Consider the following 144,179-nt stretch of genomic DNA (forward strand, 5'->3'; position numbering starts at 1 on the left):
CCCAGCCGGGATGTCCAGGACATCTGGAGGAGGGCTTGCGCCTCTCCCAGACCACAAGGGGGGGCGACCGCCCTGGTGGCTTTGGGGACCACGGGTACAGAGCTTTGAAGCTCAGCCCTGTAGGGGCCCGTGGTCACCACCAGGGGCCACCCGAATGCCTTGGGAGCCTTGGACCTCAGCACTTCCTGCCACACCCGGAAGTGCTGGGGGGAAGAGCAGCAGGGACACTCGGAGTGCTTCCGGGGATGGAGCCGGCATTTCCGCCACACTGGAAGATTGCCGGGAAGCACCTGGAGCACATCCGGGTGTGTATAAAATGGGCCACCTCCCTTCATACGGGGGCTGGAATCGGGAGAGGAGGCAAGGAGGCGGCCTGAAGAGAGAGAAAGCAGTGTGACATTGGCCTGAACTTTTGGGGACTTGTAGGGGTTTGTGTGCACTTGTAAATATTAGTAATGTATAATAAACGTGTTTTGGGTGACTTGAACGTGTCCGCCTGTCTGTGTCCGGGCTGGCTTCCACAAGAGATAAGAAAAGTGAATAAGCATACCACAGACAGCCACAATGGCACATAAAGAGTTTAGTAGTGGGTGGCTGTAATGTTAACCCATGTGCTTCCTAATTCACACTTTAGCCATTAAAGGGCTACACTATCTGCAGTCAGTTTTCTTCTGAAATTCTGTTTCTTAGTAATAATTTGCAACTAAAGCCCAATTTTAGTATTTTTTTTGAAGCATTTAGGTTCAACCAGCTGCACATCCAGAGTACAAAGCAAAGTCCGTCTAAGTCATTCTTATTCAGTAGTTTCTCCTCTATTAATTTTTGCCAGTTAGCTGTGATATTAATGGAGATCATGGTTGCTAATGTAACTGCCAAAGTTTAAGTCCCCTTAAGCGGGTTAAAAATACTGCCCTAATTGCAACATGCAAAAATAAACACAGGCAAACAGTGCAACTAATGCCGTCTTTTAATGGGTATTCAGAGATGCGTGTTAGGTCATCTCCAGATGACTATTGGCCAGCCTCCCTGCCCATCAGTGCTTTAAGGGTTAGGCTACATTATCAAAGCAGCTTAAAAGAGAAGCTTCCTCTGGCCCAACCTGATCTGTTTGGCTCCATGGCAAAATACAGGACAGCAGAGGCTTTTTTAATGACTTTTCTTGTTTTGATCACATTTTCCATATCACAGAACCAAGTGCCTCCTGTAGTGGACACAAGGTAAGTGATTTCATTCTTTTCAAGTTAACTTTATATCGCTGTGCAAATTATTACATTTGAAACGCAAGGTTTCGTTTTATAGGACACCAGTGTAAATGCAATGCTCTGTATCATTTTATACTCACAATACAAAGCGAAAACTAATCTGATTTCAGCTTGTGATTAGTGGAGGTTTTATAATATATCTGAACAAACTGAAATTGAAATCTTTTTTTCCTGTGAATTCAGGCAGTAGTCTGTCCAGTGGAGTATGCTAGACAGTATGGCCCTCAAGTGGCTCAGTATTAGACAATGCAAGTTCCTTCCTTTCCATCCTCTCCTCTGACTCTGAGGGGTAATGTAAGTGAGCCTCTTTATCTGACACTGCTTTAAGGTGTGCACATTATAAAAAAAAAATGTTGTAACTGTAAATTGCCTTTGGACACTCTACAATAAAAATGAAACATTTGCAGGTTTAGTCACCACCACCTTCAATTGTAAAAAAGGTGCATTAAAGTCAGTTTTTGTATAACTTGCAAATGGATTTCAGTATAGAAATGAGTTATATAAAACCATACATCTGCCAGTTTAATCCCCACTCTGGGATTGTTGTGTAAAGCTGAGTGAGTTACTCGACCTACTGTACCTGTGTAGTTCTCGAAATTTAGTGTCCCTCACCCATACTACAGTATATATTGCCATGAGAGTCCTGTACATTAAAAGGATGCAGTAAAAATTACTGGTTGTGGGTTCACTCACCAAGTCTTTCTGAAACCCTGTGTGAACTCATAACCTGCTCAGTTCAGGCCTATTTTCTACTACATTGAAAATCAATCTGCAGCCACATCCACAGGGATGCCCAATAGGCCTACAATCCTCACGTTACCCCCACGGGTATGCATGTTGGCAATCCAACAAAGGGAAGTTGCCACCTGGTGCATAGGGGGAGTCAAGAGCCCTAATAGGTTATTCCCCTGGTCCTACCATTACATGAGTCTTCTAGGCGTGTAAAGATCCATCATCCTATTTGAGAGCAGGACCACCAGGTTCTACAGAGAGAGGTGTGGCCATCTGTCCTATTCTGGCTGCTATTTCAATATATATATATATATATATATTGAAATAGCAGCCAGAATAGGACAGATATATATATATATGGGTGGTGCAGTGGTAGTGCTGCTGCCTCACAGTGAGGAAAACCGGCTTTGCTTCCTCCCTGCATGAAGTTTGCATGTTCTCCCCGTGTCTGCATGGGTTTCCTCCCACAGTCCAAAGACATGCAGGTTAGGTGCATTGGCAATCCTAAATTGTCCCTAGTGTGTGTGTGTGTCCTGCGGTGGGCTGGCGCCTTGCCCGGGGTTTGTTTCCTGCCTTGCGCCCTGTGTTGGCTGGGATTGGCTCCAGCAGACCACCGTGACCCTGTAGTTAAGATATAGCAGGTTGGATAATGGTCAACCCGCTATATCCTAACTACATACCCAACCCGCTATATCCTAACTACAGGGTCACGGGGGTCCATTATCCAACCCGTTATATCCAAACTACAGGGTCACGGAGGTCCATTATCCAACCCGCTGTATTCTAACTACAGGGTTAATCCCAGCCAACACAGGGCGCAAGGCAGGAAACAAACACACACACCCACACACCATGCACAATTTAGGATCACCAATGCTCCTAACCTGCATGTCTTTGGACTGTGGGAGGAAACCCACGCAGACACGGGGAGAACATGCAAACTCCACGCAGGGAAGAAGCAAACCCAGGTCTTCTAACTGTGAGACAGCAGCGCTACCCACTGCACCACCGTGCCACCCCCTATATATATATAATTTATTTTATTTAAGCCAAATGGGCGTATAACAACAACAACAGCAGTTATTTGTATAACACATTTTCATACAAATGATGTAACTCAAAGTGCTTTACAAGATAAAGAAAGAAAAAAGAAAAATATAAAAATAAGATTAGGCAATACAAAGGAACAAAGAATAAAGTAAGGTCCGATGGCCAAAAACAGAAAAAACAAAAAAAATTCAAGTGGGCTAGAGGAAAAAAACAAATCTGCAGGGGTACTTAGGCCACGAGACCACCCAGTCACCACTGGGCATATATATATATATATATATCCATCCATCCATTTTCTAACCCGCTGAATCCGAATACAGGGTCACAGGGGTCTGCTGGAGCCAATCCCAGCCAACACAGGGCACAAGGCAGGAACCAATCCTGGGCAGGGTGCCAACCCACTGCAGGACACACACAAACACACCCACACACCAAGCACACATTAGGGCCAATGTAGAATTACCAATCCACCTAACCTGCATGTCTTTGGATTGTGGGAGGAAACCAGAGCGCCCGGAGGAAACCCACGCAGACACGGGGAGAACATGCAAACTCCACGCAGGGAGGACCCGGGAAGCGAACCCAGGTCTCCTAACTGCAAGGCAGCAGCGCTACCACCGCGCCACCGTGCCGCCTATATATATATATAAAATAAAAAACACATCACTGTATAATAGATACATAACCAAAATATTCATTTTCCAAATAACCAAATGGTTAGACATTAAATGAGCAACAATCATAAGGGAAAAATGCATATATACAATGTAAAATTCTAAAGAGATGAATTTAAGACAGCTTTGGAAATTTATGTGCACCTCACTTTCCCCCTCGCTCTCTTAGCTTACAAAACACTTGTAACTTAAGTAAAATTTACTTGCCTTGCCTTTATTTGAATGAATTAAAAGAAGCAAAAAATAAAAACAAATGAGCAATCACTTAGTAATTGAGAAGTAACTGTCTTACATTTTCAAACAAACTGCTTGATTGGAAATTCGATTGGCACAAGTCGGAGTAAAGTAAGTAATGTGTACAGTATAAATGTGAAAGGTAATACGGTTTGGGAACTGTGTGAATGCTGGCTGTTTTCCCCAAAGGTCACAGAGTTAGTTGAATAATTAAGTTCTCAGTGCGGTCTCAGCCCACACTATTTTTCGGGTAAAGCTTTGGTGGGGCTTCCAAGAACCTGAAGAAGTGAATTCACCCACCAATTTCTGACCATGAGCTTTTCTTTCTCTCTCCCTCTCCCCCCATGACAAGTCCACTGTTCAGTGACAAAAAAAAATGCAGAAAATTTCAACATAAAAAAGAATTGTAAGTGCTTGGAGTAGAGATTTCAACATAAGATTTCATTAATTTGAAGCATATTGCTGATATGGCCATCTCTCTCTTCTCCATGAAGTCCAGATGGAGATAAGGGGTACTATGTAGGCCAGTTGGAGCATGTGATGTGTTTAATCTTGCATTAAGAGATTTCATGTTGTGATACAATATGGTTAAAAGCAGGATGGCATTGCCCTTAGAGACGCTGACTTATCTAGCTCTCTGACACCTAACAGTAATAAAAATAAAAGGGAAAGAACATGACCACAGTTATCCACCTTCCAGTCTTCTAGGTGACCTCTTAGAAATATTTCATTAAAGTACTCTAAAAGGTGTCCCACTAGACCATATCCAGCTATTACATAAGGGCGGGTTGCCATCATGTCAGTGAGTCCCAGACAGCTAGGCTGATTAGACAACACAAGCGGATAATTCCTCTGGAGCGCAGCGCATTTCAACATCTTTCGTCTTCTAATCCAGCTCTTCCTATTTCCTTGTGTAACCTCCTATTAGCCAGCTTTATATTTGACAGCTGACTTTATACTTGGTGGGATGAACATTGCTGTTGTGACAGATTAGGGTTTTCTTGCACCCTTGTACCCTCAGACACCACGCCAGACACCAGATAAAAGTCCAATAATAAGATTTATTATAATAATAAAGTGCAAGTGCACAAAGCACGCTCCTCTCCACTATTCTCCAATAAATCAAAACAATCACAATATACAATCCTCCTCTCCCAGACGCTTAGCCACCCTGCCTCCGAACTCAGCTCCCCGTCTGGGAGCTCCCATAATTCTTTTATATTCCCTGACCCGGAAGTGTTCTAATCCCAAGTCCATGTGATCTCTTGTCACTTCCGGGTCAGATAAAAAGTCCTTTTCTTCACCCCGGAAGCACGCCATTCCCCATGTCCACGTGACTCGGACGTCCTTCCGGGGCTTAGGGAAAATAAACACTGTTCCTCCCTGCAGCATCTCCTAGCGGCCCCCACGGTATCCAGCAGGGCTGTGAATAAAGAATCCAATGTCCATAATGCCCTGCTGGTCTTCGGGGCACCTCCATACTGCAGGGAGGGCTCCACCTGGCGGCGTGAGGGTATTGGCCGGGATGAAAAGCCGGCCATACATCACACTGTGTATAACTGTTTAGTTATGATGGATGGGCATACTCACTACACCGTTACCCATACCAACTCATTTTGCGCTTTCTTGTTTTAAAAGAACCTCAGTGATGATTTTATCATTACATTCTCAGGAACCATGTTACAAATGTATACAGTGGCTTCATAAAGGATTCAGACCGCTTCACATTTTGCTTCCATTATTGTATTGTAGAATTCATTTTAAATGGATAAATTTGCCATTTATGCCCATTAATCTACACTCAATAACTCCCAACGAAAAAGAGAAAACATGGTCTCAGAAAGGTTTTCAAATGTTTTAAAAATCAAAAACTCAAATCTCTCATTCATATAAGTATTCAGACCCTTTAGTAGCAACTCCAGGTTCAAATCTCCTTTGCACAACTAAATTTGGGCAGTCTGTCCAATTGTTCCTGGCAGATCTTCTTAAGCTCTGTTAGACTGGTTGGGAAGTGTCTGTAAACTGCCATCTTCAGGACTCCCCATACATGTTCAGCTAGGCCACTCAAGGTCAATCAGCGACTTGTCCCAAAGCCACTCTGGTGTTGTTTTGGTTCTATGCTTCAGGTCTTTGTCTGTCTGAGGAGAGAGTGTCGACCTCGTCATTGAGAGGTTTACTTACCTCTGCAGTGACATTCATGACTCTGGTGACTCTTCCTATGAAGTCAGTAGACGGTTTGGGAGAGCATGGGGTGGGGTTTGGTCACAAAGTTGCTGGAAAGGGGTGTGTGGCATACTCGATATCTATGCAAAATGACGAAAGTCCAAGTCTTTAGAGTCCTGGTGCTTCCTGTCTTGCTATATGGTTGTGAGACATGGACGCTATCCAGTGACCTGAGACGAAGACTGGACTCCTTCATGTGTGTCTCTTCGGAGAATCCTTGGGTCCCGCTGGTCTGACACATTACCTGCATTGTAAGGGAGTATCAGTTACGGCACTAGCAGCCATGTGGCGCGATTCCTCAACAGTGATCCGGCTCTCAGGATCCTCATTGTTGAGAACCCAAGTGGCTGGACCAGGCCAAGGGGACACCTACGTAACTCCTGGCTGCTGCGTCAGATGGATCATGTGACTGGACCACATGTCCGCCTGGAGGGTTACTAACCAGGATCTGGAGCTGTTTCATCATGTGGTGGGTGCGGCAATGTGCTGTACCAATGCACGCTCCTCAACCTGACCTGACCTGATTATTATTAACCCACTGCAAGGTGCCTATCGGACAATGATTGGAGTGGTAGATGTAATCATTTGCTCCACAAGACTTACTCCAACCTAGAACAAGCTGGTAGCACAACGAGGACTGTGTTTTTTGATTTTTCCAGTGCTTTCAATACCATCCAGCCATCCCTGTTAAGAGTTAACCTCAGAGATATGCAGGGGGGTGAGCCTATGGTGTCCTGGATAAATGGACAGTCAGGGAAGAAAGGGTAATTTACAAGATTAAGATACATTAGGGTTGTTTTGTTACATGTTTTTGTTCACAATATGATACCAACATTATTTGTCTTAAACAAGTTCACACAATGAATCAAGTACCAACAATCCTGGGGTTTAAAGTCTGAACCTCCAGCCACAAGAGGGCATAAATTGCCTTTCCGTAGACGAGCTGATCAGTTTGGCTGAGGTGTAAGCAGGATAAATGTATACTTGTAATGAAGATGGAAGGTTATCCAATGAAAGAGAAATATATCTATCTTTTTCTGTTTTTTGAAGACTTATTTTCACTATGTCAGCCTTTAGTTTTATTATGTCGTAACTTTTTTTTTTTTTTTTTTAAGTTCACATGTAGAAGAAATCATTATTGAGAATGGTAAGTTTAAATGGAAATGTAATAAAAAATTAAACTATTTTAGCAAAATGAGATTTTCAGAGGATTGATTTGCTTTATTTACACAGGCAAAACAAGAAATTGGTCTCACAGTGCCTCAGTACTAGAAAGCGTTTTCATCCGTACAGCTGCTCTTCACAAGAGCAAGCCACAGGTAATCCACATAGCTGACTGATATTCTTTTCTGTCTTTCATTGACAACTTTAAAGTGACATTTAATGGACTGAACAGGCATGAAATAAGTGCTTCCTGCCTATTTAACATACACAATTTGCTTGTTTCTATAGCCTCAAGTTTCTCATGGCCCACTGCGGTCAAGGAGAGGAGCACTGCCAAGTCGAACTAGAGCTTCTTACACACCATTAAATGTAACTGTCAATGGAAAGTCATGCATCCTGTTCTGGGCTAAGAAGCTGGAGATTAAACTGAAGGATCACACGCAGCTTGACCTGACGGGCAGGATCTTTGGACCAAATGCAAAAGTGAATCTGAAGAGCTCAACCTGCAGTGAACACAAGGCAATGTGAGTCCACTTAAATCCCTGTTTATTCAAATGTAGCTACAGTCATATGAAAAAGTGTGGGAACCCCTCTTAATTCTTTGGATTTTTGTTTCTCATTGGCTGAGCTTTCAAAGTAGCAACTTCCTTTTAATATCTGACATGCCTTATGGACACAGTAGGATTTCAGCAGTGACATTAAGTTTATTGGATTAACAGAAAATATGCAATATGCATCATAACAATAGACAGGCACCCCAACAGAGATATGACATCAATACTTAGCTGAGCCTCCTTTTGCTCCTTTGAGCCTCTAGACGTCTCTTATAGCCTGTGATGAGTGTCTGGATTCTGATGTTGGTATTTCTGACCATTCTTCATACAAAATCTCTCCAGTTCAGTTCAATTTGATGATGGACAGCCTGCTTCAAATCATCCCATAGATTTTCGATGATATTCAAGTCAGGGGACTGTGACGGCCATTCCAGAACATTGTACTTCTCCCTCTGCATGAATGCCTTTGTAGATTTCCAACTGTGTTTTGGCTCATTGTCTTGTTGGAATATCCAACCCCTGCGTAACTTCAACTCTGTGACTGATACTTGAACATTATCCTGAAGAATTTGTTGATATTGGGTTGAATTCATCCGACCCTCGACTTTAACAAGGACCCCAGTCCCTGAACTGGCCACACAGCCCCACAGCATGATGGGACCTCCACCACATTTGACAGCAGGTAGCAGGTGTTTTTCTTGGAATGCAGTGTTCCTCGTCTGCCATGCAAAGTGCTTTTTGTTTTGACCAGATAACTCCATTTCTGTCTCATCAGTCCAAAGCACTTTGTTCCAAAATGAATCTGGCTTGTCTAAATGAGCATTGGCATACAACAAGCGACTCTGTTTGTGACGTGAGTGCAGAAAGGGCTTCTTTCTCATCACCCTGCCATACAGATGTGCTGAATTGTAGAGCGATGTACAGATACACCATCTGCAGCGAGATGTTCTTGCAGGTCTTTGGAGGTGATCTGTGGGTTTTCTGTAGCCATTCTCACAATCCTGCTCATTGTTAAATTCTGCTACGTACTTCTAAAATTTTTATTTTTATACTGTATTGAGGATTTATTCTGTTCTGTGTATTGTATTGTATTGAGCTCCTTCTTTTTGACACCCACTGCACGCCCAACCTACCTGGAAAGGGGTCTCTCTTTGAACTGCCTTTCTTAAAGTTTCTTCCATTTTTTCCCTACAAGGGATTTTTTGAGAGTTTTTCTTAGAGAGTCAAGGCTGGGGGGCTGTCAAGAGGCAGGGTCTGTTAAAGCCCATTGCGGCACTTCTTGTGTGATTTTGGGCTCTACAAAAAGAAATTGTATTGTATTGTATTGTATATGCCGCGTTTGTATTTTTCTTGGCCTGGCAGACCTGAGTTGGTTTAACAGCAACTGTGCCTGTGGCCTTCCACTTCCTGATTCCATTCCTTACACTTGAAACTGACAGTTTAAACCTCTGAGATGGCTTTTTGTAGCCTTCCCCTAAACCAGGAGACTCAACAATCTTTGTTTTCAGATCTTTGGAGAGTTGCTTTGAGGATCCCATGCTGTCTGTCACTCTTCAGAGGAGAGTCAAAGGGAAGGAAGCACAACTTGTAATTGACCACCTTAAATACCTTTTAGCACTCATGATTGGACACTCCTGTCTATGAAGTTCAAGGCTTAACGAACTCATCCAACCAAGTAATCAGCATTGAGCAGTGACAGGCATTCAGATCAGCACAATGACAAGGGGACCCACATTTTTGCACAGCAAGTTTTTCACATTTGATTTCATTTCATACAACTGAACATACATTCAGTAAACACCGCAGTGCTCAGATGTTCCTAGGAAATGAAAGACATACCACTGTTATCTTTTTTGTTGAATGTAGAATAAATTATTTTGCAGGCTGAGAGGGGTTCCCAAACTTTTTCATACGACTGTATTTGATATTTTGTTAACAATGAAGGAAAATGAACAGTTTTGCCCGCCCAGGAACACCAGACTACGCTAAGAAAATGGGGCATGGAGGTGAGAAAAAGAATTTATTGACTGATTTATGTTAATCAATCATTTATTTATCATTTTTCCCTTTGGCAATGCTAGTAATTAATGAAATAATTTGGTAACACTCACACTTTATTTTCCTTACCTCACTCTGTAGGAGGCTTTACTGGTCGTTAGATTTAGATCAAGGTAACTGAAGCATACTTGTTTTTAAAAAAACAGGTTAATACAGAAATAAAACAACTGCATGTATATTGACACAGAAGACAGGACACAAGACAGGCAAACATTATCGTCACTGTCAATCCTTTAGCGGGCATCTGGACAATGGTGCCCGCGGAGCCAACATGCTACTGTAGGTCCAGATGGGTTTTGGACATCCCGCACGATTTGGTTCCAGTAGGTTCGATCTTGTGCTATTGCCTTGGACTCTGTTAGGTTGAGTAGATGTTGTTTGAGGTCGTCCTCAGCTTGAAGTGCCCAAGTCTTCTTAGGTGTATTTCATTGTACTTTCCAGGTAGTTGGGCAGTTTCACCATAGCACACAACAAGGGAGTCGTTTTTCATCCATTCTGTACATATGGCCAAACCAGCAAAGTGTTCTTTTCAGAACAACTGGGTTGTCGGAGGCATCTGATCCATATCGTATCGTTTCACAGGTGGTCTTCGAACGAGATTCGGAGAATTTTCCGCAGGCATCGCATCAAAAATGTTTCTAGCCTGTTGAGGCCTGTCTGCAGAATAGACACATCTTAGTCTTGTTGTTTTATTGTTTTTTTTTTTTGTTTGTCCAGTTTAGCAACCCAAAGGAGGCAGTGGCTTGGCTGATTTGGCCGGACTCCTCGGAGGTTGTGGTTGTTTTCTTCTCTTGTATGACTGACCCGAGATATTTGAACTCCACTACTTGCTTAAGCTGAATGCCAGACTGCAGCTGGACACCCGCTGGACGTCATCACTCTCATTTCTTCCACGTTGATTTTTCAGTGCATATGGTTGCTCCTCATTTACTGTTTGCAGACACTCTGTAGCTTCGGCGTCACTGTCTTCAAAGATGGCACTGTCGGCAGAGAACATAAGGTCTGTGACATCACGGACAGACAAATATATAACATAGAAGAGGCTGACTGTTTACTGGTTATTTAGAGTTCTAACTGTTCTTGACACAGATACACAGCTTTATGGATGAGGTCTTAATGCTGTGTGGAGTTGTTCGCTGTTGCTCCAAGTTCAACTGGAGAGCGCTTCTTTCACTGGTTTGTACTTTTAAGTTTTTGTTACATGGTCCTTTGTCCATGGTGTGGTGTGATGCTGCTTTCGTCAACTCCCAGTTAGGCTTTTTGCTCTGCCCGCTGCATTTTCATATAGGAAAAGCATTACTCTTTCTGGCTGAAGAGTGTAGCGGCTGATACTCTTAAATTCTTAAAGTAATGCTTCTTTTCAGCCTTCTCAGACTGGGCTCAGTGACTGGCTCAGAGCTTGGCTTGGCAAGAATGAATCTTAGGGCTATTTCAGGTCATCCAGCTCCAAGGCGCTATGGAGTGCAGCTTCCAGATCAAATGAAGTTTGTGAGCTTTTTTTCTTCGCAGAGAGTGGGTGACTAGTGGGTGGCTTGTCACCACCCCAAAGGGATGGCCTGTCACCTTTCAGTTCACAAAAATGGAGCAGATTGTCAGCTCTCATCTTTCAGGTCCTCTAAGAGAGGGCGGCTCCTCCGCTTTCAGCTTCTCCCAAAGAGAAAGAAGAGAGGAACGTGGGTAGTTTTGAAGGAAGGTGTAACCTCTGGTGATTGGATCAAGGTCCCCTCTGGTCAGTGATCCAGTCCCAAGTTATAGAAGTGTTATTTTGTTCATCACGTCTAAGCAGAGGGTGGCACGGTAGCGCTGCTGCCTTGCAGTTAGGAGACCTGTGTTCGCTTCCCAGGTCCTCCCTGCGTGGAGTTTGCATGTTCTCCCCGTGTCTGCGTGGGTTTCCTCCCACAGCCCAAAGACATGCAGGTTAGGTGTATTGGCGATCCTACATTGTGCTTGGTGTGTGTGTGTGTGTGCCCTGCGGTGGGTTGGCACCCTGCCTTGTGCCCTGGGATTGGCTCCAGCAGACCCCCCATGACCCTGTAGTTAGGATATAGCGGGTTGGAAAATGACTGACTGACTGACTGACATCTAAGCAGAGTTCAGTCTGCAGTCATGAACCTAAAATGAAGGTCAATTTAGGTGCCTTTTTGTCTGAAGGAATCTCTGCAGAGGTGTCAGCTCAACCCTAATGTACGTCTTTGTTATCAGATGAAGTGCAGAGCTGACCAAAGTATTGTTATGAGCTGCACTTCAGCTATTCATTCAGGAATGGAGGCGGCTGGGGACTGCAACAGAATTTCTGTTTAAATCCTTTTTAAATGTATTGGTTTCACAGGCCTTGTGTGCCCTTAAATGCCTAGTAGAATGGGGCAATGTCTACTTTGTCCTACAGCGTCAACTAAATTAACGTATTTTGGTGCCTTTCCTTTGTTCGTTTTTAGTGGTGGTTTTTCAGCAAAGTTTATTCCTTCACTATTAAAACGGAGTGAGTCAGAGCCATCTGCGTTATATTAGATTAAATATGCTTAGCTATAAAAATTATATGATAGCTGCCATGATTGGCTTCAGCTTCAGCTCTCTGTGTCCTGGTTCATAAAATATTCTACCAGTCAAAAGTTTGGACTCACCCATTAATGTTAATGTCTTTGATGGAAATGAATACCTCTTTTTATTAAGACACCATTAAATTGATTTTAAAATATATTCAAGTCTAGTCGCTCGCCAAACCCCCTGGCCGTTGATCGCAGGGTCTTTAGGTCTGCTAGTTTGTTAAGGAGATCATTCCTGGTGGATATCTTCTTTTTTAGTTTAAAAATATGTTCTTTAAAACACTAGGGGGCTTCGCTCGCCAACCACCCTGGGCTCACATATGTGGATTTCACTTTCACCAAACAACAAATCTTTTAATTCTCATGGATACGCCTCTTCATTGGGAAGAAACACTACTTGATGGCAACACGAATTTGACGATCTACAAGACTCGGACTTTAAAGAGTTTAAATCCGAACAATATATTTGATCTCTTTTCGCTGTTCCGTTATTTCACAGAGTAATAATTTCCGCTTGTTTGCGCTAATGCGATCTTTCCTATCCTTTTTATGAGACTTTTGAATTTTCGTACTTCCATTATCTCTAACCTGCTCTGCATGTGTATCATGCCAACGTTTTTGAATTCTTTATGACGTTCTACTTTGTCATCTACTCTTTGTCTTTTATTTCCGGCCCCAGGCTGTGGTTAAATCTCTTAGCATAAAGTCTCATCTCGAGGGACGTGAAAGTGTCTCTCTCTGAAAAAGTCACGTTTCATCCCAGGCTAAAAAGTTTTGTCTCGTCCCAGGATTCTTTTATTATAATTAGAGACATTATTAACACTCGTAATGAATATTACTTCTTGAGGTTAGGAGCAGGCGCTGATGCAGTGCATTGCCACATTCACCACACGACAAACCAACTCAGGATCCCAGATTAGGACCCGAGTGCAGCCATTCAACGGGTGACACCTCAGTACCACACCAGTTCAGATGGAGTGGAACAGTGGGAGGTTTTTTTATGGTTGCTGGAGTGCCAATTCTGCCACCAACCTCCAAGTGTTTCCCTGCAGGTTGGAGGGCCTTCATGCAGAGATGGATGCAGATTAATGTCATACCCAGGATGGAGCAAATGCAAGTTAAGGGCCTTGCTCAAGGGCCCAACAGAGCAGATTCCCTTTTAGCATTTTACGGGATTCAAACCGGCAACCTTCTGATTGCCAGTGCAGATCCCTACCTCAGAGCCACCACTCCTTACTTCTTGAAATGACCCATTTTTATTTTATTACTAGCGACTGGGAGGCCGATCGAATCGGGCTACAAATTCTACGTTTGTGAAATCCATTCTTTCTCTGCAAAGAATTATTTGTTTTTTTAGTCCTTGAAATGATTTTGTTATCATGGCACTGATTTGTGCTCACAATAGACCTTTTCGGCCGATGTAATGAAGAGCTTCCTGTTTAAACGGGACTGCGAGACGTGAACTCAGCTCTTCGGCGCACCTCATTTGATTTTTTCTGACAAACAAATTTTCAAAACAAACCGTATTTTAAGACTCTAAACAGAGTCGGAGTAATGATTATGTTGGTGTGGTCGTTTTAGATCTGAGATCGGCTAAAATTTAAACAATGACCGTTGTTAATACCCAGCCATCATTACTCAGTTTGCCAATAGATATCAGAAGGACGGATGCCAAAACCGAACTGCCGAAAGATAGATTTCGACGTACAAAGCAAATGGCGATACGTTCTAAATTACTTACAGTTCCGGAGCTGTCGAAAGAGTTTAAGTCAGTCGACGATGTTAGTCCTGGAAAGTACGCCCCACCAAAGCAACGTTCCAAAAACCAACCGAACTTACTGTTATCTGCTCGAACCAACACCGACTTACTATACTTGGCCGTCCGGCGGCGTCACTGAAGCATTCGAACATTCTTAGCCAATCATGCAATACTGCGTCCGCGTTTGCCACGTAATGTTCTAACTAAAGAGGCAGAGTCCCATTGCAATGTTCTAGCTTGTATTGAGTCGAGGTATTGACGCGAACACCATACATACGGTGTATTGACGTGAACACCATAGATACGAGGTATTGACGTGAACACCATAGATACGAGTTATTGACGCGAACACCATGCATATCAGGTATTGACACAAAAACACCATAGATACGGGGTATTGACATGAACACCATACATACGGTGTATTGACGTGAACACCATGCATATCAGGTATTGACGCACACACCATAGATACGAGGTATTGACGTGAACACTATACATATCAGGTATTGACGCACACACCATATATACGACGTATTGACGCACACACCATACATGCGAGGTATTGACGTGAACACCATACATACAGAAAGTATCAAATTATATATAGGGATTTGCTCAAGACTGCAAAGCCCATTTTTTAGCAGCCATTCCTTCGGTCTCTTAATGTTCACCGCTTACCTCCATTTAGGTATGTTTAACCAAATATGCAAACTTTTCTGACCTACTTCATGACTGCTTATTAAAACTGTTAACTTGTGTTTTTTTAGGCTAGTTCTTAAACTTGGAGATGTGGAGGATCTGAAAGACTTTGTCATCAGGTAAGGTTGATTTAATTGAGAAATGGGGGAGCCATGATTAGTGAGTATTACCAGCTTACCTCAAAACATCTGCCTTCTCTACCTGTCAGTATACTCATTAAGTCCTATGAAACATGACATTCACAAACCAGCGTCAGTGCTCAAGATCACAGGGGCCTGAACTCACCCCAGCATTAGGAGGAAGGCAGCCCAATAATTCATCGCAAGGTCACCTCACACACACACACACACACACACTCATTCTCACTCTGGGACAAGTTGTCATCACCACACAGTTTGATATACAAGGCTGCCAAAACTACTCACTGTGCCACCAAATGTATACTGTAGGGTGCAATATAAAATAACCTGTGCAATACATGTAGTAAATCCAACTATCTGCAGTCATTAATAAAAATAAGTGAAATAAATGACTGTGATACAATCTTACTGTGATCCCCCCGGCAAATAATGTTCTTGGCTAAAAAGCTCATGGCTGCTGATTCGGTCTCCGGTATTGATAAGGTTAGTGTTGCTAAATGAGTTATTACCTGTAAGGGCCCCAAATTGTTGTTCACTATGGGACGACATTATATGCAGTATAGGTTTTGTGTTACTTGCAAAAAGTCAAAATAGCATTTTTTAAAAATGTGGAAAATTACTGTGACTCAGGCTTTTTCATTTTACCCCACTTCCCTGTGGTTAAGATATTAAACTCTAAAGACCATTAATTAATTAATATCTGTACATTTAGAGGGGTTGTTTGGTTCTTCATCCTCTATACGGAGAAGCAGTGCTAACCCGGGAACTCTCAACGCGACCTCGCAGTTATTAATGGGGCCACCTCTGTCTTGGAAGTTTTGCTTCTGTTTTTAAACATTTTTAGATTTTCAATTTTTATGTAAAATAGAGTAACAAGTGCAGTGTTTAAAGACAAATTACAAGCATGTGCTGAAATCGTTCAGTTATACTTATTCATCTTAATCTGTTAAGGCAAATATTAAAAAAATGGGAAAAAAAAGTAAGGGTCCCACAAAAAATATTGCAGAGAAAAAAAAGTAAAAACTCAAATGAGTTTAAAGCAGCAGCAAAAATAAAAATGAGCCCTGTAGTTATACTCTCTATGCTGTATACTGTATGTCACTTGATATAGTAAATATACAAGTAATGCTTCCTTGTAATGGCCTTTGGGATCTTTCTAATAATTCCTGGGGCTGTTGGAAGAAGAGTAAAACTATCTGAAGTGGCTACCCGCAGAGTGACCTCATCATTTGCCAGACTTGGTCAGCCCATAACATGATGACCATCTAGTTTACTCGCCAATCACTCAATGAGAACTTAGTCTGGAATTTTTTTTTACAGTTCATTAAAAACATTCTGTTCATTTTTTTTTTTTTTTGTTCTCTTTTGTTATTTTGTGTTGATACATTTGTCTATTCAAACAAGCCACACACAGCGGTTCTCAAACTGTGGAGCGCTGAAGCTGTACAAGGAGGGGCGTCGAATAAATGAACAAGACATCAAAATTAATTTTTTACACTTTTATTTCAAATTGAAATTTGCAAGCATATAATCACAACGAATGCATTATAACTAAAATTCAAATAAAACATTTCTAAGGCATAGATCTAATGACTAATATGTGCCTGCGTTAAAGTACACAGCCTGTCCAGGTTTGGTTTGATATTCGAGATACGAGACACTCGGAGCTCCTTTTCTATTTGAAGTTTGTTTCTATGACGAGCGGCGCCGCTGCTGCTGCTTTTATAGTCGCGTATTTTCAATCCAGAAAGTTCGAGACGTATCGGTAGCTGTCGCGAACATCCGGGTAACAGTAGATCAGGTGATAATGCGGCGTGGCGGTGTTCTAACGAGACATCCTACCCATCGAAATGATCTACTTACTGATACTACACGTGCGCAGAACAAAATTACGCGACTTTCAACAAAAAGGCTGTATCTCTTTCGGGCATTAAATGATGCATATAGAATAAATTGAGAAATGTTAACATTTCCATAAATTTGATAGACGACTTCTAAATACAACATGTTAAATGATGACATGGTATAACATTATAAGTTTAATGTTAATGGCTGTAACATATACGGTGTATATACCATTCATGCCAAGTAATCTGTTGCTTTTGTTGACATAGTGTGTAATAAATAAACTGTTAATTTAATGTGCTAAATAGAATTTGTTTATTTATTTATTTTATCTGTCGAAATAAACTACAGTAGGATATTTCGACAAAGTAGGACAAATCGTCAGAACAACAGCACCTCATTGGCAGCGTTGCCAATGTTGCCAAATTCCATCCATCCATTTTCCAACCCGCTGAATCCGAATAGGGTCACGGAGGTATGCTGGAGCCAATCCCAGCCAACAGAGGAACCAATCCTGGGCACAAACACACCCACACACCAATCACACACCAGGGCCAATTCAGAATCGCCAATCCACCTAACCTGCATGTCTTTGGATTGTGGGAGGAAACCGGAGCGCCCGGAGGAAACCCACGCAGACACGGGGAGAACATGGAAACTCCACGTAGGGAGGACCCGGGAAGTGAACCCGAGTCCCCTAACTGCAAGGCAGCAGCACTACCCACTGTGCCACTGTGCCACCCTATTGCCAAATTGAGTTCAATAATTTACTGTGTATTGGGTTATTTTCATGACAGCGGTATAATATTTGTCGGACGAAAATACGTTCGTCTCGCACAGATTGACTTCATCGGTGTCCTCGTTTACGAGATTTTTAAAAATTAAAACATATTTAATCGTTTCTTTACATAAAAAAAAATTAAATAAGAATAAATAATTTATTCTTTGTTTTTGGGATTAGAATTACTACCAAAAACCACACAAGGCATTTTAACAGTTATTAAAGCACTTTAAAAAAATAAATTGCAAATATTTCATCGAAGTTAGCCGAACACATGCAAATCTTATGGAAGTAAAAATGATAGGATACCGCGACACCGCACGAGCATCACACCTTTGTTAGATGTATTATGGGTTATTCTCATCTATCTTATATTATGCAGGGGGCGCAGAATTATTCCAGGTAGAAAAGGAGGTTTGAAATACGCAAGTTTGAGAACCGCTGGTTTAAAATGTCAGCAGATATACCACATGTGCTTCATTCAGAACAGGCCGTCTCCCTGAAGCTAAGCATGTTTGGGCCCGGCCACTACCTGGATGGGAGACCATCTAGGACAGGGGTCACCAACTCTGGTCTTGGAGGACCACCGTGGCTGCAGGTTATCATTCTGACCTTTTCGTAATGAGTGCCCTGTTTGTGCTGCTAATTAACTTCTTGTGAATTCATTTTAATGGACTTCTCTTTTAAGATTGGTTCCCCTGAATGTTCTCATCTTTCCTCTGAATTTCTTCGTTTCTTTCCTTAAATGCCACAAAAAAAGAAATGACACGTGAAGTGAGGGAGCCAACAGAAGGCCAAATAAGTCAGGGCCTCAAACTCCAACCAATTTCACTCCAACCCGCTGCTTAATGAGGTGTCAGTTCTTGTCGTTAATTAAACTCGTTCTTTAATTCCGTGGCTTGCTGCTGCTCTCGTGGTGCATTAGCAGACATTTCTGAAGCTTTTGATTTTCTCTTTTCTAAAAGCGTTGGTCAAATGTTTTGTGGACCTGAGCCGATCGACATTCCTGAGACGTTCATCTTTCTTTATTTTCAGATTCTTTATGATGGACACCAGTTGTTTTGGCTCATTTTTGTATCTCGTTATTGTTTGGCTGCTAATTACGCAAAAAAGAAACAATTAAGGGGTCTGAGTCTTCAAGATCAAGTCAATTAAAATGAGTTCAAAAGAAGTTAATTAGCAGCAAAAACAGGTCACTCCTTAAGAAAAGGGTGAGAATGAAAACCTGCAGCCATGGTGGTCCTTTAGGACCGGAGTGGGCGACCCCAGATCTAGGAAGAGCCTGGGTTGCTGCTGGCAGAGGTGTTGGAGAGGCCAGCAGGGGGCGCTTACCCTGCAGTCCCAATGTGGATCCCAATGCAGTGCTGTTAAAATGGTTCTGTCCTTCAGATGAGACATAAAACCCGAGGTCCTGACTCCCTGTGGACATAAAAGATCCCCGGGCATCCTTTGTAAAGAGCAGTCTGTCCAGGCTAAATTGCCCGACTTGGCCTAGTTATTCTGGCCCCCTAATCATCCTCTGTCTCTCACCACTTCACCACCTAACAGCTCATACATTATATGGTGACCCGTGTTGGCACCAAAATGGCTACCAGGTGGATGCTGCACGTTAGTGGTGATTGAACTGGCACCCCACTCACTAAAGTGCTTTGAGTAGTGAGAAATGTGCAATAAAAATGAAAAGAATTATTATTACTAAGTGAGCAGATTTGTTCCTTTACTTTTTGAAATACGCTTTTATTTTTTATCTATGTGTTGCTTTTGTTTTATGTTCTTATTCCATGATATTCTGGGCTTTACTGTACTTACAGTGGGTATAGAAGAGAATCCCCCCCTTCGAAATAGTCCACAACTCAACACACACTAATATTTTTTCCAGCTTTACTTACTCAATGCAATCTCTAACATCCAAGTGAAACATCACAGCTGCAGTTCAGAAAAATTATAAAAAACAAGAAATCCTGAGATGAATAAAGGATGAGCCCCCCCTAAACTCACTCGGGTGTCAGTGCCCACCATTCCCAGTGCAATTCCTGGCTTCCTGCCCCCTGTGCTCAGTTGTACTGAGTGTGATTAGTGAAGCTGTTCCTGGTCCATTCATTCCCTTGCTTGGCAGAGCAACTGGCAGCAAACAACTGACTACGGGTGGCAGGCCACTTTCAGAAGATCTCAGGGACAGAGTTGTGGACAGACGTGAGGCAGGTGATGGAGACAAAAACATCTCAAAGGCTTCATCAATCCCAAGGAGCTCAGTAAAGTCCATCATAAAGAAGTGTTTGGTACGACTAGGACCGCCCAAACTGGATGGAAGAGCAAAGAGGAAACTGGGAAGAGAGGGTACCGAGAGGCCAATGGCCACTTTGAAGGAGTTACAGGATTTGATGGCACAGAGGGGTCATCAATGGTGTGCATGTGACAACAATTTCACAAGCACTCCTCAATTGTGGCTTGTTTGGGAGAATCGCACTTCTCAAGAAAGGCCACATTAAGGCTAGTTGGAGCTTTCCCAGGATGCACCTTGAAGATTCGGATGCCAAGTGGAAAAAGGTCTTCTGGTCAGACGAGATAAAAATCAAACTATTAGGCCTCAACACCAACGGTCCACCAATGCAGCTCACTGTCCACAACACTCCATACCTACAGTACAGCATGGAGGGAGCAGCATCCTGTTGTGGGGGACCTGGGGCTCTCGTTAAGGTAGAAGGAAAAATGGATGGGGCAAAATACTTGAGGAAAACCCGCTACCCTCTGGCAGAAAGCTGAAGATGGGCAGAATGTTCACCTTTCAACAGGACAATGAGCCGAAGCACACAGCAAAACGGACCACACGGAGGCTGAAGGAGAAAAAAGGGAATGTCCTGGGGCCTCATGCATAACGATGTGCGTAGAACTCGCACTATAACATGATGCAATCACAAAAGCCGAAATGTGCTTATGCACAGAAAATTCCAGATGCAGGAATCTGTGCGTACTCCAACTTCCTGGTTCTTCCGCTCCATAAATCCGATCAGCGCGAAAACTAACCCACGTGCACGCGCCTTCTGTCCCGCCCCGTCTCCTCCCAGAATTACGCCTCTTTGAATATGCAAATCAATATAAATCGCCCTTAAGCTCAGCCTTCTGTGAAAAGACAATGGGAAAAAAAAGAGGGAAAATATAAGCATTTCAGCGAATACCAAGCGGAGGCAAAGAAAAACGTACTATTTGTTGGTTTAAACAGTGGAATAAACAACAAAAGGAAGTTGATCGAGTGACATAGTGTGATGGAGAAACGAGCTCAAGTTCACAAAGTCGCACAGTGCCCGACATAAAAAAGAAGTTGTCAAATATCAAAGTCGCCGTGAAAAAGCGAGACGTAGCCCACCGTCCGAGTGTCATGTGGGAGCTTATTAGGGTACAGTGAGAAAAAAAGGCACAGAGTAGGGAAAAGCACGAAATGTTAACTTCAATCTCGAAATATCCACTTTAATCACGTAGTTTATCTTGTCATTAAAGTAGAACATTATAAACTTCATCTTAAAATCATTTAATTTGCTAGTTTCTCAAATCCCATCGTAACTAAAGTAGCACGTTAAATGCTTTGTTTTGTATTTGATCTTCAATGTGCTCTATGCGTGTGAATCACTGCGCGCTTCCCTTCTTTCTCTTCCTCCGACGGGACACAGAATCCATGACATTCGTGATATTACAGCTCTCTGAGTAATTCAAATACTGAGATGTATACGTGATATCATTTTCATGATGGCAGGAGTTAAAGCACGTTATTAAACATGAGAACACGATGGCGCAGTGATTGTTCATGTCTCGCACAAGATGCTGCTGCGCCGTGCGCGACCTTCAATGAAATACTTTACTGTAGCAGTCCTGTCTCTTTCAAACGTACTAACCTGCAATTCCTGTCCTTACTTTTCTTTCCCCAAATACCCAATCGCCACACAATCAGCTCTGTAATAGACGTTAAGCCATCTGTAAGCTTACAACGACGATTCTTCAAATCTTTTAAGGAACATTGAAATATCTTCATAGTACGTGTTTAATTATTCTATCCATCTATCCTTCCAGTGTCGTGCCAGCCTCAGTAAATATACAGCGCAAGGCAGGAACAAAACGTGAACTTGCTAGGGCTGCGGCACCGTGTCTTCACGTGTTTAATTATTAACAATATAGATTACTGTATTTAAATGAAGTTAAAGTTTTATCTGTATAATATAATAAACATATTTCATCTTACAGATGATATCGTCATCATATGTAAATACGCGCTTTATAAAGTGGCTCAGGTTGTGAGATATTATAACTGTAGTGCAAGTTTACAGTGGGGTGATTGTACTTATAAGTACAGACAGTTCTACAAGGAGCAATTGATTGAGTGCATTTAAAGTTCTTGGGATGAAACTGATTCTGAACCGCGAGGTCCGTACAGGAAAGGCTTTGAAACGTTTTGCAGTGGCTGAGACAGCGTGTCCTTAATGCCGTATACCGATAATTCTCTTTCCGATCAGCTGCTGCTGTGATTCACACTCAGATACAGTGATATAAATACTCCGAGTCGTGCAGTGAGAGAAATATGGAAAAAGATGATCAGCTGTGGCAACTCCTAACGGGAGGAGCTGAAAAAAGAAGAAGAAGAAGAAGAAGAAGAAGAAGTAGAAGAAGTGAGAGTAACAACGCTAAAGCAGTTATGGTATTTGGAATACTATGGCTGTTCCCTCTACCATTATATTGTTACGAGTTAATTACAATCAGATGCGTTACACTAATAAACAATATGCGGTTAGTTTCTGTGTATTTATAAAGCCGCGTCATGAAAATAATGAGTAATCACACAGGAACAGTAGCACTGCTTTGACGCTGGGTGCCGCCAGTCTGCAAAACCGAGCGCAGAACTTGCGTACGACAAGGCATGAGGTACCGTGGAAAAGTGCGTGGCTTTACGCCAAGTGTAGGTTTTATACATCGCGATTTGAACATGGAAAAGTTCTTACGCAACATTTCTGTGCGTAGGCACCGTTTATACATGAGGTCCTTGGTGTTGCCAGTCAGAGCCCAGACCTAAAAATTACACTGAAAATCTGTGGAAAGATCTGAAGATAGCAGACCACCAACACTCATCATCAAGTGTGACCGAACTTGAACAGTTAAACTGTAAAGAAGAGTCGGGGGTAAATATTAAGTGGGCTCAATCTAGGTGGGCAAAGCTGATAGAGAAGAATCAACAGACTCAAGGCTGGCATTAAAGCAAAAGGGGGGGGGCAACAAAATGACATTGACATTTGGCTGATCCTTTATTAGTCTTAGTAGGTCTTGTTTTTTTCCCATACCATAAAACTTTCCCAACCCGCTGAATCCTAACACAGGGGTCTACTGGGGCCAATCCCAGCCAATACTGGAACAAACTCTGGGCAGTGCGCCAGCCCACCGCAGGGCACACACGCACCAAGCACAATTTAGAATCGCCAATGCACCTCACCTGCATGTCTTTGGACTGTGGGAGGAAACCCACGCAGACACGGGGAGGACATGCAAACTCCACACAGGGAGGACCCGGGAAGCGAACCCAGGTCTCCTTACTGCGAGGCAGCAGCTGGGAAGAAATATTAGTTTGTGTGTTTTCATTTAAGGCTGTAAAGTTAAAAAAAAAAAAAAAAAAAAGGGGGAATATTTCGAAGGGGGGAATTCTTTTCTATACCCACTGTAAATGTAAAAATGACTAGCACTCTGGACTTGTACTGTAAATGGAAGTGTGCTAAATAAAACGACATGGAAGTGCACAGACTGACTTACCACAAGACCTTTGTCCATTCCTGTCTGCTACTGGGCAGTCGCTGCCCACTGAACACTCATTGCGGTCTTTGCTTCACTTGGCAGGCTGCTAATGTCAAACACCTATTACGAATCAGCTGGGCAGAACTGGTTCAGCTTGGACAGCGTTCACATTCTGTATAACAAGACTTCAGAAGTGAGGTTTAATGCCACTGAAATTTATGCACCGGCAACTTCTTCTTACCATTGCCAGCATGTCAGCAGCCTCCAAAAGTATGACACATTGTTGGTTCCAAGTACCCAGGCGGACGGGGCTACCCTTCAACATGTCACCTTCACAGATTTCCAGGTAGGATTTTTTTTTATTTCTTTGTCCATCCTGTTCTAGCCGCTTGAGGAAATTACCCATTTGTGTGTCGCCGTAAAACAGAGGAGAACGTTTGTGTGATCAAAAGAAATCTGGAGATACAGACGTCAGTTTAAAGACGGGCACATTTCGAGTAAAAGGGTCAGAAATCAAGATTGCATTCTAATCACTTCACTCTTCTTATTTGACAGATTCAAGCGTTCAGCATTCAAGATGGGCAGTTTGCATCAGCAACTGACTGCGCCTCCTTCTTCACGCCGGCCATACTGATGGGCCTTATCATGTCTCTCATTCTGCTGCTTGTCTTGGCTTATGCCCTCCACATGGTTGTCCACTTGAAATCGATAGAGCGATACGATGAGCATAAAACTGTCTATTTCCCAAAAACGCAGTCTTCAGACTCTGGCGAGAAAAGCAGCTTATGAATAATAAGACATGAGAAGTGACAGTCTTATAAATCTAATATAATGACTCCCAGATTCTGCTGGTTACACTGCAAATGGGAAAGTAGAGTTCAGTGCCAGGAGATGATGATGTTGGTTTTCATTGAGAAATCGAAATTACCTGTCTGCCATTCAGTCTTGGGCAGCGCTGTGGTGCACTGAGGAGTTGGCATTGCTAACTGGCAGCGCAGTGGACGTGTCATCTGTGGAGTTTGGGTGCCCTCTCTGTGCTTGCATTGTTTCCATTTCAAAGGCAGCCCGAGCTTACGAGGTTGATTGCTGACCCACAAGCCTTAGGGATGCGCCCTAAACAGACCAGCGCCCCACGCAGGACCAAACTCTGCCTTGTGTTTGACGCTCCAGGGAAAAAAAGGCAGATCCAGAAACTGTGTATTCTGGTGGGCATATACACTGGCAAAGCTATCACCTCCATTTATCTTAAAATAATTAAGGTAATGATTCACACTTCATATTTTCAATCTGAACCAATACAATTCTTTTTATCTTATTGAACCCACAATTTTTAAGATGAGGCAAATCAAGTGAGTGATTGGGCGCAATTCACTTTTTTTATACTGAAGTAACTTTATTTTTTAAGTTGAAGCAAATCATTTAGGGTCATTGGATGTAATTCACTTGTTTCATACCTGAAGTAAATTTATTTTTTAAGTTGTTACAATTTAAAATGGTTTATTGGTCGTGACCTGTTTTTATGCTATTAGAAATATTATGAACAACACATTCCAATGCTGTACTTTTTACATTTATTTAAAAATCTAATGCAAGTACACAAGCAACTTGCAGTGTAAATCTTAAATATACAACAAGAAATTATTAAACGTTTCTACAGCTTTCTTGAAAGTGTGTTTTATTACGAGTTCTTATACTTAAAACGAACAGTTGAGAAACAGGGTCACTTACCGGAAATCCTCCGTTATAAAAGTCTGCTGCTGAAAATGATCGGACCTGTATATCCACGTCCACTCCACTCGGGAAAGTGTTCTTCTTTTTTAGGCAGTTGGAAAGCCAGCACGACCAGAAGAAAATACAAAGGACCCCTCAAACACGGCACACGAACAACCTAAAACATTTTAAAGGATTTTTTCCAGTGTGTTTTTAACCTTCACAATTCACTTGTTTTTATTGGACTATTTATTTAATGATAGATAGATAGATAGATAGATAGATAGATAGATAGATAGATAGATAGATAGATAGATAGATAGATAGATACTTTATTAATCCCAAGGGGAAATTCCCATACTCCAGCAGCATACTGATAAAGAACAATATTAAATTAAAGAGTGATAACAATGCAGAATCCGAGCTGGCCAGTATAGTGATGGGTCGTTCTTGAACGATTCGTTCATTTTGAACGAATCTTTAATGTGACTCGGGAAGAACGAGTCGTCTCGTGGGAGTGATTCGTTCAGTCGCGCATGCGCATTTGCGCACCTTCCTAGAGTTTCTGTATTGGAATTGATTCACCTGTTTCGAGTCTTCGGGTTTTTCAAGTCGTTCGTTCATCACATGACAGCCCCATAAGCTTAACCAACTCAGTCTGAGCCGGAAACAGAATTGATTAGTTCATCTCTCGAGTCTTCGGGTTCGAGTCGTTCGTTCATCACGTGACAGCCCCATAAGCTTAACCTATGCAGTCTGAGCCGGAAAGAGAATTGAACGAAATGACTCGAAAATGATTCGTTCATTTTGCTGAACGAGACTCAAAGATCCGAGTCAGTAAAATGATCCGAACTTCCCATCACTACAGTAAAGATAACAGGAGAAGGTTTAGTGCACCCGCGCCACCCCCTGGCCTGACATGGAATTAACTTTGCTTGGTCCGTACAACGTCCTCCTAGTCGCACGTGTGTGACAGCACTTAGCACTTTTTGCACAGTCCCCTTGCTTCATGGTTGATGTCGTCACTGCCTCGCTCATCGGTGACATTGCCGACGGTGTCGGGTTCGAGGGCTCCCAGAAGTAAGATGGCAGCATGGAGCAGAACCCACATCGTCACACCAGGGATGGTTTCTGCAATCGGGGGCACCACTACAGATTTTGGGACCCGTTCAAAACACATCGTACTGGGCCGCCACCCAGGCAAAACCAACCCTGTACCCTGTGTAATAAAGCTTTTGCTAACTTTACCTTATGCAGACCAGTACTGCTCTAATCAAGTCACTTATTTACTGCTGCAGTCAAATTATCCAAAAATAAGGTCTGAACATTCAATTTTAAAACAGGAAAACATTCTGTTGTAGGTTAACGATACTAGGTGTTACTTGTTCGTGCAGGTTTTTTTTATAGGTTATCATTGTGGTAATGATGGCAACATCAACAATAAAAGCCAGCAGGGAACAAAAACAGCAATTATTGTTATAAAAGATTTGTCAGTTTAAAAGAGAAGCATTTGCACAGCCATCTTGTCTTCAACCCACGAGTAAGAATGTGTTGGGATAGCGAGCTATCAAATCAGCCACGAGAAGGAGCTTAAATCCTTACAAGCCTCGCACGCTGGCATTTCACTATAATTATTATTCATATTTTTACTTGCTGTACCATCTGCAAACCACAAAGAGCTTATCATGTTGCATGGATGCTGCAGCCTTCAATGATTGAAAACCCCTTTCTCTGTGTGTAGTAAGTGATGTGATCGAAAAGAAATAGATGTGCATGTGCGTTACTGCCAGTAAAGCACGTTTGAAGCCCAGATGACATCGTCCAGGTTTGCTTAAGGAAGCACTATTCCCAAAAATTATATACTGTACTGCATATTTATTTATATGTTGCTTACCTTATGGGTGGCATGGTGGCACAGTGGTAGCCTCACAGTTAGGAGATCCGTCTGGGTTCGCTTCCCGGGTCCTCCCTGCGTGGAGTCTGCATGTCCTCCCTGTGTCTGCGTGTCCTCCCACAGTCCAAAGATATGCAGGTTAGGTGCATTGGCCATCCTAAATTGTCCCTGGTGTGTGTGTGTGTGTGTGCCCTGCGGTGAGCTGGCGCCCTGCCCGGGGTTTGTTTCCTGCTTTGCGCCCTGTGTTGGCTGGGATTGGCTCCAGCTCCAGCTGCTGGAGTATGTGAATTTCCCCTTGGGATTGATGAAGTATTTATCTATCTATCATTAAATAACTAATCCCGTGACCCTGCAGTTCGGATATTGCGGGTTGGACGATGACTGCCTGCCTGACTGCTTACCCCAGCTGTGACATAATAGAACCCAGTGGTGACCTGTGCCACACAAATGTAACTGATGTGAAAAACATCCAAGGAAAAAAGAAATAAAATGTTATGTGATGTTACCCGTGTTGCATTATCCACGTGTCCGTATGCTCAAAATATGCAAAGCATAGCATTTTTGTTAAAATATTAACAGTTACTCCTAAGAAAAAAAGCAGTGTACATCATAAACAGGAAAGCACAGCATTAGTATCTAAATCATAAGTAAATTGTTCTATTAAATGTATTTTCAATGACTGACCAATAAAAACTAATAACATTGCAACAATCTGAAGGGCGTCTGTCAGTCACGTGCCCTTAGAATTGTCCTGAAAACAATGGGTGACCCTGCCAGTGCTGCACCTGCTGCTGCCAGAATAGATGCCAACACACTGGACAGAAGACTAAGCAGAATGGAACAGATGTGTTGTCGTTTTTTCTTAAGGATTAATCACCTGATGATATCCCACATTAGGGAGTGCAAATGTATGTGTGGGAGTGAGCGAGTGCGTCATCTGTTGGATTAGTGTGCTGCTTGGGGTTTGTTTCTGCCTTGCAGGTGAGGTTAAAGCTTCCTTGCACATTTGAAATTGAGTAAATGTGTTAGGAAAATGGATAAAAGTTAATATGTATGAACTAATTCAAATAAATTTGCTTTCTTGTTATTTCATTGCTGTTTGCATATTGTGGCACTGAGCACCACCTGTCTAAAAAAACTACAGCTCCTTCAGAGTTGGTGCCAATGTAGACGGGGGGCTTTAGGTACATCTCTTGTGTTTCAGTCTCTTGACTCTTTTGATGTATGCCCACCAGCTGTGTAAACCCCCCATCTTTTGTTTTATGCATTTATTTATTTATAAAGTAATTTAAAAAAACAACATCAAGGCTGGCCAAAGTGCTGTACAATAAAAACTCAACATATCAGACAAACAATAACCAAAGGGTAAATAAAACAGAAAGACATAAACACATAAGAGCTGAAGAAGTATACAGATAGCCAACATAGATAGATAGATAGATGAATGAAAGGCACTATATGATAGATAGATAGATAGATAGATAGATAGATAGATAGATAGATAGATAGATAGATAGATAGATAGATAGATAGATAGATAGATAGATGAATGAAAGGCACTATATGATAGATAGATAGATAGATAGATAGATAGATAGATAGATAGATAGATAGATAGATAGATAGATAGATACTTTATTAATCCCAAGGGGAAATTCCCATACTCCAGCAGCAGCATACTGATAAAGAACAATATTAAATATCAGAGTGATAACAATGCAGGTATAACAGACAATAACTTTGTATAATGTTAATGTTTAAAGGAGTGGAATTGAAGAGTCTCATAGTGTGGGGTCTCCTCAGTCTGTCAGTGGAGCAGGACGGTGACAGCAGTCTGTCGCTGAAGCTGCTCCTCTGTCTGGAGATGATCCTGTTCAGTGGATTCTCCATGATGGACACTCGCCTGCTCAGTGCCCGTCGTTCTGCCACGGATGTCAGACTGTTCAGCTCCGTGCCTACAATAGAGCCTGCCTTCCTCACCAGTTTGTCCAGGCGTGAGGTGTCCCTCTTTTTTATGCTGCCTCCCCAGCACACCACCACGTAGAAGACGGCGCTCAACACAACCACCTGATAAAACATCTGCAGCATCTTGTTGCAGGTGTTGAAGGACGCCAGTCTTCTAATGAAGTCTAGTCGGTTCTGTCCTCTCTTACACAGATCATCAGTATTGGCAGTCCAGTCCAGTTTGTCATCCAGCTGCACTCCCAGGTATTTAAAGGTCTGCACCCTCTGCACAGTCACCTCTGATGATCACGGGGTCCATGAGGGGCCTGGTCCTCCTAAAATCCACCACCAGCTCCTTGGTTTTGCTGGTGTTCAGGTGTAAGTGGTTTGAGTCGCACCATTTAACAAAGTCCTTGATTAGGTTCCTGTACTCCTCCTCCTGCCCACTCCTGATGCAGCCCACCATAGCAGTGTCGTCAGCGAACTTTTGCACGTGGCAGGACTCCAAGTTGTATTAGAAGTCCGATGTATGTTGGCTGAACAGGACCAGAGAAAGTCCAGTCCCCTGCGGCGCTCCTGTGCTGCTGACCACAATGTCAGACCTGCAGTTCCCGAGATGCACATACTGAGGTCTGTCTGTAAGATTGTCCACGATCCATGGCACCAGGTGTGAGTCTACTCCCATCTCTGTCAGCTTGTCCTTAAGGAGCAGAGGTTGGATGGTCATACTGGGTTCAGAGAGTAAAAGTGTGTGTTTTAAATTAGATTTAAAGGCAACTAGCGAAGGAGCCCGCCTAACGTGCAACGGCAAATCGTTCCAGAGTTTTGGGGCTGCAACTGAAAAAGCTCGATCACCTTGGAGTTTGCATTGTGCCTTGGGAACCCGTAAAAACATCCGATCTGCTGACCTGACAGAACGAGACGGCACATTAGGGTGCAGCAGTTCCAACAAATAAGATGGGACACAACCATTAAAGGATTTAAAAACAAATACAAGGATCTTAAAACGGATAAAAACGGTAAAACAGGGAAGGGAAGCCAAAATCGGGGTAACGTGCTCATGCGTTCTCGTGCCAGTTAAAAATCAAGCAGCAGCATTTTACACCAGCTGTAGGCGAGCAATGGAGGCCTGGCTAATTCCAATAAGAAGCGCATTGCAGTAAACCAGACGAGATGTTATAAAAGCATGTATCACTGTTTCAAGGTTGCGCTTAGCCATTACATAGCATAGCGTTCTCAAACCTGCTTAATCAGATTGAGGGTCAGGACCAAACTGGAGCCTATTTTGACAGGTGTGGCCACAAGGCAGGATGAACCAGACCACCACAGGAACTCCCTGAATGGTAATACCAAAGCAATCCAGTCTCAATATGCAAATCCCAATTATGATCAAAAAACAGAGCACTGAGTTCATCCATCCAGCAAATCAATAATTTAAAAAGATTAAGGAACTCACTGATGCCAGCAAATTCAATGAACCGCAATGGACTGTTTTTTTCCCTCAGCCTTTGTTGGGCTGAGAGCAACCTCTTGATGGTAAAAGGCAGGTGACCCTACGTCTTGGGGAATCAATCACAAGACACACAGAACACAGCAGAATATACATGGACATCTGGAAGCTAAATGACCAACCAAATTAACATCAATAGAGGAATTTAAAAATGACCAAGAGGGACATGGGTGGCACGGTGGCGCAGTGGGTAGCGCTGCTCCCTTGCAGTTAGGAGACCCGTCTGGATTCGTTTCCCAGGTCTTCCCTGCGTGGAGTTTGCATGTTCTCCTCGTGTCTGCGTGGGTTTCCTCCCACAATCCAAAGACTTGCAGGTTAGGTGCATTGGCGATTCTAAATTGTCCCTAGTGTGTGCTTGGTGTGTGGGTGCGTGTGTGCCCTGCGGTGGGCTAGTGCCCTTGCCCAGGGTTTGTTTCCTGCCCCGTGCTCTGTGTTGGCTGGGATTGACTCCAGCAGACCCCCGTGACCCTGTAGTTAGGATATAGCGGGTTGGATGCTGGATGGAATTAAGGACATAAAAGAGAAATGTGAACCTAGCCAGGAGAGAAACCCTGTAGCCCAACCAGTATCTGCTTTGGATAACATCAAGGAAAAAGAATGGGTTGTCGCAGGAAGATGTGTTGGCGAGGCCATCTTGGGTGCCAAACCTCTGGTTTCTGTGTGGCCCAGTGCAATGATGGGGACACTGTGCTGATAAGATATAAAACTAAGGTCCCAGGATTCCATGTAGTCATAAAAGATCCCTGGGAATCTTTTAAAAAGCGTATGCTGTACTTCATTGTCCTGGTTAAATTGTGCCACATGGCCTGATTATTCTGCCCCCATTAATCCATCCTGTGGCCCTTACTGGCTAACTCTATCTCTTTTAACCCTTCATCATCTAATGGCTTATGTGTGGTGACCGAAGCTTAGAGAAAGTAGTATATCAAGTCACATGATTATTTGGAGGTATTGTTACATCATTTAAAGATATCTTTAATTCATTTAAAGAAGCCATACGACACGCGCGTTCCCAATTTCAAGACGCCGGGAGCGCGCAAACACCACACTGCGGCGCGAGATTTGGTGCTAGAAAGCTGCACACGTGACTGACGCGCTGCTCATTGGCTTTAGCGCTTTCATTGTTAATTTGGAAAAATATGGCAACGCTGTAATGACGTTTTACTTGTGTGTTAATGTAAGACGCATCGAATTGATCCGTTGGAGATTTTTATAATTGAAAAGAAGAAAGCAGCTATTATCCGATTTTTCATTTTACAGAATCTATGGCTTTCAATCGTCACATACTGCTGTCAAATGTAATTGATAGGAGCATTTTCGTCAATTCCGTTTACAAGAAATATATTTATTTACAGAAAGAATATTCCTTCGCTGTTTTCAAAATGAAAGTGTGTGCAGATAACTATGCGTTATTTCTTCAAACAATATGAAACCGTAACTTTAATGCGTTTGTATCTAGCGAATGTGCTCTTCCCAATAGCACGCCGCCTTCCCGGCCTTGGCACGTCGATGTTTCCCGGTTTGCCTTTAACAGCCCGCCGTCTCCTCTCGGATGCGCTGAAGTTGTCGGCGCGAACGGTGTCGCAACGTAACGGTCAGATGGAGCGGGCCGTCGTGCGGTGCGTGCCCTCCGAGCCCAAGCTGACCATTTCCTTCACTCTTGATGGCAGTCAGCGACAAATGCAGCGGGACCAGACGGAACAGCTGGGTAGAGTGCTGGCCCGCATTGCCACCAATGCGACCAAAGGGAAGAGCAAAGCAAAGAAAAGCAAGAAAAATCGGTGCGAGCAGACTGCGGCCACCGAAACTGTGGTCGGGTTGTACTACAAGGACGAGGCGGTGGCCGAAGACGCCTTCAACTCCGAAGCCTGGCTGGACGGATCGGTGCTGCATGTTGGGGAGCGCCGTTACCGCGTTGAGAGAAACCCGCCGACGTTCATCACCGTCGAGCTCCCGGCGTCTCTCCTGGCGGGCTTCCCCGTCTGTCCCAAGGTGGAGCTCGAGTTCGGCCAGCTGGAGCACTGCGCCTTCCAGTGGTTTAAGGAGGTGCGTCCCAACGCCGGGGTGGAGGGCCCGGAGGACTGCTGGGTGGAAGCGGGGAACGAGCGGGTCTTCATCCCGCGCAACTTGGACATTGGCCTGCATATAAAACTAAAATGCACGCCGGGGAGTGGCGACAGGTACGGCGTGTCCCGCGAGCTGCTGTCTGCTGGCCCTGTGCAGGCGGGACCCGGCGTCTGCACCTTTGACCAGCGGCACGTATACACGAGCAGGCTCACGGGCGGCGGGACCGTAAGGACGGTGTCCTACAACATCCTGGCGGACATCTACGCGCAGACCGAACTCTCCAAGAATGTGTTGTACCCGTACTGCGCCCCGTACGCCCTGGACATCGACTACAGGTAGGGGTGGGCGATACCGATACAATTATCTAATGTGTCAGATTTGTGAAACTGAATCATTTTCTTAAAAAGCATAGGAATTTGTTTTCAAATGATGATAGTGTTTATTATGGTTAATATCAATGGGCCAGTCTGTATTTAAATGAACTAATATCACAACGCAGTATAAAGGTCACCATAACAAATGTAATACAAAATATAGGGATTTGTTCCTGCCTTGCGCCCTGTGTTGGCCGGGATTGGCTCCAGCAGACCCCCGTGACCCTGTGTTAGGATATAGCGGGTTGGATGATGGATGGATATTGTAGCGATCCCGGTAAATAAGAACAGGAGCAGTCGTAGCTGTCAGGGCCTCTTCGATTTTATTTTGGTTGACTCGGTCCTGTACAAAAATGGAGCCCTCTCGTTGACTCCGGGAATCCTCCGGAACACAACAAAACATCCCCTCCGAGGTGTGTCCTCCCCATACAATTCGCAACCGCCACTTTCAGTCCTCCCGTTTGTGGAAGAAAATTGTGTATACAGACACCCCTCACTGGAAGGCCCCGATTTAGGCAATAAAACACAGGCAGGAGAAAACGTCAATCGGTATTCTTTATCTAAATCTCCGAAGAGGCAAAAAGCATCATATCAGTGTTTTTGCAAAGAAAAAAGTGCCCTCTGCGGAATATTTATACAATCCATTGATTAGGTCACTATTCTTTAAAAGGAATTCATTACAAATTCAGAAAACTTTCAACATGATTGGTTACACCTAGTTGCTAACGGGACATGGCAGATGTTGGCATACCTTAGATGACCACAATAATGCATTGCCTCCTGAGATTAGAAACATTAATTCATTCTCTCTGTTTAAGTCTTCAGTTAAAACTCATCTTTTTAAACTTGCCTTCTCTATGTAAACACTGTACTGTATTGTGTGTTGTGTAAAGTGTACGGTGTCCTTGAGTGTTTGAAAGGCGCCTATAAATAAAATGTAGTATTATTATTATTATTATTATTACAATTTGATTGATAGTTGTGCTTGCTTAGGATGTACATGACATTTTAAATGTATTATTTTTATTCTTATTTTAGGAGATGTTTGAATTTCACCATGCACACAGGGTTTTTAATGGTCAAAAAGAAAAGAACAATGGCATATATAATATATATGTGTGTATGTGTATATATATATATATATATATATATACATACTAGCCATGTGCGCCCAACTACGCTGCGTGTGTTAAAGTTGTCTGTGAAGGGCTCCCTGTTTAAACGCGGCTGCCAGTCGTGAACTGGGCCCTTCGTCGCACAGCATTATGATTTTTTATAAGGGAAACAAAATTACAAAAGAAAACCCTTGGACATTGATTCGATAGGAACGGCCTACTCGGAATCACTGTCCGAATCGTAATTATGTGGTGGTGTAGGAGCATTTCTGCTTCTGTCCGTTCACAGTCCGTCTCATTTTCACGACGCTGTCGTTTCCTCTCACGGTGTCTTCTCAACCTTTCTCTAATCTCGCAGGTTGCTTTGTGGCAATCCAAAGAGTAAGGCAATATACACGGAGCAATGGTTATAAAAGGGGGACACATAGGTATCCAGGCTCTTTAAAGCATAAATAGGGATCACTTCACTGACATGTGAGCAAGCCACGGTACAACTTACTTAACGTAGCAATAATAATTTCGAGAACGTGCTGTTACGTTGTCATTCATTTTACCGACTGTCTCTCTTTCATTCATATGTTACGTAGGCACGTACCTGTTATCTTCGGCAATCTCATTCTCTAACCAGGCCTCAGGAGCTGACCAGCGTAACACTGTCCACCACCCCTTTCGTTATTCCGGCACATTGACATCCGTGAGTAACGACGTACTAAACTGGAAGGTGGTCTACGCATGAGTGGAATTCGCGGACAAACAAAGATCAAGATCTAAATGAAGATCTCTTTAGTTAATTTAAAGCACAACAATTTGTTTAGTTTGAATGTCTGTGTTTTGAGGTGTGACTGGCGTACTGCAGTCTTCAGTAGTATAAGCCTGGAGGAGATTATTAATGCAATGCCTATGCTTTAGCTGTCTCTCTACTGCCATCTAGTGCTGCTTCTTCTAATTCATTCTCAGACAAACAAAGATCAAGATCCAAATGAAGATTATATATAGAGATGCCATAAATATAACATTTTTCTCTAAAGGGATCGTATAAGATTACAACATAGGGGCGCTGCTGCCTTGCAGTTAGGAGACCCAGGTTTGCTTCCCGGGTCCTCCCTGTGTGGAGTTTGCATGTTCTCCCTGTGTCTGCGTGGGTTTCCTCCCTCAGTCCAAAGACATGCAGGTTAGGTGCATTGGCGATCCTATGTGTGCCCTGCAGGGGGCTGACACCCTGCCCAGGGTTTGTTTCCTGCCTTGCACCCTGTGTTGGTCCAGCAGACCCCCGTGACCCTGTAGTTGGGATATTGCGGGTTGCATAATGGATGGCTGGATGGACATTTATCATAGTGAATAATGAAATAACAGCATCAGCTTTTAAGCATAAGCTCAGAAGGATATGAGACTCAGACACATGCCAGGTGCACACACAGAGCAGAGTTCAAATTTAACTTAAACTTTCCCTCAGACAAGGTTAGAAAGCACTGCCTGCGCATTGCAGTATTAATAGAATGAACATGACTTGTCATTTTCTAACCTGCTCATTCCATACTAGGGCAATGGGAGGGTGCCGGAGCCTATCCCAGCTGCCATAAGGTACAAGGCAGGAGCAAACTCACCCATTAGATAGATACTTTATTAATCCCCAAAGGGAAATTCACATACTGATAAAAACAATATTAATTAAACAGTGATAAAAATGCAGTGCAAGTTATAAAATGTAAGGTGGAGAGTGCAAGGCAGGTGTCACAGTCAGTGCCATTGTATAATGTTAACGTTTACCCCCCCGGGTGGAATTGAAGAGTCGCATAGTGTGGGGAGGAACGATTGCCTCAGTGTGTCAGTGGAGCAGGACGGTGACAGCAGTCTGTCGCTGAAGCTGCTCCTCTGTCTGGAGATGATCCTGTTCAGTGGATGCAGTGGATTCTCCATGACTGACAGGAGTCTGCTCAGCGCCCATCGCTCTGCCATGGATGTCAAACTGTCCAGCTCCGTGCCTACAATAGAGCCTGCCTTCCTCACCAGTTTGTCCCTCTTCTTTATGCTGCCTCCCCAGCACACCACCACGTAGAAGATAGCGCTCACCACAACCGTCTGATAGAACATCTGTAGCATCTTATTGCAGATGTTGAAGGACACCAGCCTTCTAAGGAAGTATAGTCGGCTCTGTCCTCTCTTACATAGAGCATCAGTATTGGCAGTCCAGTCCAGTTTATCATCCATCTTCAGGTATTTCTAGGTCTGCACCCTCTGCACAGTCACCTCTGATGACCTCCTAAAATCCACCACCAGCTCCTTGGTGTGCAGGTGTAGGTGGTTTGAGTCGCACCATTTAACAAAGTCCTTCATTAGGTTCCTATTCTCCTCCTCCTGCCCACGATAGCAGTGTCGTCAGCGAACTTTTGCACGTGGCAGAACTCGGTGAGTTGTATTGGAAGTCCGATGTATGTTGGCTGAACAGGACCGGAGAAAGTCCAGTCTCCGGCGGCACTCCTGACCACAATGTCAGACACGCACTATGGCCAAGTTAGCTTTGCCAGTTCACCTCACCAGTGTATCTTTGGACTCTGGGAGGAAACTTACACAGCCACAGGGACAACATGCAAACTCCACGCAGGAAGAGTCCGGGTAGCAAAGCATGAACATACAAATTGTAATAATGATAAGATTAACTTTTACGTTTTCATGAAGATTTGGTTATTTGTTTAATACATGTAAAACGGGCAATCACTTCACAAATGTATTCAACTGATCCCCTTAGAACACTAACATTTACAACAAAATAATATTCGTACATTTGCATTTTCTATTATATTCTGCCCTTCTGTTTTTTTGAGAAAGATTGTCATATTAGTTTTACATTTAGTTAAGTTTTAAATTTGTATTCAGAAAAAATAATACTGACATTTATACACTTAATCCTGTTTGGCCTTGGGGGGACAAGAGCCCATCACAGAGGGAACACACACACACACACACAGACCAGGGGCCAATTTAACATCATCAGTCCACCTAACCTGCGTATCTTTGAACTGTGGAAGGAAACAGGAGCACAATACAATTTTAACAATACAAAATGAAGCAGAAAGATGATCTATTTTATTACACTAGGTGCTGTTACTAATGCAGTTAATTTACTTTTAAATCCACTAAACTGGCAAAATAAGTAATATTTTTATTAACATTTACTCAGGCACTTATTTTTCGGAAAGAAAAACTACTTTCAGTGAAAGTTTTCATCTTCAAATTAGTCATAGCTATTGAGTATTTTCCATAGTGTTAAGGCAATTTAACATTCATATTTATGTTTATGCAGCAGAGTTACCTGAATAACGTCTCGTGACTCTTTGAAAGCTCTCATGCGGCCTCCCTTATTTGGCGCTGATTGCAGCTTCAGATTTGCATCGCCTTGAAGTTTTACAAACGTGTTTTTGATGAAAAGCATGTGTGCTTTTTAACTGTTTAAATGGGCTGCCAGTTTTGCTACGGTGTTGCTGATTCTTCTCATAAATATTGCATCGGGCGGCTGTATTGTTTTCCGCCTGTAAAAAGTAGCAGCATACAAACTAAGCTCTCGGTCTGCCATTGGCGTAGAGTCTGCGCTTGTGCAAGGGGCGGGGTTTGTGGTGCTGTTGCGTCACAGCGCGTCTGCTCATTTCAGTACATGAGCGCGGAAAGTGTGTTACTGCATTCTGCGCCTTTGGCATGAACCTGGCTACCATATCTTACAGAAAAAAGTAGTAATCAATATTTTTGAATGAGTACAGTTTGAGTATACGATCTTCCCATCCCTAACTATAGGCAGAGCCTCATCAAGAAGGAGCTCTCGGGCTACAACGCTGACATCATCTGCCTGCAGGAGGTCGACAAGAGCGTCTTCGCCGACAGCCTCGTCCCGGCGCTGGATGCCTATGGCATGGAGGGGCTCTTCAAGGTTAAAGACAAGCAGCACGAAGGGCTCGCCACCTTCTATAGACGCTCCAGGTTCAAACTACTGGCTCAGCATGACGTGAAGCTCAGTGACGCTCTGGTGTCCGATCCGCTTCACCGGGACCTTTTGAGCAAGATCACCGACGGCAGCCCGGCCGCAAAGGAGAAAGCCTTGCAGCGCTCCACCAGCTTGCAGGTGAGTCCTTGTGGGGCCGTCATTCAATCTTTACTTTATATAGCGCCTTTGAACACTTTGTCCTGCTCCTATTGTAACAGTGTATGCACCACCCTAACATTTACAGCATGCAGGTGCATCTCAATAAATTAGAATATCATCAAAAAGTTAATTTATTTCAGTAATTCAATTCAAAAAGTGAAACTCGTATTATTTAGTTTCATTACACACAGAGCAATATATTTCAAGTGTTTATTTCTTTTCATTTTGCTGATTGTCTTATAGCTAATGAAAACCCAAAATTCAGTATCTCAGAAAATTATAATATTGTGAAGAAGTTAAATATTGTAGACTCCTGGTGTCCCACTTCACTTACCTGCAAAGGTGTCCTGAGCCTTGAAGTGGTCTCTCAGTCTGGTTCAGTAGGCCACACAATCATTGACCATTGTCCAGAAGACAGTCATTGACACCCTCCCTCCACAAGGAGGCGAAGCCACCAAAGGTCACTGCTAAAGAAGCTGGCTGTTCACAGAGTGCCGTATCCAAGCATATTAATGGAAAGATGAGTGGAAGGAAAAAAATGTGACAGCAGAAAAAGGTGCATAAGCAATGGGGCTAACCACAGCCTCGAGAGGAGTGTGAAGCACAGCCCATTCAAGAATTTGGGGGAGATTCCCAAGGAGTGGACTGCAGATGGAGTCAGTGCTTCATGAGCCACCACACACAGATGTGTCCGGGACGTGGGCTACAAGTGTCACAGCATTCCTGGTGTCAAGACGCTCCTGAACCAGAGACAACGTCAGAAACGTCTTACCTGAGCGAAGGAGAACATGGACTGGACTGTTAAAAGCTCAGTGGTCCAAAGTCCTCTCTTCAAATGAATGTTAATTTTGCATTTCATTTAGAAATCAAGAGGCTGGTGGAAGAGTGGAAAGGCACAGATTCCAAGTTGCGTGAAGGCCAGTGTGAAGTTTCCACAGTCAGTGATGATTTGGGGAGCCATGTCATCTGCTGGTGTTGGTCCACTGTGTTTTATAAAGTCCGCGCCGCCAGCCGTCTACCATTACATTCTAGAGCACTTCATGCTCCCCTCTGCGGACAAGCTTTATGGAGATGCTGATTTCATTTTCCAGCAGGACTTGGCACCTGCCCACACTGCCAAAAGTACCAATAGCTGGTTTAATGACCATGGTGTGTATCACTGGGTTTGATTGGCCAGCAAACTCGCCTGACCTAAAACCCCATAGAGAATCTATCAAGAGGAAGATGAGAGACTCCAGACGAGCTGAAGGCCGCGATCAGAGCATCCTGGGCTTCAATAACACCTCAGCAGTGCCACAGTCATTCATGCAAAAGGAGCCCTGGCTGATTATTGAGTGCTTACGTACTTGGACAGACTTTTCAGTAGGCCAACATTTCTGTATTTAAAAAAAAAAAAATTAATGGTCTTCTGTAATTTTCTGAGATACTGAATTTTGAGTTTTCATTGCCTGTAGGCCATAATCAGCAAAATGAAAAGAAATAAAGACTTGAAATATATCACTCTGTATGTAACGAATCTATAGAATGTAGGGGTTTCACTTTTTGAATTGAATTACTGAAAGAAATGAACTTTTTTTATGATATTCTAATATACTGAGATGCACCTGTACTTGAATTTATATGCAAAGTCTGCAGGACTGCTATTCACTCATCTGCCTTGTCTGTTGCCTGCTCGTTAGAAAGACTGAGATCCAGAGACGTGGCACAGTCCACATTCATACTCAGAAGTTAGATATGGAGAGCTCTTCTGAAACCAAAAATAGGACAGACAACCTTTAAGAAGTAGCTGGACAGAATATGGCGACAGCTTAGGCATTAGCTAAACAAACAGTCTTAGTGGACTGAGTGGTCTCTTCTCGATTGTCAAATTTCCTTTGTTCCTCTGCTGACTGCACGTCTTGTCTCTCCAGGTCACTGTCCTGCACGATGTGAATGATCCTTCCAGACTAATCTGTGTTGCAAACACGCACCTGTACTGGCACCCTAAAGGTCAGTGTCCCTGTCTGATTTACAAGGTATTAGTAGGGTTGGCACAGCAGTCAGCATGGTGCCTCATGGATCCATTGTCCTGGGTGTGAATAGCACACCTGCTCTACAGGGTCGTTGGCGCAGAGCAGGGCTATCGATGACAAATTCAGCTGGGCCAAGACGTTTAGCCAGGCCAGACGTTTGCAGTGGATGGTGAGCAGCAAATAATGACAATTTTTAAACCAACTCAAATGAAAGTATTGGAAAAACAAGTAATGTCTATTCATTGTTCATTGTTATTGCTCATTATCGTTTCCCTTTTAAATGTTATCACATCTGTCACAGGCGTATTGAAAAGTGGATAAAGAAAAATCAAAGCTATAACTGAACAGAATCTGAGGTAGTAGCTGTTGAAGCAGACTGGCGCAGGCAACACGGGGACACACAGCCCCAATGAAGGCACTCGGAGTCTCGGGACAGGCAGCAGAATCGGGCTTTATTGTATGGCGCACACACAGAACTCCATTCAGATGACTTGAGCCCCGAGCCGTAGGCGTCTCTTAGGGCTCGTTTATACTTCACGCTCAGAATGCGGACGCGCACGCATCATGGCTGCCACGCATTCCCAGCATTCGTTTGATGCGTCCTCTGAGCAGGTCCTCAGAAATGAATGCGTGCGCAAGTTACAGTACCAGCAAAACGTGGGGAGGCACAGTGTGATAAAAGTTGGAACGTGACGTCCGAGTCTCTGTTTACTATCTACATGTGACAGAAAGTCGCTATGCAGATCCTACAGGATTGATGAGCGCACTTCGATGTTTGATGAATAGTTCAATGTGGTGAAGCAAAATGCCGACATACAGATGCATTCATGGTGCTCTTATATAGAGTCGCATATTCCCGATCGTAATGACACGATACATTTTATAAATCTCACATGCCGTCTTTTTTTTTTTCTGGGGATTCCTCCTGACCTGACAGCAGCAGCAGGCAGTGATCACCACACAGAACACATTAAATGTCTGATATTCCAACTCTCTGCACATTTAGAATCCTTAGATTTACACTTGATATCACTTTCATGATGAAATGCATTAAAGTATGTATATTACATTTTACAGATAAATTGTTAATTTCATTTAAATAGTGAATACTGTTAATAATTACACACATGGAGTGACACGGTGGTAGAGCGTTAGCACTGCTGTCTTGCAGGGAGTCACGTTGCTGGTATTCCCTGCCTGGAGTTTACATGTTTTCCTGGTAGGTTTCCACAGTGAGTTCCGGTTTCCATCCAAGGATATGCAGATTTGGTGACACTAAAATGACATCAGTGTGTGTGTGCGCGTGTGCGTGCTTGTATTCACCTTGCGATGAGCTGAGGCCCCATAAAGGGATTGTTTCTGCCTCGTGCCCAATGCTTGCTGGAATGGACACATCCCCAGATTGATGGATTTAATCATTAAACACCCTCTTCAGAAATATCGCAGTAAGGTGTCCTCAGAATTTAATGGCTGTTCCAGACAATTCACAACACAGCGAAGCCGAACCTGTTCTCACCGCGATGATCTCTCACACTGCCACCTGGTGGATTCCTCCAGATTTACATAAAGTACGCGCGCAAGTATTAAACAGTAAAACGCTTGCGTAGCAGGAGCATGTGTCGCGTGAAGTGTAAACCTAGACGGATAGATAGATAGATATGAAAGGCACTCTATAATAGATAGATACTTTATTAATTCCAAGGGGAAATTCATATACTCCAGCAGCAGCATACTGATAAGAACAATATTAAGAGTGATAACAATGCAGTGCAAGGCAGGTAAAACAGAGCTGCAGATGAGGATCTGAGCGAGCGAGAGGAGTGTCAGTCTGTAGGAGATCAGTGAGGTTGTGGAGAGCTTTAAATGTTAAGGGCAGCATTTTGTATTGTTTTCAGACAGATAGATACTTTATTAATCCCAAGGTGATATTCCCATACTCCAGCAGCAGCATACTGATAAAGAAACAATATTAAATTAAAGAGTGCTAACAATGCAGGTATAACAGACAATAATTTTGTATAATGTTAACGTTTACCCCCCGAGTCGCATAGTCTGGGGTCTCCTCAGTCTGTCAGTGGAGTCTGTCGCTGAAGCTGCTCCTCTGTCTGGAGATGATCCTGTTCAGTGGATGCAGTGGATTCTCCATGATTGACAGGAGTCTGCTCAGCGCCCGTCGCTCTGCCACGGATGTCAAACTCTCCAGCTCTGTGCCTACAATAGAGCCTTAAACCTGGCCTTGGATTTATTACAATTCTTATCCTACAAGTCATTATTCCCGTTCATCTGACTCCTGTCATTTCACTGCTCTGCTCTTGCCACTAATTAATTCCACCAGTATTTCTTAACTGAGGAGGAGTCCATCATTTCTGTCTGACAAGGCCTATCCTTACTCCCCACTTGCTCGGCGCCTGCTGCCTTTTACAGCCAAAGAGTTCACATTCCCTCTCTAAGCGAGTGGCCCATCTTTCTCCAGCTCTCCTGCATGTCTAACCTTGGCTTAATGGACTATTAGTGGTGGTTTCTTGCTCATAAAGAGTAATAAAAAAACACATAGGCATAAGACTTTTTAAATTCTGACTCTTATATCTGAAGGCTTAGTAAAATACAGAGTCTGTTTTTTTTTTTTCTTGTTCTTAAAATTACTGGCTCTTATTGCGCCCTTTTTTTTTTTTTTTAAGGTGGAAATATTCGTCTGGTCCAGGCGGCCATATCCCTTCGCCACATCCAGCAGGTAGCCATGGAGCTGTATGAGCACATCCCTGTGATTTTTGCCGGAGACTTCAACAGCACCCCATCTTCTGGACTCTACGAGTTTGTCACCAAAGGTGAGATCGCAGAAAGCCATGAAGACTGGTTATCGAATGGGCCCGAGGAGCAGTGCAGCATGTCTCTGAGCCACGCACTCAAGCTGAGCAGCGCATGTGGTGAGCCGGCGTACACCAACTACGTGGCCGGTTACCGTGGCTGCCTTGACTATATCTTTGTCGATAGCTCGGCTCTGAGTATCGAGCAGGTGATCCCACTGCCCAGCCATGAGGAAGTAACTGCACATCAGGCCCTGCCGAGTGTGTCGCACCCCTCCGACCACATAGCGCTTATTTGTGACCTGCAGTGGAAGTGACGTTTGAGCTATTCTGTAACACAGAGCCGTACAGTTGCCAAGGTTGGCAGTAAAAGAGCTCTTGTGCAGTTTAACAGTTTTGTGGCTGACACTACGGTAGAGCGATGGCCTTGTGTCAGGATTACCCAGAAAGCAAATGAAGTCTTGAGATAACAAGAACTGGGATGACGCCCAAGCCTGAAGGCTCCTTTAGACTGACTAGGCCTCTTAACTTTACTAAAAGTCGGCCCATTTTGACTGAGCAGGAGTGCTGCTTTGTCCTCACTGTTCTTATTTATAAAGATATTCAGTCTCCATTTTGGTTATTCTTTTATGAGAAACCTTAACAACTTGTGTTTTGCCATGGAATCCCATCCCAGGTCCTGCATTTTACACTGTGGCTCCTGCACAACCACGGGGAGCATTAGAGCTTTTATGGTGGGGTGCCCCAGGAATTCCTGTCAGTTCACTCCGTCTCCTGCATAGCACCCCCCGTACTCTGTTCATAGTGCAGGTACTGCCAACTGTGCCTAGTGTTTTGTCGCAGCTCCCTACTCTTCTGTGCTTGGGTGCCTTGGTACTGCCCATTAGCTGCCATGCTTCTTAGTGATGGCAGTCAGTCGGTTTCTCTCTCAGCCTTCACCTTTCTGTGCAGCACTGCCACTCCACCTTGGTCGCTCTTAAGTTTTCATTCCTAAACAAACATACGGGTTTCTGCAGGAGAAGAGCCGGAGGGGATCATGACGACTTACTTTTTCCACAGGTGGAATGGCACATCTGTTCATTTTTGGCTAAATAAATTATTATTATATTTTTTTTTAAAAGGATGCTGTTCAAGTAAAGATCAAACCTTGGTATCGTCACGAGTTAAAATTTCATGGGGCATGCATACTTCACATTGCCATGCGTGGTCTTTGATCTACACCAGGGGTCTCCTACTCCAGTCCTGGAGGGCCGCAGTGGCTGCAGGTTTTCATTCTAACCCCTTTCTTAGTTAGTGATCTGTTTTTGATGCTAATTAACTCCTTTACTCTTTCATTTTAATTGATGGGCAACTTAAGACTCAGGCCCCTTAATGATTTCTTTTTTCCTTAATTAGTAACCAAACAATATCAAAACACAAAATGTACTAACACATAAACAACAGTGACCAAAGCAACGTGATCGCGAATGCAAGCGGCTGAAATGAGTTTCCTCTGCAGGGTGTCTGGGCTTTCCCTTAAAGATAAGGTGAGGACCTCGGAGTAGAGCCGCTGCTCCTCCGCATCGCATCGAGAGGAGTCAGATGAGGTGGCTCGGGCATCTGATCAGGATGCCTCCTGGACGCCTCCCTGGTGAGTTGTTCTGGGCACGTCTAACTGGGAGGAGGCCCTGGGGAAGACCCAGGACATGCTGGAGAGATTCCCCTGGAAGAGCTAGAAGTGGCCGAGGAGAGGGAAATCTGGGTACCTCTGCTCAGCTGCTGCCCCCGTGACCCGATCTTGGATAAGCGGAAGAGGATGGATGGATGGATGGACATAAACAACAACCTGCATCCATCACACAATAACTGAAAGGTGAAGGCCTCTGTAATGATGATCTGCTCGGGTCCACAAGACATTTTGACAGCCAGCGCTCTTAAAAAAGAAAATGTCTGCCATGGCAGAATGAGCGCCATGGAATTAAATAATGGGATTAATCAGTAATGAGAATTGGCTTCAGATTAAGAAACTGAATGAAGTTCGTTGGAACCCTCAACTTAGTCGGTCATCTGTTGGTTCACATCAAATTTATGTTTTGGTGCCACTTAAGGGAAAAAAAAGATTAATTCATCGGTCAGAGTCTTAAAAAAAGTCAACCAAAATAAAAGGGAAATAGTTAATTAGTAGCAAAAACTGGTCACGCATTAAGAAAAAAGTTAGAATGAAAACCTACAGCCACAGTAGCTCTCCAGGACTGGAGTTGGAGACCCCTGATCTGCACTGACCTGTGGTGATTTTAAAGCAGTACTCCACCCAAAAATGATTTTGTTACAAGTTACTCACCTGCTGCAGTTTGTAGTAATGCCTGAGAAAATGTTTTAAAAAGAAATAAGAAACTTTGACAAATGAGAGTAGACCATGAAGTCCATCAAGTTCATTTGTTTAGCTAAGTTGTCGTAACATCTCAACCAGATTCTGCTTCAACTCGGTGGTTTGTTTAGACTCCCATGACTCTTTGCGTAAAGATGATTTTCCTGGCGTAGTGGGCGGGCAGCGAACCATCGTCCTGCACACTAGCGATAGCTGTGGCCCCGGTGACGATGGACCAAGGGACACTACACTGTGCGAGCAGCGAAATCGCCCCCCCCTCCAGCCACTGCTTGCAGCGTCTCCAGGCCGAAGATGATGGAGCGGCAGTTACTGAGGCACATGCGTCGCAGCTGCGTCCTCGTTCGTTGGTCGGATGTCCGTAACCTTTGGACTACCTGTATATGTTTTGATTAACTTTTTCTGTGGTTCACAGTTGGTCATCCTCAGTGCTTGTCCTACCAGAAGCTTTGTTCTGGGTGAAAACATGAGATTAAAATTTTTTTTCTAAGCCATCAGTACATGAGGTAACATTGAAAAATATATCCCATTTTTGGGGTGAGCTATTCCTTTAAATATGTTCCCTAAACTGGAATTAACAAAAAGGAACAAAATAAAACAGTGAAAGCAGTGTGGCATAGTGATTAAGGCTTAGGATCTCATACCCCGAGGTGGTGGGATCACAGTGTGCCCACCAGCAAGTCACTTCACCTGCCTTTACACTCCCACCGAAACAAAGAAATGTAATCAGTCGTATCCCACATGTTGTAAGTTGCCTTGCGTAAAGACATCGGCCAAATACGTTCAAGTATACAAAGAGAATCGAGAACTAAGCAGGAAGGCCCAGGTTGGTTCAGGCCTGCAATCAGCCACATTCCTATAAACTGCGGACGCTCACATTTGCTTCAATCCTGACAGTTCACCGCAGTAACACTTTAAGGTTCAGCTGGTGGAACACCACGTGACTTGTAAAATGCTCCCTTCTGGCAGCGGACGTGCATACACGTTAACAAAAAGGAGTCCAAATATATAAAATATCTTTTATTCAGTGTAATTAGAAGGGGTGTTAATGTTCCAGCTTGGCAGCAGACATTGCCCGTCATTTTTCAAATTCAGTAATCTATGCAACAAAAACGAGAACTCGGCAGCTTAGCAGAGCCAACATGAAACTTACAATATAAAACAAATGAAATGGAGCCGATGACAAAGGAAGCCTGCTGACAACTGAAGCGAACAAAAAAAAACACAACAAAACGTGGGCTTTTTATAAAGCACCACTTGGCCCACCTAATTCATTAAAATGCACCTGCTTGCCAAGTTTTACAAATGTGCTGCAGTATAAGATTTACGATGCATGTTAAGCCAACAGGAATGATGCCCGAGATTGCAAGGAGTGACACCAATTGAAAATATGTGAAAAGAATTATTAAAAAAAAAATAATAAATGAAGAGGCCCAGGCCTTGATTTTGAGACTTGTGAATTTACTGCCTTGAAACACAAAACTCATTGAGAGTTTCAGAAAGTTTCACGCTCTGCCCCCTCATCCCTAAAGGATATCCTTCAAGGCAAGCAAAAACTCTTTTTATAATCCTGACTTTACTACAATGGCAGCTTGGCGAGTGTGTATACAGTAGTGGCGAGTGGATGAGCGTTCCCTCAGGGTCAAACATCGAACTTTGGTCAGAGGAGAAAACTGGTTAGGGTAGCTGTGAATGAAATGTCAAGGCTTATCCGATGGACTGCACCACTCGGGGTTAACATGCCATGGATGAAAAGACTCCGTGGATTAAGATTCCAAAAGAAAGATTGACATCTAGGGAGAAATTCAATGGGGAAAAAAAAAGGCTTTTTTTTGTTTTTAAAATGCAGGTAAATAGTGGCTATTGCAAAAAAAGTAATGCACAGCTTGTGTTCACTCTGGTAGCAGAACGCTGAAAAACAAAATGTTTCAGGTGCCACCCTTTTGAACTTTTCCGAATGCCATAACCGAGACATTTCAAACGTGATCTCTTGTAACAAGCTTAAACCAGTCCAGTTAAGCGTCCCTGCTTAAATACGAGGTAATCCTAAAGTTGAATTCACTTAGTGTTTAGACAGTTCATTTGACAGCCAATCCAGCCCTTCATACAGGCCTGTTCCCTGGGTGGCGCAGGTTGCTTGAACGTACCACTGCAAAGAGACAAACACAAGAATTACTTAATGCGTCACTCTCTGCAAGAATTAAACATTAAGTGCAAACAAAATATCAAAATTCAATTCAACAATTATTTTATTTGACAATCTCTTCTAATATTGAAATATGTACTCATTGACTGCAATGGACTGGCACCCTGACCAGGGTCTGTTCCTGCCTGGCACCCTATGTTAGCTGGGATAGCCGTCAGCTCCCCCCGTGACCCTGCACAAGATTAAGCAGGTTAGAAAATGACATGATGGGACCCATTAAGAAAATTATTAGGGACGCCTGCACTCCTGTTTATCCATACAATTATCTAATCAGCCAATCACGTGGCAGCAGTGCAATGCATACAAGCCTGTAGGTACAGGGCAGGAGCTTCAGTTAATGTTGACATCACACACCAGAAGAAGACTAAGAAAATGTGATGGTGATTTCCACTGTGACAGACGAGCTGGTTTGAGTATTTCTGTAACTGCTGATCTCCTGGGATTTCCATGCACAACAATCACTAGCATTTACTCAGAATGGCGTGAAAAACAAAAAAGACGACATCTAGCGGGTGTCAATTCTACAGACAGAAACAACTTGTTGATTAGAGAGGTCAGAGGAGAATGGCCAGACTGGTTCAACTTGACAGTAAGGCTCCTGCAACTCAGATTACCACTTGGTAAGCAGAAAAGCATCAGAATATGCAACATGTTGGATTGGATTACAACAACGGAAGACCACCTTGGGTTCTAGTCCTACGGCTGAGAAAGCTTGGGCTGCAGTGGGCACAGAATCCCCAAGCTGCACAAGTAAAGAACTAGAAACTTGTCTGATGAATTTCAATTTCTGCTGTGGCACACAAGATGGTAGGGTTAAGAATTTGGTGCCAACAGTATGAATCCATGTCCCCAACCTGCCTTGTGCCAACAATCCAAGCTGGTGATGGTGGTTGTTTTTAATGATGTAGGGCAGGGAGCTCAGTCTCTAGTCCTGGAGGGCCGCAGTGACTGCAGGTTTACATTCTAACCCTTTGCTTAATTAGTGACCTGTTGTTGCTGCTAATTAACTTCTTTTGAATTCATTTTATTTGAATAGCTCTTGAAGAATCTGAACCAATAATTGCTTCTTTTTCCTTAATTAGCAGCCAAACAATAATGAGATACAAAATAAGCCAAAACATGACCAGCAAACTGTGACCATCATACAATATCTGAAAATAAGGGGTGGAGGTCTCAGGAATGTTGATTTGCTCAGGTCCTCAAAACATTTTAACGGAGCTCTTAGAAACGTAAAGAAAAAAAATCAACAATTTTGAAAATGGCTGCTATTGGACGATGAGAGCAGCGACAAGCCATGGAATTAAAGAACGGGTTTAATGAACGACAAGAATCGGCGGCTGATTAAGCAACTGGTTGGAGTTTGAGACCTTGACCTAGTTGGTCTTCTGTTGGCTCCCTCACTTCACATTTCATTTCATTTCTGTTTATAAGGAAAGATATGAAGCAATTCAGAGGAACGATGAATAAATTCCAGGGAACAAATCTTTGCGTAACAGTGAGTTTTATCAACATTTACAGCTTTCTTTCACCCTCTGTCCTTGATATCCATCCTCAACCTCTTGTGTCGACAAAAGTCGACATCCGCCATAAAAGAGTTAAGGAAACAGAAATGATTAAGGGGTCTGAGTCTTCAAGAGCAAGTCAATTAAAATTAATTCAAACGAAGTTAATGAGCAGCAAAAACAGGTCACTCATTAAGAAATGGGTGAGAATGAAAACCTGTAGCCATTGTGGCCCTCCAGGACTGGAGTTGGGGACCCCTGCTATAAGCGGATATCTTTCCCCCCAACAAATAAAATGAATTCCTTTATAATGCCAGTTAGTGTAGGTTTACGTGTTTTCCCAATCTGTAGTGTATAAAAATAGTAAGTTTACTCCATGCGAGTTTGAGATCCGTGGTGTAGGGGGTGTTTTCTTGGCGCACTCTGGGCTTGTTAATACCAATCAATCATCACTTGAATGCCATGGCCTACCCAAGCATCACTGCATCCCTTCATGGCCAGTTTATCCATACTCTAATGGCAACTTCTAGCATGATAATGCACCATGTCACAAATCCTAGTGTTGTCCCACACTGGTCTCATGAACAGGACGAGGAGTTCAGTGGCCTTCCAAGTCACCAGATCTGAATCTAGTAGAACACCTTTGGGTGTGGAAGAGCAGGAGACTTGCAGCATGAATGTGCAGCTGACAAATCTGCAGAAGTTACGTGATGCTGAATTGTATCAACATGGACCAGAATCTTAAAGGAACTTTTCTAACATCTTGTAAAGTCGATGCCACGAAGAATGGAGGCTGCTTTGAGAGCAAAAGCAGGTCCTACCCAGTATTAGTGTAGTGCCCCTAAGAATCTGCCCAGAGAGTGTACATTCTAACATGTTAAATAAAACCTGAAGGTGGTCAACACACCACTAATTAAAATCAAGGCTACAGGTTATATTTCACCCAAAAAGGGAGGCTAGGTGGGAACACACTCTCTCAGGACATCTAAGATTCTGCCTTGGATACATCTACTGACTTAAGATTTACAGTTCTTTTTAAATTATACAACTATAACAAAGAATGGACACGTGCAACACCAATGGCTCGGTACAGGATACTTACAGTTCTGCTGCGCAAAGTCTGAAGGCCTAACTTGTCTGTCATTTCACTAATAGCCATAGCGTTTGGTAAGTCTTGTTTGTTTGCAAACACCAATAATACGGCATCTCTCAGCTCGTCTTCTTGAAGCTGCAAAATAAAAAATGCAACTGTGTAACAGCAGGGACGTCTGTGAAAGGACCTGTGTGCCATCTGAAATGTTCACTGCACAAACATGTCATCTATTACTACTTGTCAAAAGGGCACACAAGAGAAACAAATAATGCTTCCAGATTTACTTTATTAAAATAAAACTAGGGGTTACCATTTTTTGCAGTTCCTCGGCAGCCTCTTGTGTTCTTTCTCGGTCATTGCTGTCCACAACAAAAATAAGTCCCTGCAATACAAAATTGAAACTTTAGGCATCATTCTGTTCAAAACAGTTATAAACATCTGCACATACACATACATTACAGACGCCCAAATACATACTGTGAGTCTGTACATAAATGTGCCCATTTCATTTAAGAAGCCACATAAGTCCGATACAGGACTATCAGGGATCAGATCAAATCCCAGCAGCATGAAATAAGGTAGGAAGCTACTGTGGGAATTTAAAGGCCACAGTCGGCCTAACGCTGTGCGACTCTGGCAGGACGTTACCCCAATTTGCATTCGCGGACTGATTTTCTAAGTCAGCCCGAATTTCAGCCTTCACCTTCATATGTGGTCTCCAGCAACTCTCTTAGACCCCAATGTAAAAAAAAAAAAAACATATATTGTGTATATATATATATATATATATATATATATATATATATATAAGCTATTGCATGATCGCAAGTGACCTTCATTAAAGGGGTCATCTAAGTATACAATAATTACATCACACAACAGAACATTCACTTCAACAAATTGTAAGTGGTTAGATTTTCCAATATAAAACCATCATAAACAATGCCCACTTACTACAGAATGGCACAGAGGGAATCTCACTTAAATTTCTGATCCTTTAAGAGCCGTCACCTCCAAATGTGACATTCTCAAATCCACTAAATTCAGTCCAGGGTCCCAAAGGTGGCTATGGACGGGAAGAATATGGCTCAAAAGCAGGAAACAATTTTTAACAGGGCACAAGACCACCTCTGGGCCCCCATGCAAGAAATTTAATTTAGAATTATCAATTAATTTACTGGGCAGCACTGCTGCCTCGCAGTAAGAAGACTTAGGTTCGCTTCCCGGGTCCTCCCTGCGTGGAGTTTGCATGTTCTCCCCGTGTCTGCATGGGTTTCCTCCTACAGTCTAAAGACATGCAGGTTAGGTGCATTGGCGATCCTAAATTGTCCCTAGTTTGTGCTTGGTGTGTGTGTGCCCTGCGATGGGTTGGCACTCTGCCCTGGCTTTGTTCCTGCCTTGTGTCCTGTGTTAGCTGGGATTGGCTCCAGCAGACTCCCATGACCCTGTGTGTTAGGATATAGCGGGTTGGATAATGGATGGATGGAATTCATTTACCAATTAAAACCAGAATATACAAAGCATCCCTACCGAAAGAGGTTGGATTTGAGCATGGTGTAATGGATGGCCTGCAGCTCAACCCGGCCGGGATGTCCAGAGGATGAAAAGATGGGGGAAGGCAGCTAGTTTTGAACACTGCCTCCCCCAAGACTCTAGATGGCAGCTCCCCTTGAGTGTAGCGGTGCCCTGGATTCCCACAGGGCATCCTGGGACTTGGAGTTTGCTATCTCAACCCTGTTGGGTGACGTGGGTGCTGCCAGGGAGTGCTATGGAAGGAGCGGGGGAGTCTTGCTTCCCTTATAGCCCGGAAGTACTGTTGAGTCATGAGGACAGAAATCCAGAAGTACTTCCGGGCTGACCCGGAACTGCTGGCAAATCGTGTTGGAGGAAGAACAGAAGCACTTCCGGGTCGAGAACTACATAAAGGACTGCTAAAGACCCAGCAAAGGGGGCCAGGGTTAGGTGGAGGAGGACGAAGCTTGCTGGGAGGTATGGAGGAGAAGAATAAGAAAAAGAATTGCAATTATTGTGTTTATTGCCTGTAATATTGTGGCTGTGGTGCTTTGGGCACTATTTATAGAAGAAAAGGATTAAAAATGCTTCTTATTGCTTTTACTTTGTGTCCTGAGCATCTGTTTGTTGGGGTTAAAGGGGCAACAGCGACCCCCTAGCGTCTTACAATGAGATTAGGACTCTGGTAAAACATTCGATCATCAGTTCCTAGTACACCTTAAATACATACTGTACTTTATCATCACAATTTACCTGTGTATTCTGAAAGTAGTGCCTCCACAAAGGCCGAATTTTGTCCTGACCGCCCACATCCCACACTGTGAAACAAATGTTTTTGTATTCCACGGTCTCCACATTAAAGCCTGTGTAGAAATGAAAGGAGAAAATGATGATTAATTGAATATTACACCTTAATGGAATTAGCAACAGCAGAGATATGTGCCAGGAGAAAAAACGGACAGCAAAAAACATAACTGAGAAAAGTAGAGAGCTGACACCCTCCAGGTACAGCAGTACGTTATTCAGAAATTGAACAATACATTTTTACGTTTACAAATGAGTTAAAATGTACATCTTATGCCAAAATGTAAAAGGTTTAGGTGATGCAAAAATGTCCATTCAACGGCCATTTACCAAAATGAACGTTTTTAGTTTCTGTTATAGTTTACACTTTCAAGTCCAATCTTCCAATGGAGACTTGACAGTTCACCCCGTCAGGAATTTAGATATTTTAAGGTTTGCTGCTGGGCTTCAGAGCTGCAGAGACGAGAGGATGGGACTCTGCACAAAGCTGTGTAGCTTCCAACAAATTCTTTACAACAGGTAATAAATGGCTGGCTGGTCACAGTCACTGATAAGCTGGCCGGTTATAAATCACGTTTGTGGATAAACTACAGCAGTCTGAAAAATTAATTCCAGCTGATTAGTACAAGTATGATCTCAATTACGTGACCCGGCTGCCCATTCTCTCCATGAAGGCCATTTGATTATGGTGTGGGATATTATCGTTTTATATAGACGTGTAAAACAAATACCTGCATCATTCATTCATTCATTTATTTATTTATTAATTAATGGACATTTATGTAGAGCCTTTTAAAAGTCTCTTTATGAAGAATCCTACTTCACATGAGCATTTTAGATTGTTTAAACACACTGTTTTAAGGTTTGTGCTATACACCGACCAGAGCTAACATTAAAACTGCCTGCCTGATATTATGTAAGGGTCCCCCTTGCCCCACCAAAACGGCTGTGACCCATCGATGCACGGACTACACAAGACCTCTGAAGGTGTCCTGTGATATCTGCACTAAGGCGTTAGCAGCAGATCCTTCAAGTCCTGTAAGTTGCTAGGTGGGGCCTCCATGGATCAGACTTGTTTTATCAGCACGTCCCACACGTGCTCAGTCAGATTGAGATGTGAGGAATATGGAAGTCACGTCAACAACCTGAACTCTTCTGTCGTGTTCCTCAAACCATTCTTGAACAATTTTTGCAGGGTGTGTTATTCTGCTGGAAGAGTTAACTGCCATCAGGGGAAACTGTGGCCATGAAGGGGTGTACATGGTCTGCAACTATCTTTAGGTGTGTGGTTTGTGTCAAAGTAACATTGACATAAATGTCAGGACCCAAGCTTTCCCAACAGAATATTTCCCATAGAATTAAACTGCCTCCGCCGGCTTGCCTTCTTTCCATAGTGCATCCTGCTGCCCTCCTTCCCCAGGTGAACAATGCACATGCACTCGGTCATTCACATGATCCAAAAGAAAATGTGATTCATCAGACCAGGCTTCTTTCTTCCATTGCTTCGTGGTCCTGTTCTGATGCCGACATGCCAATTTTAGGTGCTTTTCATAGGTGACAGGGGTCAGCATGGGCACTCTGAGCAGTCTGCAGCAATGCAGCAAGCAACAAGGCACTGTGCGTTATGACGCTTTTCTGTCATGGCCAGCATTAAGCTTTTCAGCAATATGTGCTACAGTAGCTCTTCTGTGGGGGCGGATCAGACAAGTTAGCTTTCACTCCCGTTGGGCTCCCATGACCCCATCACTGGTCCACTGGTTCTCCTTCCTTGGACCACTTTGGGTAGGTACTAACCACTATCAGGAGTATATCAGGAACACCTAACAAAATCGGACATTTTAGAGATACTTTGACCCAGCCGTCCAGACATCCCAGTTTAGCTCTTGTCTAAGTTGTTCAGATCCTTATGCTTGCCCATTTTTCCTGCTTCCAATACATCACTCTCAAAAACTGACCGTTCACTTGCTGCATAATATATACTACCCCATGACAGTTGCCACTGAAACAAGATATACCAATGTTATTCACGTCATCTGGCAGGGGTTTTAATGGTGTGGCTGATCGTGCATGTTGTACATGGTTTGTGCTAGGGGTGACTTTCACACCAGTATTTACTGATTGATTTGAATTTGGTCCACAGGCAGCACAGTGACAAATCAAATACAAGTTACTCCTGTAAAATCTGACTCTTAAAGTGGTAGGGAGGACTGGAGTGCCTTCTTTGACATTTTGTTTTGAAAAGGGTATGAAGGGCAGAACATGCACCCTAATTGCAGTAATTGGAATTAGAAGTGAATGCTAATCTAACAATTAACCCCAATCTCAGATTTATTCTCTTTATCTGCGCCCAGTGACAGGCCAGGCTACATTCAAGGCTAGTTTCTGCCATGGACCTGATTGATGTTGCGAAAGAGTCTGGCTTCTGGAAATCCTTTCATTTCCTGCTTATCGAGGGTGGGATTGCGAGGCAGCTGGAAGTCTATCCCAGCAGCCATCGGGCGCTATACGGGGAGCTCACCTGCACTGGCCGTCAGTTCATCACAGGGTGACCTTAGACACACACAAACACACCTGCCAATTTAGCAAAACCAATTCAGCTGACTGGAGCGCCCGGAGAAAACCCACGTGGACTTTTACAGAACATGGAAAATCCACCCAGGACATGAACCGGTTTCCTTATTGAGAGGACATAGCATGAAAATTGTGCCACTATGCCACCCTGCTTCTGAAAATCCTTCTACAGTGGAGTAAGCAAACTTAAAAAAAAAAAAAAAAAGAAGTTTTTATATATTACACAAATACACATCGTATCTATTTTATTCAGCTTTATTCAAATCAAAAACTGTCTGAAAGTAGGTGATCCTAAATGACATTTGTAATACACAAGCAAATCTCTCTAATCAGATTTCAAGCATTTAGAAAACAATAGATTAGGCAAAAATATTGGTCAATTCCCAGTATTTAGCCAATCATGTTAGACCAAACAATTAACAAGTTGAAATAAACGTGAACTGGTGATTAGTTGTTCTGGCAACATACCTTCATGCTGTCTTTAAGTAAATTCATAATTTCCAGAAGAGAGGCGGCGCACATTTAAAAAAAAAAAAAGAAAAGAAATAAAAATGATATGCGGTAATGCTGATGACTGGTGGAGTGGGAAATGCTGGTGTGCTAAAATAAAATAAAATTGCGCAAATCACTTCTTGCGTGTTTCCTCACTTATTCAAGTATCTGTGCCTCTCTTGCATGGAGCGTGACTAAACAAAATGGTAAAGTTTGCAAAATCAGTGGCTTTGCAAGTCTTCATGTATTTCTTGGGCCCCATTATGGTTATGCAAGTACAACTGATGAGGTACAAAGAAATTTCTAGAATTTTGTCCATTCACTATTTAGCAGCAATTGTCAGAAGGCAAAACAACCCATGGAAAGAATGGCAAAAAACAAATTGCCAGCATTTATCGTGTTGACTGTACTGCTGTCCTTGAGGCCCATTCAGTTCACAGAAAACACAATCAGTAAAGAGCTTTACAAAGAATACAACATAAACTGCCATGAGATCACTTAAACGTGGTACACCACGGGGATATGTAAATACTGGAAAGTGTGCTAGGAGTATTTAAAGAAATTTCCTAGGAGCGTTTAAATACATATAGGAGTTGATATTTTTTTCATAAAAAAAGAAAAAGCTTACTTTCAAGCCTGAATTAACTGTAGACGCCATTACAGTCACACTGAAAAACCTAGAACGAGCTAGAACCTCAAAGCTAAAGGAGCACAGGCACAGGTGTGGCAGAAAAGCAATGAGACTGGCAACACTGCAAGCGATCTGGCAACGCTGCGCTGTTGTCCTTGATAGAGCCCGTGTATCAGTACCCTCCCATAGCTCAGTGCGAGTTTCAACTCCTTCCGTTAACTACGTGATTTTTGTGACTGCTATTAGCGAAGTTGTGTTTTTGGTTTTGCGTCACGCAAAATGGAACAGCGGAATTTGGAGCAACGTTGTGCCATTAAACGGCAAGTGTGACGTCTGAAAAGTTAAAACAGGCCTATGGGGAACATTCTTTATCCCGAGCTCAAGTTTTTCGCTGGCACAAATCATTTTTGGAAGGCAGAAAACACGTTGAAGATGAACACCGTTCAGGGAGGACTTCAACTTCGAAAACCAATGAAAACATCGAAAGTGTGAACACTCTTGTGAGATCAGACCGTCGTTTAACATTAAGAATGTTGAGTGAACAATTCAATTTGAACAGATTTACCGTTCATCAAATTTTGACTGAACATTTGCACATGCGAAAGGTCTGTGCCAAAATGGTGCCGAAAAACTGCCCTCTCCATAACAGAATTTTTGACCTCAAAACGCATTCCTGTGGTTCCCCAGCCCCCTTATTCACCTGACCTCAGTCTGTGTGACTTTTTCCTAAACTGAAAAATGTCCTCAAAGGACGTCATTTCGGGACTTTAGAAAACATCCAAAAGAGTGTAACGGACATGCTGAAGACCATACCGGTTGAAGACTTCCAGCGCTGCTACCAACAGTGGGAACAACGTCTCCATCGGTGTGTAGCTGCCCAAGGGAACTACTTTGAAGAGGAGAACATTGATGTTTGAAAAAAATAAAAACTTTGGTAAATAAAAAATCAGTCTCATTACTTTTCTGCCACACCTCGTATTACAGTCAGTCAGTCATTCTCCAACCTGCTATATACTAACAGGGTCGCGGGGGTCTGCTGGAGCCAAACCCAGCCAATACAGGGTGCAAGGCAGGAAACAAACCCCGGGCAAGACGCCAGCCCACCACAGAGCACACACACACACACACTAGGGACAATTTAGAATCGGCAATACACCGAATCTACATGTCTTTGGACTGTGGGAGGAAACCCATGCAGACACGGGGAGAACATGCAAACTCCACGCAGGGAGGACCCGGGAAGCGAACCCTGGTCTCCTAACTGCGAGGCAGCAGCGCTACCCACTGCGCCACCCTGAACATATCACACTTCAACAAATTCTTATTAGCTTTTCCAAATAAATGTTTGATGATGCATACTGTTGTTCAAGAAGTTTAAATGTGTGAAATGTGAAATAACAGTACAATTTAAATAACGTGAAAAGTACATTTAGGTCTCCCCCCTTTATGTTTTCACTGTGTTCTCTTGAAACCAAAGGTTTGGGAAAATGATTTATTTTCAGAAAATGTTAAATGAGAAATGAGAATAAAAAAAGCTCTCATTAAAAAGTTCAAGTTCTCATTATCAAAAGGTTACCCAACTCAACTCTAGCAAAGATACAAAAGGAGTTTATTTTTTTCCCCCCAAAAGAAAGAGCCCCTGTATTTAAATGCAAAATAAGTTTACGGATTGTTTATAAAATGTCAGGATTGCTTTAAAGAGGAAACGGATTTTAAATCAAAATAAAAAAATCCTTACTTTGTGGGGAAATAAAAACCAGAAAACATAACTAGAAACTGTTGACAGGTGTGACAATGGTGTAAGTGGGTTCCTGCTTTTTGTGTGATGCTGCAGGGATTGGATGTCATTGCCAAGAGTACTGGGAGACAATTTTAAAACATACAGCAGGGCACCAGCTGACTCGCCTTTTTATGTATCTCATCAATATCACAGTCTGGTGTCTAACTCCGGTTGTGTTTGTGTGACGTTTGCTCTTGTGTTTGTAAAGCAATTTAAAGTATGTTTGAAAAGAAAAAAAAGGGCACACCGTTCCGCTGTGTTAACAGTAAACAACATACTTTCAACAAACTGGGGTTAATTCATCATCAATGAATACTTGGCATATTTTCAACTACAAACAACAAAATGAAGCAGTTTAAAAAAACTCTATTACGTAAAGCTAATTAAAACACAGCCTTAATGGAGAAAAGAGGGAAATCACCAGCACGTGGTCCACTTTAGCCTAAACACTCTATGCTGTGGATTAAAAAATTCTGCTTTTAAAAAGAAGATGAATGTCTGCATTGACAACAGTAACTAATGCGCTAGTGCTAGCGAAAGATCCTGTACTAAATTTGGCTTCAGGTAAACCAGCGGTCTTTAAATTTCACATCTTGCTTACTGTGGCACCAGTCAGTGATAATGTGTCACAATGGTCAGATATGTAAGCAAGAATTACACTCACTGTATTCTTGTACTGATGCTACTACTACTGTAAGATCGAACCTTAACCAGTTAATGTCAAAATTCACACAAATATTTGCTTAAGGGCGGCACGGTGGCGCAGTGGGTAGCGCTGCTGCCTCGCAGTTAGGAGACCCGGGTTCGCTTACCGGGTCCTCCCTGCGTGGAGTTTGCATGTTCTCCCGTGTCTGCGTGGGTTTCCTCCGGGCGCTCCAGTTTCCTCCCACAATCCAAAGACATGCAGGTTAGGTGGATTGGCGATTCTAAATTGGCCCTAGTGTGTGTTTGGTGTGGGGGTGTGTTTGTGTGTGTCCTGCGGTGGGTTGGCACCCTGCCCAGGACTGGTTCCTGCCTTGTGCCCTGTGTTGGCTGGGATTGGCTCCAGCAGACCCCCGTGACCCTGTATTCGGATTCAGCGGGTTAGAAAATGGATGGATGGATATTTGCTTAATTTGAACAGAATGTAAGTTTCACATAGCTACATAAGCAGCAAAAGATTGTTTTATGTCCTAAAGCTAACCTCTAATAACAACAACAACAACATTTATTTCTATAGCACATTTTGATACAAAAAATGTAGCTCAAAGTGCTTTACATAATGAAGAATAGAAAAGTAAAAGACACAGTAAGAAAATAAAATAAGTCAACATTAATTAACATCGAATAAGAGTAAGGTTCAATGGCCAGGGTGGACAGAAAAAAAAAAACTCCAGACGGCTGGAGAAAAAAAATAAAATCTGTAGGGATTCCAGACCATTAGACCACCCTGTCCCATTTGGGCATTCTACCTAATATAAATGAAACAGTCCTCTTTGGATTTAGGGTTCTCACGGAAGATAGAACCTTCTTGCTGTTCAGCTAGATTTGAAATGTAATAAAATGAATTTCAGTCAGTCTACTACTGAGGTAAAAAAAAAAAAAATGAACTGTTAGGAGTTGCTTGCAAAAAGGAAGATGCAATGGCATACAGGGGACCCGATTTCCTGAAATATGACCATATGCTGTATAGGGATGATACGAGAGGACTTAAAGAAACATAAGATATTTTACCTATAAAAGGAAATATTCAAGAGTTTTTTTTTTGGTGTAATATCAGTTTTTGTCTTTATTTTTATGTGAACTGATTCTGCTTTAATTTTACTAAAACCTTTTCAGAGACTTGGAACATGGAATTATTTGCATACTTGTCACATTTATTGCTTGAACCTTTCTGTGAGGCTGCACAATTTTGGAAACCATGGACAAACATAGCTATAGCTACTATTGCTACAAAACAAAATGCCAAACGTAGGTGGACTTAACTGTAATCTAGCAGCTATGAAATGAGACGATTTTGGAAGAAATGTACACCAAGCGTGCAGTTACAAAAATCGGTGTGTAATTTCACATAAATTAAAGCCTTCCCACTGGCACAAGAGTTTACTTTGAAATGTACGCGTCACTCCATCCCAAGTTCCACCCATTAAATAGCTCAATCAGAAAAATATCTTGTGAATTATTAAATATTAAAACTGCTGAAACTGGATTTTGCCAAGATGAGGCTCTCTTCAACATCAGTCCATTTGCAGCCTTAAATCGAAGAAGAGTTGATAACATATTTCATTAATCCCCAACAAGAAATTGTCTATTCGCATGACCATTGGGGATCCAAGCGCAGGGGTTGCCATTGTATAGCACCACTGGAGCAATTTTCAAGTTAAAGGACTTGCTCAAGGGCCAAACAGAGTAGGATCCCTTCTGTCAGTAATGGGGTATGAACCGGCAACCTTTAATGTGCCCAAAGAAGAGTACAGTTTGTGAGATCATCTGCTAAAACTAAGAGTTCTTAAACTAGTACCTTCCCCACTACAAAATAAAATAAGAATGAATGTCATACCAATTGTAGGAATTGTTGTAACAATTTCCCCAAGCTTCAGCTTGTAGAGGATGGTTGTCTTTCCCGCAGCATCCAAGCCCACTAAAAAAAAAAAAAAAAGAAAACACAATGTGATATCAACTAATAAAAAAGAAAAAAAAAGTGAGCATAGTCATAAACATGACAGATGGCTACACATGAACAATTTGTTTTAGGAGAACATTTAGACAACGTATTGTATAACAAACATAACATCTTAACTATTTCCTCTGTAAACTATCCAGATTGGCTATCCAAGGCGATAACTTTCTTATTTACGTCAAACATACCTACTAAGATTTTTTTTTTTTGTGCTCATACATAAACCTAATGTTCCAAACATGTTCATTGCTTTTGCAAATATCAAACATAGCAAGAGGTACTGCAATTTTCCTTCAAGGACTTATAATATGTAAAAGGATGAAAAAGGAAGACAATGGCGTCATCTAAAGCATGACAAATAATGCAAGCCAATGAACTTTAACTCAAGTCAATTAGAGCTTTATTATCATCCTAACAATATACTTACAGTACACAGTGGGACGAAATATCGTCCTCCAGGGTCAAAAGGTGCAATACACAAGAGATCGAATGATAGAAGAAAAAATAAGAAAAAAAAAAATCAAAAAAATGAAGAATATATATACAGTGTTATGTAATCCAGAGAGTGAATGGAGTAAAGAGTCCAGTGTGGAGGAGGGCAGCATTGTGTTCAGGAGCCGGACTGCTTGGGGAAAGAAACTATTGCACAATCTCGCAGACCTGCTCCTGATGCTGCAGAGTCGCCTTCCAGATGGAAGAGGACCAAGTAATACACAACAGTAGATCCTGACTCGAACCTGCACAGCCAGCTTACAAATTCAACCTCATATCACATCCATAGAGCTGCCAAAAACAATCAATGCGTTTAAACTAATGATGTGTGTGTGTTTGATTGTATGTTCACCCAGTGATGGCCTTATGACCTATGCTTGCTTTGATAAGCTCTAACTTCCTCACAACCCTGGTCTGGATAAGCAAGTTTGAAAAGGGATGGACTGAAGGTATTTAGGATTGTCATTAAATGTTCAGTCAAAGGAATGAATGAATCTGGTGGGAACAAACAAGAGAATGGATGTTGCCCTTCAGGTTTTTTTTTTTTTCCCTTTCTTCAAATGTGTACTAAAAGTGTTAATCTACTTCTACTCGGCAAATGAGAAAGACTATGGATAAGAAAGTGATTAAAACAGGATCAAGGATACAAAGAAAACGTACATTTGTTTGTGAATGGACATGGAGGCACTAGAAGACCTCGTACGAGGTGGTTCCAGGAAGGTGTGGGTGATGATGCTGGCACTGGAAATGTCAAGTGGGAACGATTTTTACTTACCAATGCACTTAGATCACATTTAAAAGGCCATGAAAACACAGTCCCTTACTACTGAAATGATCCTCTTTATACATTCAGTCATAGGCACGGAGGAACGTGGTGGAAGAGGACAAGTCGATTGATGTTTCCTTAAGGGTTTTAATATATTTACTAAACCTTTCGTTTTCTTCCGCTTTGTAAATGAGAAAGACTATAAACATGAACTTAATCGAAGCAGGATTAAAGACTAATAGAGAAGGCACGGTATATCTGTTTGGTGATGTACGTGGAGCCACTAGATGACCAAGTGTTAAGGTGACTCCCGAGAAAGGTGAGGGTGATGATGCTGGCAGTGGAAGGGTCAACTGGCAGCGAATTTGTTACTCGACGATGCGCGTTTAACTCACATTTAAAACGTCCTGGAATCAAAAGTACTGAGCGAAGATGCCAACAAAAAGGGCGCCACAGGGTCAGTAACCAAGTCTTTCACTACTGAAGTGACCGAGATTGAATGTGACAGAACAGGAGAAGCAATACATGGCTCAACCGTTTTAATTAGAATACGGTACATAAGAAAAAGGCTAAGTTAATGAAAACAGTTTAGAAAACATAACACACGAGGATCGAAATTAAATTCCTAATTCTTAGACTCGCTTTACGCAACCGACCCGGTTCAGTCGCCGCCAACTCTGTTAACTTACGGAGGCCGTCAAACCCCACCTAGACGTTTTGCCGACACGAAGCGCTGCTAGAGGATACCTACTGCTATAGAAAGCAAACTTCACTCACCCATCAGGATTCTCATCTGTTTCTTGCCGAACAGACGGCTAAAAACGCTGGAGATGGTCAATCCCATTTTCAAAAAGCGGTGTCGAGAGAACCTCCACTAGCTCTCTTAGCCAGCTGCTGTGTCGCGTGTCAATGGACCTCCGTCTCACTCTGCCACGTCACGCCCCACGCCAACTGCAGCTCCAACGCGGCCGAAATGACGCAACAAACGCCCCGCCCACAGGAAGAGGTGTGAGCGCGGGCAAAATCCTGCATGGGGAGGAAACAGAAATGCGCCTGCGCACCAGAGTTGGACACCTAAGGCAGAAGCTGGGAGCGGGATGCTGTAACAGCTGTTAGCTTCGAAGGACACGTTGAACGATGGGTCGTGCACGAAAGGATGGCTAAGGGGTCCCCAGCCCCAGAGTTGACCCAATGACCGTTCCTTCCGTTAAGACCTAATCAGTCGATACCCAGCAGTTGGTCCTCCTTGCTTTTCCCGGTAAGAAACGGAGGAAAAAATAACAGCAACTGGAAATAAAGTATGGTCTATGATAATAATGCTAATTATTTTTTAAAAAATGTAAAATATGTACACTTTATGACCAAAAATATATGGATATCCCTCCAAATTACTGATTTTAGGTAGTTCATTGTTAACAAATGCATAAAATAAATCAGATGGCCATGCAATCTCTGTTGACAAGCATGATTTTAAAGGTGGCACTGTCACGGTATTTCACCTTTGCCACAAGTCAGGATGTGAAATTTCTGCTCTGGTTAACCTATTATTGTAAATAGGAAGCGTCGAGAATCAACAGCAGCTCAGTCAACAAAGTGGAAGATCATGCAAACTCATAAACCGGGACCACCAAGTACTGAAGTCCATAAAAATGACCTATCCTCTGCCGCAGCACACACACAATAGTTTCCAGCTGCCTCAGGAAGCAACATCAGCACTGTAGGTTGTGAGCTTCTATGGCTGAGCAGCTGCACACAAGTCTTAGATCAGTATGTGCATGACAAGCATTGGCTGGAGTGGTGTAAAGCAGGCCGCCATTGGGCTCTGGATTAGTGGAAACGTGTTCTTGGGAGGGCTGAATCACATCTGGCAGTGTGATGGATAAATCTGGGTTTGGTAGATGCTAGGAGAACACTACCATCTGGACTGCATGGTGCCCACTGTAAATTTCAGTTAAAAAAAATTAACCAATTTGCCACATCTCTGGCATGTTCAATAAATAATCAAGCCAAACAAGTTAAAATTCCAAAGGAGAATTATGGTCCTTATCAGGACTATAGGATTCTGCAACAACACAGCCCACCACACAGATCCAAACTGCGACTGCCCACAGCTTCCAGGGAGCATTGCTCTTCGACGTATGCCAGTGTTTCATGTTTCTCCGGTGACACAACCTGCTGGCCGCATCCCAATCCACCATGCAGATCTGAATTGCCCTTCTAATGACTGCTGCAGCTTCCAGGGAAACTGCCCTTCATCACGTCACCACAACTGGCTTCTCCCAGCTGGTGCCTGCTGAATACCCTCACCGCTTGACTTTCAATCATGTCATTACACCGTCACACATTTTCAAGTGCTGAGCTTGTACTGGCACAAGCTAAAAGGAGTCACACTAACAATAATTAAACTAACAGTATATTAACAGAAAGAAAAAATAATCTGAACTCGCATCATGTCTCTGGTGACTCTTCCTATGATGTCAGTAGACAGATTGGGAGAGCATGGGGGGGATCATGAAGTCGCTGGAAAGGGATGGGTGGCGCTCTCAATTATCTATGCAAAAGGACGAAGGTCCCAAGTCTTTAGAGTCCTGGTGCTTCCAGTCTTGCTATATGGTTGCGAGACGTGGACACTATCCAGTGAGATCGGAGACGAAGACTGGACTCCTTTGGTACTGTGTCTCTTCAAGAATCCTTGGGTACCGCTGGTTTGACTTTGTGTTGCTCATGGAGTCCCAAATCAGTCACATTACCCGCATTGTGAGGGAGCGTCAGTTACACCACTACGGCCATGGGGCACCATTCCCCCAAGGGTGATCCAGCTCAGAGGTTCTGAATTGTTTTGGGCCCCAGCAGTTGGACCAGGCCAAGGGGACACCCACATAACACCTGGCTGTAACATTTCTGGAGAGTGGGAGTAAACCGCGTGTCTGCCCAGAGGGTTGCTAACCAGGATCTTCAGCTGTTTTGCCATGTTGTGGGTGCAGCAACATGTTGTACCAGACCAGAACTTACATTACCACAATTTCTCCTTTTTGTTTTGCCATTAATTACTGTATATAAAAAAATATGCAAATCATTATTTCAAAAGCATATTTTAGATAACAAACCTTTCAAAAATTACACATTTTTCTTTCTTCTGGTGACAAGTTTATTGTTTGTTACAAAAATACAGATTTGTATACAAGTTACAGCAGAAAACCAAGCCTGATGAGACAACTCTTACAAAAAAGGATTTATTATGATTTCAGTACAAAAGAAAGAGAATGTGACTCAGCACCACTGCTACATGAACGTTTTCAATGACTTTGTGTAATTTTGTTACTTTAGTAAAAAATATATATTACATGGAGATTTTAAATATTAAAATATATACTTCAGTTTATAAAGTATGTTTCAGTTTAATAAGAAAATGATGCTGTAAGAGAATAAGATTTTATATAAAATATAAACACTTTAAAATACACAAAAAATATTTAAAATATTACAAAAGCAGAATTTGTTGTACTGCCCTACTAATTTCTCTCTGGAATAACTTTATACTTTCTGGTCAGCAAAGCCATAATGAAATTTAGGGATAGTTCCCAACGTGCAAGTCGGTCTTTGCCACATTTCATTCTCCATGTATTTGGAGTTGGGTTGAGGAACACAAACTCCGGCTTCCATGATTATTTTTTTTTTTCCAGATTTAAGAGAAAGTCAAGACAACATTATAATATTGAAATCTTTGGAAATGACTGATGTAACGGGTAACCTCCCTCATCTTTCTCAACAGACCTCCAAATCCGTTATTATTTTAACAAATTAGGCATCTTTTCTAAATGTAATGATTCACTAGTGTATGTAATGAGAAATCTCATTTGAAGGAACTACAGGTACAGTACAATACTCACTTCAACCAAAAACGTGCATAAAACATGTAACTCCCGTCAGTTTACATTTTATCCTGAAAACGCTGACCAAAGTACAAACAAGGGAAATAAGAGAACACACAGCAAGTGAGGAAGAAAAAAAATAAAAATCAAAACGGCGATCGCATTCCATCTTATAAAATTAAAGGAATGCTAAACCATAGGCAGACGGTCACAGAACCAAAAAAAAATTAATTTATGAAGTTATAATCTGTTTGACAAAACAAGCCAAGAATATGTGCTACGAAAAGAAAAGAGGTGTAGTTAATTTTAGGACAATGGCTGGTCTTCATATTCTGCAAATAAATAAAATGATACAAAAAGAGTCAAAATGACTTAAAACAAAAAGCTTTGTTTAAAAAATGACACTCTGTTTCTTTAACTGTTCCTATTATATAATATAATATATATAGATTATATATTATATTATATATTCAAAATACAAGTGTTTTTTTGTATTTGTCTGAAAATCAAATTCAGTTTGCCTGATAAGTAATGAAAATAGGGGCAGGCAAGCAAGGCATGGGGAGTTAAGTAGCAGCAACATTCACTATATCAGAAAAAACGTTTAGTATTCTGTAGAATGTGTCAAAGTTTACAGGGATACACAAGTATATAAAACTAATAATCTTGTATTATTAGAGATCACGCAATAATGCAGCTATGCACAACAATTTCTGAACATATCAATTTCTTTTAAACATTTTAAGTGCAATCCATTGGATGTTCATGATAATCTTACTTGCTTTTTTACTAGATTTCATTATAATTTCTGTATTTTAAGTTTGATAGTCAAGATGTACGACATTTGGGGGAGCAAATCCAGCACACCGACAATCAGAATTTCAGTTGATTGAATAAGAGGTTACCAGGGTGTTGATGGGGCAGTGGCCGTGTTCAGATATTAAATTAATCAACCAAACAAAACTGAAACTCATCCTGAAGTTTACTGTAGCTACCAGAGTTGAGTGTACAGATCTTTAAATATCTATGGCTCTAATTAAAAAGTAGTCCCTTGATATATTTTTTTTTTTATTAATTAAAGCTTGGGGAAAAAAAAATGTACTAAAGTTAGTGCAGCCATACTAAAATACCAGAAAAAAAAATACAAACTATTCATATCAAATACTGTTTGGAAAAATGTGTTTTGCGCTTCATTCAAGAAATCCCAGTTTCTTTAAAATAATGTAAAACTATGGTAGTGTAAAATGCCAGCTCACAACACACCTTAATGAAGAGATTGTAAGTATACTGTAGTAAAAATAGTCATTTTTCTCACAACTTCAAGTTGAAATCGATACCAACCTTAAAACTTTGTATCTATTTGTGAGTAGAAATAAAGACAAAAAAACATAATTGTGCTTTTGGATATAACATTAAGTGCGCTGGAAACATTAGGAAACAAGAAAAAAAAAACGAAAAAAAAACCATTGATTACTAAGAAACATTAAATAAATGAAAGAGAAAACAGTCAGACTTCTGAGTGGAAATGAATAATGAGGCCTGAAAGCGAGTTATAATGGAGCTGGACTTCTAAGCAGCAGCATCTGCGGTATTGTGCATTATGTGCCGATTATATTCAAGTGAGTTTCCATTTCCTATGCAACGTGCTGTTCTTTAATGCGTTACTCCTCCCAGTCGAGTACGTTAAATATGTCAACAGATGTAGTTTTGCATAACTCAAAAGAACTGCCTTCATCTATGTTCTGTTAAACTGCCTCACTGAATATTAATTTAGAATATGAACTATATATGCACTTGCCAGTTAATCGCAGGCACAGTATGTACTTTTAATAAGTGCAATGGCAATTATTTGCATGTTCAAATCAGCTAATCAAGTGCACTTATTTTAAAACCACAGTCACAAAGTTTATCACTACCCATTACTCCTCATGCCTGTCATTTGCGCTCTTGCCTAATGCTTTATTTAACCAGTTCAGTCACTTCCCATTCCTTTTTGCTCCTCAGTTAGTAGAAATGGCATGGCATCCCGTTCTTCCCTGTAGCAGCTATGATGTAGCCTCCTGGGGGGTACCAGGTTTCAGTAGGATACCTTGCAAGTCCTCTGGCAAGGTTCCAATAACAGTCTCTATGTGTGTGCGTAGCCTAGAGAGGGTATCGGCCTTCACAGGGAGCCTCTCTCTCTCTGCTTGCATCTGCAAAGAGAAAAGCCATTTAAAATGACCAACAAATAACCGGCAAACAGCAGAATTTACTGTAGCTTGACAGAAGAGATCAAAAGCATTACTGAAAGATATTTATAAACAAAGCATGGTGGAACTTATCGATATAAAAAAAACTGCATGTCATTTGGATGTCTGTTTGTTGGTTCAATTATCATGCAAAAAAGAGCTGAATTGAAAAAATGGTGGAAGTTATAATCTGTATAAATAAAATTGCATGTTGTTCGGATTGGCTGTTTGTTGGTTCAATTATCACGCAAAAAGAGCTGAAGTGATTTTCACAAAATTCTGCACGTGTCTTTCCAATGACCCAATTTAAATAATATGGGCTATATATGTCATATTGGGAAGAGAGGGTTATAATAAGGCAACTCAAAAATCAGCACCAATGCAGGGGCAACAATTCCCATCAGGCAGCAGGAGTGTGCTTCAGCTAATGGAGAATATCATTATTAGCACACACAAATAAGTACATACAGCATTTTCTTCTCAACTAATACGGATAACTGTTTTATTGTCTCTCTGGATTACAGCTTTTATCAGAGTACATCTTTTCGTCTCATTATGGGTTGTGTTTTTCCCCTTTTGTTTATACCAGCAGTGACAGATACTTCGGCTAGTAATTTTACATAGCAAATCACTGTGTGAACTATAATCCCTTTAACAGAAGATGAAGCATAACTTTTGACTGTCTGTCTCACATGTGCAAATGCCTTCTAAATTCCTACCAACAAAACTGTTCCAATTATGTCTCAAGTGATCAAAGATGAATGATGCACAAAACAATCGGGACAGCTCTCCCCTAGACTTTCTCGGGATGGATATCTGAGGAGTACACCGCAAGACAATGATTTTTATATTATGCACATTAAAGAACCATCAACAACAAATCAAATGAATAATATATTGAACAATTATTATAAAAGTAAAGTTGAATAAATCGGACTCTGCAGCTGCATGAATAAGCAATTTGCCATGATAATTTTATTTTGGTAAACAATTCAAGTAAATTACCACATTCAGTAAGCATCAAAAGTTGTAAGAGACTTTAGTAATGTAAATGGTAAATGGCCTGTATTTGATATAGCGCCTAACTAGAGTCCAAGAACCCCCCTAGGCGCTTTACAACACAACAGTCATTCACCCATACATTCATACGCTGGTGATGATAAGCTACTTTGTAGCCACAGCTGCCCTGGGGCACACTGACAGAAGTGAGGCTGCCGAACACTGGCACCACCAATCCTTCCGACCACCACCAGCAGGCAAGGTAGGTTAAGTGTCTTGCCCAAGGACACAACAGCTGCATTCTCATGCCGGGAGCCAGGATCGAACCTGCGACCCTCCGATCGCTGGACAACCCGCTCTACCGACTGAGCTACTGCTGTAATGTGTGTAATATAATACTTGTACACAAAATTAAATTTACGTAAAGCAAAAACATTCTCAAATATGTATGTATGACCATTTGAACGTCAAACAGAAATTGCAGTTACCTCGAAAACCAGGCCTTGTTTTGAAAAAATGCTTAGAATGTGGTGCTTTACCATAATATGATGTCAAATTTTCAGATTTGTAATATTTTGAGGGAAACGTTTCAGATAAAAATTACCACTTCCAGTTAGCTGAAATAACTCAAAAGTTGATAGAAATCTATGTTTTGTGCCGAATACTTGTATGCAAAATTGGGTTGTCCTAAGTGAAAGCGTACTCGTTATGTTTACATACATATACAGTACACACACACACAGACATAATTCCAAAAATAGTATGTTCGGACTCAGGGATGTCTAAAAAGTCGAGATTATCAAAATCTTGAAATCTAATTTTTGGACGATTCCAATACTTTCCCTATACTTTGTATATGAGAATGTTTAAAAAAAAAAATCAAGCAAATTCAGCGCCTCAAATTTAAGATGGAAAAAATTCTTAAGTCAATTTAATTAGCCAAGAAGACAAAATATTTCATCAATGGAAGAAACCGAAAAGTCACATACCAGTTTGTCTTTCAACTTCAGTACAAGGTCCACAGTTTCCACTTCAGTGTGATTTTGAATCCGTAGTTGCAAATCCTGCAAAATTACACTGTTTATAAAATTTAAGCTTGGAACAGAACTGTTATACATAACATGTGGCATTGGAAAAACTCCAACTTTAACTGATAATATTGGTATGAGTATTATTCTAACACAACGTTTATTATCAACAGAATGCATCTCCCGTTTTTCTAAATTGTACTGCACCCTGTCAAAGTTAAATTGCTTACAATTTAAATGTTTACATTTCAGTTCAAAGGTAATTACTAACTAGCATAGAAATAAACTTTGTTATATTCATAAATTTGAACTGGTGTACAATGTATCCAAGTTCGGAATGCAAAATTTACCTCATCACAAAGGGCTTCTAAGTGCAAGGCTTCCAATTTCTGAGTCATTTCCTTTCTTCGTCTTCGAAACCAGCCATCAAAATTTGGAGACTTAAGAAAGTACCTTTCAGAGAAAATAAATTACAACTGATCAAGGATTTTCCTTTAAGTAAACTGTATTTCTCATCATTTTTCAGGACTTTACTAAATACATTTGCAATTATCCTATTAAACATTAAAATGCAGTGAAAAAGCTAAAATCTTTAGGAAACAAAGTTTTATGCACAACTCACTTTATTAAATCAACATAAAACAACACTGTTACATTAATTACATGGAGGTTTTTAGTAACGTATTTAAATAAAATACTCCTCTCTGAAGGGAAATGTTGGCTTAAGAGGAATAATTCCAGTAAGCTATCAAAAACAAATTCAGAACATTATAATCTAATTCAGCCCTACATACCTGTAAAGTCCAATCCAGTCACCTTTTAGTCGAGAGGTTAACTGTGGACCTGTCTTTTCAAGGGTTTTCATGAATTCCTCTTGACTGAATGGTTTTAATTGAGGAGGATTCTTTATATATTAAACAAAAAAAAAAAAAAAAAGAAAAATAGGAAAGTGAATTTTAACTGAAAGACTACTGGATGTCACTTCAATACTTGTATCATTTGCAGTCATTTCAATTAAGCCAACCTCCCAGGTTATCATCCAATGTTGATCTACTGTAGGTCTATTAAAATCAGATAAAAGGAATAAATACATGGAGCCATGTTATCACAAACAGGAAATTCTAACACAAAATCATGGGACCATGTCTGGGAAAGATCAGAGGTCATGCATACGACATGAATCAAAAAACTCATTGATCGTAACAGTAAAATATTTAGTACATTCAGCTGTCCATTTGAAAAAAAAAGACAATAATATAGTGCCCCAGTATATAAAAATGGAGACTGTCAGGAACTCTGTGTCCCAGCCACTAATAGTACCCAGTGGAATATACTGTAGCGAAGAAAAACAAAAAATGGTTCAAAAAATGACTGTGTTTGACAATTGACACACGGTTTTGTTTTTTTATGTTTCCAAATGTATCCAACATACAATAATGGCCAGTTGTACTTTTAAGGCTTGTAGATGATTGGCCTGCTATGTTCTTCCCTGGATGCTCCATATTATGGGTCCAGCTTGTTGAATGATTGCGGTTCATGGTTTATAATTACTTTGGCATTGCCTTCTTTATAAGTTAACTGCATTTTCAGTAGTTCTCACTTAATACCGTGATTGATTTTATGTCCTGTCCTTCACAATTGTTTTTCACTGCCTCCTCAGTCTGACTTTTTATGTTCTAGACCCGGGGAATCACTTTATTTAGCATAAAAATCAATTCAATTGACCACAGGTGAACTCCAAACAAGGTGCAGAAACGTCTCAGTGATGATCGATAGAATGGTATGCACCTGATCCAGATTTCAAGTCCTACAGGCAAGGGTTTGATTACATTTGTTACTTATTTTTAGTATGTTTGCAAACAATTGTAAAAAAAAGTTTCACTTTGTCATTCTGGGGTATTGAGTGTTATTTGATGAGGGTAAAATTAATTTAAATGATTTCAACACAAGGCTGCAAAACAGCAAAAATGTGAAAAATGGCAAGGAGTCTGAACACTTCCTGAATCCTCTGTAAATAACAGGGGGTCTATACAGTGCTTACTGGGCTGTGGATGGGAAAGATGGGAGAGTAGTACATTGGGACTGAAAAGTGACTCTGGGTAGGATCCTAATCAACTCATCCAGTTTCTGAAACCCCTGCCTGCCTAGCATCGTCTATTCTGTTTTTCTTCTTATATCAATAAGTTGTTTTCCTTTGTTTACTAAGGCGATCAGGTCAAATCCCACTATTCGAATATAAATTTGAGTGTATATGAAAAAGTACAGACAGGCACATTACCTTAAACACAACCCTTCACAATGCATTTTGGGATAGATTTTTCTAGCCCACTGCTCTGTTCTTAGATCTATAGATGTGCTAAGAATAGATTTTTAAATATTTCTCCACCTTAAAAAGTGTATTTCTGTGCTGGATTTCATTCTGGTTCACTCAATCGAAGATCTTTGACTCACTGCTTTATGCTGGAACTGTTAAATATCCTTCACAGCAAGCAAAAGCTGGATTTCTTTCTTAGTAAAGATAAAGGAAAATAAGTACCATCTTTTTCATTTCTTTGCATTATAACATATTCAAAGTAACAATTTAAAAAGTTTTTAAATGTCAACAACTCTCATTTTAGTTATCCGAGTTGACATGCAAGTTTACAGGCTGTCTGCACCTTAGGTGACTGCTGGCTTGACAAGCAATTCCTAAACCAAAGTAGAATTAAACAAAACTCCTCTAAATGTCTTTGTTGTAAATGTAAAGAAGGAAAACGTAGAAAAAAACAGAAGCTGGGTTTTGTTTAGTCCCATAAGGTATTCTATGACTGTCTTTTCCTGCTTGCAGCAACTCAAGTGGTGTCCCATCCTGCTAAGTACCAAGTCAGCTCTCACACTTCCCACCTCCTTCATTCACAGATTGGCTGTGAAGAGGAAAAAGTGATTAATTTCTGCTTTTAACATGTTTGAGCAATGGCAAGTCATTTTATCTGGGTTTCTATGTGCATTACATGTACAAAGAGGCAGTGGGAACTGTGCCTCATTCGTCATGCTCTTTGAAAATGGCACTTAGTGGGTGCAGAGGATCCTGTTTTTATAAATGGCTCAAGTGTCACAATTGTCTGAATTGTACAGTTTTCACTTGCTGCTTTTAAGCAACTGTGCAGGAATCACAAGCTCTTCATGCTTTTCAGACATGCCATGAAAAAAAAAAAAAAAAAAAAAAAATGTAATCACGCATACAAACAGTTTATGTAGCATCCAGAATACTTAAGCTACATTTGAATATGTACATATTTTTAATATGAGTATTCTAATCTTAATGTGTGGTTAATCTAAAAGCCTTCAAGTTTATTTTTCATCATCACCGCACAGATGTAGTAACCATCCAAGTGTCATACTTGCTAACTGTAAAAGCCCGTGTTCAAGAAAAAGCAAATAGAACTGGTTCACAGCTTTCTCACTTCAAATGACATGGTGTGAAAATTCTCCCACAGAGGAGCTATTAGATCAACATCACTGACAAAGATGGAGATGAAACGAGCTGCTTTCATTATCGGATTAAAGAGGTCTTAAGCTTGGACTTGAATCTGTTTATGTGTACATTCTATATAGCACTTCAAATTTTCCCAGTCGGCCTTTTATCCCAAGTTTACAAGGTACTAGCTTGTACTGATGGTGAATGCAGTGATAAACTCACTGTTAATTTCCAGTTTTATTATTGGGTAGTAAATACTCAGACTCTGGAAAGATTCCAGCCAGCATGGTCTGCCGTTCTTCAAACACTGTAGGGTACACTAAGAATCTGCCACCAGTGCAAATGATCTCTTAATTTAGAAATGTTTGTGAACATCACTCTATTATTAAACCAGCATCCCATCTCACCAAATATTCAGTACTGAATAGATGACACATGAGCAGCATCAATACAATCAACTGAAAAATGTACACTAGGCACAACCTTTTCACTTTTGTTTATTAAAAATATATCTGAGTTGGATCCAACATCAAAGATGCGTCTCTCAAGCACCAATGTCACTTCCAATGGTGGGGTCTCCTCATGTTTTGACCTGGACTCTTATCTTCAAATGTGCCAGAGGTGTTTGGTTAGCAGGCAAGCATCCTCATACTTACAGCATTCTACACTGTAATACCAGATACAACATCATTGCACTGTGAGCAAATTAACTTTACAAATTTCGTTACAGTACCTGCTCATGATCTGTTCTTGATAAAACAGAAATAAAATGCACACCTATAATTTAACAACATGGGTGTTGTGTAGTGTTTACTAAAAAAATAAATAAAACAGTGGGGAATTATTTGTTTTTCATGTCTGACAGTCATTTTTTAACATCATCCCAAAGAAACACACCTAACACTAAATACTGATGTTACTCCGTAGCACCGACCTCATAAGGCAACTCTGTCTCCCTTTTCTTTCTGCATCTTTTTTTTGATGTAATGAAATACCCATTTACAAGCACAGCATGGAGTACATATTTATAATATAATACAGGTTAAACAAAACATTCAATGGCCAAGCAAATATTATATAATAAAAGAGAAAGTAAAATGAACTGTAGACTCAGGTTGTAATACTGAATGATTTCATGGACTTAAAATGTGGCTTAATCTCCACTGTCTATAATCTTCTTACCTTCCAAGGGGAGATACTTTTCTGAAGAGGCATCAAACTGGCTACATACCTTTCCTGAAACAAATCATAAATGATATATAAGCTTAAGAAAGAGCTCTAATACTCTAGTACAAATTCTAGCAATTACAAGAACAGTCAGCTTTCTAGTGAACCATTAATGGCATACAATTTGTACAACTGTTGTTTACAGCACCATAATCTATTTCCATATTAACAGCAGTTTACAAGAATGACATAAAGATGAACACCTTTGTTTAAATTTAAAGTATAAAGAAAATGATCTGGAATAAATTACCTTAAGAGATCCAGCCAAGAGTTAAGTGTACTCACCAGAGGAATTATAAAGCTTTGAGTGAGCTCTAAGAAGTACCGTCGAAGGATGGCATTCTGTGCTGCAGAGGGCCGCTTCTGTTGTAAACCCTTAAAAAATGAATTGGAATTTAAATGTACACTTTGGTCTGACATTTCTAATGTAAAAACCCTTTTCACAGTGTCCCTCCATCCTAGATTGCAACGGTCTGAAATCTTGTACATGGTCTACGACGTGAATTTGAAGTAATTTGTGTGAACATCCTGTTAATTTTCATAAAACAAGATGGTGTGCTGATGTACAGTCTGGTCCTGTCATCTCTCAAAACGTTTCACTACGGTTCCAAATATCCTATTGCTCTGCGAAAGTACAGCAAGGATGTTTCGTTTTTTTTCTTATTCAACTCTCACACTTTAGACTAAGAGGAGCACCACATTAAAGTGAACTAACAAGTAGAACATGAACATTGTCACTGTCTTCACTGTAGTCAGTACAACAAACATGAAACATCGAACACACATCTTTGTGAACATCTCCTCAGATTGCACAGCCCAAAACACACGCTTTTCTTCTTTCCTTGCAGCTGCCACTGTTCTTCATTGATTTTCACTGTACTGGTTGTTAACTCTCACTGACATAAGCCCACTTCTACGACTTTCTATTAACTCTTTGAGGGCTGAATATTTTTTACAAAAAACAGTTTCTGAAAAGCAATGGTTTTACACAGAAATCTATGTAAAATGTCTGTTGCTGCATGCTGTGGCTGCCAGTTTGTCAAGAATGTGCGGCAGGCTTGCTGCCAGGCTGTCTTCACGTGGCTGGGAAAGCAGCAGCGGTCACGGTCGCAGTGCATTACAATCTGGTTTCTATCTCTTATCATTGTTAAGTGGCAGTCCTCCCTGGTGAACATTGTCAGTACAACGATTAGCTGGGGACCAATCAGCTGAAGCTGGAACCTCATATTGGTTTTCGATCATCTGTATCAAAATCGAAGTCCGACAAGTCATAGTCCAGTTCAGAGATAATAGGCAAAATGTCGTCAATGGAGTATTTTGCTTTACGCATTCGCTTTGATCTCTCGCCAGACGTCAGTCCCATTTTTGCTGTTGTTTGCGCCTTGCTACTCATGTCAGTGCAGGAAATCGCGATCAAATCAATGAATCTAACATTCCTTCAGTCAACGAGAGTCCAACTAAGACATAACACTTGGTTGTCACCGTTTACAGTTGATTACCATCGTCAACTCCTCCTTTTGACAAAAGTCGACATCAGCCCTGAAAGAGTTAAGATAAGGATGTCCCAGACCAGTTTGACTTTACCGTAACTAGTTGCAGTTATTTGTTGGGACTGTTAAGAGCACAATGTCCAGATTTACAGGGTGCCACATCATACAACTGATAGTAACAGGTGCATGATGCAACTGTTTGAATGCGCGATTATGTAAATGAAGGCTATGACTGAAGAGAAAATCTAGTGTGACGCTAGCTTTGGCACAAAATGTAATATCATAATAGTGAACATCACAATACAAACTTTAGAGGAAAAAATGTCTTCATAAAAGCAGATGCTAAATCCTAATCCTGGCTAAAGAAATTCAAAAGTTCTTTGAGCTAGCCATATAGTCTTAACACACACCAAAACCTAAATATTAAAGAACATTACCAGATTAAGGCAAGAATAATTTTCCTAAAACAAAATACAAAAGCAAATCCTACCTTCTGTAATTGTTTAATAATCTCTTCATCTTTATTTAGGAATGGCTTATAGGCAGAATATACACCTAGAAATATACAACAAAAAGCAGAACACAGTTATAGACATTCAAATTTCAAATGAATTCCTATCACTACAAATACCCCTCCCTATTGAGGATGTGGACAATCTATGGGCCATGGGATTCTGGTAAATATATTCTGGTCCTCATCAGGTATTAACAAGATGTGCTACAGTTGGCTGGCGTAAGTGCAATAAGCTGTCATACATAGTCATCCAAAAACAGTTAAGTAAACCCCAAGCACTTTCACAATACAAAGAGGGACAGCCCGCAGCACTTAAGTGTGTACGTTTTAGCTGCTTGCTTGCCTTACGTTTGCGTTTTTAAAGAATGTGCGTTTACACATGACATTTTATCTTCTGGATGGCAGTGACGCCTTTGGGTGGGACTCCAGGTCTTTGCACTCATCGGGACAGTTTTCTAGCAGCAGATAGAGCAAAATGGTTTATTCCTGTACTACAACCTCTGTGTCTTGCGAGACAAGGAGTAAGGTTCAGGCACTGCCAGCAGCATCCCAGCCATACCTTCAGGTAATGTGTGTGTCCTCCAGACGCTTCATCACCAAGAGCAGGGTAGTTAACAGCTTTCCAAGCGATCTCAAAATTCATTTTTAGCACAGAGCTATTAATTCATTTTCTTACATTTTTCAAATTTTAGAATGATCGGAGTCAAATGCAAAAATCAAATTTTGTTTTTTTTTTTCCCTAGTTTTAAGGATTGAGTTCAGAAAGAAATGAGGATTTGGACACCTATGCCGCTCAGGCTGCCATCCTTCATTGTGAATTTGAATCTCACTTTCAGGACTTTGGGCACCACAAGACAGATTTTGCAATTTCTTCATCTTCTTTTACTGTTAAAGTGGACAATGTGCCATATTTCTTGCAGCTGAAAGTAATTGAACTCCAATTGCAAACTTAAAAAATAAATTTACCAAAGTTTTTTTTTTTTGCTTGATCTCTACAGATTGTACACAACTCAAGATTGGTTTCCAAGGCTTTGTAAGCATGCTGTGTACATGGCATCATTATCTGGTATCACATAAAGTTGCAAGCAGGTCTTAGTCACAAATGAAAACTACTAGAAGAAAGTTTAGCAGCTAACTAACAGATACAAATGCATAAAATGAATTAATTGTTGCAACAAGCAGAATTTCAGTTGATGATAACAGTTTGTGCAGAAGCAAGCAGTTTCATGTTCATCAACGACAACAACATTTCTTTATATAGCACATTTTCATACAAATTTTCATGACTACAACAGTATAAGAGCAAAATCACTGCGTTTTAAAATTGCTCCCTTATGGGTGTTCAAGCATTGCTTTTATTTAAAATCGTTTATAATGAAAACATTTCTTGGACCAACAACTTTTAAAGTTAACATGTCATTAACATGTGCTAATTTACCTGGGCTGATAGTCACACCTAGACTTTATAAATAGACCGCGGTATGAATAATGATAGGAAAACTATCACCTAATAAAATCTACTTTGATAAAAGGACACTGAATTTAGTGGAATACATTAAAATATTATTAAAAAAACCTCAAGCTTAAAGCATCACAATATCAGTTTCTTATGTATTAAGACATGTAAATATTTTAATTTTTTGATTTCTTTTGAAATTTCCATTGCTGATTTCTCCAAATATAAACATCACCAGTTCCACTTAAACACTTTTTAACAGCTGCACCATGTCAGAACTATGCTAATATCACCTTCACCGTCGATCTATCCTGCAATGTTCTGTGTTAGCACACATGTCTGACTTACTCCAACACAATTATTTAGCTGTGGATTTAAATTTACACCTGCAAGTGCATTTTGTATGTCTGTATGCATTTTCTAGTGTATCTCACACCATTGAATTAAAACATTAAAACCCTGTGATTATCAGAGGCGACTGTGTGCAGAGGGTACAGGCCTATACATACCTGGGAGTGCAGCTGGATGATAAATTGGACTGGACTACCAGTACTGATGATCTGTGTAAGAGAGGTCAGAGCCGACTATACTTCCTTAGAAGGCTGGCGTCCTTTAACATCTGCAATAAGATGCCACAAATGTTCTACCAGACAGTTGTGGCGAGCGCCCTCTTCTACGCAGTGGTGTACTGGGGAGGCAGCATAAAGAAGTGGGACACCTCATGCCTGGACAAACTGGTGAGGAAGGCAGGCTCCATTGTAGGCACGGAGCTGGACAGTTTGACATCTGGGGCAGAGCGACGGGCGCTGAGCAGGCAACTGTCAATCATGGAGAATCCACTGCATCCACTGAACAGGATCATCTCCAGACAGAGGAGCAGCTTCAGCGACAGACTGCTGTCACCATCCTGCTACACTGACAGACTGAGGAGACCCCACACTATGCGACTCTTCAATTCCACCCAGCTGGGTAAACGTTAACATTATACAAAGTTATTGTCTGTTATACCTTCATTGTTATCACTCTTTAATTTAATATTGTTCTTTATCAGTGTGCTGCTGCTGGAGTATGTGAATTTCCCCTTGGGATTAATAAAGTATCTATCTATCTATCATGAATGTTGTCAAAACAAAACAATGCAATTCCAAATACACAGATATGACTTATTCATTTGTCATATGTCCCTGTGTCACTTTATTCACAGGCCCAGTTACAGGTGTGATGCCACATTGAAAAGACAGATTGCAATTCAGATTGTGGATCATGATATGATTTTTTGGAAAGATCGCCCACCCCTAATTTGACTAATCAAGTTTTCAAATTTACGTAAGATTCATTAACCCTTTGGCGAACTACTTGGAAAGGGGTGGCGAGCTACCGGTAGCTTGCAAGCAACGTGTTGGAGACCCCTGCTCTAGTGTGTACATATATCAGTAGTATTCTGTATATTCCCCTCTTCCCATATCATGAAGAGTGTATTATCCACTCCATGAGAAGACAGATTGAAAGACTGAATTACTGCTAGTGTATATGCAACCATTACTTAAATACTAGGAATAACTGCTTTTAGATAGGCATGCTTTGCAAAACAAGTCCAAAAATTAGCAAATTCTACAAATAAGCCATTTAAATGAACATATACATTAAAATTCATCATCACGGCATTCTGAATTTCACATTTAATGTCAACAGATATTAGCTAGTATGAAACCCACATTATAAATTGCACTTGGCAGAAAAGAAGCAAGCTTACCAGGCTTAGAATCTAAAGTCTTCAGATTCTTCAGCTTCTTCACTTTTACTTGTTTAGGAATATCCCCTGTAGATGGTACACCATGAAAGTTAAAAAAAAGACCTTAACATTCTATTACAATATATACACACAAATACAAATGACCGTATACAGCTATAAAGATAATCTGAATAAAACTCAACCATAACTCTAGATAAATTTATTATGAGTACATGAATGAATGATTACAATAAAATCAATTTAAAAAAAAAATCTAAACAGCAATATCAAACCAATAATTCATGAATAAAGTCACACAGGAGTTCGGTCCATTAATGCAATATTAGGCCACTGTAAACTTTCAGCAATACAATAAAGTATTTCATACATACTGCAACACATAATGCATACATCAAAATATGTTGAGAATTGGACATATGCTCTATGAGCGTGCACCTAATGCCATGAAATGAATCAAATGTAATTGCTTCTCAGAAGAAAGCATGAAGTTCAGCATTATAGTCACTGTAGCTTCATTAGGTAAATCTGGCCCCACACAGGAACAAATTAGAAATTACTAATATATCTGTCTTTTTTTTTTCTTCATTCACAAATTGGTTATGACAACTATGAGGAAAGAAATGTCCAAATTCTGCTTTTTCCCTTTCATTGACTCAGGCGCCGCTGCAAGTGGCAGCCTTTCCAGCAGCTCCGTGTATGACTTTATCTTTCTATCTTTTTCTCTATTCCACTGATCACTCCTACCACTTTCTTTTATGTGGACTCGTTCCCTGTTCCCCCTTGGGATTAATAAAGTATCTGTCTATCTATCTTAAGATTTACAAACCTGACAATCTTGGCCACCTTACTTTTTCCCGTGTGCAACTACCCCATAATCTAATGAGAGTAATTTTATCAGTTTATATACAAGTATCTTAAAAAACACACAAAGTATCTTTTCCAGCCTTTGGATAGCTTTTAGTTTTAACACATGCAATTGATATTCCTTACAATAAAACAGCTTCACACTACTCATTGCATAGGATCCTCCTGCATCATCATTAAACATTAAAGCTGGCAGAACAGCTTCAAACGCTCAGTGCTTTCTCATTTAACAGCTGCTTATATCTCCATGTCAGGCCACCAGAATGCAACCAGCTATGCTAATATCATGTATACAGCTCAAACAATTTATTTTAATCCTAAAAAAATATGATAAACTTGCATTTTTCCAAAAAAAAAAAAAAAAAGCAACCTAATATCAGGCATACAAGTTCTACCTCATTCATGTCAGTGTACCAAAAATGCTACAACAGTCAATCCCTCATGACCACCATGAAATGAATAAATGGATTATAAATTGAATAGTTGGAGGTACTGATAAAATTATAAAGTATCAGTCAAAGCAGGTTTCACTTACACAAAATTTCATAATTATTAGCACCCATTATATTGAAAATTTTAAACAACTACTGCACATTTTATATTTGAGATTTGTTACCAAGGTTTTAATGGGATGTTTATGATTGGAATATCTGAAAAGATAACCTCAAAAATACTAACTGCATTAGGATTTGCCATTTGGCAAGTTTTAGATCACCTGCTTGCTTCATATCTCCAATTCGAATGATATGAGGCCAGTGCTGAAGAGTTTTTGCAAAGAATGGGTTGGTAACTCCAAGAATTACAGATGGCCTAAAATGGCAAAAAAAAAAACACATTAAAATTGTCTAGATCCTTGATATTTACAGGTCTAAAGTTATGTACTGCCCTGTTTTATTCAAGCCAAACAGCTCTAAATCTTTTTAGTCTGGACATAGAAAGTAAAACATATTTGGTGAAGGATTTCACTGTTGTCTTGCAGCTGAAATTTAGAGACCTAGCCATGTTTGTCACTTGTTTCTGACAAGAATATTTCAGCACTTACTAGAGGTTATGGATTCTATCAACAATACCTGATTCTCTCTACAGGGAATTTATTGGTAATAATAAAAATCTGTTCTTCGTGTTATATTTACATATAGCCAATAGAGATGTTAGAGGTTCTCATTTACATTTTGCAGAAGAGAACGGTATATTGTAACACATGTCAAGAGAGACACAATCACCGTTTTCTCCACTCTATGTAGGGGTTTAAGATACATTCGAGTTTTTAATCCATAACCTCTGCTTACTTTTCTTTTCCTCATGGGGATGAATAATTCACATTTTTCATTATTCCTCTTTTAATATCTTGTTGAAACATGAAGTTAAAACAAGTTCCACAAGACTGAATCTACGTTCACAGGAGGAGAGTCTGAGAGGAAGGCTTAACAGGAACATGTTTGAGAGAGGAAGCATCAGGTAAGAGAGGTTGAGGCACAAGGATACCGAGGAAGAGCAGAGGAAGAACACTGAAGGAAAGAGAGGTTGGGACACTCAACGAGCAGAGTTGTAGGAGAAACGCTACAGGTACAAGTAGGGCAAGAGAAGCTGAGAAACAAAGAGATACCAAGGAGACTGCTTTTTGTTATTACCTGTCTTTAACGGGTAAATATAGATAGCTAATATTAAATATCTAGAAAACCACTGAAGATTTGCTTTTTGTATAGCAGAGAATCCATTAACTTTACTTTAAACTATTAAGAGACAAGGCATTTCTGTATGTAAAATATTCTCTGAAACAACTTTATTATGATAGAACCCTCTCCTGTTTTGAGCATAAAATAATTACCGTAAAATCTCAGGCATAATGAAAGCAATTTTCACTCATTTTACTCCACTTAGAATTGGGGTGCACATTATACACAAGATATACTTTTAATTAGGTGTTTTCAATATGGATGCACAGTAGAAATGTAGGTACTTGATTTCATTATGCGTATAAAGCACATAGTACTGCATTACAGTCCTCCAGTCTCACTTCAGATGTCAGTGCTCATCGTTTGCTAACTGCTCACTCCACATGCACATTATACAGCGTTATAGTTGATAATTTCAACTTGGATTAACGGATTTGATAGTAGTAGATAGGTTGCCGTCATGTTTCTTAAGTAATAATTTTAACTCTTTAAGGGCTGATTTTTTCCCTCTTTTCTCCCAGGGCTGAATATTTTTCCAAAAACTAAAGTTTTCTGAAAAAGTACACATAGTAATAGTTTCTCACATAAATCAAGATAAAGCGTCTGTTGCTGTGTGCAGTGGCCAAGTGTCAGCCATCTCTGGCTACGGAGTTGGGGGGCAGTGAGCAGATTTCTGAAAAGCACACAAAGTAATCATTTCACACATAAACCATTATAAAATGTCGGTTACAGGATCTACTGCCACTCTCTCTGCATCTTCACCATCTATGGCAGCAGCGGCTATGTGGGGGTGGTAACGGAGGCAGCCTCAGTGCAACGCAATCTGGTTTGTACCTCTTGTCATTGTAAGTGGGGGTCCAAAAATCGGAGTCCAGTTCAGAATAATAAAATATATGCAAAATGTCATCCAGTAAATATTTTGCTTTGCGCATTCACTTCACTCTCTTTCCAGATGTTGATGCAATTTTTGCCGTCGTTTGCTCATCGTTACTCAAGCACATGCAAGGAAACGAGACTAACATTCGTCCAAGCAAACCACGTCTACCTTTAGCATAACGGCACGTTTTTTTCAACATTTACAGCTGCAATTTTTAATACATTTTGAAAATAATTTTAATAAAACCTTGAAAAGTTAAGGGCGCACATTATATATGAATTTCTTTTTTTACCTGAACATTTTGGGTTAAATAAGCATGCACATTATACGTAAGTGCACATTATAACCAAGATTTTACGGTATCTGTATTATTAATATACATGTATTTTTTGTTCAGCTTTATTCAGTGTTCCTTCAATTACGCCTTCTGTGTATCTTCTTATATAATACACTACCGTGGGTGTTCGTTTGTCTGTCCGGGATTTTAAAAATCATCTGTAGCTCGCAAACCGTTTGAACTATTGACCTGAAATTTGGTACACATCTACTATCCACTTTCAGGGTGATGATTTGACCTCCAAGCTTATTCCTCTTTTAATTTTTATTTTATTTTATTGTAGAATCAACTCTCAGTAGTAGGGCGTCCATGCGGCACATGCGTATGGGCGCCGTTCTTATCCCTCCCAAATTTGCCTTCTCTTCCTCTACCTCTTCATACAGGAGAAAGTAGGGTGAAATGACACCTTTTATTGGCTAACTAAGTGGATTACAAATGCAAGCTTTCGAGGCAGCGAAGGCTGTTTCATCAGGCAAGTATCAATCTATGGCTAACACGGTACAACACTCTACCTCTTCATATCTTAAATCATTCTTCAGGCAGATTGAAGACTTAAGTGCCAGCTTAAGTGTAAAATTAAAGAAAACGTACTAAGTAATTGACACACAAAAACTGACTTAATCAGTTTTAACGCAAAAAGATGCTGACGAAAGAAGAGACGAAGCGGGCCACTAGGGTGGAGGAAAGAAGAGCTGCTCAGTAAGGAACAAGCGCATGAACCTCTGAGCAAACGAATGGTAAACAGAGACAGAGAAAGAGGATGAACACTAGGAATGCTCAAGTCAAGTGTATTCGTGCAGTGCGCCGTTACCGGTGTTTTATGTTTTATGATTTTAATTAAGTCACAGTAATTCATTTTACAATACAGTAACCCCTCGCTATATCGCGCTTCGACTTTCGCAACTTCACTCTATCGCGAATTTTATATGGAAGCATAATTAAATATATAACGCAAATTTTTCGCGGGTTCTGCGGACAATGGGCCTTTTAATTTATGGTACATGCTTCCTCAGTTGGTTTGCCCAGTTGATTTCATACAAGGGACGCTATTGGCGGATGGCTGAGAAGCTAACCAATCTGAGCACGCAGTGTGCTGTGCGCTGAATGCGATGTTAACCAGTAAATCTCGTCTCGCTCATTCAGCATCAACGTGTTTCGCTGTGTAAAGAGTTCACTTTTGTGCTCTTTTGTGTTTATCTTTGTGCATAGTCAAGCCCTTCATTATGGCTTCAAAACGATCTGCCCCTGCTACTGCTTCAATGAGGCTATGATTCTTTTTATTTAAAAAGTAGGAAAGAAATACAAGATCTACGGCCGCAGTGTCCTTTTAACCAGGGTGCAAACTGAGTTGTAAGTGGATGTAATAAGGCAGTAGTCTGGATGGAATCTGCTTTAAGGATTTGGATTGAAGTCTGCCGGAAGACGAACAACGGCGGTGATATACAGTTGCCTGAAGAGGCTCCTTTAGAAGAGCTGTAACGCTCTCCTTTGTTGTGCAGTAAAACTAAACTCATCGTTATTGGACAACTCATCGTGTCATTGTTGGGGAGTAACTATAATTACTTTTCTACTTACAGTACTTAGTACATGTACATACGTTTAGTGTCACTGTACACACATTTACTGTATACAATTTTTCTTTCATTGTACGTATTTATTGCTGGTGGCCTGTCTATCGTAACGGCTGTAACATATGTGATATCGGAGACACTTGATATCTTTAAAATAATATTTAGGTTTTACTGTATATAAACAGTGTGTTTACATACATAATTTCAATTAATCTTACCTAATATCTAAGAGAATACAAAGGGTTTATGCTGTATAACTGTGCGGGGAATATTTATAAACAGTGTGGGAGAGTTAATAAGGGCTTAAAATATATAAAAATAACCATACAAACATATGGTTTCTACTTCGCGGATTTTCACCTATCGCGGGGGGTTCTGAAACACAACCCCCGTGATCGAGGAGGGATTACTGTACTGAAAAAAGAACAAAGCATGCAGGAAGAAAACAGCTGATAGGACTAAATATCCAAAAACAAACTAAGTCATCCACATTGTTTTGCTTTAACATAATTTTATATACAGTTGAAGGGCTGCAACAAGTACTTACGGAGCTTGAGTGCGTGTGGTGTACTCCTTGAACTCGCTGTCATGAATAGTGAAGTAAGGTCTAAAGTCACTGCTGTATTTAAGTGGAGAAATACAACTGGAAAACAATTATACATTTAAGTTATAAAAATATTGATAAAGAATATACTGTAAAATTTTAACATTTTCTAAAATAGAAGTTATATAAAGCTGCCACTCACAAAAAAAAACAAAGGTGTAACCTAACCAGATTAATAAATCTGTAAGTGAAGAGATTGAAAGACTTAACTGAAAATAAAGTAAAAAAAAAAAACACTAATAAAAATGCAACTGCACTGGCAAGATAAACTCATATTCTGCATATGTTTCTCATTATTACTTTCCACAACAGACCACTAAATAAATCTGCATTAATAAACTGCCAGGAGCCACATTTCTATCATTACAATTCTACCCTGTAATTATGAGCCTGACAGCCACTGTGCTATCTTTGAAAACGTTGAGAACACTGCATCTATTTTGGGCACAAGTGTTATTTTCCCTCAGACTCTGAACATACAGTAATTTCTTACAATAGAAAAAATAATAAATGAAGTGTTAAAATCAAGAATCCTGGGCATCATCCCAGAATTTCAACAATACAGTTTCACTCAAAAATTACCATTACCAGTAATCCCATCTGTCGACATTAAAAAGCTTAATATGGATTTCATAAAATTAGCTACATCGTGAGTACCATTTGCTTAGTTGTTCAAAATATGAACTTAAAATGATCAGAAGTCTCCTAAAAATACTAAGAGGGGAAGTGTATATTATATAAGGCTTGACTGCAGTGAAAGTAGTATGCTTTATACATCAGCCAAATTTGGTAACAGAATCTAGAGTATCCAAAAAAGCAGTAAAACAAGGAATGAAATTCTCTCTCCCAGCATTTAAAAAAAACGTGTAGCTGGGACATACCAATATTTCTCCATATTAGATTATTGAAAATTCTTTCATTGAAGGTTCCAATAGAACATTCAGAGAGCTGTCACCTTTCATATTTCACCTTCCTTCATGTTACTTAATAGGTACTTTCACGTTACAACACAAAGCCTTTCATTTTAAAATCAATTAGTTGCCAATAAACCTAGCATTTAAAATACTGTGCTAACAAGTTCCAGATCATATGCTCACCACTGACATGATAACAGTAAAGACAAAGCCAAGATATACTGAGCTCTCTTAGTAATCTTCACTCACATCGCTTACACTGTTTATTCTACCATGCATTTCTTGAATGAGTGAAACTGAACTAAGTGTTCAGCTACTTGAAATCTAAGAATCAATTATGTCAAATACACAATCATACCAATTAATCACAGAAATATTCCTAACACCATAATTAATTACAAAACAATGCTGCCTAAATCAGCATGATGACTCTTAGCACATCAGCAGAGTTAGCAGCTTTACAGCATTATAATTCTGGATTTGTGGCTAATCCTACCAGCTGCAGTCTACTGCTTTAATTGTAGGTTCTTACCTGACTAGCCCAAGAACCGTTTCTGATGATTCAGAAGGTGAAGGGGCCATAACAACAAGGGGCTCTCCTAGCAATACCAGCTCCCAAAGCATTTGGATATGAAAAAAAACTGGACAAAAGCACCTGAAGAATAAAAGCACACTTCAGAAAAATGGAACCTGTTCAATTACCAAGGGACAAAAACAAAATCTTATGAAGCTATGCTCTGCAATCAATTTTTTTTTTTTTTAACTATTTTCTATTTTTACAGTTTTGTTGCAATCCAGATTGGATTTACACTTCTTGCAGGAGTTCGAATGCTGTTTGAAAGATGCATAAAGAGGTTTGTGTACATGCATACAACAGCAGTCAAACACAAAAACATGCTAAAGTGTATATAAATATACCCTCTGAAAGAACCTGGACAGTCAGGTCACAAAATGCTATTTTGCTGAATGTACAAGTGGTTCACATTTGATATTAACATAAAACACAAGGACAGAATATTGCCTACTTTTTCTATTTCTGTGCACTTATCTATCATGCACTAGAAAAATATCTTGTGTTACAACCTCCCCATGTCAAAATTACTACTGTATAGAGATAAATTAAATTATAGTAGTATAAAAACTAAGCATTTGTATAAAAAGTCTTTGTTAGAGGCATTTTCATTGGCAGCTTTTTTTAAGGGATCTTGGTGACCTTAGACTCCTTTCTATCAAATGAAATACATGACTTACTGTATATATTGTAAATCAAAGAACTAACTTAACCAGACTAATTTATTACAGTTTAATGAAATGACCTTGACGTTGGTGCTGATGTGCTTTTGATTAATGCTTTCTATGTTTGATGAAATAACAGCCATTGTGTTTGGAGGCATTTTCTTCCACAGGAGCAGGCAAGATGTTTTTGCGGTTAATCAAGTAATTCACTGTTGAAGCAGTACAGTCACAATGTTACAAATGTAGCATTTGACTATGTCTGTGAAATTAAATGTTTTCATCTAAATCATTTTTTACAATGAATTCATTTTATAGGTGTTAATTACTCTTTAGCACTGGTCAAGGTTGCTTTCAGTTTGAAGTTTTAATTTTATTTCATGTTTCAGGTGTAGGCTTTCCAATATAATCCAAAATAACTATATTGTCATGATCCTGATAATTATCACTGTACTAATTGTGTGGTGTGCAAGAAAAGTGGTGTAATCTTTCAAACTAGTGTGTAGGCAGACTGTTTCTACACTTTGAACCCTTCTACATTAAAATCCAGTATATCTATTTCTAATAGATAACCAGTATCTACTTTTGACAGAAGCACAGTATCATATAACTCCTTATGTAAGAAGTGTGGTACAGTGGTTTAAGGCTTTGGACTTCAAACCCTGAGGCTGACGGTTAAAATCTCACTACTAACACTGTGTGACCATAAGTGAGTCACTTCACCTGCCTGTGCTCCAATTGAAAAACCAAAAAAAAAAAAAATTAAAAAACAAAAAATGTAACCAACTGTATCAAAAATGTTGCAGGTCACCAAATAAGTAAATGTGCGTGTATATCTCTCTATTATTAAAAAAAAATAAATAAATCTTGGAAGCCTTAGAAGGAGGCGATATGCGATTTTCTCTGAGCCACTTTAACGTCCCACCAGAGACACTTTAATGTCATGTGAGACAAGGCAGTCAGACAAGGACAAAAGCTGTACAGGCTTCTAAATAATCGACGGGCAGCGCGACAAGCAGAACACGCACCTCGGCAGCAGCATGCCAGCAGCTGATCCTACCGCATCTCCTTAGCGTGCATTCAGCCCCCCCATAACACGAGCGGCAGGGACGTGAAGTGGCTGACACGTAGTGTGTCCCGGGGTGAGTGAGCAAAGCAAGCAGGAGGCAAAGCCCCCTAGTTTTATTATATAAAATTACACTTTTATGGAACTGGCTAGAGAACTATAGGATAGGCCCAGATAGAAAAACTTTTAAAAAATGTTTTGTCCTCCATCTTGAAACAAAACGGAAGTCATAATTTCACAATTATGATGTACATAAAACAAACACCCAAACATCAGATCTCCGTCAGCATCTGCCAATTCTTTATTAATAAGGAATTTAACAAATTTCTGACAATTGTGGACATGGACCTTTACGTGTAAGCTGCCTTTCCCCTCATGCATGCTTTAGGGGGCAAGGATTGAGAGTAAGGATCAGTTGGGAAGTGTGTACTTGTGCCCCTAGATTATCTAAAAATGTAATTAAAAAGGTAGCACAGCATTTAAATGATTTTCCTGATTCATGCAAAATGGGCAGTGAATTTCAATTATGTGTGGTGAATTGCAAAGGTAAAGTAACATCAACCTATTAACATCTGAACTCCATGGGCTATGTTCACAAATCATCAACAGCTGTAACCATGTAGATGTATCTAGCTCATCACCAAGCAAAAAGCAGAAGAGTGATATTTTAACAAATCTGATACCTGAAAAGGTCTACTTCATGGACCGTTGGCAGGACAACAGACACCTGAGCATCATCCTGAAAGAAAAAAAAAAAGCATTTCAAATCAATGTAGAAAAAAAAAAAACATGAATTTGTTTTTTTTAATTTTGGTCAGCTTCAAATGCTGACACTGTACATAAATTAAAGACGCACCCACCCCTCACCGCTATTAAACATGGTTTTCCATCTAAACCTTCATCTATAGCCCAAGACAGTGGTTAACATTAAGTGTGACCAAGCCACAGTCTACACCAGTCTGCACAGTCGGCCCTGGAGAGCTGTAGTGGCTACAAGTTTTTGTTCCAACCCAATTTCTTAATGAGAAGTCAGTTATTGCTGTTGGGGCACTTATTGTTCAAGCAACATCTTTATGTTTTGTTTTAGTTGTCTCACTTGTCAAAATTTCCCTTCCTTAATTATTATTTTAGTGTAAAACCATTCAATTTTTTAATTTTTTATTAGCAACTGATGCAAATGAAAAAAAAAGCATTTCTCCATCTAACTTGTTTTCATTTACTTGTGTGTATATATTTATCATGATCCATCTACTTTAAAAAATAGTGAAGGACTAAGAATAAGTAATCTACTTCAAGTCACAAACCATTTGGATGATATGCTTGGAAAGGAAAAAATCTGATACGAGACTGAGCTGATATGTCAGAATGAAAATATTAATAAGCCATACGTTAAAAAGGATTGGTTCGTAATTAAGCAATCTGGTTGGAACTAAAACCTGCAGCATCTGTAACCCTTCATGACCGACTTTACAGACTCCTGGTCTAGACAAATGGAACACCACATTCAAAACAGTGAAATTTATACATGCCTTTCAATCACACCTCTCTATTTTTGTGCAAGATGAAATTAAAAATTCCACCCAGGAAAATAATAGGAATACAAGGAGGGTGAAAAAGCTAAAGGAAAAGGCATCATAGGCCAAAATGGTGGCCTATTCACCATCAGCATAATACAGTGATACTCTACTACTCCATTTTAATATCTTACTGAGTGAGCCCTGAGGTTCTATCAAATTTCTCTCAAAAGTGACTCATCAGTCATATTTAATATATTAAAGCAAAAACAATGTACTAACAGTATTTTTAAAACCTACTCTTCTTAACTATGTTTGGGTTGAAACACAGAAGCCCTTAAACAAAAATCGTAATTATAAAATATTATTGATGAGACAATGGCACATGGTGTGACAAAAAACATTCTCTCAGCCTACTAATATAGCAATTCTATATTACAAATCTAAACTTAATTCTTAAAAGATCCCCAGGGAGTAATATAAATATGGAGGTCACAAATAAGGTCTACTATAACTGCTTTGGATAATAAGTGTTCCACGTCAAGAAACAGATAAGCATCATTTAACAAACAGAACATTAAGGCTAATGCTACATCTAAAGAGGCACACACTGAAAGAAAGGTCACTTAAAAATGCCAGGAAAAAGAAGATCACCGAGAAATTGGCATCAGTCAGGAACATACCTGTTGACATGACTGTGCAATCTGAATTGTGCCAGGCTTATCATAACAGCTTGGAATACGCACCTGAAAAACAAAGTAAACACATTATTTGGGGCAAGGAAAAATTGTATATTTAACTTTGAGAATAATCTTTCAGAAGGAAGTGGAAACTCTCTGTATCATTTCTCCATTAAAAAGTTTCCATCCATCCATTATCCAACCCGCTATATTCTAACTACAGGGTCACAGGGGTCTGCTGGAGCCAATCCCACACAACACAGGGCGCAAGGCAGGAAACAAACCCTAGGCAGGGCGCCAGCCCACCAGAGTCCGTTAAAGTTTGAGTTCACTATATGACACAAATCAAAGCAATTCAAATATTACCCAACACTGAGCAAAACAAAATTCAGACAGTATCACTGCTACTTCTTAATATCAATTGTATGCCTTAGCAATGGACCTGAACCCACACTTTTTTTTTTTTTCACAAAATACATCTATATGATAATGCAATACAAAGTAAATCTGATATATCAAACAATGCAAAGAATACTCTAAAAGCTGATCAGCTCAATTCATTGTCACAGACACCAAAGGAAATTCCAGCAGCACTGGCCAGGAAATAGACCCAGACAGGATGCCTTTCAGTAGATGACATAAGGTGACCAGAAATTGAAGCAACAACATATTTTTTTGTTTTGCTGCTTTATTGTTTTCAAATAAAAACCATACAGACATAATAATGCATAGACTGATATTTATTAATCATTATTTATGTCACAAATAAATAATTTTGCCTTTATCCACCCAATACTGGTCACTGGTAAGATTATACAGGTGCCAGTCATAAAATTAGAATATCATGACAAAGTTGATTTATTTCAGTAATTTCATTCAAAAAGTGAAACTTGTATATTAGATTCATTCATTACACACAGATTGATGCGTTTCAAATGTTTATTTCTTTTAATTTTGATGATTATAACTGACAACTAATGAAAGTCCCAAATTCAGTATCTCGAAAATTAGAATATCAATTAAGGCAAAAAAAGGATTTTTAGAAACTGAAAGGTATGAACATGAAAAGTATGAGCATGTACAGCACTCAATATTTATTTGGGGCTCCTTTGGCCTGGATTACTGCAGCAATGCGGCGTGGCATGGAGTCGATCAGTCTGTGGCACTGCTCAGGTGTTATGAGAGCCCATGTTGCTCTGATAGTGGCCTTCAGCTCTTCTGAATTGTTGGGTCAGGCATATTGCATCTTCCTCTTCACAATATGGGGTTAAGGTCAGGCGAGTTTGCTGGCCAATCAACAACAGGGATACCATGGTCCTTAAACCAGGTACTGGTAGCTTTGGCTTTGTGTGCCGGTGTCAGGTCCTGTTGAAAAATGAAATCTGCATCTCCATAAAGTTCGTCAGCAGCAGGAAGCATGAAGTGCTCTAAAACTTCCTGGTAGATGGCTGCGTTGACCTTGGACCTCAGAAAAAACAATGGACCAACACCAGCAGATGACATGGCACCCCAAACCATCACTGACTGTGGAAACTTTACACTGGACCTCAAGCAATGTGGATTCTGTGCCTCTCCTCTCTTCCTCCAGACTCTGGGACCTTGATTTCCAAAGGAAATGCAAAATTTTCTTTCATCGGAGAACATAACTTTGGACCACTCAGCAGCAGTCCAGGTGAGACGCTTCTGACGCTGTCTCTTGTTCAACAGTGGCTTGACACAAGGAATGCGACAGCTGAAACCCATGTCTTGCATACGTCTGTGTGTGGTGGTTCTTGAAGCACTGACTCCAACTGCAGTCCACTCTTTGTGAATCTCCCCCCCAGTTTTGTTTCACAATCCTCTCCAGGGTACAAGCAGTCATCCCTATTGCTTGTACACTTTTTTCTACCACATCTTGTCCTTCCCTTCGCCTCTCTATTAATGTGCTTGGACACAGAGCTCTGTGAACAGCCAGCCTCTTTAGCAATGACCTTTTGTGTCTTGTCCTCCTTGTGCAAGGTGTCAATGGTCGTCTTTTGGACAACGGTCAAGTCAGCAGTCTTCCCCATGATTGTGTAGCCTACAGAACTCGACGGAGAGATCGTTTAAAGGCTTTTGAGTTAATTAGCTGATGAGAGTGTGGCACCAGGTGTCTTCAGTATTGAACCTTTTCACAATATTCTAATTTTCCGAGATACAGAATTTGGGACTTTCATTAGTTGTCAGTTATAATCATCAAAGTTAAAAGAAATAAACATTTGAAATACATCAGTCTGTGTGTAATGAATGAATCGAATATACAAGTTTCCCTTTTTGAATGAAATTACTGAAATAAATCAACTTTGTCATGATATTCTAATTTTATGACTGGCACCTGTATACACATATTCTCTCTATTTGTGATTAAGTGTTTTCTGTATTAACTGCAAATAAGTAAAAAAAGAATGAAAAAATCATGTTTATATAAAACATTTTTTACATTTATAAAATAAAGTAATTCTCCTGTAAACTGACATCATCAGCATCAAAGGATTCATCCAACCATTCTTACAAAAATGTAATTTCTTTTTAAGAAGTCAGGCTATACACTATTTAATTACTTCACTACATAAACTCTTCATCCCCAAACCATCGTAATTAGCAGGCAGCTCCCTGAAAGCTAAAGCTGTAAATGTAGTTTAATAGCAGCTTCAGTACTTTGAGTACACTATGACACCAAGTGACTGTTTATTTTTCTGAGGATGTACACAAACATACTGAAGGTTACTCTTTCCATTCAAAATGAATGCGTTATTGGAGAGGAACTAGGCAGATTCTAAGACTAAGACGTATAAGCTATGAGAAGATACTGAAGGAGATGAACTTTTACATTTTAAGCAATCGATATTAAGAGGTGACATGATCAAAGTGTTCAAAATTAATAGAATTAGCAGAACGGATCCTAGCTGTTGCTCTAAAATAAATTCTGGAACAAGAACATGGGGACACAATTGGAAACTGGTACCCTTGAGCATGGGAAAGGCACTATATAAATAAAATGTAGTATTACTGTTAAGGGTAGACTTTGAATATACAGTATGTTAGAAAGTGTTTCTTTATGCAAAGAACCATAGACGCATGGAATAAACTACCAAGTAGAATGACATATAGTTGGACTTCCAAATCGCGATTTTATTTTGGAGAATCTACATGAACAGGATGGACGAGTGTGTTGGACTGAATTGGCCTGTTCTTGTCACAATTGTCCTAATTTTCTAATAAAAACAGTATATCATAACTTAAAAGGCAATGCAAGCATAAAGTTCAAAAAATCACAAGCTTGTACTTTACCTTCATGACAACTCCCATTATAGGTAAGCTTAGTGTTTTTCCAGGAAGTGGTGCAGGCCAACGATCAATGTCATTGCAAGCTGTGAGAATAAGGAAAAGTTTGTAATATTTAACATCACAAATATTTACAAAATGTTACAAAAGTAGTAAGAAAAAAAAAAACACATGACAGGCAAGGACATCATTTTGAATTAATTACAAGCTCATTTATGAAGTTATATTAATACATAAAAAAAAATCCAGTCAGTTTATAGCTCACCAGCTTCTAGACATGGCTCACTCTTTTCAAAATACTCTGGAGCTATTAACTTCAGCAGACTGTGAAAGAAGTTTACGTAGGGCAGCCGGCTGATCATCACAAGAGACTGAAACATGAAGAAAATCTACATTAAACATAATTTTAATGAAGCCTATTATTTTCTATATGGATAAAAAACAAATGAGAAACGGAAAGAAGGAAATGTCATTTTTAAGCAAAAAACAAAAAATGTCTTGGAAAAAGATACATAGAATGTGTATTTACAAAAAAAAAACAAATAGGGAGAAAAAAAAACCAAACAAGGTAATTCTTTTCACTGCCACTTTGATGTAATAAACATTTAATAAATATGTACTTACTACCAGGAATAAAGAGATCCCTGAAATCCATAGCAAAGGTGGCAAATTGAACATCGCTCAAATAAGACAGTAAAGTGTCTGGGGCTGTAGAGTCGGTACACAAAACCTTTGATTCCTACTCCTCAATTTATGGTACTAGCAACTCAAACCCCATTATTTGTAATTAGATGAATATATTTATATGTTGATTTAAAGCACACAACATACAAGATACAAGGCACTTCATCCGTGCCAGTGCTAGTGTTTAGAACTCTAACCTGTTTAAGTTTGGGTTTAGAGGATGTAGTAATGTCATTGTGGCTTTCAAACAATATGTAACATTAAACATAACTAAACTTGCAAACATAAAAAAGAATTTTTTTTTATCAAAAATCTGAGAAAAAATAGTTTAATTGAATATAAACTTATCCTCAATTTATAAGTCACCTTTGGCCTGTCACAGTTGCAATAAATCCAGCATATGTTGCACTGAATTTATTCTGGTGCTGTCATCTATAAGTGTTTTTTTTTTTTTTAACTTTTATTTGTGTTTAGTTTATTTTGCTATTTATTCACTAAATAATTAATTGCCCTGCCATTCTGAATTATGATCATTGGCACACTGTACATGGTTAAGGTGCCAAATTGTACCAATGCAATGTTCCATACTCTTATACTGTCTAAACTCGGTTGCTGATCGTTATAACAGAAGAGTAGGAATTCTGCTCGGGGGTGCCTAAACATTCTTTTAAACCCTCATTTACTGACCACCTTTCTCAAACTTAAGTATAAAATTAAATAAAACTTTATCCTACTATAAAAATGGTCAAAATGGTTATGAAAATGGGGTTGGGGCAGCATAGAAAATATGCATGGTTGCTTAAAAAATTTTACTAAATGAAAATACTTTATTAACCTTTTAAAGAGTCCGCAGTATTTCAAGTGAACTACACAGAAAATCTACTTTATATATACATAAAATCCTAAGCCAAAAAGTGCAACAATTTTATGCAACGTTTGTATGTCACGTTTTTGTCACGCTTTAAATCCGGCTTATTTTAAAACCTACATATATATGTTTGGTACCATTCTTTTCGAATTTATCAAACTTTAATATGATGTTAGATTTTCAGATTCTTATTCCGTTTTTAAATTATAAACTAAAATATCAAGAAAATCGTGCAGTGGCCTACAAGGCCACAACTTGGGGTTGGGCACCAAAGGTGCCGGGGGGCTTGTACCATATCTTTAACTATAATCGCTCTTTCTAATGGAGCGGATCAGCTGCGGGATAGATGTGGGCCCAGCACCCGCCCTCGGGTTTGGTGAGTGAAGTGAGCAGTGCCTCCTAATAATGTATATAACAATTACATGTATAACTGGTAAAGCTTTTAAAAGAAACTTAAACTGGTATTTTATGCTAAAAAATATCCCCATCCCAAATAAATCCTGAAATTTCAGATCTGACAACACATAAAAGTTGCCAGTATGTATTAAATTAACACAAATTATTTTTAACTTACCTTCTGAAAATATCCTCGTTTTAATGTTTTGTCACGAACTTGTCTAAAATAAACATAGCCATAGAAATGACCTGGATCACTCTGTAAATTAAGAGTAAAAGATGAAGATAAGCTGGATATGAATATAATGTGCAATGCATACAGTTGTAATTGCTAATGCTTAATTACGTAAAAATAAGACAAAACAAAACTGTACAATAAACGTGACAAATGCAAAATACTACTGTATGTCAGCCATTTTCAATTCTGTAGTTTTAAACTGCTAATATCGTAAAGACATTATGAGCCAAAATCCTTTAATAGTACATATACCATTTAAAGCTACGATTTTAGCCAACATTAAAATTTTGTGGAACACAATAGAAGAATAATGTGAGCAAAGTTAAAAGGTTATGCATACTATCAAACATTTAATTGGTCGCAGAGTAAAAACTTAAGATTTTAATAAATTTAATTTTGTGCTTTATATGATTAATTTGAAACTGTTTGCCTAATTGGTGTGGTTGAATTCAATCACTGTACTCACACTGAATGGTGCCCTGAATATTTGCTGAAATTACAGCGCTAAGAAACATTTGCAACCTTCCTGATATTCTCTATTTTTGTGTTATCTGTCAAAATAAATGGCCTCTAATCTTAAATGCAACCCAAATAAACATACAAATAGCAGTTTATAAATGGTGTTAAGTAGCACTTATCCAACTCTTATATTGCCCATGTGACAAGATAATTGCCTTCTTAGTTGCACACTCAAACAGCCGACCAATGGTAATTGATAATTAAACTCTGACCAGATTGCACTCATCCCTATTAATCCTGAACCTCACTTTTCTAGAAAAGCTATATCGATATGCCTTGGTCAAAAGAAATTCCAGAAGAGAAGATGGGGGTTCGGGGAGAGAGTTGTTGAAACTTCCTAATTAGGAAAAAGTTACAAAGCCAATTCTAAGGCACTGGAAATCTAACACAACTTTGAGAACCTTTATCTCCAAATGGAGAACATTTAGAACAGTGTGAAACGTACCCTGGAAAGGTCAGTCTGCCAAAAGTACCAGAAGAGCATAGGGAAGATTAATTTAAGAAGTCACAGAGTACCCAAGAACAACAGGCCTCTCTAGCGTAAGCTAAGATCAGTGTTTATAATGTGACTTCACTGTAAGAAAGAGGTAAGAGTAAAAATTGGATTCGAGGAAAAGTAGCAGCATGGAGTAAGCACACAACATCACAGTGCTTGGACAAACATTTACACAAAAAGTACCACTTTTTCACAAAAAAAAAAAATTGTTGTTACATCATAACTGCTATTTAGTTGAACTAACGGTAACAAGCACAACCTATATATATATATATATATATATATATATATATATATATATATATATATATATATATATATATATATATATATATATATATATATATATATATATATATATGTGTTCAAGTTTTTTGTGCAAGGATATGAAGTAGTCAAATCTTGGTTTGCATGGAGTGTTTCTTTTTTCCCTCACTACTTATATTTGTGCATTTCTAAGATTTCCCTAATGCATTGCTATCACTTTGAAAGATCCACAACAGGATTTTGTTTTTAGGAAATTCTATTTTCACAAGGACTTTTGGCCTTAATTGTAATGGTGCTTGCTATAAAAGGTGCTATATTAACAAACTTGAAGTGCATGTCTAAAATTTGTTTAAGTCTTGGTTGTAACTTTATAAATAAAAACTGTAACAACATATGGCACATTTTCAATTCTGACAATTTCACATTTATGCCTCATTTGTATTTTCAGCAGAAAAAAAAAAATTTGTTGAGTCTATAGGAATGACAAAGACCTGTTCTCTATCCCTCCGTTATAAAATATTCATGCAAAACAGAAATATCTGTCGGCATATCTGATAAATATTACAATTACGTAAGCAAAAATAAATAAATATAAATAAACTTAGAGAGACTGTATCCGTACAGTTCTTGAAACTAAATATAAACCAATGCAGTAATGGCTAACTCTGACTCAAAGTAATCTAGACTTTGAATATTAAAAAGTTTCTCGATAATACATCTCCCAATTTCACGTTATGCATGGCAACAGCGATTGCCACTTCATAGGACATCTTCTATAAGTACTTATTTAGTTCAGAATTAGTTAAAAGAGATGTCTGTTCAACTCCTCTGGATTCACTTGGCACAAACCTTTAAAAAAATAGGTGCGTCTCTTTCTAAATGGTCCAGGGCATAACATATAGGAGTTTTCTTGCCGGCAGCCTGGCGAAATCGAAAACAAAACTGTGTGTCTCCAAGACAACCTTTAATAAAAAGAAAAAAAAATTACAAATTACTGTATTTGTTTCATATTATTAAAACAAACAAAATCAAACATTGGCATCAAGTTATTAAGAGTTTTCTATTTGAAACATACAGGTGGATTCATAAGAACATCTTGCTGCACTAGAGCAAATTCTGCAGTTTAATGTGTCCAAGCACATTTTAGATGTTCTCTCCACTTGCCTTAGCAATTGTAAAGTATAATATGAATAAAGCAGTTTGGAGAATAATTTAAAGAACTAGAAAATGGGATCTCTAGACTAAGAACCTGTTTTTATTCTATTCCTAACTTTCACAAGTCATAAAGCCAGATGGTCCTCCACTGAAAGTACAACATCCAACCCACTCAGACCATGCCCATGACAATTCACTCATTGGGTGAAACACAAGAAAGTATCAATTAAAAGTTTAACAGCACGGAAAACACTTTCAACAAAAAACATTCTTATACGTTGAGTCCTTATGCATTGCAAACTAGCAGATTAAAATGAAAGAGACAATTCTTGAGTATATGCAAACGTACTAGCGGAGGTGAAAATAATATTTAACGCCACTTTGTTCTCGTTCACAACTTAAACTGCACATCTCCTTTGATGTTACATTAACTATAAAAGTAACATTGACGTGAAATCTACAATATCATAAACACTACAGAGTTAATAATGATGCTAGTTTTAGGCAGCCTGTCATTTTGTTTAAAACAGCCCCACCAACTGAAATGCTGGATGTTGAAGGTTTATGTAAAATCAGGAGATGCACAAAAACAATACCAAATAAATATAGCTTGTTTTCTGCAGCCATGCTGACTACATCTTGTTGAGATTAAAAGTTTTTCCCCCAGTTCTTATCTGTGCTTCTTATCACAGACTTGTAGAGTATTCATCTATATATTAAACACTGGACAAGCACTCGCACTGTTTCACAGCAATACTCTGGAAAAACAAATAACGAATGAAGACAAATCTCTGACATTTTCTTCCTTATATTTAATAATGGAACACACTAGAAAAAAACAATTTTTGTTTTAAATGCCAAATGTGTGGTACTCCATAGAACACTGTGGAAAGCTGCATCACCCTATGCATTCTGGGAAACACAGTACAAGACTAAATGGCACAGGGATCAAGTCCTCAGAAAAATTTCAAATAAACGTAATAAAAAAATGCTTTCCTTATCTATTGAAAGGCCAAGCAAAAGGAGATTTGAACTGTTTGTACACCCCAAAAAAATGTCAACGAGCCATGGACTGAAAATAAATGGAAACATTTATTCCTTAAAATCTTATCAAAAATCATCACATGGTTAAATCTCACAGCAAAAAGATTAATCACAACTGGTTCTTTGTAAGAAAAGTTGAATCACCTGTATGAGGGCTTATCCAAGCCATTTAGGATTGATTACCATGATTGGTAAAGCCCCACAACCTCCGTTAAGTATAGGGATGATAGTTAGGAGCACACAGTTTGTTTGTTTTCTTTTGTTTTGGAGTTCACTGTAACCAAAATGCTTGTCAGCATTATACAAAGTAGGGAGAAGGAGGCAATATTGAACTATGCCTTCTCAAGGATTATTTACGCCAAGTACAGTATCAGAGATATGGTAACCTCTAACAAAAACAGCTTGCTCAGCTCTTTGCGTTTTGCACAGTGTGTTTCTATATTCTATCCAACACTTAGTGTGCATGATTTGATCGACTTTAGCATTTTTAGATTAGTATTCTCTATGTTATACTAACATAACCTGGAATACATAATTTACCACTAAAAGCAGGTATATGTAAGCTTTTGGGACCTGTCTGCAATGGGAAGAAGTCTCACCTGAGAAAGTTTAACTATGTCAATACGTAAAAGCCTTAAGTTCAGTATTAAACGGATGTCAATTTAAAGATTTCAGGGATTATACTTGCATTCCACAAACACAAATGTAGATGGGATCGTGGATAAATAGCTGAAATAAAATGTTTTTTTAATCCTGTTTCAGTGACTACACAAAGCAGTATTTGTTAAAGGAGTATAAGGCAGTGTCAAACCTCTTTTCAAACTAGAAACACAAGAATTGGACAAAGTAGCAAACATCCAGATAGGTGTGTTACATCAGTGTTACACGTAACTTGTAAACAAAACTTCACTTAAATTAAAATTAACTTTAATACCACAGTATGGATGCATGTATTTCATGCTTACTGATCATTGTTTTCTTTTGTCATAATTTGATATATTGGAATAGAAAACATCAGTTGGATTAAAAATTATTTTGGGAAATTAAGATCAAGAGGAGGGGTAGAAATATATTTTATATATGAATAAATGGGCAATATGCTCCAATCTTTTTTGTTATTTCCTTAATCATTTCCTTTTATCGAACCAATGTAAAAAAAAAAAATGTAGTTTAATTATTTAGTCTATTTATCTGAAATCTTGTACAACACTTTCTATGAAAAGGTACTTTAGAAGTAAATTTTGTTTTCTTAGTAGTTTGGAAATGGTGTGCTATGGTAGTCACATTCACGTCTGAATTTCAAAATATTTATGTGCAGCAATTAAAGTCAAATCAAACATTTTAGATTAGATAAATTGTATTAATGTCATGTGCTTCATTAGCATACATACATACATAACATACATAACATACATAACATACATACAGTACATACAGTACATACATTCTTCATTTGGATCTTGATCTTTGTTTGTCCGCGAATGAATTAGAAGAAGAAGCACTAGATGGCAGTAGAGAGACAGCTAAAACATGGGCATTGCGTTAAGAATCTCCTCCAGGCTTATACTACTGAAGACTGTAGTACGCCAGTCACACCTCAAAACACAGACATTCAAACTAAACAAACTGTTGTGCTTTAAATTAACTAAAGAGATCTTCATTTAGATCTTGATCTTTGTTTGTCCGCGAATTCCACGCATGCGCAGACCACCTTCCAGTTTAGTACGTTGTTGTTACCCACGAATCTCAACAGTGTGCTGGAATAACGAAAGGGGTGGTGGACAGTGTTACGCTGGTCAGCTCCTGAGGCCTGGTTAGAGAATGAGATTGGCGAAGATAAAAGGTACGTGCCTATGTCACATATGAATGAAAGAAAGACAGTGGGTAAAATGAATGAAAACGTGACAGCACGTTCCGGAAATTATTATTGTTACGTTGTAGCCGGCGAGTGCTGCGCGTCTCACAGTTGTACCGTGGCTTGCTCACATGTCAGTGAAGTGATCTCTATGTATGCTTTAAAGAGCCTGGATACCTATGTGTCCCCCTTTTATAACCATTGCTCCGTGTATATTGCCTTACTCTTTGGATTGACACAAAGCAACCTGTGAGATTGGAGAAAGGTTGAGAAGACATCGTGAGAGGAAACGATAGCGTCATGAAAATGAGACGGACTGTGAACGGACAGAAGCAGAAATGCTCCTACACCAACACAGAATTTCTATTTGGACAGTGATTCCGAGTGGACCGTTCCTATCGAATCAATGTCCAAGGGTTTTCTTTTGTAATTTTGTTTCCCTTATAAAAAATCATAATGCTGTGACGAAGGGCCCAGTTCACGACTGGCAGGCAGCCGCGTTTAAACAGGGAGCCCTTCACAGACAACTTTAACATGCACAGCGTAGTTGGGTGCACATGGCGTGTGTGTATATATATATATATATATATATATATATATATATATATAAATAAAATTACACACATACATAATATATAATTGCAACAAAGAAATGCATTACAAGGAAAAAAATACAGAATGATATAAAGTCAAAAATAGAAAAGAAATAGTAAAAGGAAGCACCACATTTTAAAGAAACTTAAAGAGCTCATAGGGTTACTTCTAGGATTCCCACAGTAATTTAACTGAAAAAATTAACATAATATTCACATCGTTGGAAGATAATGAAATGTCATTAAATTCAAAACAAAGTTAAGAAAGAGCAGTTACCTGAATTGGAGTCTGGAAAAGACAGATAACAAATGCTGATTTTCTAAAAGAAAATATCAAACAAAATCATTGATTTAATCACTTTGATAACTGTGCATTCTATTACGTTAACACCGTCCATCATGAGGCAACTACTCATAAACTAAAATGTACCAAGAGTACATACATATTTTAAGAGGAGATTACCGTGCTAATTATCTCTGAAACGAACCGGAAAGCACCAACACATCTTACATAAGAAAACACACCCTAAAGTTAGAATGTACTAAAAAGAATTCTGTTAACAGTGTAAATGTATTATATCAACATCTTGTCTAGACAAGAGGCATACTAAATTCAAACTTAAAATGGATACTGACCTCTTTATCAGAGAGCTTTGAAGAATGAGGATAAATTACCTAAAAAGAAAAAGTATTTATGTTAAGGTGTTGCCGACAGATATTTTCTCTGGAAAAAAAAGTATGTTAGACCATCTGATTCAAAGCATTGAGGTTGAATGAATCCAGATTTATCTGATGCAGTAGTAATTAGCCTATTCAGTGTTGCCAGTGTCATTTTTAGTTATCTCCGACAACCCATTGTTTGTGTGTTAGTTTGCGGCTGACTTGATATGCATTGTCTAAAATGATGAAGCGTAATAGAGAACAATGATGTAGGACACCAGTATTACAATTTTTCTTAAACAGTAAAGAGAAAATAAATAAGACAATAAAGACAAAAAGTTTCATTTAGGCAGCATACTAACTCCTTGACCACCTTCTCCCTCCCTAATTATTCAAAATTCAAATAAATACTTATTTTTAACTGTGGTGGGCTGGCACCCTGCCCGGGGATTTGTTCCTGCCTTGCAGCCTTGTGTTGGCTGGGATTGGCTCCAGCAGACATACCCCGTGACCCTGTGTTAGGATGTAGCGGGTTAGATATTGACTGACTTATTTTTAATATGAATATCTGACAAATTGTAGCTAGTTTCACAGCCCTAATATGCACATATATGCATACACTTGCACACATCCTCAACACAACCTTGTTTAATACCCAAAAAAGACACTTCACAATACATCGTAAGGGAACATTTAAAGTCACTAGGGGGGTTTGCCCCCTGCTCACTTCGCTCCCCAACCCTCTCCCCCACTAAAATTTCCCTATGATGAACACATTATTACTTGCTAACAATAAAATTCTACCAAACCCAGTTTGGTCATATTTGGATTGACACTAAAAATGGAAACTGGGAAATAAAAAAGTTCAGTTACAAGTGAGGATGGGTAGAACTGTAGCAGCTGACTGATAAGATTCAATGAATTAAGAGGACACTTGAAAAGGAGGACACATTTCACGTTTTCCCATTTACAGTATCGTATCACTGCTGATCCTTGTGTATATTAAACCATAACAATAATTTCAGAAATAATGAGAAGATTATACCAACTCTGTTCCATTCATTCTCTTCTCTTGTTGCTGCTGCAATTTTTATTAACTTACTCCCTAGAGACAATGTAACAGAATCAAAATGGATGCTAAATCACAAGCTCCTACTTCCCAAAAAATAGGCACCAAGATCCACCTTAATATTTTGTAGCAGGCTGGGAAACCAAATGACTGGGAACAGGCCGATTTTGACCTAATAAATGAGCACTGGCCTAAAAGGTCTATTTTTTCTGGAATCCGTGTAGACCAGAGTTGTTATTCTTTCTTCTGTCCCCAGCTTTTAACTCTTTAATTTATTTTGTTTTTTTTTTGTATCTGTATATTGCTGCTGGAGTATGTGAATTTCTCCTTGGGATTAATAAAGTGTCTACCTATCCATCTATCTATCTAGCTAGCTGCTTTTAGCTAAACATATGCATACTAGCAGTGCTACCTGTCTAAGATGGGTTGAAATCTAAATAATCAAAGTAGCCCTCAGTGTTATCGCTTGCAGTGTGCCATACATACTGTACATACATACTGTAGGTCTCTATAGTGTTATATGCCATTAGGTATGGAATTCGGAAAAGCAATGTTAATGTTTGTTATGTGCCATGTATTGGAATAACAGTGTCATAGCAACTGGACAGACACTTATCCTTGTAATCATTATCCAATTATCTGCTTTAAAATTTCGTTTAAAAAGCATACAAATGTATTTGCATGTATACACAGTTTGTGGGATTGTTTGCCTACTGTATGTTTGGTGTTTTATTTAAAACATGCCATATTTCTTAATGTGTATAGCACTAGTTTGGTTAATATTTCACTTACAGATGAATCATATTTGTTTAGAATTCCACGTAGATATTCAATTCAACTACATATTAGATTTCTAAAGAGGTGTATTAATTTTTTACATTTAAGATTTCTCACTCGGCCATGGACACTGTGAGAGGGACTTTAAAGTCCCAGAGCAACTTTAGAACACAGCAAGAGAGAAAAGAATTGGAAGTGAAACTCATGCTAAAACTGAACACATTACAACATGGTTTAAACAGAGACATGGGTCTTATGGCCAGATATGGGGACAACCCGACTACACACCCACATTGTATTGAAGAACTCATCAGAAACTTCCAAAGACTTTGTTGGACAGTTATCTTATCCAAAGAGCTTGACCATACTGTACATTGTTCTCCTCTCTTGCTAAATGAATCTTAGCTTGAAGAGGTCTATTCGTTCTCTACATTTACGATGTCTCACTTAAAGGTTTTCCAATGTTGTTACTTGTCCTAGTGTGAATATATAAACACAGGGAACTTTAGTTTCTGTATTACATCTCATCTGAAGAAGGGGCCCGAGTTACCTCGAAAGCTTGCATATTGTAATCTTTTTAGTTAGCCAATAAAAGGGGTCATTTTACTTGACTTCTCACTACCTTTAAAAAGCAACAAGACTAACAGCTGTAAATTTCTTGATACATATTTCAAAAGTTAAAAAAAATGCATGCCTATTGACAACTGAATATACTCATAAATAATTAGTACATTTCCCAATAACATTCACTTCAAATTTTGTTAGGTATTGTACCAAATCTGCAGTGTCGCAATAATGGATTTGGTGTCCCAAAAAATGTATACACACTTTGAATGATTACAAATAAATGGTTTATTAAGATACATCTGAGTTTTGTAATTCGATTTAAAGAAGACAAAGGTAGAATCAGTTAACACAAGTGTTCGAACTACAGGCCGCTCTGGTCCAGGCACTGCTGATAACGCAGACCAATGAATATGCGAACATTACAAATCTTTTCATTTGGTATTTAGGCACTTTCTCTTTCATTCACTTTCTCTTTTCAATTTATCGATTTTTGCAGTTTTTTGATATAAACCTTATCTCTGACATGACCCTGTCCATTGCCATGAGCTCTGGTGAACAGAGGGGTTACCAATACAATCAGTCCATTTATTTGGCAGATTATTGTCAAAACAGGCCCTCACATTATGATGGCAGTGGCAAGGCACTCCATCCTGCTGAAAATAAAACTGGTCCTCATCCCCAAACTCCTGTCGAATACGTGGCATGACAGAGTCCTGCACAAGTTCAAATACACGGCACCAGTTGCAGCAATGTCTTAAGAAACATTGTATTTATAATTATTCTAAGTGTGTATACATTTTTTGGGACACCAGGAAATGGGTACATAAGGTATGCCGATTTGAGTTTCCTATTAATTAAAATGAAATTTCGTATTTTAATACATTCATATTTATCATGGTGTCAAGAGATTGGTAATTTGTTGCATGTCATTTTCCTACACACAATACTACTACTGCTATTATACAAAAATATACTGATACAAAGTGAATATCTTTATATCTCTATATACATCTCTCTCTAGATAGATAGGTAGATATAAATAATACAATACGCTACCGTGGCTGTTCGTTTGTCTGTCCAGGATTTTAAATCACCTGAAGCTCGCAAACCGTTTGACCTGTTGATCTGAAATTTGGTACACATATACTATGTGATGTCTACTATCCACTTTCAGGGTGATGATTGACCTCCAAGGTTATTCCTCTTTTTATTATTTATTTTATTGTAGAATCAACTCTCGGCAGCAGCCAGCAGGGCGGCCGTGCGGCGATTGCGTACGGGCGCCGTTCTCATCCCTACCACCTTCACCGTGACTTCCCTATGTCTTTATATCTTAAATCATTCTTGAGGCAGATTGAAGACTTCAGTGCCAGCTTAAGTGAAAACATTTTTAAAAAGCGTACTAACTAATTGCATCACAAACACTGACTTAATCAGTTTTATTGCAAAAAGATGCCAACGGAAGGAGAGAAGAAGTGGGCCGCTACAGTAGAGAAAAGAAGAGCTGCTCAGGAAGGAGCGAGCGCATCAACCTCTGAGCAAACGAATGCTAAATGTACAGAGAAAGAGTATGAGAACTAGGAATGCTCAAGTCAAGTGTATTCACTGCACGTTATCGTACAGTGCACCATTTACTGGGTTTTAGATATTTCATTTTGCAACTTTCAGATATAAAACTTTTGAAATTAAATGTTGCAAACACCCACGTTTGAAATTTTCGGGAGTGATGAGATAGAACAACTTCACGACATTGCATCATGTTTTTATTTCTGGGTTCACCAGTCTGTTTGAACGACATTGGGGTTTCTTTGTTTGGATTTCTAATGTTGTATCTGAACATATTCAAATTGAATCCACACCTTGACAGAATTTTTAAAAAATTGACATAATAAATAAATTAAACACACGAAGGCCCTGTGCTCTGACCTTCAAAGGTCATGCAAAAATCGGAGATAAATGTATTGAGAAGTAATGCCCCCAGGAAAAAAAAAAAAACCAATATAGAGTGCCGAAGATACATTCCAGACAAACATGTTTTGTATTGAGTCTGTGTTGCTGCAAATTAAGCTAGAGTAATACTAGCTTCTGTACTACGCATCATTTAAAGAACATCTTAATATGCACCTTTGAGTTCAAACCAATTACAGTGCTGAATGTCTCACATGGCAAGGAAACGTCACACAAAAAAAAAAATGCAGAAAATACCTAGCACAGAAAAAAAAACAACAACAAAACGCATCTTTCTATTGGCACTTGTGTTATTCTGAGAAAACTTTTTGTGTTGTACCTGGATCTTTATAACTGTATTAATCTACTAGAACTAGGCTTTGCTTTTTAGTCCTCACCGGACATTTTCAAATACAGTGCAATAGCAGCTAACATTACACATTCAGTCAATGCTGTTTGTCAAATGTATAGTATTAAAAGTGAACACTCCCTCGACTAGAAGTGCAGAGATCTGTAATGTGGGCAGCAATGTGAAAAGATCCACGATGGTGCAGACTACCTACATATTTCAGGAGCATATTTTCACTGTTCACTATGTCCTCCTTGCCCATAACATGCTGGGAACATTGAAGAACAACTAAAAAGAAGGGATGACAAGTCCAAGGATGACTGAAAAGTGCCTGGTAGCCACCCTCGACCTTCCTAGGCTAAGAGGAGACGAGAATACAATGCCCTCCAATTAGGTTGAAGGAAAAACACCTGATGAGGACCACCTACCCAAAACATAGGGTCTGTTGCTTTTCTTTCTTTTGAAGTGGAAATAACATTTAACTTTTTCCCCCATATAAAATAAACAACATAAATGAGGAGCTATATTTTAAACCTAAAACTGAAAAACTACAAGGGTTTATTCTGGAAAAAGTTATTTTAATGCAAATGTTTTTAAACGTATAGCACTCGCATGAGAAGTTTTCTTCCCTGCCACCAAACCAGGGACATTTTCCACATTGTTTGTCATTGGCCAAAACTGGTCACCACAGGGTTCTGTTGAGTTTGAATCTTCAATATGTCATTTATCAATGATTTTTGGATGGAGTATTCTTTTAAAGTAATTTTTAATTTACTTATTTTAATGATATCTTAATATTCACTTTATTATTATTTATCATCAGAGGTGACTGTGCAGACCTATAAATACCTGGGAGTGCAGCTGGATGATAAACTGGACTGGACTGCCAATACTGATGCTGTACAAGAGAGGACAGAGCCGACTAGACTTCATTAGAAGACTGACGTCCTTCAACATCTGCAATAAGATGCTGAAGATGTTCTATCAGATGGTTGTGTTGAGCGCCCTCTTCTACGCGGTGGTGTGCTGGGGAGGCAGCATAAAGAAGAGGGACGCCTCACGCCTGGACAAACTGGTGAGGAAGGCAGGCTCTATTGTAGGCACGGAGCTGGACAGTTTGACATCCGTGGCAGAGCGACGGGCACTGAGCAGACTCCTGTCAATCATGGAGAATCCACTGAACAGGATCATCTCCAGACAGAGGAGCAGCTTCAGCGACAGACTGCTGTCACCGTCCTGCTTCACTGACAGACTGAGGAGACCCCCACACTATGCGACTCTTCAATTCCACCCGGGGGAGGTAAACGTTAACATTATACAAAGTTATACTTGCATTGTTATCACTCTTTAATTTAGTAAATATATTTTTTTTTAATCAGTATGCTGCTGCTGGAGTATGTGAATATCCCCTTGGGATTAATAAAGTATCTATCTATCTATTTATACAGCTTTTTCCCTGTTCTTACTGTGAAAGTCACTTTATAGTCCATGGTGTATGCAATAGAATTTGCAAAAATTCTATTTTTGTAAACGATTGCAAAATTGTTATTATTCTTAAACAAGAATACTTTTGAATGACTTGCACAATAGGATTGCATGCATTAATATCAATACTTCTGCGCTAGATTATTAAATACTTGTAGTTAATGCTGGAGTTTACAAGTTTTCAGCAAAAGTTGGAAAGTTCTGCTAGTTTGACATTCTAAACAAAGATGGGAGTTTGAGCAGAACAGTGGCAGCAAAAATGAGATATGCTTAAATATGTTGAGAAGATAAAAATAGCAGGAAAAGGATAACGTAATTTATATACAGCATAACGTCTGTATGCGACTGAAATGTGATTAATGAAAGAAGAACAAGAAAGTTAAATGAGTGAGAATGATTGAGTAAATGTTGTGACATTTTACTAATGAAGAGGGCAAATGAGTGCAGGGTTCAGACGCTGTAAATTGTTCACGTAAAAGATACATACTGTTGGGGTCAGCCATGGAATTGGAAGTAGTTATTGGGTTACTGGAGTCGGAGTCACTAAAAATGGACTGAATCCAACTCCAACTAAATGTCAATTGTAAAATAATGTGTTCAAATTTCCAATTTCACTTACACAAATTCAATGAAACTACTTTTCCTTCTATCCTATTGGTAAAAATATAGCCTTGTTTTTAGTTGTGCAAGTATTATTTCATAAACAATATGTAAAAGCACCAGTGGCATCGCTGCAGCCTTTAGTCCCAACTATTAAGGAGTTAGGTGCTAAGAAGTAGCCTGATGATTCACAATGGCTGCAATGATATGCCTTGTTGTATTGTGCGCTTTCAAACAACATCGTAAATAAATGAGTCTAATTACAAAGAGGGCAGTAAGAGTTGGAGGAACAATAAGATAGATGATAGATAGATACTTTATTAATCCCAAGGGGAAATTCACATAATCCAGCAGCAGTATACTGATACAAAGAAACAATATTAAATTAAATAGTAATAAAAATGAAAAAAATAAAATTAATATTAGCATTTTAACGGAGGAGTTGCAGTCGGTGGTACCATAAATTGTAACAAATCCACAGCCCCGAGGGTCGAGATATGTTAGACAGAAAGGCAAAACAAAATAGCTGGGCTAACCAAGTCACTATTATGGGCAGGTGGATTATTAATTCACACAATATGCTGATAAGAATTACGAAATGTAATATGAAGAACTGGTAATACTCAGAGAGAAGCAAACTCTCAAAGCAGGTAAAGCATCAGCGAGGAGGGCATACAACAAACCTGGGGGAAAAAGTCCAGGTAAAGCCATTTTTTGTTATATACAAGTTTGAAATAATTAACAGTCTATTAACATCTGCAGGTTTTCCTTCACTTAGATCTAAACTGGTCTCATTTGTTCAGCAGCTTGAGTTGGAGTTCTGCAAGACGGATTGACTCAGTCATAAATATAAACGAATAATAATAACTTCCTAATTATATAAATAGTGTCCATGGAATGTTCACAAAGTATTTCTAAAGTCCCACCCTATGCCCATTGTCAGTAAATGAACAGACGCTCAGTCCGCGAATTCTCTGCTATTTTTTAAGTAGCAGTGCGAAAAACCAACGACTCCTTGTAACTTGTTGATCCTTGATCAGTAAATCAAAAGAAAAAAAATAAAACAATTCTCTTTGGTTTTTCTGACGTCTTTGTCTGTACACAACTGAAGAGAAATAACCGCAAAGCTTAGCAGTGCTGAACATCTGGCTGCTTTCTCACGCGGTTTTCCTAACTTTATCGGGCTCGCGGGCCATGACATCTACCAGCTACACAGGGACAAGCTGTCCGGGAAGACAAAACACATTCCAGCCACTTCTGTAACCGAGTCCGCAGCTTTAGAAGTATACGGGAAAGCTAAGCCAAAGCCTACGAAGTCAGACCAGGGCCGCCTTACCTCCACAGCCTGTCCCAGCTCCAGATCGAAGCCCACGACGCATACACAGTGCAGCCAGCAGGAGAAGCGGTCCCATGGCAGCAGTGGCTGCTCCGAGTGGCCCGGGCCATTCTGTGCATCGACTGGCGAGACGCTGCTGTCAGGGAGCCCAGACTCATTTAATAACAAGTCGGCCGGCTTCTCCGGGATAGGGAAGGCCATAACTAATACGAAATGGGCGAGTACCGACAAACCTCCGGTGTCGGCCACTCGACGGGAAAGCAAGTCCCGCGCATCCGCCTACAAAAATACCGGAGCCTTCAGCTGAGAACAGCGAACTAGACGAGTGGAGATTGACGAGCTTGTCTACGTCACATGTTGCTGTGTAGCACGTCACTGTGTTTATCACAACAGCGCCCCAAGCGGTATAAGAAGTTACCACAAAAGTAACCTTTATTCAGTCAGTCAGTCATTGTCCTAACACAGGGTCACGGGGGTCTACTGGAGCCAATCCCAGCCAGCACGGGGCGCAAGGCAGGAACAAACCCCGGGCAGGGCGCCAGCCCACCGCGGCCTTCATTCAGTATAAAGTACAATACTGCTGTAAGTAAACTAATAAGTTTCCAGGGCCAAACCTTTTAAAACTAAAATAATTCTACACGTACTGTATTTAAGTAATACAACAAAGTGGTGGCTTCTAAGTTCTGCCCTTGCCCACGGAGTGGCTGAGAAGTTTTTTACCCCAAACAATTTCTTCTTTTACTTGAACTTCTACCTAAATGAAGCAAGCTGTTGCATTCAGTGCCTTCAAAAGGTATTCATACCCCTTCAAGTTTTACACGTTTTATGCTGCAGCCCTATGCTAAAATCATCTAAATTCACTTTTTCCCTCATCAAGCAACACTCGATACCGCAGAATGACAAAGTGAATACAAGATTTTAGAAATTTTGGCAAATGTATTAAAAATAAAAAACGTGAAATATCACATTGCCGCAAGTATTTAGATACTTTCCTCAATGCGTCTCTGAAGCCTCTTTGTCCAAAGTTCCAGTCTGGAATCTCTTTGGGTCTGACACAACAAGGTCAACACACCTGCATTTGGTATTTTTCTGTCATTCATCTCAGTAAAGCCTCCCAAGTTTTGACAGGGTGGATGGAGAGTGTTGGTGGACAGCTATTTACTGGAATCTCCAGACATGTTTGATTGGGTTCAAGTTTGGGCTATGGCTGGGTACTCAAGACCATTCTCAGAGTTGTCCCTATGCCACTCTCTGTGTTGTCTTTTTGCTTTGTGTTTAAGGTCACTGTCCTGTTGGAATATGAACCTTCATCCCAGTATGAGGGCCAGTGTGCTCTAGAGCAGATTTTCAATAAGAATGTCTCTATACTTTGCTCAGTACACCTTTCCCGCAATCCTGAGTAGCCTCCCAGTCCCAAATGCTAAAAAAACAACCCCACATCCACCACCATGCTTTATTGTTGGAGTGGTACTACACAGGTGATGAGCGCTGCCTGGTTTCCTCCAGTAATGTAGCTTAGAGCTGAGGCCAAGCAGTTCAAAAATTGCTTCATCAGACCAGACAATCTTGCTTCCCATTTTCTGAGTGTCCTTTAGATGCCTTTTTTGCAAACTCCAATTGGCCCTACAAACGTTGTCTTGACACTCTTCCATAAAGCCCAATTTAGTGAAGAATTACAGTGGTGGTTGTCCTTCTGGAAGTTTCTGCCATTTCCATGCTGGCTCTCTGGAGCTCAGCCGCCAGTTTTATTCACCAAAGAAAAAGAACTTTTGAAGGCTAAAGTGGACACTTTCTCAATAAGATAGATAGATAGATAGATAGATAGATATGAAAGGTACTACAGTATATAATAGATAGATAGATAGATAGATAGATAGATAGATAGATAGATAGATAGATAGATAGATAGATAGATAGATAGATAGAATAAGAAAGGCACTATAATAGATAGATAGATAGATAGATAGATAGATAGATAGATAGATAGATAGATAGATAGATATGAAAAGTACTATATAATAAATAGATAGATAGATAGAACAAGAAAGGCACTATAAAAGATAGATAGATAGATAGATAGATAGATAGATAGATAGATAGATAGATAGATAGATAGATAGATAGATAGATAGATAGATAGATAGATAGATAGAACAAGAAAGGCACTATAAAAGATAGATAGATAGATAGATAGATAGATATGAAAGGTACTATATAATAGATAGATAGATAGATAGATAGATAGATAGATAGATAGATAGATAGATAGATAGATATGAAAGGTACTATATAATAGATAGATAGATAGATAGATAGATAGATAGATAGATAGATAGATAGATAGATAGATAGATAGATAGATAGATAGATAGATAGATAGATAGATAGATAGATAGATAGATATGAAAGGTACTATATAATAGATAGATAGATAGATAGAGACTTTATTAATCCCAAGGGGAAATTCACATAATCCAGCAGCAGCATACTGATAAAAAAAAAAACAATATTAAATTAAATAGTAATAAAAATGAAAAATGAAAAAAAATAAATAAATAAAAAAGCGGACTATAACTTTGAGTAATGTTATTGAGTAATATAACATCTGGTCATGTCATTTGTTAATTCTCAGATGATTCTGCACTAATGGGGTATATTGACAAGAGGGATGAGACAGAGAAAAATAGTCAGGTGGAAAACTTTGGGAATTATCTGTAACTCAACATCAAAACCAAGGAAATAATTATTGACTTTCACAACACTAAACAGTCTAGCCTGTATGGCTGGTCACTATTCAGGAAGTGGAAGTGGAAGTAATGCACTGCTACAAGTACTTGGGGGTCCACATTAATGACATGCTGGACTGGCCTAGTAACACAAAGATGGTATATAAGAAAGGGCAAAGCAGACTCTTTTTTTGTTGTTTGGAGGGGTATTGACACACTTGACACCCTTTACACATTTTATAACACTGGGATGGCCAATGCAATGTTTCACACTTTAGTATGCTGGGCCAGTAACACCACTTCAACAGAGGCCCATCAAACCAGCAAGTTGATTTAAGATGGCAGGTTCAGTTATGGGATGCCCATCTAGTGGAGAAAAGCGTGAAGACAAAACCGACAGCCATTATGAAAAATGCTGTGGTGCTGAATAATGAATCAGAATTAAAGAAAATAATAAATTACAGGAAGAGGAGATGTCGTCAATATGCAAAGCAAAACCAGAACCTAGAATTCAATTAACTGTTGTCTAACCCCAATAGGAAAAACAGAATGAAAAGTCAAAAATAACTTAGCCAAAAACTTGTTTATCCAGAAAATTGAACAGGAAAATAAATATGAAAAAACTCTATTAGGATGTCCTCAGTCTTGGACAGCGATAGGACAGAAAGGTGACCATTTATCCTATTGCATAAATGATGTCACACACGAGTGCTGCCGGGTCATAACCCAAAATGACAGAACAACTAATTGTGTCATCAGTGGAAAAAAAAGACATAAAAGATGGTACAAAATAATTGTAAGCCATTCAATAGCTGTCAGTATAAATACTACTAGGGCTACTTTATTCCAGAGGTGAGGCACGTTTTTACATTGCCTCACAGTGACTGCTCTCGCATCTTTAGTTAAATTGCATGTTTTTCCTATTTTTGTAATTCTTCATGTGTATTTGATTCTTAGTTGTTATAACATTTCTTGAGATTCTTTAAAAAGCTAAACTTCAAATTTTGAACAAAGGTCTATCTATCTATCTATCTATCTATCTATCTATCTATCTATCTATCTATCTATCTATCTATCTATCTATCTTTTATAGTGCCTTTCTTGTTCGTTATATCTATCTATCTATCTATCTATCTATCTATCTATCTATCTATCTATCTATCTATCTATCTATCTATCTATCTATCTATTTATACTCTGTTGAAAGCAGAGTGAAGAGAAAAGGAAGACAGCACTCTTTGTTGTGGAGATCTAGTGTTGCTCACATCTACATTATAGGTACGGGCCATGAGCTTGAAAAACCGGTGTCTGCCTGACAGGTAGTCCATTACCAGGACCCCGCAGGCTCATCCACCTGCATATGCTTACCCCTTAATAGGTCGGTATGGTATGGTATGGTATTAAAGGCTCTGAAAAAGTCAAAAAACATAATCAGTAATATTATTCATCATCCAGTTTCTGTCAATCAAAAAATTATAAACTGGTTATACTAAGTTTTTACTGAACTAAGCAATAAGTTACTGTATGTGTATTAGGAAGGATTTTGTTTACTTTTTATCTTGCTTTTTGGTACCTTAGTGCTTAGGGTGCAGGATTTAGAAAGACAGAACAGAAATCTCCTGCTTTTCTATTTTTATTTGATGATAAGCTCTTAGTGTTTGAAAAACTAATTTACAACATGAATAAAGTGCAAAATGGCAGTTGAAAAAGGGAATACTGAAAATAATAAAACATTGTCAAACCTGCTTAATCTGATTCATGGTCACAAGAGCCTGGAGGCACAAACTGACTGTGAATGTACAGTATATAGGATTTAATAAAATGAATTATAAAGATAATAATTCAATAGATTTAGAAAAATGTTACAACACATATTAAACTATGTACTCTAAAATAATTGAAAAACATCTTACACAAGTATACAACAATATGCAGTATGCCCTGTAAATTTCTGTATTCAACATACTTGGTGGCAAAAGATAGAAGTGAGTTTGTTAGAGTATTGGTAATTCATTTCGGCCACCTTGCAGAGATCTGTTTTTATTTTTTTTCTGTTAATCAGTGTCAAAAAACCCAAATAAAATCCACTGCGATTCAATGTTTTATAATACAAAAAATCGGGAGTGGTCTCCCCCAGACTTTCTCGTATACTCAGATATGGGGATGTATATTTGAGGAGTAAACTGCAAGACAATGATTGTATTTTGTTTTTAATTATATACATTAAAGAACCATCAACAACAAATCAAATCAAATTAATAATATATCAAACAATTATTATAAAAGTAAAGTTGAATAAATCAGACTCTGAAGCTGCATGAGTAAAAGGTTCGCGGAAATAGCCCAAAAGTTGATAGAAATCTACATTTTGTACCTAATACTGGTATGCAAAATTTGGTTGAACTAAGTAAAAGTGTACTCAATTTATCAAGTTTACACACACACACACACATAATTCCAAAAATGGTATTTTCAGGGGGGTGACACAATGGCGCAGTGGGTAGCGCTGTTGCCTTGCAGTTAGGAGACCCTGTGTGGACTCTGCATGTTCTCCCCGTGTCTGCGTGGGTTTCTTCCCACAGTCCAAAGACATGCAGGTTAGGTGGATTGGCGATCTTAAATTGTCCATAGTGTGTGCTTGGTGTGTATGTGTGTGTGTGTGTGTGTGTGCGCCCTGTGGTGGGCTGGCACCCTGCCCGGGGTTTGTTTCTTGCCTTGCGCCCTATGTTGGCTAGGATTGGCTCCAGCAGACCCATGTGATCCGGTAGGTTGGATAATAGATGGATGGATATTTTCGGGCTCAGGGAGGTCTAAAATGTCGAGATTCATCAAAATCTGGAAATTTAATTTTTGAAGGATTCCAATACTTTGCCTATACTTCGTTTACGAGAAAGTCAGGGAAGTCTAAAACATCAAGATTCATCAAAATCTCGACATCGAATTTTTGGACGATTACAATATTTTCCCTATACTTCATATCTGAGAAAGTAAGAAGTGAAAACTTTCAAGGTGTGAATACTTTCTGTCGGCACTGTATGTCACCAATAATGCACACTGTGTGCTGCATAAGAGGCCAGGCAAATCAAAGAAAATCAGTGCCATGGCAGTGTTAAATTAACACTTGAGGTGTTTATATGGGTCACTTGAAGTGTTAATTGAACGGTGGTGACTTCACTGTGTGCCGTGTGTAGCACACAGTTTTAATGAAGTTACTTAAACTGTCAGTATTTCAAAGATTAGACTGTGTATCTTAAAGTATAATTTGTTATGTTATGAAAACACTATGGGATAACACTAAATTAAATACAAAAGCAATCAATGACTCATTCACTAATGGGATAGCAATACTGCTTTTACATTTATTAAAGTCACAAAATCAGTATAAAAGATGGTGCATCACAAACATTTTAGTTATAAAAGGCAGTGCATTTGTCATTCTAACAGATGGCGTATCACAAACCTGTAAATACATTCATTGACTTGCATCAAGGTATTTTAATGAAAGTCCTCGCACTCATTTTCAGACTTTAATTAATATGTATGTTTATTTTAAACCATGTAAGGTGTTAGGAGGCCAAACTGGTCTGACACCATAAAATGGTAAGAATGGAATGTAACCTGACTGATAGATATTCTAATGCATCATCTTACTTGAATCTAATTTTCCATGCCCAGTAGTATCAGACACTCTATACTAAAAGTCTCTTTAACCGACTGAAATATTTCGCATTGGTTTGTAGGCCTGGGAGGAAATGATTAGTATTGTTACCACATCCCAGACTCCAGGTCACTAATGTGCAGCTTGCATATTCTTCCTGTGTCAATGAGAGTGTTTTGCAGAGACCTTTGCTTTTCCTCTGATATCCTAAACACGTGCATGTTTGGTTAATTGGTGATTTTAAATTGTTTCTGTGTGTTAAAAAGGAACATATGTATCAAATAGGGGGAAGCACGTTTTAGGTTCAGAGACCAAATCCTGCTCAGAGTGTGCTATTAGCACAGTCACTTTGTCAAAACGCAGTGCTCTTTCGGTATGCATGGCTAAACTACCGCCTAGCTGTATATTAGAGCACAACATGGCCCTGATTCAAATCCAGCCCCAGGAGTTGGCATTTTTGCTGTATTCCTATATTATAATTTACTGTATATTGTGGCAATAGCAGTGATGTTTCAGTGAATAACTGGGCTTGTTGAAACTTGCAAATGAAAGAACGGTAATAAATAAGTTTGAGAAAGAACAGGTGGGTCTTCTGGCTTAATGTGAATGTAAACACAGAGTGTGTCTCATGAAAACACCTAGGAAAAGTGATGTATTTTTTCACTCCACATGAGTGCCGGAAATAACAAATTCCTTGGTTAGAGTCCAAGGGGGAAAAGGGTGACTTGCTTTACAGAAAACTTGAACAATATTGTGATATGCATTTATACTGTTCTGGAGCTAATATTTTCTAACAGAGAAATCAGAAGACACAAAGAAGGATATTCTTTACTTGTATCGTCTCAGGGGGGATTCTGCCACCCTGTGTAGTGAGGGAACACAAAACCCAGGGAGGCAGTCTTCCTCTGTTCTTCCGCTATAATGATTTGGGTGATTTGGATAGGAATATAAGTGGATAAGTTTGCAGATAATACCAAGATCAGTGAATTAGCAGATACTCTAGAACCCACTGAATCAATTCAAAGGGGCCTGGAGATATAGATAGATAGATAGATAGATAGATAGATAGATAGATAGATAGATAGATAGATAGATAGATAGATAGATAGATAGATAGATAGATAAAGGCGCTATATGATAGATAGATAGATAGATAGATAGATAGATAGATAGATAGATAAAGGCGCTATATGATAGATAGATAGATAGATAGATAGATAGATAGATAGATAGATAGATAGATAGATAGATAGATAGATAGATAGATAGATAGATAGATAGATAGATACTTTATTAATCCATCCATCCATCCTCTCCCGCTTATCCGAGATCGAGTCGCGGGGGCAGCAGCTTGAGCAGAGATGCCCAGACTTCCTTCTCCCCGGCCACTTTTTCTAGCTCTTCCGGGGGAATCCCGAGGTGTTCCCAGGCCAGCCGGGAGGCATAGTCCCTCCAGCGTTTTCTGGGTCTTCCCCGGGGCCTCCTCCCGGTTAGACGTGCCCAGAACAACTCACCAGGGAGGCGTCCAGGAGGCATCCTGATCAAATGTTGAGCCACCTCATCTGACTCCTCTCGATGCGAAGGAGCAGCGGCTCTACTCTGAGCTCCTCCCGGATGACTGCAGCTTCTCCCCCTATCTTTAAGGGAAAGCCCAGACACCCTGCGGAGGAAATCCATTTCAGCCGCTTGTATTCGCGATCTCATTCTTTCGTCACTACCCATAGCTCATGACCATAGGTGAGGGTAGGAACGTAGATCGACTGGTAAATTGAGAGCTTTGCCTTACGGCTCAGCTCCTTTTTCACCACGACAGACTACTGCAGAGCTCGCATCACTGTGGACTCTGCACCAATGCGCCTTTTGATCTCACGCTTCATTCTTCCCTCACTCGTGAACAAGACCCCGAGATACTTGAACTCCTCCACTTGGGGCAGGATCTCGCTCCCAACCCCGAGAGGGCACTCCACCCTTTTCCGGCTGAGGACCATGGTCTCGGATTTGGAGGTGCTGATTCCCATCCCAGCCGCTTCACACTCGGCTGCGAACCGATCCAGAGAGAGCTGAAGATCACGGCCTGATGAAGCAAACAGGACAGCATCATCTGCAAAAAACAGTGGCCCAATCCTGAGTCCACCAAACCGGACCCCCTTTATTAATCCCAAGGGGAAATTCCCATACTCCGGCAGCAGCATACTGATTAAGAACAATATTAAATTAAAGAGTGATAACAATGCAGGTATAACAGACAATAACTTTGTATAATGTTAACGTTTAACCCCCCGGGTGGAACTGAAGAGTCGCATAGTGTGGGGTCTCCTCAGTCTGTCAGTAGAGCAGGACGGTGACAGCAGTCTGTCGCTGAAGCTGCTCCTCTGTCTGGAGATGATCCTGTTCAGTGGATGCAGTGGATTCTCCATGATTGTCCAGCTCTGTGCCTACAATAGAGCCTGCCTTCCTCACCAGTTTGTCCAGGCGTGAGGCGTCCCTCTTCTTTATGCTGCCTCCCCAGCTCACTACTGCTTGTCACAACCATCTAATAGAACATCTGCAGCATCTTATTGCAGATGTTGAAGGACGCCAGTCTTCTAAGGAAGCATAGTTGGCTCTGTCTTCTCTTCCACAGAGCATCATACAGGCTTGGGCAGATGAAATTTAATGTCAGTAAATGTGTAGTATTTTATGTAGGAAGTAAAAATGTGAGGTTTGAATACACAAAGGAAGGTCTGAAAATCGAAAGTACACCTTATGAGAAGGATTTAGTAGTCATAGTAAACTCATCACTATAAACTACTAGAAAGTGTTCAGAAGCCATTAAGAACAAGGGTGCAAGCTTTTGAGGCAACTCAGGCCCCTTCTTCAGGGAAGATGTCATCTTGGGTCCTGAGTTGCTTTGAAAGCTTGCATATTGTAATCTGTTTAGTTAGTCAATAAAAGGTGTCATTTTGCTTGACTTCTCACTACAGAAGCCATTAGGAATGCTGTTCAGAATGTGAGTTTTTATAGCACCCTGATGTGCTGAGTACAAGTCACAGGAGGTTCTGTCAAGCTTTACAATGCACTGGCGAGGCTTCATCTGGGGTCCTGTGTGCAGTTTTGTTCTCCAGGCTAGAGAAAGGACATAGCAGCACAAGAAAAAGTCCAGAGAAGAGCAACTAGGTTGATTAAAAGGCTACAGGGGATGTGTTATGAAGAAAGATTAAAAGAACTGAGCCTGTGTCATTCAGAATTGACTTTAAAATACGGCTTATGGTTTACAAAGCCTTAAATAATCTCGCTCCATCTTATATAATGGAGAGTCTGACATCTTATATTCCAAATCGTAACCTTAGATCTTCAAATGAGTGCCTGCTTAGAATTCTAAGAGCTAAACTTAAAAGAAGTGGTGAGGCGGGCGGGGCCTTCTGCTTTTATGCACCTCAAATCTGGAATAGCTGACCGATAGAAATTCACCAGGCTGATACGGTGGAGCACTTTAAAAAACTGCTAAAAAAACACATTACTTTAAAATGGCTTTCTCACAACTTTATTTTAGTTAAATCCTGATGCTCTGCATATTCAATTAATTATCATTACTATTCACGGTGGCTCCAAAATCCACACCAACCCCTACTCTCTCTTCTGTTCTTTTGCTGGTTTTCTGTGGTGGCGACCTGCGCCACCACCACCTGATAAAAGCACCATGATGTCCCTACACTGATGGATTAAAGGCCAGAAGTCCACGTGACCGTCATCATCAAGTCCTTCCATGAGAAGCCTGAATACAATGAAGACTGATCATTTATGTTAGGTATAATGGATGGATGAATAGTAACTTTCTCAAGTTAAATAAAGAGAAAACTGAAATCTTAGTGATCAGCAATAATGGATACAATGAGGCTATTAGATATAAACTGGATACATTAGGATTAAAAGTCAAGACGGAGGTAAAAAGCTTAGGGGTGATTGTTGACTGTAATCTGAATTTTAAATCACATATTAATCAGATCATTAGGAAAGCATTTTTTCACTTAAGAAACATAAGTAAAGTTAGACCGCTTATATCACTGAAAGATGCTGAGAAATTAGTTCACGCGTTTGTTTTCAGTCGACTAGATTACTGTAACGCACTCCTCTCGGGACTACCCAAGAAAGACATAAATCGGTTACAACGAGTGCAAAATGCAGGTGCTAGAAAATCCGAGCACATTTCTCCAGTTTTAATGTCACTACACTGGTTACCTGTGTCATTCAGGATTGACTTTAAAATTCTGCTTATGGTTTATAAAGCCTTAAATAATCTCGCCCCATCTTATATATCAGAATGTCTGACACCTTATATTCCAAATCGTAACCTCAGATCCTCAAATGAGGGTCTCCTTAGAATTCCAAGAACAAAACTTAAAAGAATTGGTGAGGCGGGCGGGCGGGCGGCCTTCTGCTGCTATGCACCTCAAATCTGGAATAGCCTGCCAATAGGAATTCGCCAGGCTGATACAGTAGAGCAGTTTAAAACACTGCTGAAAACACATTACTTTAACATGGCCTTTTTATAACTTCAATCTAACTTAATTTAACTTAATCCTGATACTCTATATGTTCAATTTCATCATAATAACTATTCATGGTGGCACTAAAATCCGTACTGACCCCTACTCTCTTTTCTGTTTCTTTTTCCGGTTTCTTTGTGGTGGTGGCCTGCGCCACCTCCACCTACTCAAAGCTTCATGATGCTCCAACAATGATGGACGGATTAAAAGGCAGAAGTCTACGTGACCATCATCATCATCAAGCCCTTCCGTGAGAACCCTAAATCCAAAGAGGACTGTTTCATTTATGTTAGGTAGAATGCCCAGAGGGGACTGGGGGGTCTCAAGGTCTGGAATCCCTACAGATTTTATTTTTTCTCCAGCCGTCTGGTTTTTTTGTTTTTTCTGTCCCCCCTGGCCACTGAACCTTACTCTTATTCGATGTTAATTAATGTTAACTTATTTTGTTTTCTTATTGTGTCTTTTATCTTTCTATTCTTTATTATGTAAAGCACTTTGAGCTACTGTTTGTATGAAAATGTGCTATATAAATAAATGTTGTTGTTGTTGTTGTTGTTGTAATGCCTAGAGGAAGCTGGTCAGGTGGTCTCATGGCCTGGACCCCCTGCAGATTTTATTTTTTCTCCAGCCATCTGGAGTTTTTTTTGTTTTTTCTGTCCTCCCTGGCCATCGGACCTTACTTTTATTCTATGTTTTAATTAGTGTTGTTATTGTAATTCTTACTTTGTCCTTTTTTCTCTTTCTTCATCATGTAAAGCACTTTGAGCTACAATATTTGTATGAAAATGTACTATAGAAATAAATGTTGTTGTTGTTTACAGTTTAAACAAAAGAAGATTAAGAGGAGACCTGAGTGAAGTGTTTAAAATAATGAAGGGAATTAGTGCAGTGGATCATAAATGAGTTTATCAAGAACACGGGGACACAGTTGGAAACTTGTTAAGAATAACATTAGGAAGTTTTTTACCACACGGATACATGGAACAAGTTACCTAGTAGTGTAGTAAAAGCAGAACTTTAGGGTCTTTCAAAACTAGACTCAATGTTTTTTTTTTTTGGAAGAGTTAAGTGGTTAAGACCAGTGAGCTTTGTTGGACGGAATGGCCTGTTCTTGTCTAGATTGTTCTAATGTTCTAATTATAATGGCCTCTCAGCAGGGTACGAAAACACCATCCATCCCAACCAGGATGCCAGTCCATCTAGACCTTTCATTATACTGTCCATACTTAAATCACTCCACTGTTTGCTTCCTGGATGGACATCAACTCATTGGGAGGTTACTTTTAAACACACAACTCTCTAGCCTCTTCCACTGTGGCTTGCCTATTAAATAGTAAGTAATGGAAGACACTAAGGAGTAAGTGTGACTATGTGAGTGTGCATCCCATCTAGGACTGGTATCTGTCTAGAACTCAGTTTTATTGGGTTTGCCTGTAACTCTTTGAGATCTTAAAACTGAAAAGAAAATAGGTTAAGAGGATAAAGCGAATGGTGAAATGACAGAAGGATGAATGGAGTCCATAAAAAAGCACTCTTTTTGTCATGTTGCACAATGAAAACTATATCCTTCTGCCAGTTCAGACAATAGTTGTATCAGTATTAAACACATTTTTAAATATATCCATTTTCATTTAAAAATTTGATGTGAATATATAAAGAAAGGCAGGTACTGCCGTTCTTCAAAACTAATGATTGTTGGGTTAGAACTCACAGCTCTCCAGAAATAAGTCCTTTATCCTACCTGCCTTTAAAACAGGTGATGTAAAGTGTGCTGAGAAGGTGAGCATCTTGAAAGGCACTATATGAAATGAAGCTCCCGCTTGTGGTAAGTAGTGTCTCTTCTGGCATCTCTCCACTCCCAGAACACTGTGATGGATACCAGAATACATCAAAAATATGATTCATGATTAAAGAAATTAAAACACACACACTCGCACACAAGCCTTGTCAGTTTAGGAATGGCTGATGTTGGTAAATGGGACATCGAAGTGGGATGCTCACATGTGGCTCCTGGTTTTACTAAACCTCTAACCTTAATAGGACAAGATTTTCAGGGCACCTTCCAAGTCTGTATAATTTGAAAGGTGCAAGCCAGTCCCATTACTGCTAGTTAGAGGCTGTGTTTTGCACCCTTGTGGTCGAGGAGGAAATGACTAGCCTCTTGCCAAACCTCCTTTGTATAGCCCTTAAATGGGATAAATGGTCCCATCTTTCCTGGCTGGAGAGCATATGCTTCCTCCTAGCAGGACTGAGGCCTTCTAACTTGTAATTAGCACTCCATAGCCTCATTCTCTCACAATAGGTAGACACCTCAGATATACACTAGGCCAGGGGTGCCCAATGTGTCGATCGGCCGGTAGATCAGAACGGGAGTGCAGGTAGATCATGTTGCATTCAAAAAAAATTTTTTTTAAACGTTAGTCTATCATATATCCTCCGTATGGCATTTGCCACTTGGTTGATATACAGGGCGGCCAGTCTGAGATCTCTTTTCTTCTAACACACTGGTCATCCCAAGACGTCGATCAAACGCGCCAGCTACTGCAAAACTCCGGCTATCTAAGTGATCTAGTTAGCCTTCCAATTTACATCGACTAAAGAAGGGATTTAAAAAAAATGTGTTGTTTATGGGCTGGATGTGGAATTGGAAGAGGATTTTCTTTCACTCACAATGTCACAATCGAAGTGCGTTTGTCTGATCTGTCAATCTATCAATGCTATTCCAAAGAAGGAAAATGTGGAAAGGCACTTCTGGACTGTTAATAAAAACTACGAAACTGACTTCCTTCCGAAAAGTGTTCTGAGAAAGAGAAAGGAGAGGGAACTAAAATTGCAGTTAATTGGACAGCCGTCATTTTTCACTCGGCTAAACTCAAAAGCAAAGGCAGACACACCAAAGCATTGTTCCCGACGAGTCACTCGATCAATAAGCATAAGAAGTCCTTCCTAGATGGAGAGATGATTAAAAAGGCCTTCGTTGAGGCAGATGGCTAAAGAGAAATTTCTGCTGAGATTTCAAGACCCCTGGTCAGAGAAAAAGGAGTTTCCCCTCATCATTAAACATGCAGAATACAAGCAACTTAATAACAATCAATGACCGCTAGGCTTGGCATTTTTTTCCGATCTGACCAACATGTTGAATGAGCTTAATTTGCACTTTGAGTTACTTTTCGTATGAAAATGTGCTATATAAATAAATGTTGTTGTTGTAATTTACATCTGCAAGGAAAAGAGAAAACCAATATGGTCAATATGATTAACTCAGTTAATGCTTTCAAACAAAAAATACAACATCTGTCCTCAAAGCTGCAGCGCCTTGATTTGGGGAAAATCCAAAACCTCGCGTCAGAGCTGGAGACGCAATGGAAGGTGTGTGCGCAACTTGACAGCATACGACCAGCAGAGCAGATTGAAAATTGTCTGTCAGACTTTATCTAATGGAAAAAAAGTAACGAGTCGAGTGTTGCCCAATGTAGCAGAGTAAGAGTAGCGTTTCTTCTTCAAAAATCTACTCTTAGAAGTACAATTTTTTTAAAAGATGTAAGACGTAACTACCCACCTCTGATACTCATATATATATATATATATATATATTTCCAATGCCCTTTACTGTTTAACATCAGGGCCTTAAAACATTTAAGATTAGGGAAATAATATAAAATTTAAGATTAGGCATGAGTAGGAATTATTTTAGATAATCAGTGACTTAACATCAGGACCGCCATTTCACTGACTGTAACTTCAGTATATATATATATATATATATATATATATATATATATATGTGGCAGTTAAGGCGCTATCGCTCCCTTGAACCCTCAGGTACCACGCCAAACACCAGGTAAAAGTGCTACAATAATTATTTTTATTATAATAATGTGCACTAAGCACCCTCCACACTACTCATAAATAAACACAGTAATAAATCAATCCTCCACTCCCAGACGCGTTGCCCTCCTACCACCCAGCTCAGCTCATTGTCTGGAGTTCCCATGGTCCTTTTATAGTTCCCGACCTGGAAGTGTTCTCATCCTTTAGTCCTTAATTCCTTATCACTTCCGGGTCAGATAAAAGTTATTTTTTTCTAACCCCGGAAGTACATCATTCCTTCCGTTCATATGACTTGATAGTACTTCCGGGGCATAGGGCAAATAACACTCTCCAAGCCCACCTATAGCGGCTCCTGGTGCCACCATGGTATCCAGCAGGGCTGTCCATAAAAATTACAATGTCCATTAGGCTCTGCTGGAATTCGGAGACCTTCCATGCCGCTGTGAGGGCTCCCTCTGGCGGCCTGGGGGTATTGGCCGGGATACAAAGCCGGCCATGGACCACTATATATATATATATATATATATATATATATATATATATATATATATATATATACTAGCAGAATACCAGCTTAGCGGAGAAGCAGTGTGTTAAAGAAGGTACGAAAAAGAAAAGGAAACATTTTGAAAATAACGTAACATGATTGTCAATGTAATTGTTTTGTCACTGTTATGAGTGTCGCTGTGATATATATATATATATATAGCAAAATACCCGCTTCACAGCGATGTCATGTGTTAAAGAAGTTATGAAAAGAAAAGGAAACATTTTAAAAATAATGTAACATGATTGTCAAAGTAATTGTTTTGTGTATTTGGCGGCAGCGTCACGAAGTTGTTTTCGGCAGCTGCATCAGAAAATGTACCACGACGTCTGACACGCCTCCTTTTTGCTGTTTTCTCACAGCTTGGATTGCTGCTGTCATATATACACACACACACACACACACACATACATACATACATACATACATACATACATACATACATACATATATATATATAGACATATATATATATATAGATATATATATATAGATATATATATATACATATCTTCATATCTACATATACACATATATATATATACATACATACCTATCTACATCATATATTCACACACATACATACATACACACACACAAATTATATATATGTGTGTGTATGTGTGTGTGTGTGTGTGTGTGTGTGTGTATATATATATATATACATACATATACTTGTGTGTATGTTTGTATGTGTCTATATGTGTGTGTATAGGTTTGGTCACTGAGTGCAAGGGAAAAATAATAAATTATAGTCTATAAGTTATTAAACAGTAAAACATTAACGTTTTAAGAAGTACAGGTACATTGAAATTACATTTTCTATGTGAGCGTTCAAATTTGTGCCTCGCCTCGATTGTGAATCGCCTTAATATTATTTTGCCGTGGTGTAGAAAAGGGGTCCCGTGTTTGCACTTGTCTGGGCTATAGCGCAGGGGGAGGATGAAAAAAATTAAAAGTGCTCACTTTGACTTAAGGCAGAAGCGCAGTCAGCGTCTCAAAGGCCGGCACAGCTATGCTGTGCGCTGGCTGCTCGACTTTTGCTGGGCAGGAGACCCCAGTTTTTGCAGACACGTTCATGATATCAAAAGTCTCAGCGCTCTTTGGAGGTCATTCATATATTATATATATAGCAAAATACCCGCGCCTCACAGCAGAGAAGTAGTGTGTTAAAGAAGTAATGAAAAAGAAAAGGAAACATTTTAATAATAACGTAACATGATTGACATTGTCATGAGTGTTGCTGTCATATATATGCCTGCCTAAATAAGTCACCCTCGCTTTGCTCTTACTTTTTTACCGTTCATTTAATCATGGCTAGTGGCGGAAAAATTATAAAATGGAAGGAGGATGGCTTTACCAAAACAATTATTGATGGCGAATCGATTATTCATAAAGCTTGAATTGGTGATCTGTTTTTCTGTGTTAACCTCATATTTTTCATACTTCTTCTCAAACTAAGGTGGTGCGAGGGTAAAATGAATCGGGATGCGCTGATCAATGTAATCCGTGTACCAGGAAATCATGCATTGACAAAAGCTCCCTTTGCTTGTAATGCAAAGTGTGATTAAATGCATTATTTTTAACGTTATGGAGCACATGCATCGAAGCTTCTCAGCTGTGCTTGTGCTAAGAAAAGGAAAGATTTTAAAAATAACGTAACACGATTGTCAATGTGACCTTTTGTAAGTAGTGCCTGGAGGATTCAGTGTGGAGAAACTCTATAGAGACAGCGTGTGTATTAACTTGTGGATTTTTCTGTGAGTATTTGGTGGCAGTCTGAGGAAGTTGCTTCGGAAGACAGCGTTAGCCGCGGAGCTCAGCTCAGAGCGAAATGAGATGAATGGGAGGGAGATGATGGCGTGACTCCCCCACCCGCCTTAACTGTCAATCCCCCACAAACACAGTCTCTCGAATTTGCATAAGCACACCCCTTCACCTACAATTTTAACTTAGTTACAAAGTGATCAAAACTCGTTTATATCCTGTCCTCTCATTAAACTTGTATCCCGCATTACCTGTGGGCATGTGAAACGCCAGCGTAGCCTGTCTATGAACTTAATTTAAAGTTTAGGTTTACACCGTGCTTTCTTTCCGAGCTGGCAACACTCATGAATATGGTAGTATATGTCACTCGCTCACTTCTTATTGTTTTTCGCTGCCTTCTCAATTATATAATGCATGTTTTCTTAAGCGCTTTTTGGAGGTCTTCCTGGTTTTCTCGCACTGCGTTGACAGTCAGTTCACGTGATTACGTGGGAGGCGTGATGATGTCACACGAAACTCCGCCCTTCCAGCTCAACTCCATTACAGTTAATGGAGAAAAATACCTTCCAGTTATGACCATTAGGCGTAGAATTTCGAAATGAAACCTGCCCAACTTTTGTAAGTAAGCTGTAAGGAATGAGCCTGCCAAATTTCAGCCTTCTACCTACACGGGAAGTTGGAGAATTAGTGATGAGTCAGTGAGTCAGTGAGTGAGTGAGTGAGTGAGTGAGTGAGTGAGTGAGTGAGGGCTTTGCCTTTTATTAGTATATATATATATATATATATATATATATATATATATATATATATATATATATATATATATATATATATATATATATATATATATATATATATATAGCATTTTTAATGTAGGTAGATCACTTTGACCTGGTCATTTTAAAAGTAGCTCGCAAGCCAAAAAAGTGTGGGCACCCCTGCACTAGGCTGTCTCCTGTATTATGTTCTGATTGGTCCCCAGGGTACATTTGTCTTATGTTTTGATGATTCTCAAGGTTCTTATTTGTGATAACGCTTTCCATTTAAACACCCCTTAGTGGCATCTGACACGTTTTCTCTCATGGCCAGTAAGTTTCATTTTCGTACCAATTTTCCTTTGGACGATGACACCTTTGTAGTGTCCTTTCCACCTGGATAGTCCTTCCCAATAAATACTGCTTGGCAAACCAACTGGATAAATGGTTAAAGATATTGGACAAAATAAAGGATGCATTTCCATGTATTTTTAGACAAGTCTTTTAAAAAAACAAAAAAAACAATGCTGATAAAATCTTTTAACCACGGCTTTTAAACAGCATCTGATTCACACCATGCTGCTTTAATTAGACTTGGGAGTGTTTTGGCAGGCCTATGCCAGTATGCTTAAGGACACAAATGACAGTGCATATGTTTCTGGATTTCTCTTTCACACTCAATGCTGAGAAAAGAAAATGAAGAAAGATATCCAAAATGGAACACTGCGGAAAGCGAAAAAATCAATCCATTATGCACGGTCGTTTGAGCTCCTTGAAACAACAATGTAAAAGTTTCTGCTTTATTTTGGAAGAGGAAGGCCTTCAATCAGACAGAAGACAATTACAGAACCACTTAAAGCATTCTAAATTAGCTCCATGGGTTGCTGTATTTATAGATCGGGTGATTTCCTGTCAGGAAGGCATCATTTATTGAAAATCAAAACAGTTTAATGGCCAGTTGTCCTGTGTCTCCTGTCTAATCTGCCATTGTCTCCCTTTGACACAATGACTATCTTCATAATTAAAGGTGCTTATTTTGAAATAATAAGGGCAGTTTACATTTTTGATAAATTAGAGCTAAGATGTTAGAACAACTAAAACACAATTTGGTAAGATGCTCATATATACTACATTTAGGCATATTCTAGATATAAATTCTTAATATTATACTTACCAAGGTGGAGCATTGCTTCCTTAAAGATGCATGTGCTGATATGAACAATGCATATTTTTTCACACCAAAAGGAAAAACACCTCTATGGGGTATTAAGCTAGGTAAATGTACTAGATGTCGTGTAAGGGTGTAATAATGAGGCACCCAGGATGGTAGAAAGTTAATATACAGTGTGGTTGGACGTGAGATATGCCACATCTCCAAATGATGCTATGGAGCAGGGGACACAGAAAACATTATTGCAACCTAATCGTCCTCCTTATAGAGAGAAAGGGTAACACACTGCAGGACTAGAAAGAGACAGAAACGCCTCCATGATGACAGGGGACAGTACACAATCTCAGGCTAAGAAAGCAGAGGCCAAGTTACTACTTTAACTCTTTTAGGGCTGATGTCGACTTTTGCCAAAAGGAGGAGCTGACGATGGTAATCAACTGTAAACTGTGACAAAACCATCCGTTATGTTTTAGTTGGACTCTCATTGCTAGAAGGAAAGTTAGTTTCATTGGTTTGACCGAGATTTCCTGCGCTCGTGTGAGTAGTAAGTCGCAAACAAGAGCAAAAATGGCACTGACATAATGGCGAGATGCGTAAAGCAAAATACTCCATGGAAAAAGTTTTGCCTGTCATCTGTGAACTGGACTATGACTTGTCAGACTCTGATTTTGATACAAGTGATCGAAAACGAATGTGAGGTTCCAACTTCAGCTGAGTGGTCCCCAGCTAATCGTGATGCTGAACAGGTTCGTGTAGCTGACACACCTACGGCAATGTTCGCCAGGGAGGACTTCCACTTAACAATGATAAGAGGTAGAAACCAGAATGCAATGCACTGTGACTGTGACCGCTGCTTCTGCTACCTGGCAGCAAACCTGCCTCGCATTAATGGGAAACTGGCAGCCGCAGCATGCATCAACCGACGTTTTATGTTGGTTTCTGTGTGAAACCATTGCTTTTCAGAAACTATGTTTTTTGGAAAAAATATTCAGCCCTCAAAAGGTTAATAGACCAGGCAGTGGTAGAACTCTCTTGTATTTGTGACATTTTTAAGGCAGCTGAAGACCCAGGAGCCTAGATAGCAGGAGATGCTAGAGGGAGCTTTAGCTGCATGCCTCGGTAATAAAATGTGAGGCACCCCTCTTCTCCTTCAAATGATTTTGTGACTTGGCTGGAAATTACTTTACAGAAAAAAGTGGGCTCAGAAAATAGAGAGATGGATGTATACAGTATTCTCAAAGCATCTAGAAAAACAGTCCAGACACAGAAGCCACCACAAGTCTGAATAATCATGCACAACAGGATTCTGGAAAAGGCTGAGATGGAGTGGGACCCCTCCAAATTTGGTTCCTGCCTTGCACACAATTCTGGCTGGGTAGTCTTCAGCTCCCTGTGACCCCATAATGAAATAAATGAAAATGGATAGATAGAACGATAGAAATTGTGACCACCAGAGGGTGTTGCAGCAACCCAAAGCCCAGACACAACCTCACAGACACAAGCTCCAGTATAATAAAAAGGTTTATTTTCACCAAATACCTTGCACAAAGGCTTCAAAGTGGCATAAACCCATACAACAAATTCTTCTTTCTCTTTCTCTCCTCCACACTTCCCAGGGAAGCCCTGTCTGTCCTCCACACCTGACTTTGACTTACCTGGATGAAGTTGAGTGGTCTCTTTTATCTTGGACCCAGGAGTACTCCAGTGCTAGGGCATTGCCAGATGGAAGTACCTCCAGGTCGATTGGAAGCCCCATAAAGTAATAATTAATAATAATAGTAATAATAATTCGTTACAGGGCGGCACGGTGGCACAGTGGGTAGCGCTGCTGCCTCGCAGTTAGGAGACCCGGGTTAGTGACCTTCCGGGTTTGCATGTTCTCCCCGTGTCTGCCTGGGCTTCCTCCCACAGTCCAAAGACATGCAGGTTAGGTGCATTGGCGATCCTAAATTGTGTTTGGTGTGTGCTTGATGTATGTGCGCACCCTGCGGTGGGCTGGCACCCTACCCGGGGTTTGTTTTCTGCCTTGCGCTCTGTGTTGGCTGGGATTGGCTCCAGCAGACCCCTGTGACTCTGTAGTTAGGATATAGCGGGTTGGATAATGGATCAATCAATCAATCAATCAACATTTATTTATATAGCACATTTTCATACAAAAAATGTAGCTCAAAGTGCTTTACAAAATGAATAGAAAAATAGAAGACACAATAAAAAATAAACATAAGTCAACATTAATTAACATAGAATAAGTAAGGTCCGATGGCCAGGGTGGACAGAAAAAAAAAACAAAAAACTCAAATGCTGAAGAAAAAAAATAAAATCTGGGCAATCTACCTAACATAAATCAAACATTCCTCTTTGTATTTAGGGTTTTCATGGAAGGACCTGATGATGATGGTCACGTAGACTTATGGCTTTCAGTCCATCAATATATATATATATATATATATATATATATATATTGTGAACTTGGCCCGGACACAGAGAGGCGGACATGTTGTCTTAAAACCACCACACGTTTATTAAACACAATATTTTACAATAAAGGTCACAAAGACCCAGTCCAATGGTCACACAGACCTTAGTCACGTGCACAAAACAAACCCCAAACAGTCACAATCCTGGCCACAATGCCTTTCTTCGGGCTGCCTCCACTCTCTCCTGCCTCGTCCTTCTTCCACCCGACTCTAGCCTCGAATGAATGGAGACGGCCCCTTTTATAGAGGACCCGGATGAGCCCCAGGTGTTCCCGGCAATCTTCTTCTGGCCACGCCCCAGTGTGGCGGAAGTGCCGGCTGTCCTCCCGGCTGCTCTCCGGGCGCCGTCATAAATCTTCCCCCCAGCACTTCCTGGTGTGGCGGAAGTGCTGGGGTAACAGGTCCCCAAGGCACTGGGGTGCCTCCTGGCGGTGACCACGGGCTCATACAGGGAAAGGCTTCCATGCCCTTGACCCGTGGCCCCCAAAGCAACCCGGAAGGCAAACCCCACGTGATCCAGGTAGGGCTCTGACCCTCTTCCGGTCCCTCCTGGCGTCCCGGCCGGGTCATGGCCCCTGGCATCCCTGACAATATATATATATATATATATATATATATATATATATATATATATATATATATATATATATATACACTGTGTGCACAATTATTAGGCAAGTGAGTATTTTGACCATATCATCATTTTTAATGTGTATATTCCAACTCCAAGCTGTATTAACTTGAATGCTTATTGGATTTAAGCACGTCAGGTGATGTGTATTTGTGTAATGAGGGAGGGTGTGGCCTAAGGAGATCAACACCCTATATCAAGGTGTGCAGAATTATTAGGCAGCTAGTTTTCCTCAGGCAAAATGGGCCAAAAAGAGATTTAACTGACTCTGAAAAGTCAAAATTGTAAAAAGTCTTTCAGAGGGATGCAGCACTTTTGGAATTGCTAAGATATTGGTGTGTGATCACAGAACCATCAAACATTTTGTTGCAAATAGTCAACAGGGTCGCAAGAAACGTGTTGAGAACAAAAGACGCAAATTAGCTGCCAAAGATTTGAGAAGAATCAAACGTGAAGCTACCAGGAACCCATTATCCTCCAGTACTTTCATATTCCAGAGCTGCAACCTACCTGGAGTGCCCAGAAGTACAAGGTGTTCAGTGCTCAAAGACATGGCCAAGGTAAGGAGGGCTGAAACCCAACCACCACTGAACAAGAAACATAAGTTGAAACGTCAAAACTGGGCCAAGAAATATCTGAAGACAGATTTTTTTCAAAGGTTTTATGGACCGATGAGAGTGACTCTTGATGGACCAGATGGATGGACCTGTGGATCAGTAATGGGCACAGAGCTCCACTCCAACGTGGAGGTGGGGTACTGGTATGAGCTGGTATTTTTAAAGATGAGCTAGTTGGACCTTTTTGCATTGAAGATGAACTCAAAATCAACTCCCAAACCTACTGCCAGTTTTTCAAGACACTTTCTTCAAACAGTGATACAGGAAAAGACCATGATTTTTATGCAGGCCAATGCTCCATCACTTGCATCGAAGTTCTCCACTGCGTGGCCAGCCAGTAAAGGCCTTAAAGATGAAGGAATAATGACATGGCCCCCTTCCTCATCTGACCTAAACCCTATCGAGAACTTGTGGGCACTTCTTAAACGCTAGATTTACGGGGGAGAAAAACAATACACCTCTCTGAAGAGTGTCTGGGAGGCTGTAGTCACTGCTCCACAAAAGCTGATCGTCAACAGATCAAGAAACTGACAGACTCCATGAATGGAAAGGCTTATGACTGTTATTGGAAAGAAGGGTGGCTATATTGGTCATTGATTGATTGATTTATTTTTTGAAATGTCAGAGATGTTTATTTGTAAATTTTGAGGTGTTTGTTTATTATTCTCACTATAACAGATGAAAATAAACAAGTGAGATGGGAAAATTTTCATTTTTCCTTTAGTTGCATAATAAATCTGCACACTAATAGTTGCCTAATAATTGTGCACATATGTATTCCCTGATGATGTTCACACTCACATTTCCGTTGTGAAACATTCAGGTTTCAGGTTTATTAACATTTTGGATTGACTGATAGCACTGTGTTTGTTCCATATTAAAATTAATCCTCAAAAATACAACTTGCCTAATAATTCTGCACTCCTGTATATATATATATATATATATATATATATATATATATATATATATCAATATGGATGGATAATTCTTTACATTTATATAGTGCTTTTCTCACTACTCAAAGTGCTTGTGTCATAGTGAGTGGGGAACCACTTCAAACACCACTAATTTGAAGCATCTAACTGGATGATGTGTTGGCAGCCATTTTTGTACCAGTACGCTAATCACACATTAGCTATTAGGTGGTAAAGTGGTGACAGAGAGAGAGAGAGCCAATTAGAGACAGGGGTTGATTAGGGGGCCAAAATGACTAGGCCGTGCTGGGCAATTTAGCCAGGATATCGGGATACACCCTGCTCTTTACAAAGGATGCCCAGGTATCTTTTATGACCATAGAGAGCCAGGTCCTCGGTTTTACGTCTCATCTGAAGGATGGTGCCATTTTCACAGTGCAGTGTCCCCGTCCCGGCACTGGGGCACTGGGATCCACATTCAGACCACAGGGTAAGTGCCTCCTGCTGCCCTCACCAACACCTCTTTCAGCAGCAACCCAAGCTTTTCCTGAATGGTCTCCCATCCAACTACTGGCTTAGCCCTGTGGGCGTCTGTGTGGAACTCCTAACCTAAGGAGGCTGCCACCTAGTGCATTGGAGGAAAAAAATATTCATTGGTGCTCATCTACCTAAGAGCTTCCACTGCACTGGCCTGCCAGCTGGGTATGGAATTCATGTTCAATCCTGGATGGAATGCCAGTCACTGCATGCTGTCCATTACAATGTTCATAACTTTTATGGGCCTAACAAGATGGTTCGAAAGACCAGTGGCATGAGCGGATGAGAGATGAATGCACATTCACCCAGAAATACAACAACAACAACAACATTTATTTCTATAGCACATTTTCATACAAAAAGTAGCTCAAAGTGCTTTACATAATGAAGAACAGAAAAATAAAAGACACAGTAAGAAAATAAAATAAGTCGACATTAATTAACATGGAATAAAAGTAAGGTCCAATGGCCAGGGTGGACAGAAAAAACAAAAAAAAAACTCCAGGCGGCTGGAGAAAAAAATAAAATCTGTAGGGATTCCAGACCAATTAGACTGCCCAGTCCCCTGAATTTTTACACACCAGGATTTTTGAACAGATTGAGATGAAATGCGGTCAACTCCAGGTTTGGTTTCTGTCTTGATCGTGCTGGAAAAGTATTCAGGTTTCAGGGATTCTATAATGAAATAAATGGTTTTAGATCATACAATAAAGGAACCCAACCTCCCAAGCCCAAATAAACGGGGTGGGTTGGCATCAGGAAAGGCATCTGGCCGTGCAAATCATGCCGAAACCTCTACTGGGGAAGTCTAGTTAAGAAAAAAAAATAGCGACTCCATATAAAAAAATAGAAATAGCTATGGAAGAAGAAGAAGGTGGTCATGTAATGATGGAAAGATTAACATTCTTGGACACAAGTAGGGTACGTGTTTATCTTAGTGGCTTGGTGTAAAATAGAACTGAATGAGAGCTTACCATGAGTTGTGCAGCAAGACTTAGTGACAGACAATGTTAGACTGATGTGTGGTCCAGAGTTGGTTTCTCTCTTATGCTCACCTCTGCTGAGAACAGACACAACTGTGTCATGGAGCAAGAAGGTTAGGTTGAAGGATGAGTAAATGGATAGATGAATGAATGGATAAAGATTCATGGACAGACCCAGAGAGACAATAAGTATTCACTAAGAGTTGCACGGTGGAGTTTTGGAGGAGTGTGCTGTGAACAATGGGAAACCTGTTGTAGTGTTCCTGAAACCAGAATACTGCCAAATAAATGACAGAAGCAAGAAATGAAGAAAGAGAGAATGTTACAAATTTACAAAAGAAGCAAAGGGAAAACAAGCCCCCTGCTGCCTCACATCCTTTAAGACATTACAAAGTACCGGAATAAAGCATCCCTTCATCTTCCATCTGGCACTTTCCACCATCACAATCCCCCCTTCTCTCTCTTTCCTATCAGCTCAGCACTCACATTCAACATCCACACTTCCTGAAACCACAGGGAGGAAGTCGCATTCATAGTTCTGGCTCAGATTACATTTGGCTCTAAATTCAGAACCTTCTGCAAGAAAAGGAATGCTCCTTGTAAATCTTACAACATTCTCCCTAGAGGTCCCTCTTGGGGCACCAGGGTGTCCTGCATGTCTGAGCTCTTTTCGATAAACAATGAGTCAGGCTCACCTGTCTTAAGTCCAGACAATCAGTTTGTTTCCCACCCCATGCAACAAAACCCCTGATAAAATTTAAAATATAAAAATGGGTTGCCTTGCTACCATCTATAGGGTGGTCCAGATCTAATTATACAATTATCATTACGCTGTAACTTATTAAGTTTATTACATAGAAAATCACCCCAAAATCCCGGACCATCGAGAAGTGTGCGAACTGACGACATGAAGAATCGTCTTCGCGGCGAACTCCGCGCATAAATCAAAGTCATCCAGACGATCTGGATCTGCACAATTAGATCTGGACCACCATGTATTGACAAGAGTCAGTCAGTCAGCCATTGTCCAACCTTCTATATCCTAACACAGGGTCACGGGGGTCTGCTGGAGCCAATCCCAGCCAGCACAGGGCACAAGGCAGGAACAAACCCTGGGCGGGGCGCCAGCCCACCGCAGGGCACACACACACATACACACTAGGGACAATTTTAGGATCGCCAATGCACCTAACCTGCATGTCTTTGGACTGTGGGAGGAAAGCGGAGCACTGGGAGAATATGCAGACTCCACGCAGGGAGGACCCGGGAAGTGAACCCAGGTCTCCTCACTGCGAGGCAGCAGCGCTACCACTGTGCCGCCCTATTGACAAGAGGACTTGTGTTAATCTATTTCTTTCCTATAGCGCTCGTGCCAGTGTAGATTTCTCTGTGTTCTCTGGAATGCTGTTGTGCTGTTTACAAGAAGATAGCATCACACTACGATGAACCTTTCTATGCTTGGCTCCTGTCTTTTACCAGATGCTACCTACAACTCTACAATACAAACAGACGTTTGAATAAAGCCTTTGGGACAGAGACAAGGCTAGATTCAGAAGATTTCATTTAGTCCTGAGTAAACAGTGATGACAAAAGTATGGAATGTGTGGAGTTTACTTCTATGGGAGCAAGCAGCTGAGTGTTATAAGCACTTACAGAAGGTATCAGACCACATACAATGTAAATCAGGAAGTTTGTAGTTGTATAAAAAGTTTGTTCATGTGTTTTTAGGCTCTCTGCAAGTAAGTAACTGAAAAAGTGAAAATGAATGAGTCACTGAAACTATACTCATATTTTCTGTTTTTCACAAAATTGAGTAATTCCTTAAATTAAATTAAATTAACCCTAACCCTAACCCTAATGAGGGTGGGAAATGCATATTACTGAAGGTTACATGACTATTAAGTGGGGTATTCTAGAACAAACATAATTGGTTCTAGGACCTTATTCACTATACCATGTGTTCGTTCTAGCTTACATTGAAATGTATGTACCTGTATTTAGGGGTAATCCATTCCAGGACCACGGCTTAGACTCGAGCAAAGATACCATACAACACAACCATTTAAGCAGGAAAAATAGCATACAAAATCAAAAATATACCTGCCATTTGTTTTTTATTAATCCACACTAATAGAAGAGTTTCCATCTGCTCCGTGATGTTACAACGTGAACTGCTAAACCCAGAGATTTCCTTTGTGACCTGTAGAGAAAAGCCAAGCAAAATGACACCTTTTATTGGCTAAGTAAAAAGATTACAATATGCAAGATTTCGAGGCAACTCAGGCCACTTCTTCAGGCAAGATGTAATACAGAAACTGAATTTTCCTGTGTTTATATCCACACACTAGGACAAGAAACAACAATGGTAAATTTTTGAATGAAAACTCTTAAATGTAAAAAATTAATAGGTTCATTCGGGCTAAGATTAATTTAACAGGAGATAGAAGAACAATGTATGGTCAAGATCTTTAGATAAGACAACTGTCCAATAAAGTCCTTTGAAGTTTGTGAAGTTTTTCAAAACAATGCAGATCTGTAGTCAGGTTGTCTGTGTCAGTCTGAGAGATGCAAACAGTCTTCATATCTGGCTATAAAACTCTTGTCTCTGTTCAAGCCATGCTGTAATGTATTAAACTTTAACATGAGCTTAACTTCCCATTCTTTTTCTCTCTTGCTGCGTTTTGAAGTTGCCCATAAGCACTGTGACTTTAAAGTCCCTCTCACAGTGTCCATGGCTGTTGAAGTGGGCCGCTACAGGAACATCTGTGTTGCCACGTTTAATGTGGAATCTGTGTAAATTCATTCTCTGGCGGAGTGTTTGTCCAGTTTCTCCCACATAGAGTGTAGTGTCAGGACATTTCATGCAGAGAATTAGGTAGACAACATTCGATGATCTGCAGGAAAATGATCCCTTTATGTGATGTTCAAGTCGGGAGTTTGGTATAATTATACGGTCTGTATTGTAGATGTGGGCACACGTTTTACATCTTTTCTGTAGGCAGAGAGATGTGCCATTTTCTGTTGGTTCATTTAGGGAGCTTCGGACAATTAGTTGCTGAAGGTTTGGTGGTTGACCATACATTGTTCTTCTATCTCCTGTTAAATTAATCTTAGCCTGAATGAACCTATTAATTTTTTACATTTAAGAGTTTTCATTCAAAAATTTACCATTGTTGTTTCTTGTCCTAGTGTGTGGATATAAACACAGGAAAATTCAGTTTCTGTATTACATCTTGCCTGAAGAAGGGGCCTGAGTTGCCTCGAAAGCTTGCATATTGTAATCTTTTTAGTTAGCCAATAAAAGGTGTCATTTTGCTTGGCTTTTCTCTACATTCATAATGGCTAACACGGTACAACAACCTAGTACTTTGTGACCTGTGCACTTGTTTTATAAAATTGTACTAATCATTGCTTTAGCAATACCATATTTTGCTTTAGTAATACCATATTCAGCACTTGGGCGGCACGGTGACGCAGTGAGTAGCGCTGCTGCCTCGCAGTTAGGAGACCCAGGTTCACTTCCTGGGTCCCCCCTGTGTGGAGTTTGCATGTTCTCCCCGTGTCTACGTGGGTTTCCTCCCACAGTCCAAAAACATGCAGGTTAGTGCATTGGCGATTCTAAATTGTGTGTGTGTGTGCGCCCTGTGGTGGCCGGGGTTTGTTTCCTGCCTTGTGCCCTGGGATTGGCTCCAGCAGACCCCCGTGACCCTGCAGTTAGGATATAGTGGGTTGGGTAACGGATGGATGTTATTCGTTATTAGATTTCTAACTCTGTCTTTCCAGCGCAAGGCTGAAATTATATAGCAAAATAATGAAAAAATTATTTTCACTGCTAAAGGCACAAATAACAGATAACTGAACTAAGCTGATAACTGAACCTTACAAATGATAACAAAGCTCTAATGAAAACGGGAAGGCCCTGACACATCATGTGCACATGTGTGCTACGTCAGCCCATAGTATACCTCCACATTTGTTGCAGCATCCTGATTTTATTAATGAAAACCGTTCTTTGTAGCATTTGTTTGTGGTGGCATACCTGACTGTACAACATAACATTCTCAAACCTACTCAATCGGATTGAGTCTTCAAGGGTGGTTGTGGTCTATCCCAGTTGTAAAGCTGAATTCAACCCTGGACCGTGCACCAGTACATCGCTGGGTACACTCATGCAGACATCCACATGGGGCTAATTTAGAATCACCACTTAAAGCCAGAGTGCTCAGTGCTATTCCTTGCACAAGGAAATTCAGAATGAGAACCATGGATGACTGAGGGAGGGAACCATAACTGAAGCCAAAGTCAAAACCAGAGATTTGTCTTACTGATCGTCACTACCAAAACGCTACTGAAAGAATCGTTGTAAGGAAACAAAAGCAAAGAGTCGGAACTGGGAGTACTAAAGCACATGGAATACACACATACTCACGAAAGGCTGTTTTTCAGAGATAACTGCAAACTCCGATAATGACATGTCTGATATGCCACTCTTTATACTGTTGTGTCCATACCGTTACCTATGTCACTTCCAAAGATGTGCTCCGTAACAACCCACACAGCACTGCAACAACAACGACTTGAAACGGCACCTCCCGTAAAAACAAAACAAAAAAAACAAAATAGCAATGCCAATGGCACATTTATTATTTTTTATTAATAAATGACAATTATACTAACCTAAAAATAAAAAAAATAAGTTCAAAATAAACCTGTGATGGGCTGGCGTCCTGTCCAGGGTTTTGTTTCTGCTTTGCACCCTATGCTTGATGGGACAGGCAATTCAGACCCTGGTCTGAATTAAGTGGGTTAGAAAATGACAAGCGCATAGAAATGTAAAGTACACAAAAGCATAACACCCAGAAGAAAACCCACAAAGATTCAGGATGAATATACAAACTCCACTCATACAATGACCGAGCACAAAATATGAATCCAAACACTCACGATAACCACACTGAGTCACCATGACACCTGCATATAAAAACCATGAAGCCAATTTGTATCACGATGTTATAAAATGCATGGACTTGACCCTACACACACACAGAGACGCTCAGAGTAAGAGCCATTCATTTTTGGAGTTCCAATACCATACCCACAGGAAACTATAGCCTTTCCTCCAAACATTACACATGACATGAATCAAATCTAAAAAGTATGCCACTCCATTCCAGGGCATTTTGAGGGAAGTTCGTCCAATTATTATCCATTCTGGTTATCCAGTTCATGGTTATGATGGGTTTGTTCCTATCCTAGAAAACCTTGGGAATCAGGCAGGAACAATTCCTAGAGGGCGGCACGGTGGCGCAGTGGTAGCGCTGCTGCCTCGCAGTTAGGAGACCCTTAAGGGTTCGCTTCCCGGGTCCTCCCTGCGTGGAGTTTGCATGTTCTCCACGTGTCTGCGTGGGTTTCCTCCCACAATCCAAAGACATGCAGGTTAGGTGGATTGGCGATTCTAAATTGGCCCTAGTGTGTGCTTGGTGTGTGGGTGTGTTTGTGTGTGTCCTGCGGTGGGTTGGCACCCTGCCCAGGATTGGTTCCTGCCTTGTGCCCTGTGTTGGCTGGGATTGGCTCCAGCAGACCCCTGTGACCCTGTATTCAGATTCAGCGGGTTAGAAAATGGATGGATGGATGGACAATTCCTAGATGGGACACTAGTGCAATGCAGGACCGGTGAATACGATGTACCAACAATTCATTTCTTCCATTCATCCATTTTTTTTTTTTGGAATTTAATTTTTCTGATGCACGAAGCAGTATAAACAATTTAATACCAAACCCTGGATGGCCTATCAGTCAAATAGTTCAATTAATTCTTAAAATTTCAAATCTAATTCTTTTTTTAATTCTGCTTAATATTTGTAAACTATTGTATAACTAAGTAATGCATTATTTGAAATCATCTTATAGTGCAGTGGAAACTAATTATTCTGTGTGGCCTTAATTCTTTGTATAAAGTTTGAAGTACACAAAATCAGGCTCCAAAAGGTTAATTTGAAGACACACTTGTTCACCTGATGGACGTAATAAAGATGGAGTCAGCCACACCATGCCCAGCATACGGACAGATAACAAGTCACACCCTCGCTAAGATATGGACAGGAGCAATATCAAGGCACCATGGAGGAAACAATAATGGACTCTTGCTAATAATGTAAGCAATAATTTAACCAATGTAAACAATACAAATATGATACAGCAATTTTCATTCATCCACCTCGCTATATCCTAACTACAGGGTCACGGGGGTCTGCTGGAGTCAATCCCAGCCAACACAGGGCACAAGGCAGGAACAAATCCTGGGCAAGGTGCCAGCCCACTGCAGGACGCACACACACACACACCAAGCACACACCAGGGACAATTTAGGATCGCCAATGTACCTAACCTGCACGTCTTTGGACTGTGGGAGGAAACTGGAACACCTGAAGGAAACCCACACAGACACGGGGAGAACATGCAAACTCCACGCAGGGAGGACCTGGGAAGCGAACCCAGGTCTCCTAACTGCGAGACAGCAGTGCTTCCACTGCGCCACCATGCCGCCCGATATAGCAATTTTGAGTCTGTTTAATAGGGATATGTTATGTACATGAATCCTCTGCAAAGACAGTAACAGAGAGACGAGAGTGTGTTCATTGTCCCACCAGAACCTTCTGTCAATCTGATCTCCCATCCACGGCTCCAGGAGCACGAGAAGACATTAAAGGGTTACTGCCGCATTGGTACTCCTGGGTGCCTCTGTCTTCCTTGGCTGCTTCTCTAAATTCTTCTAAACATTTAAATGCTTTGCAAGATGATAATAAGCTAATGCAATATTTTGCAGCTATACTTTTTGCTGATAAGTTATCTGAGCTCTTGAGAAACCAGCAGCAAGTACTGTGTAATGTAATTAAGAGCGTATGCATCATAATACAGTATTTTGAGTGTTTGAGATGCACTGACTCATTGCTTCCTAAGCATGGTATATGCACTAGGCATTGCTGGAAATGGTGCGAGTAGGTGTATATGGTCAGTGCCAACTCTGCCAGTCTTGACCACAAAGGGGTATCTCACATAGGAAACTCCATCCCAGTAAGGGTTCGGCAGAGTGTGACCTTTGCCAGGAAGGTGGTTAGGAAAAGGCCTGTCTAGACATTTTTGCTTAGACTGCTGCATTCACCGCCCAAATCAGATAATTTGTAGAAAATGAATGGATTGATGCATGTTTATGTTTAAATGTCGTATGGTTTGTACTTGGATATTGTATGGGCATTGAGCTTCTGTTCAATGAAATGTATTTCATAAAAGTAAACCTATTTTAACTAAACTAAATGACTGCATCAATTTGGATATTATGCTGCACCACCACTAATTTAGCTCCTATCCTGGACTGCATCTTATATCCCAATATGACCCCTCAGAATTAGTTTTCTTGTGACAGCAGCATGACCCAGCATGACAGGTGATTTGGTGGCTCCTTTCCTAAAGTGGGCAAAGAACAACATGTTAAGAATTAGCTTCAAAAATGTAATTATAGTATTAGTTATAGCAGGATCTTTAGCCA

The 144,179-nt window shown here is 40.1% G+C and overlaps 4 protein-coding genes across 5 annotated transcripts; 2 read left to right on the forward strand and 2 right to left on the reverse strand.

Moving 5' to 3' along the window:
* The first annotated feature begins 1,116 nt into the window (after positions 1 to 1,116).
* On the forward strand, positions 1,117 to 25,014 carry LOC120540179 (V-type proton ATPase subunit S1-like protein). Its single transcript, XM_039770732.1, has 7 exons — positions 1,117 to 1,217; positions 7,291 to 7,322; positions 7,409 to 7,494; positions 7,628 to 7,863; positions 15,024 to 15,074; positions 23,590 to 23,833; positions 24,043 to 25,014. The coding sequence occupies exons 1-7, from the start codon at positions 1,117 to 1,119 to the stop codon at positions 24,274 to 24,276; spliced, it is 984 nt and encodes a 327-aa protein (XP_039626666.1). The 3' UTR covers positions 24,277 to 25,014.
* A 6,774-nt stretch (positions 25,015 to 31,788) lies between these two features.
* On the forward strand, positions 31,789 to 43,662 carry pde12 (phosphodiesterase 12). Its single transcript, XM_039771078.1, has 4 exons — positions 31,789 to 32,947; positions 37,888 to 38,212; positions 40,144 to 40,222; positions 42,924 to 43,662. The coding sequence occupies exons 1-4, from the start codon at positions 31,950 to 31,952 to the stop codon at positions 43,364 to 43,366; spliced, it is 1,845 nt and encodes a 614-aa protein (XP_039627012.1). The 5' UTR covers positions 31,789 to 31,949; the 3' UTR covers positions 43,367 to 43,662.
* A 2,757-nt stretch (positions 43,663 to 46,419) lies between these two features.
* LOC120540223 (ADP-ribosylation factor 4) lies at positions 46,420 to 62,872 on the reverse strand. Its single transcript, XM_039770786.1, has 6 exons — positions 62,700 to 62,872; positions 60,545 to 60,625; positions 52,481 to 52,590; positions 50,526 to 50,597; positions 50,225 to 50,350; positions 46,420 to 47,563 (listed from the first exon to the last, which is right to left on the reverse strand). The coding sequence occupies exons 1-6, from the start codon at positions 62,764 to 62,766 to the stop codon at positions 47,477 to 47,479; spliced, it is 543 nt and encodes a 180-aa protein (XP_039626720.1). The 5' UTR covers positions 62,767 to 62,872; the 3' UTR covers positions 46,420 to 47,476.
* A 2,184-nt stretch (positions 62,873 to 65,056) lies between these two features.
* dennd6aa (DENN/MADD domain containing 6Aa) lies at positions 65,057 to 111,843 on the reverse strand. 2 transcript variants are annotated; one of them, XM_039770743.1, is made up of 20 exons: positions 111,491 to 111,839; positions 103,337 to 103,375; positions 102,978 to 103,020; positions 98,903 to 99,015; positions 96,712 to 96,792; positions 94,851 to 94,956; positions 94,592 to 94,671; positions 91,286 to 91,348; positions 89,772 to 89,827; positions 87,322 to 87,444; positions 85,819 to 85,914; positions 81,526 to 81,620; positions 79,947 to 80,012; positions 76,714 to 76,778; positions 75,019 to 75,108; positions 74,689 to 74,742; positions 70,844 to 70,953; positions 70,400 to 70,502; positions 70,011 to 70,085; positions 65,057 to 67,986 (listed from the first exon to the last, which is right to left on the reverse strand). In XM_039770743.1, exons 1-20 carry the CDS (start codon positions 111,689 to 111,691, stop codon positions 67,840 to 67,842), a joined length of 1,806 nt encoding a protein of 601 aa, XP_039626677.1. In that variant the 5' UTR covers positions 111,692 to 111,839; the 3' UTR covers positions 65,057 to 67,839. The 2 variants fall into 2 exon arrangements, with proteins under 2 accessions (XP_039626677.1, XP_039626678.1); XM_039770744.1 differs by lacking the exons at positions 65,057 to 67,986; positions 70,011 to 70,085; positions 70,400 to 70,502; positions 70,844 to 70,953 and adding an exon at positions 71,947 to 74,173 and having other exon boundaries at positions 111,491 to 111,843.
* Positions 111,844 to 144,179: the final 32,336 nt, after the last annotated feature.

This window comes from Polypterus senegalus, chromosome 12 (genome assembly GCF_016835505.1).
Source record: "Polypterus senegalus isolate Bchr_013 chromosome 12, ASM1683550v1, whole genome shotgun sequence".
In the NCBI taxonomy this organism is placed as follows: domain Eukaryota; kingdom Metazoa; phylum Chordata; class Cladistia; order Polypteriformes; family Polypteridae; genus Polypterus; species Polypterus senegalus.

Bases quoted from the DNA above. Each gene is read 5' to 3' on its own strand.
- LOC120540179 (XM_039770732.1), top strand. From the start codon at position 1,117: ATGGCAAAATACAGGACAGCAGAGGCTTTTTTAATGACTTTTCTTGTT. The intron at 7,323-7,408 runs GTAAGTTTAAAT...TTATTTACACAG, and splicing joins AGAAATCATTATTGAGAATG to GCAAAACAAGAAATTGGTCT. The intron at 7,495-7,627 runs GTAATCCACATA...TTGTTTCTATAG, and splicing joins TTCACAAGAGCAAGCCACAG to CCTCAAGTTTCTCATGGCCC.
- dennd6aa (XM_039770743.1), bottom strand. From the start codon at position 111,691: ATGGCCTTCCCTATCCCGGAGAAGCCGGCCGACTTGTTATTAAATGAG. The intron at 75,109-76,713 runs GTAGGATTTGCT...TCATTTTTTAAG, and splicing joins TTATTAAACAATTACAGAAG to GGTTTACAACAGAAGCGGCC. The intron at 70,086-70,399 runs GTAAATTTTGCA...GTAATTTTGCAG, and splicing joins TAGAAGCCCTTTGTGATGAG to GATTTGCAACTACGGATTCA.
- pde12 (XM_039771078.1), top strand. From the start codon at position 31,950: ATGCGTTATTTCTTCAAACAATATGAAACCGTAACTTTAATGCGTTTG. The intron at 32,948-37,887 runs GTAGGGGTGGGC...CCCTAACTATAG, and splicing joins GCCCTGGACATCGACTACAG to GCAGAGCCTCATCAAGAAGG. The intron at 38,213-40,143 runs GTGAGTCCTTGT...TTGTCTCTCCAG, and splicing joins AGCGCTCCACCAGCTTGCAG to GTCACTGTCCTGCACGATGT.
- LOC120540223 (XM_039770786.1), bottom strand. From the start codon at position 62,766: ATGGGATTGACCATCTCCAGCGTTTTTAGCCGTCTGTTCGGCAAGAAA. The intron at 50,351-50,525 runs GTAACCCCTAGT...TTTATTTTGCAG, and splicing joins CCGAGGAACTGCAAAAAATG to CTTCAAGAAGACGAGCTGAG. The intron at 47,564-50,224 runs GTAAGTATCCTG...GTCTCTTTGCAG, and splicing joins AGACTTTGCGCAGCAGAACT to TGGTACGTTCAAGCAACCTG.